Source organism: Acinonyx jubatus, chromosome B3, assembly GCF_027475565.1.
Source record: "Acinonyx jubatus isolate Ajub_Pintada_27869175 chromosome B3, VMU_Ajub_asm_v1.0, whole genome shotgun sequence".
Lineage (NCBI taxonomy): Eukaryota > Metazoa > Chordata > Mammalia > Carnivora > Felidae > Acinonyx > Acinonyx jubatus.
In genome coordinates, this window is record NC_069386.1 from 44,133,032 (window position 1) to 44,272,036 (window position 139,005).

At 40.5% G+C, this 139,005-nt stretch overlaps 2 long non-coding RNA genes across 3 annotated transcripts; one reads left to right on the forward strand and one right to left on the reverse strand.

Annotated features, from left to right (window-relative positions):
* Positions 1–13,559: 13,559 nt before the first annotated feature.
* Positions 13,560–84,992, forward strand: LOC128315932 (uncharacterized). 2 transcript variants are annotated; one of them, XR_008299146.1, is made up of 3 exons: positions 13,560–13,807; positions 29,657–29,957; positions 35,452–35,540. It is a non-coding gene; the product is annotated as an uncharacterized LOC128315932 (long non-coding RNA). The 2 variants fall into 2 exon arrangements; XR_008299145.1 differs by lacking the exon at positions 35,452–35,540 and adding an exon at positions 84,005–84,992 and having other exon boundaries at positions 13,561–13,807.
* Positions 84,993–102,115: 17,123 nt separating this feature from the next.
* On the reverse strand, positions 102,116–119,369 carry LOC128315933 (uncharacterized). The gene is made up of 3 exons (XR_008299147.1): positions 116,932–119,369; positions 103,243–103,305; positions 102,116–102,659 (listed from the first exon to the last, which is right to left on the reverse strand). It is a non-coding gene; the product is annotated as an uncharacterized LOC128315933 (long non-coding RNA).
* Positions 119,370–139,005: the final 19,636 nt, after the last annotated feature.

A 139,005-nucleotide genomic window follows, 5' to 3' on the forward strand; every position in this document is an offset into this window, starting at 1 on the left:
TATGTGTTTAGAAATTCTTTGAAAAGTTATTTGATAAGTGTATAATATCAACCGTATGGATGTACCCTAATTTCATTAACATCATAATTTTGAGTTGTATGATGAGTCCTATAGCTCAGTATTGAGTTGTATGATAATATGCAATTTTGAGATGTATACGATGCCATTTTTTACGATGTTTTTTCTAATTTTTTGTTACAAAAATTTTCAAACAAATATAAAAGTAGAAAGAATAGTACAATGCATACCCATATTTTAAATGGTTTTTAAATATTGTGCCATATTTTCCGTGTGTGTGTGTGTGTGTGTGTGTATGTGTGTCTGTCTACATGATACAGATATATGTATGGAATTGTTCTAATTATTTTGTGGGACTGCTTAAAAGTAAATTGCAAACACCATAGGATTGCATTCTTAAAGACAAGCATGCCTCTCCTGAAAAGAGGGACCTTGTCCTACATAATCACAGTACACTCGTCACACCTAAGAAAATTAGCAGTAGTTCCCTCATATGATGTAATATCTAGTCCGTATTCAGATTTTCCCAATTGTCCCTGATGTGTTTACATAGCTCCCTTTTTCCTGCCAGAATCCCATGAAGGATTCCACACTGCATTTGGTTTTGATTCTTTAGTCTCTTTTAGTCTAGAATAGGGCACCCACTTTTTTTTTTTAGTTTCATTTTATTAATGACTTTTTGAAGATACCAGACCAGTTGTTTTATAGAACATTCTGCCTTCTGAATTTGTCGGACTGTTCCCTTGTAATGTCATTTAACGTGTTCTCCCAGCCTCTAGGTTTCGTGTAAACTGGAAGTTAGGACTAAAGTCTTAATTAGATTTGGGTAAACAGTTTTGGCAAGGATGCTTCACAGGTGACTTCATCATCAGAAGGATACAACATAAGGTTATCCCATGATCAATGGAGTGACGTTTGACTGCTTGATTAAGGTGATGAACACTAGATTTCTTTGCTTAGAGGTGTGTTTTTCCCTTTGCAATTAGTCCATAGTCTATGGGGTGCTTCTTTGGTATCGTGACTATACTGTTCCCTAACAATTCTTCACCTAATAGTTTTTTGCATCCTTAGTGATTCTTGCCCAGACTAGTTATTTTAGTGGGAGCTTCACATGGTGATTTTTCTAATTCTTCTCTTTCACCTACATTTAATAGCTGCTGGTCTTCTGGAAAGAAGAGTTTTCCCTCTTCAAAGGCAGGATGAATACTTCTCATGTTCTAAGTTTTAATTTAATGAGTAAGATAAAGGAGTTGTGTTTTTCTCTCTCTGTTTTATTTTACTATTCTTTTAGTATTGCCATGGACTCATGGATTTGTCTTGGTGTTTTGCAGTCAACTATAATAATGTTCTGATACTCAAATTTGAAGGACACCCCTTCAAGCTGACTTCCCTGTCTTTTGGCATCTCTCCATTAGTTTGTGTGTTTCCTTGCTTTTTGGCTCAGTGTGTTCCAGGCTTACGTCTACATTTTCTGCCTGTGCTCTGGAACCAGGTCTTTCTCCAAGGAGCCTTGGTTCCTTTTAGTCATAAGCAATATAAATAATCTGTTGATGAATACCTTTGTATATAAGATTGTCACCAAAATTGCTAGACTTGAAATTATTTTGACAAAGATTGTGAACTTTTTCATGCCTTTAATATACTTGCCGAATTGCTGTACAGAACGGTGGTAATAATAATATACATTCCTGCTGATATATGAGAATGTCTATCTTAATACATTCACACTGACATTGACCTTTTTATATAAGTAACTCTCCTTAATACAGTTTTATGGATGTTGATAGGTTTATTAGTTCTCATGCATTTTACCTTTATCCTACTGTGATATTTATTTGAAAGTTTAAAAATATATAAAGACTTGACTCCTCTGTCTACTGTACTTGTTGCAAATAATTTTTTTAGAGTGCTCTTGGTGTTTTATGACTGTTAGATGTCTATTTCTAAGTTTAAGGTGGTTTAATATATTTACCTTTTCCTTGATGATTTCATACATTTTTCTAGTACTTAGGCATTCCTTGCCTGATCTAAGAAAAGTTAAATATTTCTCTGTATTTTCTTCCCTTATTTAAAAAGCTTAAATAAGACTAAGTTTTCAATATTTACACTTAGTTTTCAAACCACATAAGATATACTTATAGCCATAGTTTGAGATGAGGATCTAACGTTTTTCCCAAAAGCCAACATTCCTCATACTACAGAAGGGATAACTCATCACTTTTTCACTAATATGTGACTGTACCTTCATCATATGTGTAGTTCAGTATAGACATAGATATAGTGATGTCTATCAATTCATATTTATCTGTCAGTTTTTGCACCAGTACCATACTGTTTGTACTGTTAAAGCTTTTTTAAGTACATTAAAAAAAATTTTTTAATGTTTGTTTATTTTTTGTAATGTTTTGTAATGTTTTGTAATGTTTTGTTTATTTTTGTTTGTTTATTTTTGTTATCACTTTCAAATTCCCTGCTGGCTTTTCCATGTCCCTTCTAGTCCTGGCTGCCTTGGTTGCTCTTGATACTTTAAAATAACTGGTTTTGTTAGTTTCTCATTTTATCCAGCCTTCCTAAGGTACAAGGGTTGGTCTGGTGCACACTACTCAGGTAGGACCCCTGAACATTTCTTGTTAGCTGTTTGTATTATGTAATTCAGTTCGCTTGGGAATCTTCAGTCAACAACCTGGATTGGCTATTCCATCTAGAATTGTCAACAGTGAAGGCTGAGACAAGCTGGAAATGTAAGACAAGAATTTGTCATGGTGTACACCCAAAGGAAATTGATGAAGGCCAGCCCACTAAATATTCTATTAACACTTAAATGTGTGGAACTAGGGGCTACAGTGCAAGCAATTAGACAACTTTTACAATAAGATGGAGTACTTTTTTCTCTACATTTTCTCTGAAGCATTGATAGGCTTTTATACCTAGTGCCTTGCATAAGTAAAAACACTGAATTTCAACATGCTGAAACCAATTTGATTACATACATGTCTTACCTGGACAACACCATTTTTTAAAGAATACTCTTCCAGATCCAAGTTTTTTCCCCCATACTATATTTTCTTTCCATTGATCTTAAAGATTATATTTAATACACTGTCATGCTTTCTTTAAACATGTCTTTCTTTCTTTCCTTTTACCTCCCTTTTCCTTCTCTTGAAATACTGGGAAACCAAACTGGGTAATTTATTATATTTCGATTTGAAATTTAGCCAAAAACAGACTGTACTGCAAAAAGAGGATCTTAAGAAGATGGTGATATTTCTTCATTTACTTGGTTCTTAAAAATAATTTTTACAAAATATATTAAAAAGATATTTATTTATTTTTAAAGTTTATTTATTTATTTTGAGAGAGACAGCATGAGCGGGGGAAGGGCAAGAGAGAGAATCTCAAGTATGCTGCCCAGCATAAGCACAGAGCCCGATGCGGGGCTGGAAACCATGAAACCGTGAGATCCCGACCTGAGCCGAAACCAATAGTCGGACGCTCAACCAACTGAGCCACCCAGGCACCCCTAAAAAGATACTTATTAAGCATCTCTGTGTTGGCAATTGAGAGCACAGTAGAGAACAAAGCAGACAAAAAAAAATCCTACCCTCATGAGACTTCTATTTCAGTAGGAGGGGACAGAAAAGACAAGTAAAATCTATAGTATGTCAAATGAGGGTAAGTGGTTTCTTTCCACTAATCAGGCCAAGTCTTGCCATAAGAGGTAGATCATCCCAGTGGGGTCAATTCCAGGAGAGTTCCAGTACCCAGACCAGGTGGGGTGTTGCTCCAAGGGGCCTTCAGTTTTAGAGCTGAGGAGCCCTAGAATCATCTTTGGGTGGAGTTACAAAGAGTAAAGAGAGAATAAAACCAGGGAATGGGGAGCTGAGTTAGGAGCTGAGGACCCAGAGGCAGGACAGAGTCCGGTGTAAGGAATAAGTCTTGAGGGTGGATCCGAGCCACATTCAGGAAGGATGAGCGTGGGAACAGTGAGTTCCATGGTGCAAGCATAGGGCACTCCTGGTAGGCCAAACAAGTCATGTAGGCCTGGCGAGATTGATGACCAGTACTCGCTCCTAGACCATTGACTAAGAAAGACACTTGCTAGGAGTCCTCTTCACGACACATACTTCATCTCCTAACCTCACTTGCTACTATTTCTTCTCATGGGAGATGCCACAGAAATGACTTTAAAATGTCATTTGGATTTACATTTGAACATACAGTGGGTCTACTGCCCCAGAAGCCCAAGGACTATAGCAGGATGATAATCTGAAGCCCCGACTGAGGGCCCATTGAGTCTCCTGAGTCCCTCTGTGCCTGTTTAGCTCTTTCTACTCCATGCTGGGGCAGACAGCATCACTTCTGCCAACTTACAGGAACTCCCCTCTTTCAGACAAGCAGAGGAAGCCACAGAAGGATGTAATCTCAGGCAGAGAACCCTGCAGAATGTAGCTTCTGCCTGGCTCTGCTGGAGACATCTGGACCGTCTGTTGTCCCAGTCTGAGTCTGGGGAGAGGAAGTTTTCATACTCCTCTGTCTGTTGGTAGCTAAAAGGTTGCCTGAAACGGCCTCAATAACTGAACAGTGCTGGGTGTCAGATATGAAGCAAAGCAGGCTGAGGGCAGTCTCCCCCAACTAGCTGAAGGTGCTGGCTATTGGAAGTGAAAACCTAACACCCAAAAAGGTGTTGGGGTGTGTGTGTGTGTGTGTGTGTGTGTGTGTGTGTGTGTGTGTGTGTCTCATACATAGACACAGACTCACAGCAAAAAAGGATCTGAGGCATTCTGGTCAGAGCTCCAGCATTTTCTACTTACATTAAGTTTCTGCTGAATAATTTGATTCAGGAAGTTCTGCTAAAACAAACACACAGTTGTTTTGGTTTAAATACTTCCCTGTCATCCTCTGCAAGGGAACATGTCATGTCTTTGAGTAGAGGGGGTGATCCTATTAATGGACAACTGGGATAAACAGGTTGGTCCCGGACAAGGAAAGGTCATTGTGGTATCATCCTCTGGAGATGGTTAAGAATTGGCAGTATAAATTAACAGATGAACCTGTATAAATTACCCCCAAAGTTATCCCCCCACCTTGTTTGGTAGCAGGGAAGCCCCACTTTGATTATTTCTAGTGGTACTTTTCACATATGCCTCTTTCCTTATCTCTCTCTGTTGGATTGAGGGAACAGAAGGTACTAGCAGAAATAAGTTATTTCTTCATAGATCAGGCAGGCTTTACCTTGGTGATAAACTCCCTGAATGTGAGGATAAGGGAACATTCCAAGTTCATTCTTTTTTTTTAATTTCAGAGAGAGAGAGAGAGAGAGAGCGAGCAAGCACAGGGGAGAGGGGTAGAGGGAGAGAGAGAATGTTAAGCAAACTCCACGTTCAGCATGGAGCCCAACGCGGGGCTCGATCCCACAACCCTGGGATCAAGACCTGAGCTGAAATCAAGAGTCAGATGTTGAACAGATTGAGCCACCCAGGCATCCCAGTATTCCTAGTTCATTCTTGTTCCCATTATCTGCTGTGTTAGATAGTTTCTACTAGTTATGAGTGTGCAAGCAAAAACAGAAACAACCCTATAGCTTACAAATATACATTTAACAAATGCACATAGTGAGGTCCAGCACATGCACAGCCAAAACTTTGCCCTGCAGACATTGACTCTAAAAAATTCTCCCCAGGAACATGTCTGTCTACATCAGCATTTGCTCTGCTCTGTTGGGTATTTGGATTTCATTTTGAACAGTGCCCATAAGTACCACTGCATTAGGTACTTTGTGATGGATAGAACAAGCACCCAGAGCTGGACAGTGCCAGTTGGCCAGACCTGAATACCTGAATAGCAGTCTCCACTCTTAGAATCATAGTTCAGCTCTCACAGACCTCTTCCTTTGTTTTCATTTCCAACTAAGTTGCCTTTTTTTTTTTTTATATCTGTAGAGTGATGGCCCTGCTATACAGACCTGTCATTTAAAAATGCACTATGAAATAGTGAATATCCATTTTATTTACAGATTTCCTGCTGAAATGTCTCTGTGGGGGCCAGGTGATTTAGCTGGCTGATGCATTCAGATCCTTTGCTAGAGGTGATTAGCAAACTGGATCTATGCTTTGACTGAGATTTCTCTTACTAGTAATTTGACATCAAAGCTAATTTTTACTTCCAATTCCTGAGCACACTGAACCTAATTTTGTAAAGGTGACCAGATACATCTGGGTGTAATGAGTTTAACCGGGAAGAGAAAATCACTTTATATGGAGATGTCAAAGTTTCCAAAAAGAAGGAGAGAGGGAGATTAATTGAGATTCACATCTTGGAATGACAAAATGCAGCTGTTGTTGACATCTGCAGAGACAGCTGTTGGCACTCAACTAGACAACATCCCTTACTATGCATGGAGAGCCGTGTCTGTTCACTTCTGATGAAATAAGGGTACAGTCAGCATATGTGCTCCGTGAGCACTAAAGCATTGATTTGAGAGCGAGAGAAAAGTGACTAAACAATGTGCAAGTCCTCTTTTTCTCTCAAAACAAGACACAACTTAATGTATGCTATGACTGACCTACATCCAAAAGTATTTTGGAATCCTGCCTCATTTGCTCTTAAGATTACCCCTTACATGAAACAACCTCTCCTTCCTTCCCACCCTGCCCCCACTGTGTACTTTTCACAGATTCGTGCCCATGGCTGCAAACTCAAAGAGCATTTAATCCTTCATGAATCTGAGGATGACACCAGCTATGGTGACCAGAGTGCTTTTTTTGTTTACAGTGTACCTTCACATGGATTTTCACATTGGACTCTCATAGTACCTCATGAGGCTCCTTGTGTTGTCATCCCCTCATGCAGATGAGGAAACTGAGACTCGGGGTGGGTATGACAAGTTAGGTGACTTGTCCTCAGTCCCTGAGGAAGGTGGCAGAGCTGAGGTGAGGACTCAGGGCCCCAACAACCCAGACTGCCCTTCCCCCTAACACCTAAGTATTGCCTTTGCTTTTCCTACCTGGTATATCAGTATGTTGGTTTGTAATTGCCCCATGGACCTGTATGAACACATGGGAGCGATGAAATAAAAACAGGATATCTTGATACTTGATTTACTCAGCACTACCTTATCATGTGGAGGATTGGTCTTGTAGTTCTGCCCAGAAGTGACTCCACTTATGCAAATTGGTGCAGCCACTCTGGAAAACAGTGTGGAGGTTCCTCAGAAAATTAAAAATAGACCTACCCTATGACCCAGCAAGAGCACTGCTAGGAATTTACCCAAGGGATACAGGAGTGCTGATGCATAGGGGCACTTGTACCCCAGTGTTTATAGCCGCACTCTCAACAATAGCCAAATTATGGAAAGAGCCTAAATGTCCATCAACTGATGAATGGATAAAGAAATTGTGGTTTATATACACAATGGAATACTACGTGGCAATGAGAAAGAATGAAATATGGCCTTTTGTAGCAACGTGGATGGAACTGGAGAGTGTGATGCTAAGTGAAATAAGCCATACAGAGAAAGACAGATACCATATGGTTTCACTCTTATGTGGATCCTAAGAAACTTAACAGAAACCCATGGGGGAAGGGAAGGAAAAAAAAAAAAAAGAGGTTAGAGTGGGAGAGAGCCAAAACATAAGAGACTGTTAAAAACTGACAACAAACTGAGGGTTGATGGGGGGTGGGAGGGAGGGGAGGGTGGGTGATGGGTATTGAGGAGGGCACCTTTTGGGATGACCACTGGGTGTTGTATGGAAACCAATTTGACAATAAATTTCATATATTAAAAAAAAAAAAAAAAAGAAGTGACTCCACTTAACATGGCAGAGGAGACAGTTGCCTACATGGAAAGGTTTTACCCAGGCATCGGAAGGACCCCCCTGCTTGAAACTATCTCCCATCCACCACCCATTGCTTGGAAGTCCACCATTCTTTTGGGTGCCTCACTCTCCGGGTCTCTTCTAAAATGTGTGTGTCCCTGGGCAACGTGACACATTGGTTTAATTTGTGGTAAGGTGTTACTGATTCACTCAATTCCTAGGCAGAGAGACCTAGGACAGCCTGGGGAGATGTGAGCACTAACGTGCATGAAGGGGGACAGTGAAGAAGAGGAAATACGACTGTTTCTGAAAAGATTCCAGTTGGCAGTTTTGGGAGCTGAGAACCCAAGAGCCTGCACTCTAGCACCTCTCCATGCTGAGAGTGGTGAGAACCTGGCCCTGCCTCTGAGGCTACTAGGAAGGGGGAGAGGGTGGGGCCACTGACAGGAGGTGACCTGGGATCCCTAGGGTTTGAGCTCCACAGTCTCCTGGAGGCTGGCCTTGGGCTGCATTGCACGGGGCCAGGAGCAGGTGGAGGGGACCAGAACAGTCCTGTATGCTAACCAGCACGTGGAGGGTGACCTGCAGAGCCTTTCAGCTGGAAGCCAGAGGTGGCAGCATCCTTTTGCTGTCTGGCAAATCCCTGGGCTGCTCTTAGTACAATGACTGACAGGATCACTCTCAGTGATCAGGTGACTGAGTGTGAAAACAGGAACTTTCAGGGAACTTATCTTTCTTGTGCTAGGAAAGAAAAGGTCCTGGTAATCAGGAAGCATCTGAATTAAGGTTTAAATTGGGAATTGAGTCTTACCTTGCCTTTTTTTGTAGATTACTGCCCTGAGGTGGAGGAATCTGGAATGCCCTGCTTTAGGATTAAAGCTATGAAGCCTAGCAATGAGATGGTTTTTCTGGTTATTCTACATATGAAGTGACATATTCTGTATCTTCCCTTTTTCCTTGAATTTTTTTTATTCACTGGCCAATCCAGTAATGTTGTCTTGTGATGTTTCCAGTTGTAAAACAGAATAATTTTATTTTTTATTTATTTTTTTTTCTGAAGGCATTTAAAAACAATTTTTTTTTCAATATATGAAGTTTATTGTCAAATTGGTTTCCATACAACACCCAGTGGTCATCCCAAAAGGTGCCCTCCTCAATACCCATCACCCACCCTCCCCTCCCTCCCACCCCCCATCAACCCTCAGTTTGTTGTCAGTTTTTAAGAGTCTCTTATGCTTTGGCTCTCTCCCACTCTAACCTCTTTTTTTTTTCCTTCCCTTCCCCCATGGGTTTCTGTTAAGTTTCTCAGGATCCACATAAGAGTGAAACCATATGGTATCTGTCTTTCTCTGTATGGCTTATTTCACTTAGCATCACACTCTCCAGTTCCATCCATGTTGCTACAAAGGGCCATATTTCATTCTTTCTCATTGCCATGTAGTACTCCATTATGTATATAAACCACAATTTCTTTATCCATTCATCAGTTGATGGACATTTAGGCTCTTTCCATAATTTGGCTATTGTTGAGAGTGCTGCTATAAACATTGGGGTACAAGTGCCCCTATGCATCAGTACTCCTGTATCCCTTGGGTAAATTCCTAGCAGTGCTCTTGCTGGGTCATAGGGTAGGTCTATTTTTAATTTTCTGAGGAACCTCCACACTGTTTTCCAGAGTGGCTGCACCAGTTTGCATTCCCACCAACAGTGCAAGAGGGTTCCCGTTTCTCCACATCCTCGCCAGCATCTATAGTCTCCTGATTTGTTCATTTTGGCCACTCTGGCTGGCGTGAGGTGATATCTGAGTGTGGTTTTGATTTGTATTTCCGTGATGAGGAGCGACATTGAGCATCTTTTCATGTGCCTTAAAACAGAGTAATTTTAGTGCAAGGCAGTGTGTGTTAGAAGCAAATGGCTCCAAAATAAAAGGCGAGAGCCCCTGGGAACTTGCCTTTCATACTTGACATCCCACAGTGAGAGTGTTTCTGGCCTCCTATCACCTGCAGTCAAGCTTGTACAGGTCAGTTCAGTTGACCTCACTTGCAGGCCTCGAGCAGTCCAGTGGGTGGCCTATACGTTTCTGGCTGCCTTCCTTTTCTGCTATGAGTTTGCAGAGAGCCCTAGCTGTGCCTCCCTGGTGTTGATTTAGAAATTCTTCCCTCTGATGTTACATTCATTAGAGAGGGAGGGAAATCTTCCTGCATAAACAGCTGCTGACACTCTAGAAACAATGTAGCATCATTGTAGAGATACCAAACCTTCCTCCTCCAAACTGTAATTGCTCCTAACTGACCTACTTATCTTTGGTTTCCAAGTTAGAGAATGTCAAGCGTTCCAAGGCAATTGCCTCAATCCCCAAGCCCCAAACTATTCTGTTAAGAAAGTTGATCATTTGAAAGTATATGCCTTGTGAAAATCCATACCTGTGGAATGTGATTCAGTGTGTGTGTGTATGTGTGTAAATGTGTGTGTGTGTGCGTGCGCATACACTCAGTATCCATAGAGTTCAATGTACTAATCATCCTTTGAAATATATTCTACAGATGTAATTCCATCCATGATAATAGAACTTAACGTGAAAAACAAATCTATTTTAGTCTGAGTTTGCAGTTTTGAAGTCTCTCATCCAAACCACCAGGTCCACTCCAGTAGAAGGGAGAGGTTGGATGATAATGAGGGTATTAATAATAAACAGCTACGGTTGGTTGACTGTTTTCTGTGTGCTGGGGACTGTGCTCTGAGCTTTTCATGTATCATTTAGTCTTCAGAACAACCCTATATGTCTTAATTGTGAAAGATATCGAAGTGGGTTCATGGGTGAGGAAAATGGAGCTCGGGGACAGTAAAAAACTGACACATAGTGTCACAGCTAGTACATGGCAGCACCAGGATTCACTTGGGTCTCTCTAGATTGAGTCAAGCTGTCTAACCGCTAAACTCGGCCCTCTCAAAAATAGCTTCTGGTGCAGTAAATAGGACAGAAGAAATGTATTTATCCCTTGGATGGGGCCCAAGGAGGGTGATGGTCTCCCGGTAGAATTTGACCAAGAATTTCATGGCCAGTATTAAAACAATGGCTGTGAAATTTGTTCAGTATTCCAACAGCTGGACTCCCAGTGAAGTCATTGTTCAAATATCTTCTTCCAAATTAATTGAAAGCTCTCTGAAAGAAAGCCTTTTTGCTCCTACTGTTTCTTCTGACACAGCCCCAGGAGCATTGGCCAAGTGGATAGCCCATTGAGGAAACTGCACGGGACTGAGAACAGAATGTTTCTAGGATTCTCAAGGATGCCTATCTTGAATAAGGCAAAAATTATTTCACAGCTCAGCTTTATTTTTCTTAACATTCATTTTTGAGAGACAGACAAAGCGTGAGTGGGGGAAGGGCAGAGAAAGAGGGAGACCCAGAATCTGAAGCAGGTTCCAGGCTCTGGGCTGTCAGCACAGAGTCCGACACAAGGCTCTAACTCATGAACCAAGAGATCATGACCTGAGCCGAAGTCAGACACTCAACCAACTGAGTCATACAGGGGCCCCCCACAGCTCAGCTTTAAAACTGGCAAGTCTGAGGGAAGGTGGCCCTGCTAGGACTGACTGGAGCCCAAGGTTGGGCTCCCTGGAGGCAGCTGGGTAATGACATCTTTGTTAATCCCTGTCCTTCCTGGCCATGTCCCATACCTGTTATCCTAGAGTGTATCATGAGCAAAACACTGAGTGAATTAATTTATCTCAGTGAATTAATTTGTCAATTATCCTGGCTAATGATGCACTTGGATGATGGGTGGGGTGCTCAGTGGAGTCTCCTTGGGTAGATTCCTGAATTTCTGCCTCCCTTCATTCTTGCAGAGTCAAACAGAGACCATTTCTAACCATCTCTCTCTCCTTTCCAATTTCCCCCCACTGCTTTCCCTGCACACTTCTGCTGCTCATTGTTTTCACTGGATGAGAGAAAATTTTAATTTGAAACGTACAAAGGAAAGGATTTTACAGTTGATGCAAGGCTCATGGCTCCATGCCCAAAAGTGACCAGGGTGAGACTGTTGCATGTTCCAGCCAGAGATACTTGAATTTCTTTAGAAATGCCTTTGCGGACCACTGGGGCACCTGTTTGGGGATTTTTCAGAGCCATGCCTGAGGTGACTTGAAAGAATTCCTGTGTAACCCATGGGCTCAGTGTGAAGGTCAAATGACCTAATGCAGGCACAGATGAGGACAGTGCCAGGCACATAAGTGATCAGTCACTGTTAGCTGTCATTAATGTCACTGACCGTATTGTGTTGAGTTTACCGATAGAGAAACTGAGACCCAGAAATATAAAGTGACCTTCTCAAAAATCACGTAGAAAGCCAGTAGCAGGATTGGAACTGGAATCCCAGACTTATGGTTCCATTTACATGTTTTTCATAAATTCAACAACTGCTTATTACATTCTTATTCTGTGCTAGACCCTGGTTAAAGATACAAAGTGTGAAAGAAACGAAAAGACGGTGGAAAAACCCAGCAGGAGCTTCTTGTTTATGCAAAAGGAAAATATGACCCACATATGTCATATAGGTGACAACCAGTTGGGGTCTAAAAGTGACTTTCAAGTTATCTAGGTAGTTTTGAAATTTCCACTGAGTAAAGTCAATAGTAGTGGCTCCTGATACCAACTTTTAAAAATTTATTTTTAAATATTAAAGATTTTCAATTATTTAAACATTTGTTGCGTATTTATGTAATTCTCCTCATCGTCAAGTGCTGTTTTTTTTTTTTTTAAGGGCGATTGCACATACTGGCAACATCCTGCCTGCCCACTCGTCACAGCAATGGTCTTTGTGGGAACTTCCCATATGTTCACCACAGCTCCTCTCATCGATTTCCTTTCTCAAGATGCCCCCTGAGAGAACACTGGTGGCCAGCTTTGTGTTCTTGAGTAGGCATTCTTTCCTCCGTTCCTTCCTCCTTCTGTCCTTCCTTCCGGCCCTTCTTACCTTTTTTCTTTTCTTTCCTCCCTCTCCCCCTCCTTTCTCTCCTCCCTCCCTCTGTATCTCTGTTCCTCCCTTCCTTCCTTCCTTCCTTTCTTTCTTTCTGTGACTAAGAGCCCCCATTTAATGAACCAGGACTTTGATTAATCAGAATCACCTTTGAAACAGGATTATACATTCTATCGAGCAAAACTAGCCAGATGTGGAACCAGAAATCTAAGTTTCCCTAAAATGGTAACCAGGAAACTTGGTGAGATACTGGAGAGCTTGGGGAGTTTGAATTCCACTGTCCTTTCTTTGGAGAGTGGCAGAAGTTTCCTGGCATGGGTCTCCTGTGGGGGCACCCTGTAGGCAACTAGGAAAGGTACCATCTTGACATTTAGAATCTGAAATTAACATGAGAAAAACATTCCCGCCACAGATGGGGGAGGGAGACTGAATTTTATAGAGAGGGAGGCGGTTGCTAGGACAGGTTGTGCCTGACTACATTCAACATGTTTCTCTGGCTTCCTTCATTCTCTGCTGCAAGCCTGCACAGGGCTTTAGCTCTGCCTGGATTTGGAAATCCTTTTCTCCAGAGTTTGTATCCATCAGGCTGCGCTGGGATAACTAGTTTAATGAGAAAGTATTTAAAGGGAGACCAGACTTCCTTCAGTCATTCATTTGTATGTTAAGTACTTATTGGGTGTCATGAGTCAGCAGCAGGTGTTAGAAGCAGCCCATGGCTCTCTTCAAGGGACTTCCCTGAGAAGGGAACACAGGTGAAAGGGAGGCCATAACCCCACCAGCCTGTCTGACCAAGGAGGGGGGGGCATTACATTGCTTACCTGTGACATCACAAGGACATCCAGCCACCCTTGGTCCTTGCTGCTAACAACCCGATCCACCCTCCTGAAACTTGCTTACCCATACAGTGTTTTGGGTGACAGTCACATGAGCTGACATATGTGGAAGGTGCTTTGTAAGCTGGGAAGAGGCCTGTGCGTACAGGAAAGCATGCTCCGTTGTGTGAGTGATGGCGTCTCCTGGGTGGGAAATGGAGGGTATGATAATGACAACCTAAGGCATCCAAGCTCATTTCAGCTTCACCTGTTTATATATTTCAGGTGAAAGTGATAGATGGGTGACTGTGTGCACTTGTGGGCAGAGTTCGAGAGAGTGCAGGGAACGGGAGCTTTCAACACGGCTATGAAGACAGTGCTCGCTCTCTTCCCCGGCCCCTCAACCGTGTCAGGTTGAACCCGTAAAAATCGCCTCCAGTTCTTGGAAGGAGTGGCGTTTGCTTCTTTCTATTCCTCTTGTATTTTTTAAATGGAAATCTGTGTTTTTAGGAGTAGGTGTGTCTGTTTCTGCCGATCTGCCTGTCACTATTGAGAAAAGCTTGATGAGGAGAGGAAGGAGCTGGCAGTCCCCAGAACATGACACCTGCTCCCCCGGTTCCTCTGGCCCAGGTTCTCCTTCTGACAGAGGCTCTTCATGCCAGGGCACAAATGGCAGGAAAGGACTATCGGCTCAGGGCCTGGAGACCTTTTAGTTCCCCCAACAGGCACTGAGTGCCGACTCTGTATCACCCATTGTGCTAAAGGCTGAGGGTACCAAGAAGCAGCTCTGAGGACAGACCCGGGGAGGTAAAGCAGAATCACTGGATTCCCTGGATCCTTCATGGGATGTGGTTTCCTAAAAAGGTGACACCGGAACTGACTGTTAAGGGACAACCGGAGGAGCTGGTTGAAAGGAGCAGATGGTTAGTTTGGGTGGAGGTTCTGCGTGAACAAAGACACTAGGGAGGAAATGGGGGGTGGGGAGAGCAGAGGAAACCTACCTGGTTTGACATTTCTGCTAGCTTAAATTCAAAGCCTGGGGAGGTTGGTCAGAGACCAGGAAAGCTACCTAGAAGGGCAGGAGGAAAGTTGCAGACTCTAAGGGCTTTTAGCCAAAGGAAAGATAAACGTTGTGAACTTCTAGATGAGCGGGTTCCAGTGTCCAAGACAGCAGAAAGTTTGCAAGGGCAGCAGCATGGTAAGTGTTGTTGCCATTGACCAGCACGGTAAATGGCAAATGCTGTTGCTTTGTGCCCTTTTGTTTATTTTTAAAAAATGTTTATTTATTTTGAGTCAGAGATCGTATGCAAGAGGGGTGGGGGCAGAGAGAGAGAAAGAGAGAGCGGAGAGAGGAGAGAGAGAATCCCAAGCAGGCTCCACACTGTCAGCAGAGAGCCAGATGTGGGGCTCGAAACTAAGAACTGTGAGATCATGACCTGAGGCAAAATCAAGAGTCGGATGCTTAACTGACTGAGCCACCCAGGCATCCCACTTTGTGCCCTTTTTACGTTACATGTGTAGCGTGGAATATATACAAGCAGCCTGAGAGTGAATGGTAGGGCCAGAGATTCTGGGCTAATCAGACTCAAGACTGCTTGGCATGTCCTCCAGAACACTGCCCTTTAGAGATGAATGAATGTCCCTAAGCCCCTTTCCACCTTATGTGTATATTTGCATAATAATGAGTTTCATGTTTACTAACAGAATTCAGTAAAACTGTAATGAGTGAGAATCTTTTAAGGTAATCTTTTCTCCAGATAAAAATAAGATATATGATTACCTACAGAAAATTCAGATAATGTAGACAGGTCTGAGAAATAAATTTTAATTGTGTTATTAAATGGTAATCATTGGTAATATTTCACATAGAGCGTATATTTTTAGTTCCCATTTTTAAACTTGTCATTGTAGAGTGAATGTCTCCCACACAGAGAAGGTGGGTGTGCCAGTTGCCAACCCGTTACCTCTCAGCTTTGAATACACCTTTCTTTTCTGCTTGGTGAACCTGAGAGCTAGACCCCGTGGACATTTCTCCTTTGCCAGCTGGCTGGGTGTTAGGCTCTGTTAATACAAGGTGCTGGTGTGCCACTTTGAAGGCGAAAAGGGGTAGGTATTTCCCTTCCTGGTGCTGGGGCCAGCAGGTCTGTGTGGAAGGATTGCGTGGTGTTCATCTCAGCATCCTGCGTGGATCAGCTCCACTAGCCTGCAGCCTCCGGCAGGTTTTCCCATTACCCAGAGACCGTTGCTATGGACCAGCTCCCCTCTGCAGCCTCTGTCAAGTTTCTCCACCACCTGACTGGCTGCTCCTACAGGCTGTTTCCAGCCCACACTTCTGGCAAGGATCTTTGCCACGAGCAGACCCATTCTTACCCTTGCAGAGGACGAGTTATTAGTTCCTTCCTCTCACTGCTCCCTGGATGTGCTACTTCTGAACTCCTTAAAGTTATCTTTTACCCCTTTTTAGAAATTAATCACCTTTACTAGTTAGGACGTCTTTATATTAAATGTTTCTGTCCAAGCTCTTGATATTGTTTTTACTTACTGACTGGCCCCTAACTGATGCAGAGTGGGAAGAGGAGAGGTGTAATAAGTAATTGGGGAGAAAAGAATGGTTCCCTTTCTTTTGCCTGCAAAATTATAACACACACACACACACACACACACACACACACACACACCCTTACCCAAAAGCCATTGAGAATCACTAGTTTTGTAAAATTTTTTTGTGGGTCAGGTTTTCCAGAAAGCAGACTTGAGTTGGTCTTGTGCTGTTCTTTATTAATAAGTGCAATCATAGGGAGCAAGAATAAGGGCAGAGTGGGTAACGTAGGGAAGAAGAGAAACCCAGTATGAAGACACATTAGGAAACTGGCCGCCTCTAAGTACGGCTGATGGCTCAGCCCTGCCACATTTCCAGGAAGTGCCATAGACTGCTTTCTGCTCTCCACTGGCTTCAGGTGCACACAAGGGGCTTGGTGCGCTTTTAAGTCATTCACTGTGCATAGATGTCTTTCCTACGATACGTAATGTGGCAGTCTCTGTGTACCTCTGGTTATTTTTCTTAGAGCAAATTATTTAAAATCTATTTATTGTGTCCAGATATAGAGAATGAGGATTTTTAACCAGAATTTTCTTGGAAATTTCAGGTAACTAGAACTCCTTACTTCCTCAGTACTCTGCTTGGTAGAATTTTGTGTTTACTATATTTTCAATAGTCAGACCTCCTCGTTGTGACATAGATGGGCCATTCATGTAATAGCATGGTTTTTTGTGCATCGGGGGGAGGGGTGAGACGAGGTGGAACCACCGAAGATACGCATTCAAACAGAATCTTTTGCAAATTAATATACATTTAATTACAAAATTATTTTTCAATATCATAAAGTTAGAGTCTATTTACCTTTGAATTCTCAAGGTTCTTCTGAATCACTCTTGGCTATAGAGATTATGCACATTATGCCCTCTGAGCCCCCCAACTTCACCAGATGGAATAGCCAGAAGAGAGCAGCTCAGTACCAGTGTCCTTAAGCAAGTGCACACACTTGAAGTTGGTTAAAACTGGACCATGGGGCGCCTGGGTGGCTTAGTGGTTGAGCGGCCGACTTCGGCTCAGGTCATGATTTCACGGTCCATGAGTTTGAGCCCCGCGTCGGGCTCTGTGCTGACAGCTCAGAGCCTGGAGCCTGTTTCAGATTCTGTGTTTCCCTCTCTCTGACCCTCCCCCATTCATGCTCTGTCTCTCTCTGTCTCAAAAATAAATAAACGTTAAAAAAAAAAAATTAAAACCGGACCAGCCAAATTAGTCCTCCTCTGTAAGAGGCAAGAGCGGAACCAGGAGTGGGAAATGAAGCCCAAAGCTCAGAGCCGGGTAGGCTCAGGAAGTAAGGGATGAAGGCAGTGCAAGAGAGAGCCAGGCAGGAAGACTGGCGCTTTTCAGAGAAGGATAACACCTCAGTCTCCTTGTTAACAGTTTCTACAACCAATGTGGGCAGAAGACCCTGTCTTAAGGGCCTGGGGCAGGCAGACAGCTGATTGTGAACCACGCCCGTATTTTTTGTCTACCAACTTTACCCCCACCTTGGGGGGTCCAGATTTCCTTCTGGAAAACTCTCCTAACCTTTAAGAGAAAATTAGACTGTCTATCATATGGGGTATCGTATGGGGTATTTTTTCATCAAAAAATTGCCATGAATTTCTTTCCTTGATGCATAATTTATAAAAGAGGAGACGAGAGTACACCATAACTTGGATGATTCTCTTGTCTCTGGAAACTGCTGAGGCAGCACAGCATGAGATGCAGGAACCCTAGAGGCCAGAGCCCTCTGTGTGCATGTGCTTGTGGGTCAAGTATGCAAGACCACCCCACACAGACCTCAGTGGCCATTATTCTTTTAGGGCAGACACGCTTGCCTCCGCTTCACTTGCTCAATATTGGATCCAACAATGTGGATCCAATATCTGCTTCAAGTTCAGCTGTTTGCTTGGCTGGCCCAGGTTTTTAGTTCATGGTGCTTCACCCAAATGGATCATAAAAACTGGTAAGAAGGAGCTCTGAGCACTCCAGTTTTATTCCTAGTCGAAAGTTGGGTTTTCCCCCCTCATATCTGAATATGAGAAATTGGCATTTGCTTGCTTTCTTGGCTTTTCAGCTCGCTTGATGAATTTGAATTTTTGTACATTCAGCTTGACTGCTCTGTTGGAGAAGTGAATGGAGATCCTTGGAATCAAGGCAGTTCTTCCCAGGCTTTCTAGCGGCCAGTGAGCTGAGAGTTTGTGTGTTGGAGTTACAGATCCCTTTGGAAATCCGTTGAAAGCGACAAACCCTCTCTCAGAAAAATGCTCATACACATAAAACTTTGCACATAATCCTCAATACTGGTGGCCCCCTTTTGGAAACCTGTCTCTGGACCCATGTTTTAAAAGTCTCAAACTTAGGTGAGACAGATAGAAAAACAGCGCAAGGCAATGTTACGATTAGGAGAAAAAATTGAATGGTATGTATATGACTGTGTCTAAACTGTGAATGTGACAAGGACTTCCAAGAAAGTGGCAAACACTGCAAGTAAGATCTAAAAATAGGATCCAGGAGCTGTGTGGTCCAGATGGACTTGTCCTTGATCTTTGATTATCAAGGGCTCCAAGAAATGGCTGTCTTGGTATGTGCTTCCTTTCCAAACTAACATTACACATTAGGTGTCTCAGTAGGCATCCGGTAAATACTTACTTTGAGATGAATTGACCTGAATTCTTCATATGGGCACCATGTCTTTACTGCCCTCCAAAGCCTTACTGCCTGTGTGGCCATCATCTGGTTTGGTGAGAAACACACCAGGAAGCCAGTGAGTCAGCTTGGATGTAGATACGGAGTTTTGTTTGTGAAATGACTCACAAGCTTCCCGAATGTACAGAAGAGCATCTATCTGAGTCCTGGATAGAGGAAAATTAAAAAAAACTTGAAACAATTGGGTATAGTTTTGTTTGTAACAGCAAATACAAGTTCAAAGTCCAATTGAACAATGCCATCGATTTAAAACCTAGAATCACAGCATTCTTAACAAACCCATTTAACAAATAGTCACGGAGAACCTGCTGTATTCTAGATATGTACTAGATCCTGCAGATCTAGATCTTTACAAAAGGGGGCACCACAGATCTGAGCTCTGTCCTTACAGAATTTAATCTAGAAGATGCAGAAACTACCACTCTAGTCATTCTGTAGATGAAGAGAGTAAGTCCCAGTAAGAGGGGGAATGATCTGTCCAGGATCACACAGCTAATTAGGAACTGAATTATGACCAGAGGCCAGGGCTTCTGGCTTTCCAAGAACATAATCCTGTAAGTAAGAATTCGATGGTGAATTGAAGGGATTGTAATATTTTACAGTCAAGCATTTATTAAACTTCTGTATGCTGTACTGGTCCTTGGTTAAGGGCCAGAGACTCTGAAATGTATAATGAATAGTTTGACCTTATGAGATATCGTTGCTAAAGTAAATTTGCTTGTAAAAGCCAATGATTTTAATAGGATGGATTTTTATATGGGCAAGGTACAAACAAACAAGAGCTTAGTTTAGGGGATCACAGCCAATTCTTGGAAGGAAAAATAGGAAAAAGGAAAGCAGAAGAGGGAGGAGACAAATGGCAGCGATAGAGATGACAAGCAGAAATTGAAACATGTTCTGGTGATGGAAGTATTTTACTCAGAGGAGGCTGAATTCCCCTTTGTAACGTTATAAACCACACTGGCAAAAAACCACCAGCACCCTGAGGACCCACACATGTGCACAGACAGAGCCATCAGCATTGGAAGCTGGGAGAAACAGCATCAGGCCGTTCTGCCACTTGGGGAGGAAAGAATCCCTGACCATAAATACTTTGGTGAGATAGAATTTCTAGCACACACTGTGCCCGGGGCTTGCAGGTGGGCCTTTGAAGTCATTCCTGGGGTTTGGCAACAGTGTGGTGCCTCTCGGCAGCCTTTATTGATGTAACCATTAGAAAGTGACATGATTTGCTTACTAAGTTTCTGTGTAATTTGCATCTTAATGTCCTATCATTAGGATATAAGTACAGGCAAAGGGAATTGAGTAATTTAGAAATTCCCTCTGGGGATTTGGTCCCTCAGCACTGAACCGGGAAGGCTGCAGCCTGGAAGAGCAGGTATCTGAGCAGATTCACGCCTGGTTAGTGCTTTGAGATGAACCCACTGCTGCATTGAATCTGCAAGTCTGAGGTGTGGGAGTGGGTCGTTAGTGGCACGAGTGACGTCTGAAGTTGGCGCTCACTGAGCTCCGTTCTCAGTGTCTCCAGGAGGCCCCTGGTGCTTTTAATTTGGGTTTTTTCTTCCCTGTGTTTTGTGCCTGCCAATGACTGTAGACAGCGCACACCCATTGCCTCCCGGCATACGCAATTCTGCTTCGGAACCATCTATCTTTGTTTTGGCTCCTTAGCAGTGGAATCGTACAAGGAAAACCCTGGGAGTCAAACAGCCCTGAATTTATTTAAATCCTTTCCTGGGTTGGGTTAACATGTCTGAATCTCAGGGAGCTTTCATCTGGAGGGTGGGTAAATTGTTAATTTGAATAATTGTTGTGCGACCTAATTGAGAGAATATACTTAAAGTATCCAACAAAGTGCATGAGTCAGCAAGTGCCTAAAAACAACACTGTCCCCTGCTTTTCTGTGAGTGCCTCATTTGGTTTCTGCACCTCTCTGACTCTCAGATGAAGTGCTGTGACTACCGAAACATTGCATTTTCCTCTGGCTCACTCTCTAGAATGCAATTTGATTGCCTCGATTGGCTGCTTCTTGTAAATGGGCAAAAGCATCAAATGATTTGTCTGAGTCTGTTCAGGAAAGAATTTGATCCAGCCCTCCTCTTTCCTCTTGCCAGAGCTGAAAGCCCCAGCTGTGTGTACATAACATGAGGGCTGAAAGCACCGCTCGAGAGCATCTAGTCCAACCCTCTCAGATTTAAGATGAAGAGATCAAGGGTGAGGGTGAAGGGATGTGCCCAAAGCTGTGTGGCCACTTAGCTGCAGAATAAGAACAACTGATGTCCCCTGTTTTTATGGAGATTTCATCATTTTTCAAAATACTTTCAGGTATTTTGTTTGACCCTCTCTACAACTTTCAGAAGACAAAGTATTCTCCCCATTTTACAGATGTGCAAACTGAGAGTCAAAGAGCAAGCAGTTCAAAGTCTCAAACCCAGATCTCTGAATTCTTAGTCTGGTTATCCTTTCCAGGCCCCCACCCAGCTGCTAACACTCCTCTGATTAGCTCTAAAGAGTGTTTACATTGTCCAAAGCTGGGATACCTTACATGTCACTGGTCTCCCCTTTGTCAGAGAGGAAAATTCTCAGATAAATGCTTAAAGGCAAAGGGGCTCAAGGACAGAACATATAGAGAACACTGACCTCCCCCACCCCTCCAACACAGATATTTGCTCATTCATTCATATAGCAAGTATTTACTAAGCAGCCCAGTATTCAGGGAAACGTACTAGACAATACAGGAACATGGAACTGAATCAAATACCATCTCTGCCCTCCAGGAGCTTACAGTCTAGCTAAGGAGTTTACTGTCCTTGAGCATTTATCTAACCAAGAGCCCTTCTATTTTAAATAACAAAATAAAAATAAATAAAACTTCACTGTTTGAAATGTTTGGGCCCATTTTCCAGACTTAATAACTATAGTCTAGTGATCTTAAAAATTGATAACTGAGGGTCTTTCCAAGTCCCAGTGCTGAAATTCAATCACTTACCACTAAGTAAGACGTAAGATTGCAGATCAAGAAAAGCTGGGGAATTGCATTCAATGTGGACTGAAACCCTGAAGGTTAGTTTCTAAATATATATAGGTTTCATTGTTGTTCCACTTTCTGACTGGATTCTGGAAATGGGTAATCCATTTTGAGATTGTAATTAATTGAATGTTGGCTAATAGACCTTCTGTTGCATATCTTTCACAAAGCAAAATGTAGAACCCATATTCATTCATTCAATAATCATGAAGTTCTATTTGCCAAATGCAGTGTGGGGTATGAATCAGGTGTTTAACCTCAGGGGAGTTTAATCTAATTGATCACAGATGGCAAATATACAACGTGAATGCTCCCGTTTCTGTTTCTGGTGCTCATGACTGACAATACCAGCTGATCACAGAACTCCTTTGATGCATGGAGATCTGGTCTCAGAGTCTTTGTCATTACAAAGCTTCAGGTCACTACTAGTGATTCAAAGCTGCTCACTTGTTGAAACCTACTTGCCACCCTCAGTGCTAAATGAACACTTTCTAACTCCTCAGAGCTGGAGAGAACATAGTGGTATATCCAGTAAGGCCAGAGCAAAGGGCCAGACCAAGATAAGTATAAATCCACTTCGATTTACTCTTTTAGCCCTTCCATGTATTTCAATTATATGGAAGAGCATCTTTTGTTAAAATACTTGAAGCTTGGTTTTGATCAGTTGTATCCAAATTCAGTAATAGGGCAAATAAAAAATTTAATCTCATTAACAGCTATTAACTACATAAAAACTATTGGGTGGTCACCTTAACAAAAACTAGAGGTATACATTTAGGGCTGCTTATGATCTATGAGAATTTTAGTTTTATGAGTCAGTCTCTATAAATGTCGGGCTGAATCACCTTTAGTTGTAAACATTCTGACTAAAGTGTACCAACTGGTGTGGGTGGCAGACAGGATGGATTCAAGTAAGAGTTCATGTTCCCTTTGCATCCAGAAGTTGCATTCTGGAGATCTTTTTTGTTGGGTTTTAGCTTTTGTCTCTCAAAGTGGGCAGTGTTGGTCATATCCGAGGAAATAGTTCAGACCAACCTTGACAATTAAGAATATCTTTCCACTCACTGAAAATTCTACTGGTCAAGGCAACAGAGGATGAAAAAAAGCCGGTGTTTCACACAGACCACAGACGAAGCAAACCAACCATGTGGTGCATGTCTGCGACTAACCCCATCACCACCCTGGCCTGCAGTAATGGAACCAGAGGCACCAGAACAAGGCAGTGAGACCCTCTCCAACTCTACCTGCCAGATCATCACTGTAGCATTTTGTCCAGCTGTAGGTTTCCACCTTTAAAAAGCTGGAGGCTGCTCTGGATAATAAAATACTTGCAAACCATGTCCTAAGAAAGCCTGATAAGGGACGAGAGAGGCTTCTTATGGTAGCAGATCCAGATTGGGGGGGGGGGGGGCTAAGTTTGTACAATTTTGAGAGGAGGAGGTCTGTAAGAAAAAGCATACAGGGGTGCCTGAGTGGCTCAGTCAGTTAAGTGTCCGACTCTTGGTTTTGGCTCATGTCATAATCTCACAGTTTGTGGGATTGAGCCCCAGGTAGGGCTCTGTGCTGAACAGCGTGGAGCCTGCCTGGGATTCTCTCTCTCCCTCTCTCTCTGCTCTTCCCCCACTCATGCTATCTCTGTCTCTCTCAAAATAAATCAACTTAAAAAAAAGACTACAAAATTACAAATACACAATTAGATACGAATTGGAATATTTATTTTGAATGAGGATCACAACAAATTACTGGAGCTTGGAAATTCAGGTCCCTTTTTTCTGAGAGCTCCAGAAATATTTAAGTAAAGGGGCGCCTGGGTGGCGCAGTCGGTTAAGCGTCCGACATCAGCCAGGTCACAATCTCGCGGTCCGTGAGTTCGAGCCCCGCGTCGGGCTCTGGGCTGATGGCTCAGAGCCTGGAGCCTGTTTCCGATTCTGTGTCTCCCTCTCTCTCTGCCCCTCCCCCGTTCATGCTCTGTCTCTCTCTGTCCCAAAAATAAATAAACGTTGAAAAAAAAAATTTTTTTTAAAAAAGAAATATTTAAGTAGAAATGCTTTCTGGTGGAACCTTAGCTTCCCCTTCCCTCCTAGGACCCTCTTGTAACTCTCAGTGCTTGCAGCATCTTGTGCTGGTAAGGGGCCCTGATGTCTGAATTTTGGGAGCTTCACAGTTAATCCACCTCTAATTGTACGTCGTGGGGGGGGGGGGTGGGGGTGAGCCAGTGGATTCCTACTTTTCTAAAGCTGGTTTGAATTGGACACGAGGCAGTGATTCGTTAAGACCTAAAACCCATTCCAGAGACCGAACCTCCCTAACCTTTTTTTGGATAAACACCTCCTAACTCTATATGCATGCAGGTAGGGGAGGAAGCCGTTGAAGACTGATGGGGAAGATGCCACTAGCTGTGTCCACCGCTTCAGGGACCATGGAGTTGCTTCTCTTGTGGTCCTGGAGACAGAAATTGGGCCCAAGTGAGAAAGAGCAGCAAGGAGAATTTGGGCAGCAGTGTAAGAACGCTGACAACCAGAACTGTTCATCCATGGAATCAGCTTCCCTGCCACGAGAGGAAGGAAAGCAGAAACGGAATCATTACCTTTCAGAGTCCTGTAGCCTGCATCCCTTCATCAGGGGTAGAGTTTGTTCTGGAATTTGATCCCTAAGGTCCTTTAAACTCCCAGGTTCCGTGTCATTCCATTGTGGTCATCCGTTCTTTTTTCCTGCCCTATTTTCATTTATCCTTTTTCTCGGGCCCCCCTTTCCACTGCCCGCCAACGCGGTTTGCCCCACTGTGGGCTCATGCTGTCCTCCTCTCCAGCCCCAGGGTAGACCTAGGTTCTAATTCTGACCACCGTAACTAATCCATGGTGGTACCTGACTCGAGTTAGTTTGATGAGAGGAGTCTCGGGACTTTGGTGGTTCTATTAGGAATAGAAGAGCTCTGTTTCGCAGAGTTGTTGAGCCAGAAGATACAGGCCTGGGACTGCGGGTGGCCATCTTGCCCTCTTGAGAGAGATGCCCTGAAAAGGAAGCCGGGAGATGGCAAGATGAGTATTTGCTGGCACTGTTTGGGAACCTGAACTGAGCCAAGCCTGAGGTTAGACCCCCTGGCCTTTGAGCCAGCAGTTTCCCACTCTTCTCAGGCTGGTTTGAATTCAGCATGACTCAGAGATTAAGACCTAAAATCCAATACACAGACCTAAAACTTCCCTAACCTTCTTAGATAAACACCTCCTAGCTCTTTATTTTTCCAAGGAGATTATTATGGCTGGTCTCATTTATACTACTTTAGGTAGTATAAACACTTCATAGAAGGGTTGTGTTATGTGGTTTGTTAGCATTTTGAATTTTTAGCCCATTTTTGGCATTACAGTACTATTATAAATTAGGCTTCTGGTGTGCAGCTTTCACTCACATGACATCCATAATAGAGTTTCATATTTTTGGATGTAGGTGATCACACTTTCCCACCTAGAAGACTAAGGTGATGTATATGTTTACCTTTGGGAAGAAGGTGGAGAATTTTGCTATGGCAGGTATTCCTAGGCTTTTTCATCTTGGTCCCTGATACGAGATTTATGTTCCCACTCACAGAATATGACAAGCTAATAAATTAGACTTGCTGACAACCCTTCAATGAAGAAACTATTTTTCTGCAGTTAACAGTCCTTTTTAGATCTTAATAAGCTTACTTAGTGTTAATCATCTTGTCATTGGCAAAACGGTCTCCCAAAGAATGGGAGCTCTAATGAAGACGAGCCATATTAAAAATGCTTTTCTTCTCAGGCACAAGTCTTTAAGTGAAACACATACGTGAAATCAGCACACCATACAGGCAGTCCTTACTTTGCATGGTAGTGCCGAAGTGTAAAAATGACTGAGCAAGTCACCCTGAATAACGGTGACAAAAAATGACAGTTGTTTTCATGACCTTTAAAAATTTTTGTCAAAACATTTAAAATCTGTCTTACTGTTGACTGCAAATGTTTAAGGAGAATTTAGAAGTAGTAAAACTAACACTTAGTGCGTTGTGATTTAAAACATTAGAAACACTGAGCATCAAGCTGTTTACTTGGTAACGAACTAATCAGTAGTTCAAACACGGGCGCCTGGGGGACTCAGTTGGTTAAGCGTCTGACCGGCTCAGGTTATGATCTCAAAGTTTGTGGGTTTGAGCCCCGTGTCAGGCTCTGTGCTGACAGCTCGGAGCCTGGAGCCTGCTTCAGATTCTGTGTCTCCCTCTCTCTCTGCCCCTCCCCTGCTCATACTCTGTCTGTCTGTCTCTCTCTCTCTCAAAGATAGATAAACATAATTTTTGTTTTTAAGGTGAGTTCAAACAGTGCTTGCTTGCTTTTCATCATCTAATTCATGATGGAGAACAAGCATCTTTCCTGTGCCCTGGTAAGTAGTTACACTTCCTTCTAAGTTTGGGTCAGCTTCCGACATTTTATCCTTTGCACTTTTAATGGTGTGGAAAATCTCTAAGGGTCCCTTTAATGTAAAACTTTTGCTGGCATCACTTCCTCTGGGACTTCATCCTTTTCATCATAAACAAAATGGGTGGGGTGTCTGTCGAAATCCTGCCTATAAATCAAGTCTAGGATTCTGTCAGCATTGAATAAACAGACCTACTTAGGCTCCATGGAGTCATTTTGAAACCTGGGTCCTGGACCCAACTCAGTGTTAGAAATGATAGCGCATTCCTGTATTTTCAGTATCTCTTATTTAGATCATGCTTTCATTTTTTTAAATGCTCTCATGTTCCTCATTATTCTCTGAGTTAGGGCTCGGCAGAAACAATTATCCCCACTTTAGAGAGAAAGGAAATGAGGCCCCAAATAATGAGACAGTGGCAGCAATTAGGATGTTCAGCAGCCCCATTTCCTCTTCTTGGGCACAGAGCTAAACTATGTTTCCCAGCTCCTTATAAGTAGGTGGAGCCACGTGACTAGTTCTCACCAAATGAATGTGAGGGGAGGAATGTGTCATTTATGGGTTGGAACATTAAGAGAGGGTGAGACTTCTCCATGCCTTCCTTCCTCCCTCTTCTACAGTGACCTTGGAGACCATTTGTGAGGATAGTAGAACTACAGCAGAAAGAGCGTGGGTCCCCGAGTCACCCGTTGGAGGAAATCTGTCCATCCTGCTTTGAACTTTGGCATATGTGACAAGGCCTTGTTTGTCATGTTAAGCCACGGAGATGCTATACTTTTTATTGTAACAGTTTGCCCTGACTAATGCGGAAGCTGTTGAGTGATCCACTCAAAGTCACACGGCTTGTCATTAACAAAGGCGGGTCATGAAAACAAGCCTCCCAGATCATGTATGTATAAAGGTTTGACTATGCTAGTGGCCTAAGGAGTGGACAGACTTTGTGAAGAGGTGCTTCTAAGTTAGCGAGCGAAATAAATACAGGCCCTTCTCTTCTAAACCCACCCATCTAGGGCTCCTCATTGTGACTATTCTTTGTGGGTGGTGAATGTATCCTTTGTATTTGCTCCACATCAAGAGATCACTACAACTACATTGTAAATTAGCAAAGATACTTAAGGTCTGTTGGGTTTTCTCTGTCCATAGGAAGAAAGTCAGGTCTTAAAAACAAACAAACACAGAAAATGCAATACAAAGCCCAACATAATAAACTTTGTTATTATAGCCAGCCTGGCACAGTCTTCTAGATGGCGTCTCAGGGCTACTTTTAGAAAGCACTTCTACGTGGATCTTGTTCTGTTTCATAGGGATGAAGTATGGACTCTCCGTCCTTCAGTGCAGTAGAGGAAGGAAAAGAAAGATGCCATTTCAGAAAGGAAGAGTCTGGTCATGAGAGTACTGCTCCTCATCGTTTTTATTTTTCAACATTAGCTCTTGGTTTATACTGGGCCTTATAAAACTAGGGAAATGAGAGAACTGATTCAACCAGGATATTTCTCACAGAATAAAAATGAGAAATTTGCAGATGCTACATTACTTAGCATGCCACAAATAGCATTAAATAAGTGACAGGTTCAGTGCAGTCAGAGGCAGCTTTCGAAAAATATCTGTCAAGGACCATGGCAGGTTGCACGATGGGAAAGTTGGTCTTTGAGAAGGTCATGTTTATTGCCTGACACTTGGCTTGCTCACCATCAGCGTGATCAAGCATAAGACAGGGCACACTCAGTATCAAGTGGTTTGTCCTCTCTAGGACCTCTTCTTAATTATCTGAAGTGTTGACAGGTCAGTAAAATTTGTTTGGAAAGTCTAGAGGTGTTTTCCCAAATGTTGCAGAGTTCTCCCCCTGCCCTCCTTTGCTAGCTCTCCTTTTTTGTAGTTTCTACCTTAGAGACCAGCATCATGGTCATCAAGAGTAAGAATATTTTAAAGAGTTGTCCAAAGCACTTTCCGAAGCATTCGTAACAAGTTTGCTAAGTGAACAGTCAACTTTTAATCCCTATCTCTTCAACCACTTCCCCCGCCGTTTAAAAATTTTGTATTATATATTGAATACCTACATACATATATTTGTATCGATTGTGTAAGTTATAAAGAACAACATTAGAGCGAACACCCATTTGTAAACATTACCAGTGTCCCCACAAGTCCCATAGGCCTGTTCCTACTGCCACCCACCTCCCTCCCCACAGAAGAAACTGTTATCCTCAATTTGTTCTTATTATTCCCTATGTATGTACCCCAAAATTTATATGTATATTTCCCTAAATCATATAATTATATAGTTTGCCTTTGCACACTCTTGTATTTAGCATTTTGTAATTATATTATATTGTAATTATATTGCATAACTCTTTTGCTTCCCCTCCTCCATTCTTTTATGTACCTGAAATTCAACCTGTCGGTGTGTATAGCTACTAGATTCGTTTGCATTGTATGAATTTGCCATAATTTATGTATCCATCCTACTATTGATGCATATTTGGGCAGTTTCTTTTCTTTATTTAAAGCAGTACCGCTATAAATTCTGCTATACGTGTCTCACACACAGGCAAGAGATGCCCTGGAGCAGTAGATCTCAAACTTCAGCGTGCATTTGCATTGCCTGGAGCACTACAAAAATCCGCAGACTTTATCCCCAAGGATACTGATCAAGAACCCTTCTGGGGCGCCTGGATGGCTCAGTTGGTTGAGTGTCTGACTCTTGATTTTGGCTCAGGTCATGATCTCACGGTTTGTGAGATCAAGCCCCATATCTGGCTCTGTGCTCACAACATAGAGCCTGCTTGGGATTCTCTCTCTTCTCTCTCTGTGCCCCACCCCCCCTCAAAATAAACATTAAAAAAAAAAATAGAATCCTTCTGTGGAGGTCAGGCATCTGCATCTTTACAAACTCTCCATTGATTCTAAGACACACGATCCACTGACTTTCCCTTTGAGAACCACTGTTCGATGTACAACCCTAGGGTTAGAATGCCACATCATAGAAGATGTGTATGTGTAACTACTTTGAAATTCAAAATTGGCTTCTATAAGTGGTTATGCCTCTGAAACTCTGTAAGAGTTTCCATTGTTTCACATCCTTTTCACATCCATGCCAGCATCTCAACGTTTTTCATGTTTGCTAATCCTGTGGGTATAAAGTGGATTTCATTGTGGTTTTTATTTATATTTCTAATTACTCATGAGATTACGCATCTATTCATATTGTTGTTTCATTTGCCATTCTTGTGTCTGATTTTCTAAAGGACTTTAAAAAACTTGTTCCTAATTTTCTGTCAGCTTAGCGTTTTCTTCTTGATTTCCAGGACAGATTTCTCTTGTTGGTCAGAGATGGGATGGAAGAGATGGCAGAAGAGGTGAGGCATGAGGAGGACTCCCGCCACCATTGCTGGCTTTGAAGATGAAGGGGCCCACAAGCCAAAGAATGTGGTGTGGCTTTTAGAAGCTGAGGACAACACTAGCCCAACAGCCAGCAAGGAAATGGGGGCCTCAGTCCTGTAAATGCGTGGACCTAAATTCTGCCGACAGCCTGCATGAGCCAGCGATTACCTTCTCCCCCAGAGCCTTCAGGAAGGAAAGCCGTCCTGCCACCGTGGTTTTAGCCTGGTAAGACCCATGTGTACTCTGAACCTATACAAGTGTGAGTTATTAAATTGTGTTCTTGTAAGCTGCTAAGTTTAGTTTGTGTTAATTTGTTATGACAGCAGTGGAAAACGAATACAAAAAGAATGGGAGCTTTCCAGTTGGGTACAGTGTTTCATATTTATCCACCAGGTGAAGTTTCTTAATGATGCTTAGCTCTACGGCCCTCTTGCCAATTATCTGTCTTATGAAAAATAGAGAAAGATACAGGTGGGATTTTTTTCAGTTTCTCTATGTAGCTCCGTCAGTTTTCGCTTTACACATTTTAAAGCTATGTTACTATATGTTATATTATTGTTATAGCTCTATAAATTGTTACAGTCATTCATAATTGTTACATTTTTAATCCTTTCTGAAAATCTTTGTCCTTTAACTGGATAGTCTTATAAATTTATCGAGATTAGTGAGATGTTTGGGTTCATTTGTGTTTTTCATTTGTCCTTCATATTGTGTTTATCTTTTTTCTTCTCCTTTCTTGCCTTTCTTTTAGGTTTGATCATGTTTATCTTTCCGTCATTCTCTTTTTACTGTCACCAAAGTTGGGAATTTTATGCTCTGTTGGCTATACTTTCACTGATTTCCTTAAACATATAAGTAGGTAATGTTTTCAAATACAAAGCTAATATTTTACCCTTCTCAAAACAGTATAAGGAACTTAGAACATTTCTTTGCTTTCTTTTTTTTTTTTTTACTTATTTGTGTGTTTGTTTATTTATTTATTTATGAAGGTGTGCGTGCACAGGGTAGGGGCAGAGACAGGGAGACAGAGGATCCAAAGCAGGCTCTGCCCTGACAGCACAGAGCCTTATGTGGGGCTTCAGCTAGTGAACTGAGACTGTGACCTGAGCTAAAGGCAGACACTTAACCGAATGAGCCCCTCAGGCACCCTGGAACTTAGAACATTTTAAAGTGATCATTCCCATCCTAACTTATTGGCTGTTTTCTTCCTATAAGTTAAATCTCATTTTTTATGAGTCTCACAAATTGGATAATTGTTGTTTTATAAAGAAAATTTTCATTTACTTTTATCTATGTATTTATCAGTTTCTTTGCTTACATTTTCTCCTTGAATATCAAATTTTCATTTGGCGATCATTTTTCCTCTGCCTGAGGAATATCACTTAGAATTTCCTTTCATGCTGGTACTTTGGTAGCAAACTGATTTTGTTCCTCTGACAGTATCTTTACTCTGCTCCCGGAAGATAATTTTATTGGGTACAGAATTCTGTTTTAACAATTCTCTTTTTCCTCTCAGAACAATAGGTCATTTCCTTGTCTCATGGATTGTGTTGTGGCTGTTGAAAAATCAGCTGCAGGCCAAGCGACATTCCTTTGAGGATGAACTCTTTTTTCCATAGCTGGTTTTAATATCATCTCCTTTTCCTGGGTGTTTTGAGATTTTATTTTCTTGTCCACAGGTGAATTTCTCCTTATTTATCCTGCTTGAGATGTTTTGGGTCTTGGAGTTGAAGGTTGGAGTTTTTTGTCATTTCTGGAAATTTTTCATCCATTGTCTTCTGAATCTGTCTTACGTTTTCTCTCACTTCTTTCTTTAACCCTGATGATGCATATGTATTCCGTATAACTTACCTTCTCCGTAGTATTTTCATGTCATCTCAATTATTTTTGATCCACATGGCATTGTGGATAATTTCTTACCTCTGTCATTTGGCTAGTTTTCTCTTTAGCTTTATCTGTTCTGTCTACTGAGTGTTTTTATTCTAGTTATTCAGTACTTTATTTCTAGATATTCTCTTTGGTTCCTTTTCACATCTGCTATATCATTTTTAAAGTTCCATGTCCTTTATTCATATTAAATATATTAAAATATAATTATTTTTATTTTGCATCTAAAATTCCAGTATTCTCCTGATTGACATTTCTGTTAGCTGTCATCTGTAGTATCTTGCTTCTTTACTGATGATGATGATGATGATGATGATGATGATATCATTATTTTACTGTGAACTGAGATTTCATGGATATTTTGAAAGCCTTGGTTCCAAGCAGGTACTTCTATAGAGGGTTTAACATTTGCTTCATCCAGTTTCCTTATCCCATGTTAAACTAAATTTTTGGCCTGATCCTTATCAGAATATTCTGAAAGTGTGATTTGGGTTGCAAATCCTTGTGTGGGCTTATTTGTGGTTATAAAAAGTTTTGTTCCCCCTCTTCCCATTGCCAAGGTCAGGAAACGTAATTTTCTTTTTAGTCCCCCTTTGCAGGTTTACTGTTCTAGTTCATTGTCTCTCTTATGCTATAACTCTTAAGGATCCCAGATTTATGCAGGGCTTTCCTATTAGACTGTTGATCTTGGGTAGGCTATATGTTTTATCTTCTGTCTCCCTTTTCCTATACAACAGTCAAAATGGAAGCTCAAAGTCACCAGATTCCATCAGAAGCTCTCCAGAGTGAAAGCTGACATCATTGCTATACAAACTCCCACTTCACTATATTTTTGTCATCTGAGGATTCCTCACTTTATTTCCAGCTCAACAGTGCATTTCTAAAGGATGTTTTCTATAATTTATACAGGGAGATCTATTTGGGGTTTCTAGTCTACCATGTCGTTGGTGGGAAATTTCCTCAAAAAAACCCCACTATATTCATTTACCTACTGAAGATTTATTGCTAAGCACCCGGCATCTAAAGAATAATAAAAGCGAGTCCCTGCTTTGAAAGAGATGGCAGTCTTGGGGGCTGGCTTCTCTGGGATTTCTTCTGAGAATTAATAACGTTTTTTGCATTTGATTTATGTGAGAACACATAACCAGTTTCTTCTCAAAAGAGAGTCTAATAGCTACATAATATGAATGCATAAATGTTAGTTGAACAAATGCACAAATTAAATATTAATTGATTACTGAAACAAGTTAGTGTTAGTTGTGTCACACGAAAAGTCTTTTTTCCTGAGCCTAATGCAGCACAGGAAAGACAGAGGAGAAGCCTTGCCCAAGAGACTGTAGGGGGGCCGTGCTTGCAACCCCTGCAGCATTTCTGCTTTGTTTTGTTTCTCTCCGATAGGTTTTGCTAGTTGTCTGTGGCATAGTCCTAATGAGAACTGAGAGGCATCAGTACATAACATATGTTGGACTGTTCCAGTTGGATCTAATCCATCATGTTCAGTAACAGCTCCTTCAGCCTCCTAATCGCTCCCCGACTCTTCACTTCTCCACCAAGTGAAGATAACATCTCATGACAGGCAGGCAACACTGTGGCAGGGGGCCGAGGGGAAGATAAACCTTAGCGTTTCTAACTCCCGCATAGAAGTACAGGTGGCAGTTAATTTCCATACAATTTCTTCTCATGTGGAAACATTTTAAATTTAAGCCTTGATGATTCTGATAGATAGGAGTTGTTGGGAGGGCCTGATGAATAATTAATCAAATACAATGGTAACCAGCAAAATTAATATTTTATAGCACTGTAAAGCCATGTAGAACCATCCTGTGGCTGATGGGTAACTTGGGTTGGGCACAACTTGAAACCCTTCCTCATGGAAACAAGAGATTCTTCCTTTATCTCAAACATAATTATCCATTTAAATGTCATGGGTCAATTTATTAACACTCTATTCATTGGGGTATAACCTTTATTAGGCTTTATTGCTACCAGAAATTATATCCTACACAAATACAATAGAGATTTAAATGTTCTGGAGAATGAGCTGATGGTTCCTGCCTTTATGGTGTCGCTCAGTAATGGACCTTGACCAGCAGAAGATTTGATAAGTATAAAATATTACTGCTTGATGCTAATTTGGTTCCTTTTTAATGACTGATAATCCTTGTCGATTTAGTGTGATGGTCACAATCCAGTACTGTTTCCCACCCTGGATGCGATTCGGGAGCCATTAAGTGTGTGTCTGCATAATAAAATTAGTCAGGGAACTACGTACATTGTTTCCAGGCCTTTGGATTTCCATTATAGTAGTGAGGCTTGTTGAAGTGAAAAGTCTGCCATCAGCCACCAAGTCCCTGGCTCTGTGGACGATATGCAAAGGACTGATGATGATTTCTGTTAAGAAGTCCTCGAAGATTCATCATATATAAATAGGAGCTGTAGATTTTGAGCTAGGAGAGATGGTCTGGTCACTGATTTGCCTAACAAAGCTTTACACAGCTCCAAAGCTTAAATACATAATCAGTCTTTCCCAGCTAAAATTTTAAAGGGAGAAGCCTGTCTCTGGTTTGGAGATTTATCGTTCCTTTGGAAGGTTGCTGTATTAGAGAAGTTGGAATTGCTTGACATCTTTGAAAATAATTTAAATGTATGATCTGATCCTACTGCCCCCTTGTAAGGATTTCTGAGGCTTGAGGGGAAGGCAGAAATAAGGACCTCATCACTATGTAAAGGCGCTGAAATAAATAAGTGCATCTGCCCCATTCCCCTTCCTGGTCCCCCAGCTTATTTGGGATCAAGTTCAGATTCCTTTCTTCTAAAGCTGCTCTGAGGTAAGTGCCTGGGAACTACCTCCCTACGCCTGGAGCCAGCCAGAGAAAAAGTAGAGACTTTGTACCAGAGAAGGACCTGTTTTGCTTCTGAATTAAGTAGCCCTCGTTTTAACCAGCAAGAAATTTCTTTTCTGAATGTTCAGAAAGTCTGGACTGAGAGCTAGAAGGTAATCGAATGTAAAGGCAACATCAGGACCTTCCTAGCAGTGGACTTGTTGATGATACTATTATGTGGCATTAGCGAAAGGTTTTTTTGTTTACTAAGCCCTCTGGAGTCATTAAAACTTGGGTTATTAGAAATGAGAATGCTTGTTCAGCATTAGAATATAGAGCAAGCCACCATTCATTTTTTAACACTAAGTGTTAGAGTAAACCAACAGTTCATGGTTTAAAAAAGAAAAAAATAAATTAAAAACAAACAGAAAAGATAATGTCTGTATAGTAAGTATCTATTATCATCTCTCCTCTGCAGGGCTGCTTTTTGATTACAGAATATTAAGCAGATCAGAAAATGAGGTTTGTTCCATGAAAGATTGGAGCGCCGCGGCCCTGGCCATGGCCTTTGTCCGTCTGGAAGCTCCGCTCTTCCCAGCTGTATTCCAGCCTCTTGCTCTCCCCTTTGACCAGCGTTGTCTCCCTAGATGGAGCTATGAGCTTCTGCCCCCAGCCAACGGCCTCTAGAAAGTAGCAATACTGCATGGGCTTTTGAAGAGTACTGTAGGAGGTAACCCAAGAGCAGCCTGTCCCTTCTCTGTCCCATCCAGAGACAGGTGGTGGCAGACCCATGGGGATGATGGGCATTTCTGTGGGGCTTGAAGAGTATACATTTTCCCAAAGCCAGAGTAAATTGCAAGGGTGGCCTTAGTTTCCAAAGACCATGTCATGTCTCTTGGATTTCTTGTGTTGGTGATAACAAAGGCTAGATTTTTTTTTCTTTTGAAACATAGCTCATCATTTGCCACCTTGATGTCTGCCACTATTGTTTTTTGTTTGTCTGTCTCTAGATTACAGACCCCTTCAGAAGAATGTCTTACTTTCTTCTGTGTCTTCAGCTTCTAGTACAGTACCTAATCATGGTTAAGCATGCAGTAAATATTTGTTGACTGATCAGTTGCTTTCTCCAACCTCTCTAACTGTGAAACCTGCCATCCTTAGAATCCCAGATCAAGTCCTCCATAAAGTCTTCTCAGATAATTTCATACTGTAGCAATCCCTCAGAATGCACAGCACTTAATGTATACCGCGCTCTTTAGAAAGTTGGTCAGGAAATTACGTACAGATCCACAGTATTGGTGTTTTATATTGCAACTTAAAGTTTTGTGGAGGTAGATGTCTCATCTCTAACTAGCTTTCAAAGTTTTTGAGAAGTCCATTAGCATTTTGTGGTGTCCCACAGTATAGTGCTCTCTTACACCAGTGCTCAGAGCATTATAAATGCCTAGCCCACTACCTCTTATATTATAAATATGCACTCATTATGTACTGATTGATGAATGAATTGATGCTGGGAAATCTTATGAAGACACCATTCAGTATATGGCAACCATTCATTGCCCATTATGTGTATACCCACACACACATACGCATACCCTTCCTTCTAGGGGATCTGCCCCACCTTCCGTCCTCAGTGCTTCATTAGTCATTTCTCAGTGTGACTGTACCCTTCTGGGCATGGCTGACTAGGCCAGAGCAGTCACATAATTCTAGGTTAGCCCATCCCTGGGCAAGTCCATGATCAAAATGATGAGTCAGAATAATCAGTTCTCTGACCATCAGTATGGGAAATGAGAGTCCAAAGTGGGTGTCAGTGGGTATTAAATCTGAAGATGTTTTCAAGAAGTCACAGCATGTAGAGAGAAGGTAGGTGGGGGCTGGGTTAAATGGGTGATGCGCATTAAGGAGGGCACTTTTCGGGATGAGCACTGGGTGTCATGTGTCGGATGTGAATCACTGGGTTCTACTCCTGAAGCCGAGACTACACTGTATGTCAACTAACTTGAATTTAAATAAAATTTAAAAAGAAGAAGTCACAGAGTGTAGAGTGGACTAGAAGAGCCATGACAGGCTGCATGCAGGCCAAAGTGATGAGAGGGCAGAAAACCCTAAGTAAGCAGCAAAAGCCAGTCAGTAGGATAAGAAAAAAACGAAGCAGGGCTGCGGAAAGAAGCAGAGATGCTAAGGCAGCTAGCTACAAACAGATCCTTCAGAATCCCGTCAGTTTCGGTTTTAGTTCCATCTTAGTGCATGCATCTCTTTACTAGCACTTCCTCTGACCACCTCACCCTCATTGGTATGGCTGCCATCTAAGCAAAAAACAAAAACCAAAAGCAGAAACTAGGAGATGTGGGTGAGAATAGAGGAAAATTGGGACCTTGATGGCAGTTCAAAATGGTACAGCCACTATGTCAGTTCTCCCCAAGTTAAATATAGAATTACTGTATGATTCATCAGTTCCACTTTTGGATTTGTATGTAAAAGAGGTGAGAGCAGAGAAAAAATATTCATACACCTGTGTTCATAGCAGCATTATTCACAATAGCCAAAGGTAGAAGCAGTCCAACTGTCCATCTACAGATGAATGCATCAGCAAAACGTGGCATATTCGTACAATGAACATTACTCAGTTAAAAGAGAAGGAAACTGACACAGGCTACAACCTTGAAGACATTCTGCGAGGTCACAAAAGGATGAATGCTATGTGATTCTACCTCTATGAGGTACCTAAAGTAGTCAAATTTATAGAGATGGAAAGTAGATTAGTGGTTGCTAGGGGCCAGGGGAGTGATTGCTTAATGGGTATAGAGTCTTAGTTGGGAAAGAGGAGAAAATTCTGGAGATGGGTGGTGGTGATGGTTGTCCAACAATGTCACCGTGCTTACTGCCACTAAACTGTATGCTTAAAAGGGGGGTGAAGATGATAAACGTTACGGTATGTGTATTTTACCACAGTTTTTTAAAGTCTTGATTTTAACTAAAAGTGCCGTTTTATAAACATGGATCATCCGTTTTCAAGACAAGGACAGAGACACACTCAAGCAAGTAATGTTGATGGCATGGGGGGATGGAGGGAGGGGATGTAGTGAGTATCCAAGAGGAGGAGTCCAGGCCAGAAATGGTGGAGACAGGAGATGAACTCGAGGCAGCCTTAGCAGTGAAAGGTCAATGATCTTCCTTCTGGTGTCTTGCCATTGCCTTCCCTCTCCTGTCCTTGGTCTCCACCTAGATGTGTTCGCTTGCCTCTTTTCTGTTGGCTTTTATTCCATCTCAAAGCTCAGCTCATTCATGGCTTCGGTTTGCTCGTAATTTTGGCCCTTCATGGTCTGGAACGGCCACTGGTCTTTCCCTCCCCTAGACTGTAGAAATCAAGCATTAGAAGCACCAAGTATTTTAATTCCACCTTGGTTAAAATTATAGAATTCACTTGCCATTGCTTTTAATGATCCTTAATAAAGTACTTTAAGTGAGGAACTGGTTGACAAGAGATTCTGAGGATGCAAAGTACTGGGATACCCAATATCTTATGTTTAAAAATACAAGGACGAAGATTGGTCAGTACTTACATATCAGTGCTCATAAAATTTAAGCTAAATCCATACTGATTTTTAGGTTTTTTGTCATTTTGGAAGTTTCGGTCTATATTTGTTTTAACTGAGAAGACCAAAGGACCTTCTTATAATGTTCAGAGGTTTGCTTTAGTAGTTCTGAGGAACACTGACTTGTAACCTTGAGGCTATAAATATCTGTTAGGAAAAACCACATTTATTAGAATGTTTGTTGTACAGAATTGAATTTGTTCACTTGAAGTTACAAACTATGTTTGCTCACCAAACCTATGTAATTAACCACTGAATAAGACCTCATTCATTTAACTGTAATTAATTCAAAAAATATACATGGCTTTGCAAATTTCTCTAGAGTTAGGAACATTTTTAAAAGCATTTGCCCTTGCAAAAGTTATTTTGTGAGAAAACAAGTAACTGTAGCAGATAGCCTTATGAAATGTTGTTCCCAGTGATCTTGGCTTCCCCTGTGTAGTACCCTTCCTTTGACTATGTTCTGGACCCTGTGACTTGCTTCTAATGAATACAATGTGGCAAAAGTGAAAAGCTGTTGTAATGGAATTTTTTGATATTCCAGTCCCCAGTTATTGAATCAGATACTAATCTAGGTATTGCTGTGAAAGTATTAAATGTGATTAAAGTCCATCAGAAGTTGACTTTAAGTATAATCTGGGTAGATGAGATTCAATCAGTTGAAAGACCTTCAGCAGAGCTGCTACCTCCCTGAAGAAGGACAAATTCAGCCTGTGGATTGCATCTCAGCCCACACCCAAGAGTCCAGACTGTCCAGCCTGACATCCTGCCCTATGCCTCTTGCATAGCCAGCTCTCACAACCACATAGCCACTTGCTGATGACGAATCTCTTAACATGTATCTTCTACTGGTTCTGCTTGTCTGGTCGAACCCTGACGGACACAGATGCCACTTCAGAGATTAACTTATAAAGACTGACTTTCACCTTGCTCACATTCTGTCCATGGCCCCTCGCACATGCTTGCTCTGATGGAAAGGGCCAACGGCAAGAAACAGAGAGAGGTCTTCAGCCAAGAACCAGCAAGAAACTGAGGCCCTCAGTCCACCAGCCAGTGAAATGAATCCTGCCAACATTGAGTGAGCTGAGAAGTGGATCCTGCCCCAGATGAGCCTTGAGATGACTGTGGCCTAAGCCAACACCTTGACTGTAACCACATACTAGGCCCCAGCTAAGCCATGCCTGGGACCTGTGAGATAAAGTTGTTTAAAGCCACTAAATTTGGGGGTAATTTGTTATGCTACAATAGATAACTAAGACAGATTGACTCCAACAAATTGATTTTAAAACACAGTGAAAAATCTCATACTTCTGGATGAATTTTAGCCACTGATGCCATCTGATTTATTCCACATTTCCCAATTCATTATTCTGTGATGGAAAAATCTAATGGGCCTAATGCACTCAAAGAGGGACCTAATAACAGACTACCTAATAGACCCAAACATAATCATTAGCTGTCTTTGGGTCAGGTGCCCATTGCTGGTCCAATTAGCTGTGGCCACGATGGAAAGTGTGGTTGGGACGCGGAGCTTTATAATTCAACCAAAAGCTGATGTTCTGTCAAAGCCGTGGGCAAGACAGTTTCTCTGGAAGAATTGATGAGCAGATCCAAAGTCATAATTTATGTGCCTAAGAGCCACAATCACAGACTGTAAATATAACCAGTCACTGGTGATATTCAAAATATTTCATTAAGTGTATGGTAAGGGCACCAACCTTCCCAAATGATCGCTCAGCTGCTCAGAGTGGATGCCAGCCATGTGCCATCCTGGTGTTACAAATGAATATCAAGCCTAATATAACCCTCAAGTGCTTTCACACACATTTATTTTCTGGAAGTATTTAGACACCAGAAGTGCTGAAAGAGCAGAACACAGGTCTGTTGAGCAAATGAAATTTACAACATCAAAAGAAGAGACAAATATTAAATACCTGCACACACCTTGCAGGTCAGCTTTCAAACCATGACATAGTTCACTAAGACTTGAAGAGTCAGGACCAAGCTCTGAAAATTGTCTGGTGAGTCTTTGTGACAGGTCATAGAGATGACCACTTTATCATGGTCAAGATTATGTGGCTACTCATCCTTTCGTAGTGTCTGTGGCATCTTCCAAAAATGGAACCCACACTGATGGACTCGATAATTCCATTGTTTAGCAAATAGCTGTGCTCTATTCATTTTATAGACAGGGACAGGGCTTTAGATTAGATTATTGTTTGGCAAATATTTACCTCCCCCTTCACCTTCAGTTTCCTGGAAGGAATATATTACCCTGACTCTTTGATGCTAAGCTTGGCTCTATGACTTGTTTTGGTTTCATAAGCAGGATGTACTGCCCTGTCTCTTGACTTGGGCTTAGCCACCCATGTGATTTGTCAATGGGAAATGAGCTGGAGATACAAGACTTGAAACAAGTTGCATTTCACCATAGAAAGAAGGTGCCTTGGGTAACCTCTTGTTTAAGGACAGTGAGACACATGGAACAGAACTTGATCCAGCCTACAACTTCGTGATTGTCAATTTTATATAACTTGACTGGGCTAAGAGATGCTCAGACAGCTGGTATAACATTATTTCTGGGTGTGTCTTTGAGGATGTTTCTGGAAGATATTAGCATTTGAATCACTAAACTGAGTAAAGAATATCCACCATCACCAATGTGGGCAGGTGTCCTCCAGTCCTCTGAGAACCCAAATAGAGCGAAACAGTGGAGGAAGGGCGAATTCAAACTCTCTCTTCTTGATCCAGAATGTCCACCTTCTCCTGCCCTCAATCATCAGAGCACCAGGTTCTCAGGTCTGAAGACGAGCTGAATTATACCACTGGCTTTCCTGGTTCTCCAGTTCACAGACCACATATTATGGGACTTCTCAGCTCCTATAACCTCATGAGCCAATTCCCATAATAATTCTCTCATGAATCTACATATTTTCTGTCATTTCTCTTTCTCTGGAGGACCCTAATACAAGCTTAGAGCTAGATCAGTCAAAGCCACAGACATAGGAGAAATAAATGTTTTTTAATCAGTGCTTCTCCAGACAAGATCTCTGTTCGGCCTTTGCTAAGTGTATTCCTTCTGGCTGTCACAAGGTTATTATCATCTTTTTGGCCAGGATGATGTATTCAACTGTGGCCTTGCCGTGTCACAGAGAAACTCCTCACAGATAAACAGGAGACAGTCACAAAGAAACCCCGCACCAGGCCCACCACGCACAGCAAGCTTCAAGTAACTGCTCCACAGATGTGCCCACAGAAGTTGAAGAGGCAGCTTACCAGATGTACAAAGCTGCAGATCAGAGGGGATATAAAACAGTTAAACTTGCTTAAAGGCACAGTGTGTCACCGTCTAACAGTTACGTGCATCCTAAGCCCCACCGAGGGGGAACACGCGCTGGCCTGTGCTCCTGGCTGTCGGCATGCCAGGAAGATTATAAAAATGCCACGCTGTGATATGTTGCCCTCCTGCCTGAGACGCTACTATTAAGCTGAGTATTTACTGCACCTATTCAGACAGGAGCAGCATTGCAGAGTGCTACCTGTCTGCTGGTTGGATAAATTAGGCGTGGGTGTCACAAGATTATAGCCGCCTATTGTTCTGTCTGCTGAAGGTGGGAAGAGATGAAAGTCCCTGGTCTGCCCTTGTAATGTTTCCTGTGAAATGCAGGAGGCAGCCTCTTTTCTTCCCAAGTTAATGGCCAAACAAGATCTGGGCTGACTATATTAGAGTTTGGGGCATAATTAAAAAGACAACACATGGCAAAGAGGAGGGGAAAGGCATTTATTTATAGTGGGAGTGCATAAATGGAAGGAAAGGGAGGGCAAAGCAAAGGGACCTGGGAAAATCAAATGTGCGTGCCACAGAAGGTGAGCTCCCATACTGCTGTGAGATCGGTGCTGTAATCGGAACAGAAACGCTTGGCAGTCAGTGCACAGATGATCCTCAATTTGTTCAACTCCTCTCAAAATATTTTTTAGACAAATTGTTTTGCCCTCGCATTTCCATGCTTATATGGAGCTATGAACTCTAAATTAGTGTTAACAGAAATTGACAAGCTCTGCTTTCAAAAATATCAGCCAGCCAGCCCTACAGGCTTAATTAGGGAGGGACAGAATGGTGGGTGCAAAAATCCGGTGTCAAAATTTTACCACATGCAATATAAATAAAAGATGATCTCATCCCCTAGTAACCTTACAGATCAAAAAGAAAATAGGAAAGCGACGGTGCTGGCACTTAGACTTATTTACCTTGCCTGAACAGTTTTGCTGTATTTTGACAAATCCAAAATTTGCAAGTTTTGGTTGTGGTGCAGAAGGGGTAGGAGCACTACTTTGTGCATCTTAGACATACGTTTAGGAAATCCCAAGAGTTAAAATAACACATACAGACGGTTTACATAGAGACGGTTTCTTCACATGTCACATCAGACTGTGGAGATTTATTCTTCAGCAGACATCTGTTGAGTACCTACTATGTGCGAGCAATGTGTGTAAGTGCTTTTGTAAAAAGGGTCCTTTATAATGCCTTCTAGCAGGCTTGGTATCCTTTGGATGTCCTGCGTTTTATGCCTATTTTTTCCTTTCTAATACCAAACCCTATGGTATGGGAATGGTATTATACTGCCTCTTTTTGAATGTCATGGTCTTATCAACACACAAACCAGGAACGTTCTTAGACCTCTGCCTCGATGCCTAGTTCCAGGGCCCAAACACCATTCGCCCAACTGGCTGCCATTAGAAGTTCCTCTGTGGCTCATTTATCATTTTGGATGTTCCATACTGCCACCGTATTAAGGTGACCACATGATCTGATTTACCAAGAACATTCTCGACTTACTCCTGTTGTCCAGTGTAATTAATAAACAACCCTCCATAGTGTCCCAGTTTGGACAATATTTTTTACCCTACATATGATGTGCTTTTATTCCTAATTAAGCTAGGAAGTGCTGGGGGCATCTGGGTGGCTCAGTTGGTTAAGGGACTGACGATGGCTCAGGTCATGGTCTTGTAGCCCGTGGGTTCAAGTCCCGCATCAGGCTCTGTGCTGACAGCTCAAGGCCTGGAGCCTGCTTCCAATTCTGTTTCCCTCTGTCACTGCCCCTCCCGTGCTTACACTCTCTCTTTATCTTTGTCTTATAATAAATAGACATTAAAAATGTCGCACTCTATCTTATCTAATGTCTTATAATAAATAGACATTAAAAAATTTTTTTAAGCTAGGAAATGTTGAATGAACGTATGGATAAATGAATCTATGTAGGCATGTAGACAGAGACTTTGAGAATTGAGGCCAGCTCTTTGAAATTTGCAGGCTCAGTTTACCTCCTAAAGGATGCTGCCAAAGGGAAAATGGACTTGAACCAAAAATGACGTCTCTTTCAGCTTAGCACAGTTTCTTAAACTTCTTGACATTTTGATTCAGATAATTCTTCATTTGGATAGGCTGTCCTGTGCATTGTAGGATATTTACAAGTATCCCCAGCCCAGCCTCCACCTCCTAAATGCCGGTAGTACTCCTACTCCATCTGTGACAACAAAAAGCATCTCCAGACATTGTCAGCTGTCCTCCAGGAGAGGACGAAATTACCCCCAGTTGAGAACCACTGGGTTAGAGATGGATACAAAAGATTTCTAATATTACTAAAGACAGCGAAGGAAAGAAAGACACACTACAGCATATGAAGCAGCATGGCATTCTATGTACACTCAATATCATGCACTTTCAAAGCCCGAAGTGCAAATTCTTATTTTAAACTCTAAAATGCACAAAAGATATGATATCAGTGAGAACTCAAAGACAGTTCAAGTTCTGGGCTTAATATCTACTCATTTATTTTGGGGGTTCATATTTAGTAATTGCTTCATTTACTTGCAGCTAATAGACATGAAGTCAATCAAATCACGTTGTTTTGTTGCCTTTTACATGTCTTGCCAACCTTATAATATGGCATGATTTAGGTCCCTTCTAGACTGGAATGAGAACGGATGAATCTTTAGAATTGATCTTTTTCCCCTCCCTATTCCTCCCTCCTTTCTTCCTTCATTTCTTATTTTCTTCCATTCTTTCCTGTCTTTTCTTCCTTCCTTCTTTCTTTGATATTTATACTTTTTGTTTATTGAAATCACTTATATTTTCCATAAAATAAATGAGTGTATGAAAAAAGTAAAGCCTGTATCCTTCCAAATGGGAAAAATGCTAAATTTATGACATCAAGTTGGATGCGGCTCATTTGCTTCAATTGGTATAAAAAATGAAATTAGCAGTAGGTTGTTTCTCTTAAAGAACTTAATCTGTAAAAAGAAAAAAAATCTGTTGTTTCAAATAATACTGCAAATACTGCTTTATTCATTAATCTTCTTTCAAGTTCATACTAACCCAAGACAGATGTATATGGAAATTTAAGTAGGTTTCTTCTTTTTACTCTTGAAAATATTTTTAGATATACATGAGACTTTAGATTTTTAGCTGTCAGGATTATCTTTCATCAAGTCATATATGGTAACGACGATTCACACTGAGAATGGCCAAACGCTCCTCCCTGATTTCTTTTTTTTTTTTTTTAATTTTTTAAATGTTTGTTTATTTTTGAGAGCCAGACAGAGACAGCACTAGCAGGGGAGGGGCAGAGAGAGAGGGAGACAGAGTCTGAAGCAGGCTCCAGGCTCCAAGCTGTCAGCACAGAGCCCGATGTGGGGCTCAAACTCACGAGCCATGTGATCATGACCAGAGTGGAAGTCAAATGCTTACCTGACTGAGCCACCCAGGCACCCCTGTATTCCTCCGTAATTTCTATATGCTAACCCTTAAGGCAATTTTGAAAACACTTAATTGTAGTGCATAGAGGCAGCCTAATCTTTGAATAGAGGGTGGAGTAAATAACCTCACAGTGGATATTTTCACTCTATTTCCTTCTGTGATATTTCTGAGAAATATCTTAAGCGATATCTTTACCCACGTACTGTGCCCACACAGTCCCTAATGATGTGAAAGAATTAGTAGCTTACTTCTTAACAAAATGTATTTAGCGTCAGCAGAATTTTATTGAGCTCTATTGTAGTGTTGTGTAATGGACACAGGGTATGGTTTAGAGCATGACCTCTCTTCTCCCTAAGTTCACTTGTCCAACAAAAATACCAGGCATGCCACCTATGCCATTTTAAAATTTCTAGTAGCTACCTTAAAAGAGTCAAAATAAATAAGTAAAGTTAATTTTAATAATACATTTTATTTAAACCAATATATCCCAAACTCTTTATTGACATAAAAATTATTGAGATATTATTGCATTTTCTTCTTGTTCTGCATCTTCAACATCCAGTGTATATTTTACACTTTCAGCATATCTCAATTTGGATTAGTACATTTCACATGCTCAGTAAACCACATGTGGGTAGTGGCTATGGTATCGAACAGGGCAGACCTGGAGCAGTAGTCCCCAGAGTTCAGTGCCCTTAGCAGCTCAGTGGGGCTTGGGAAGAAAATCTTAAAATGCCTATATGTATGTATTTTTATCCCATCGTTAAAAAAATCTTTTCATGGGGTGCCTGGGTGGCGCAGTCGGTTAAGCGTCCAACTTCAGCCAGGTCACGATCTCGCGGTCCGTGAGTTCGAGCCCCGCGTCGGGCTCTGGGCTGATGGCTCGGAGCGTGGAGCCTGTTTCCGATTCTGTGTCTCCCTCTCTCTCTGCCCCTCCCCCGTTCATGCTCTGTCTCTCTCTGTCCCAAAAATAAATAAAAAACGTTGAAAAAAAAATTAGAAAAAAATCTTTTCAGAAATATTTTATGCACATACAAGTAAATAGTTGTATTTTTGTCCCTCCTTATGTTCTAAGGCTACCATAATACATATACAAAATCTGTGCCTTACTTTTCTACTTCATGTAATTGGGAGATCATTTCAAAATATGCATTGGATGTACCGAAACTTACTTAACCAGTCTGCTGCTGGTGGACTTTTGGATTGTTTCTGTCCTTTGCTAATACAAAGCAGATACAAAGGTATTGAAATGCCGTAGGTCGTTTCACCTGTGTATGAGTAACTCTGTTTTAAAAAAATTAGAAATAGAATTGCTGGGTATATGGATTTTGATGGAATTTACCACATGTCTCACAATAGAGATTATATGCATGCTAGGGAGGTAAGAGAATGCCTCTTTCCCTTCAACTTTGTCAACTCAGTCTGTTACTGAGCTTTCTGATCTTTGCCAAATTATAGGAAAAAAAAATATTTCAATGTAATTTTGTTTTATATTGCTCTTAAGAATGATGTCTTGCTCCCTGCAAACCCAAATGTATATCAATTTCTGGACCTTCAATTCTGTGCCATTTCTATTTATATGATACATTATTTAAATCATTAGAATATTATGAGAGATTTTCTTATTCCTTTGGGCTAGTTCCTTCTTCTTATACGATTTTTTTTAGATTTTCCCTAGCTAACCTTGCTAATTAATATATTTTCTAGAAAAGATAAACTCAATTATTGTATTTACTGGGATCAGGTTAAATGTGTAGGCTAACAAAATAAGAAACCCATTTTGGGGGGTTATTTAATGCTCTTTGTCCTGTACTCAAAATGCAAAAATTTTTAGAATTATTTTTTAATGTTTATTTATCTTTGAGAGAGACAGAGCATGAGTGGGGCAGGGGCAGAGAAAGAGGGAGACACAGAAGCCAAAGCAGGCTCCAGGTCTGAGCTGTCAGCACAGAGCAGGCTCCAGGCTCTGAGCTGTCAGCACAGAGCAGGCTCCAGGCTCTGAGCTCTCAGCACAGGGCCCAACTCTGGGCTACAACTCACAAAGCATGAGATCATGACCTGAGCCCAAGTCAGACCCTTAACTGACCAAGCCACCCAAGCACCCCTGTCCTGTATTCAGTCTTGTCTAACATTAAGATGATTAATGTGTGTGTGTGTGTGTGTGTGTGTGTGTGTGTGTGTACATTTGCCTGGTATATTTTACTCATCTTTTGTTTTCAACCTTTCTGAATCCCTTTGCTTTGGGGACATCTCTTATGTATGACATAAAGTTTAGATTTGCTTTGTGATCCATTCTCAAAGTCACTTTCTTTTACTAGGTGAAGTGAATCCATTTATATTTACTGGTATGACAGATAAGTTTCATGTCCTATTTTTTATATTGTGTTCTCTATTTTATAGTTTTGTGAAAATCTTCCGACATATGTTTTATTTCCTTACCTATTTTTGCATGATAAATAGGGAAGTTTTATATTTTTACAAGCGGTTACCCTTAAATTTTACATTTATATGATAATGAGCCCTCAGAGTTCTTTAGGCATTATAACTTATTCAGAGCATAAAAAATTACATGTATTCTTTTCTTCCCATTTCTCTTTTCTACCACTCATCTTTTAAGAATTATTTCATCTTTCTTAGTGTTCTTCCTTTTTGTACAATATAGGCAAGTTGTACTCTTGCCTATATTAACTGATTTGTTAATATTAAAATCTGTTAACTACAAGTTTTTGTGTATGAATTTGCTTAGCCTTTATTTTCCAGCTTCTTCTGCCCTTACTCTCCCAACTTATGTTACTTATATCGTGTCTGCATTTTTAGGGCTCAGAATATTTACATTCTGCTCTGTAATCGGAACCACACATTTATTTTGGTGCTAATACATTCAGTGCTCGTGTTGATCCCTTTTCTATTTTATCTCAATTGGCTGAAGTTTGTCCTCTAAGCTAGTCCTTCAGAAGGACTGATGGGAACAATAGTCACTGAATTCTTGCATGTTCAAAAGTATTTGCCTATTGTCCTTCTACCCAGATAACATCTTTAGGTTACACATTCTTTTCTTGAGGCTGCCATAGGTGTTATTCCCCTGACTTAGAAGTCAGTCTAGCATTGACTGCTTCTATGGAGAAGTCATAGGCCAGCACACCCTTTTTCCTTTTAGAGACGACTCTTTGGAGCATTTTGGTGGCTCAGTCAGTTAGGCATCCAACTTTGGCTCATGTCATGATCTCATGGTCTGTGGGTTTGAGCCCCATGTCGGGCTCTGTGGTGATAGCTCAGAATCCGGAGCATTCTTCAGATTCTGTGTCTCCCTCTCTTGCTCTGCCCCTCTCCTGCTTGTGCTGTATCTATCTCTCAAGAATAAGTAAACATTAAAAAAATTTTAATTAAAAAAATAATAAATGACTCTGCCCAGCTGTCTAAGGAATGTTGTTGCTATTGTGTTGTCTTGAAGTCCAATGACTTTACTAGGATATGTCTCAGTGTTGGCTGTTCTGAGTCCATTTTCCCCAGAATATGGTGTGTCCTTTCTGGTGTGGATACAAATTTCTTTTATTTCAGGTTAATTTTCTCAAATTATGTTAAGTATTTTGATAACAATGCTTTGTTCTTCAGCAACCCCAATTATACATATGTGGACTTTCCTTTGCCTACCTTCTCCATGTCTTCCTTTTTATCCTTAAGCTCTTTCTTCACTTTTACTCATTTGTCTTCCTTCCTTCCTTCCTTCTTTCCTTCCTTCCTTCCTTCCTTCCTTCCTTCCTTCCTTCCTTCCTTCCTTCCTTCCTGTGCCTCCACCTTCCTTTTCTATCCCACTGTGTTTTTAGCAGTGTCCAGTCTCCCTGGTGCTTCTTCCAATTCCCCTTTTATTTCTGTGGAGTTTTAATTTCCTTTGATTCTAATTTCCTTCAATCTTTTTCCTAAGCTCTGCCAGATCCCATTTCACCTTCCCCTCTCTTGCCTCTTGCTCTCTTCTCTGACTCTTACATCACTGATTTGTGTTCTTCCTTCATGGAATCAGTTGTTTCACCAAGCTTCTGAGATTTTTTGGCAAAAACTCTGGTCATACTTTTCATCCACCCTGTGGCAGTATCTTCTGGTGCTTATCTGCGACTTGTTTCATTGTTTTCCTCGCCTCCGTTAATCCTCTGATTGTTTCTTTTTGACTTTTCATCTCTGCAATATGGGTATTTCCTCAAGTAGGTACTTGTAAAAGTTCACATTGGGGAAGGGCCAAAGCCAACTGGAACATTCTTTATGTTGCAGAGTTTTGTGTGTAAGTTCGTTTTCTTGAGTCAGTGGGGTTTAGCACCTATGAAGTTTTTCCAAAGCGACATTACTTTTCTCCCCCTCTGGCAGGGATAAACTGCTTCCTACAAGTATAACTTGTCTCTGTGATTTCTCTCGTAGACTCATTTTTTTCTTCTTCTGGAATAAAACCAAGTATAAGGGTGCTCCTCCTGCCAGCATATACACTCACTTTTTGCTGTTTCATATAAGATAATAGGTTTTCCATCTCAGGGTAAACCTCCACCTTTCAAAAGTGTGGGTTTACTTTTTCTTTTTCCAAGATATGTGCTGCAGTATCCTCTTTCTTAATGTATTCCTAAATAATCTCCACTACCCTTCCACTTATTTTGTAGTTTGAGGTTCTAGCTATTTCTTAGTTTTGTTAGAAATGGACTATATCTTTTTCCTCTTCATTTTCCTTCTTGCTTTTGAATAATTTACAGACATACACCCAAAGTCTCTTCCATCCTTTCAAAATTACTCTTATTTGTATATAACTTTTAAGGCCCACAGTATATTAAAACATGTATAACATACAAATGTATTAGGTTGCATGCTTCCTGCATATTTTTACTGATGAGATAACTGACCAACAAAGCTTAGAGAATACTGAAGTCAAGAAAATCCTGTGTGTAACAAATGCTATTATAAAGGTAGATATGTATAGCTGTTGGTCCAGAGAAGTAACATTTTCCTCTTCTGTAAGTCCGCATAAATATCACACACTATGTGGGCAGTATGTGTTGAGGACTAATATCTCCTAGAAACATAATAATGGTAACACACTGGTGATAGATGTACAGTTTGATAGTATAATATTTTGTAAAGCATTTTCACATACATTGTTTCATTGGATCCTCCAAATAACACACTGGATGTGATATTATTATTGCCTATTTATAAATTTGGAACCTGACGCCCACGGGGTTTAAGTGACTGGTTTAAGGTCACATAGCAGAATGTCAAACCCTGGTCACTGGAATACTTAACTACAGCCTGAGATTTAGGGAGTGATAATGTCCCCTTGGTAGGATATGGACCCATGTTAAAAACAAGTCCCATCGGGGGCACCTGGGTGGCTCAGTAGGTCAAGCGTCCAACTTCATCCCAGGTCATGATCCCGTGGTCTATGGGTTCGAGCCCTCCATCAAGCTCGGTGCGGACAGCTCAGAGCCTGGAGCCTGCTTTGGATTCTGCACCTCCTTCTCTCTCTGCCCCTCCTCCATTCGCACTCTGTCTCTCCCTCTCTCAAAAGTAAATAAACATTAAAAAATAAAAATGTCCATTAAAAAAAACCAAGTCCCGTTGTTTAATAAGCTGCCATGTCACAAAACTCTCCTAATCAAAATACGTTAATCCTGAATTCCTTTTTATTTAATGAGGTAAAAGTAGATGAAGATGTCAGTTTCTTCAAGTGCTTGAGGGAATCATTCCAAAATCTGTTAGATTGGCTCCGTAACACAAAAAGAAGAGGAGCTATATTCAATCTTCAGTTTATTGGATCATTGCACCCATTCAAGGCAGGTAACTGAAACCAAAAAGGATTTCAGACCGAGAGCTGGAAAACAGTGGAATACTCTTTGTAAACTTACACATTTTATTTTCAACTTACTCAGGTTTCAGTTGACCAGGGACTTGGTATCAGGTCAATTACTATTTGAGAGTATATCAAATAATCATCAGTTAAAATGTCGTAATAGCTTCATTCTTTGGAAATAAACTGCCTCTTCCATAATTTATTCTGATGCTTTATAGCCAGATGAATGCAATCAAATAATTGAAACTTTTATCACTTCTAAATGTAGCTTAGGCATAGCCAAGTGTATGGTATTTTATTGATTTATTAGTGTAGTCAGTGTGTGTGTGTGTGTGTAGATTAGCAATGCTCAAAGATCTCAAAAGATGTATAAACAATATTTTGAGTTTGTCATCATCTGCCAACCACAACCAATTTTTTTTCACAGATTTATGAGCTCATAACTATTTGATAAGATTGTTTTTAACATAATGAAAAAAACTCATGTCACAGATAGCTGAGAGATTTTTCCCATAGACATTTAAAAAATAATACTGAAAGTTGGGGAATGGTAAAATTTAGTCTTTGAAAGAACTGGCAGTTCCTCCTTGACAAATATTCTTGTCTAGAAGTGTTCACATTTTACTGTTAAAACATGAGTTGCAAAGCTACAAAAAGAAAGGAAGGAATAAAGGAAGGAAGGTAGGGAAGAACAGAGGAAAGGAATCATATTTCACTCAAAAGTATATATTTATGTATTTAGAATTTCATGTGAATCTGTAGAAGAGGCGCTTTTTTATATGAAATCATCATACTGCTTTCTGCACCTAATTCTACAGGCCTTAAAAATGCCTAATTAAAACCTAACTGTATTTTGTAGTTAATTCAGTTGACAGTTGACCCTAGGGAATATTTTGACAGTTAATTATATACATTGACAATTTTTATATGGTGGATATAAATTTATAGTGATACAGCTATAAAATCCCACCCCAGCAACCAAATTTTTGTTCATACAAAGGTCCAGATTAATCTTAATCAGTAGTAAGAAATGTAATTGAGCTAGTTTGATAAGTAATTATTTCCATAGTGCTTCAAAGAGCTTGTCAGTTTTATGAATTGTTTTTCTGCTGCAGTGCAATCTGCAAAAGGATGTATATTTCTAAGGAGTACACGTTGGTGAATGAATAAGATCTCTCCCTTTTTTGTACACACACACATACACGATTTGAAGTTAAATTTGTACTCTCTTGCAAATGTTACTCCATTGCAGACGCTTAATAAACAACTACTCTGAGCCCAAGAACTTGCTGCATTAAAAGTCTGATCGAAACTCCTACCAAAAGAATATACAGCCTAATTGGGAGACAACGCTTTGAAGATACAAACTAATCAGCGAAGTAAGAACTGAATCAGGAACTAAAATACTAGGGCTTTGGGGCAGAGCATCTGAGTTCTTACAGTCCAAGGAGGAAATGGGTCTGTGGGGTTAGAGGAAGTAGATGCGTGAGTTGTGGCCCTGTGGTGTGCTGAGACTTGCAGTGGCTTTTGGTGTCTTGTGGAAGCCAAGGAAGGATTACATTAGAGACGGGGAGATGACTTCAGAGGTGTCTCCCACCCAGGACCTGAACTGAAGGAGTTGTAGGGGAGGTGAAGGTTAGCAGATCACCATGATGCTGCATATTCAGAGACGAAGGAATTAAAAAAAAAACCAAAACTGGTATTGAGTGGGGTGCCTGGGTGACTCAGTTGGTTAAGCTTCTGCCTCTTGGTTTCAGCTCAGGTCATGATCTCCCAGTTCAGTGGGGTTTGAGGCTGGCATCGGGCTCTGCACTGACAGTGTGGAGCCTGCTTGGGATTCTCTCTCTCTGCCCCTCCCTCACTCGTGGTGTCTCTGTCTCTCTCAAAATAAATAAATAAACTTTAAACTGGTGTTGAACAATTGTATTTGGAAGGCACCATCAGAGATTCTAAGTGGTTGCTTTCTTCAAAGTCATAGAAAGTTACTCTCTGCCACCACCTACTCTGTTGGGTCTGTGGTCGCCTAGCCAAATTGACAAATATTTATGGAGCGAGACTCTGTGCTCAGCCCTGGGAAGATTCCATTTCTGTGCCACACACACTGTACCCTTGCCATGTGGAATGGAGATCAGAAGCTCCCTGCACCAGTAAGCACCCTGCAATATGCAAAGCAGTCATTTTTTGCAGACAGTGTGGGAGAGCAGAAAAAAATTACTGTGTTTTCCATTACCCGCTGGATTCCCATCCATCCACCCCTTACCAGTGAATTAAGTGTAAATAAATAAATACAACCAAGTTCACTGGTAACCTTTAGTGCCTTCCATTAATCAGAGTAATAAGGGTCTTTTCTGGGGTCTTCACTGATGCTGTAGAAAGAAAAATGGTGACATGAGGTCAGTTTAACCCCAGCCCTGTGACACTTTGTCAATACCGTATTGGCAATTCAGTTATGGTGAAAAATAAGGGCATTATTTAGTTGTTAGGTGTTAGTAAATAGATTATTTATTATGTTGTCTGTCATCAATCAGAACCCCAAGCCAACAAGATACCAGCTGCCTGAATAATTTTCCTGCAAAGGCCTGAAACAGTCGGCTTGGGCTCCCTCCCTCTCTTTTCCCTCTCCCATTCCCTCCCTCCCTCCCTCCCTCCCTCTCTCCCTCTGAGAGTGTGTGTGTGTGTGTGTGTGTGTGTGTGTGTGTGTGTGTTAGAAAATGTTATAATATTTGAGGTTGATGAATGTGGGAATTTATTAACAGGAAATGAAAACTGACAGGTATTTAACTTTTAATGTGAAATAATCTACTATAACATAAAAAACTCAAAATAATACTAACTGTTTTAATTGTCCATGGTAATTAAACTGTCACTCTGGTAATTAAAAAGATAGGTGGATACTAAGTTATTGACACAAGCTCTTCAAATAAAGTGGGTTAATTTTAAAACTAAATTTAACTTAAATTGAATGATTGCCTGGGTGTCTCTTACTGTGTGTGTGTGTGTGTGTCAGCATCAAAATCTGTTTTTATCAGGGTTTACCAGGAATAAACCCCAAGTAACTGAGTCAGCATGTGTTAAAATGCCTACTAATAAAAATTCCTGGTAATAAAGTCTCACTTTTTCTGAAAAGATTATTTATCTAGTGAGAGAACTACACTTTGGGAAATAGGTGTATATATGTATGTGTTCAGCTCATGTCACATATTTAAGTAAATTCTAGATGAATTCAAGTGAAAAATTTTTAATTAAACAGTTGTAAAGATATTTCTATATGAGGGGCGCCTGGGTGGCTCAGTCAGTTAAGTGTCCAACTTCGGCTCAGGTCATGATTTCACGGTTTGCGGGTTGGAGCCCCGCATAGGGCTCTGTGGTGACAGCTCAGAGCCTGGAGCCTGCTTCAGATTCAGTCTCTCTCTCTCTCTCTGCCCCACCCCCGCTTACACTCTGTCTCCTTCTCTCAAAAATGAATAAACATTTAAAGAAATTTTATATATCAAATCTCTTGAAGAAAATGAATATGTCTGTACCTGAAATTCCATAAAAATCCTATAATCTTCCATTCTCAGTCTCTCCTTGTCTGGTTTTGGTACAAAGATATATAAGCTTTGGGTGGCTCAATTGGTTAAGCACCCACCTTTGGCTTGGGTCATGATCTCGTGGTTTGTAAGTTCGAGCCCCTCATTGGGCTCTGTGCTGACAGCGTGAAGCCTGGAGCCTGCTTTGGACTCTGTGTTTCCCTCTCTTTCTACCCCTTCCCTGCTCACGCTCTGGCTCTCTCTCTTCTCTGTTTCTCAAAAATAAATAAACATTAAAAAAGAAAGAGCAGTTTCTCTATTCTTGTCAGAAAAATAAGTCTTATGTTGGGAAGTATTTCCTCTTTCTGTATTTCTAGAATAGTTGGTTGAATATTGGTTTGGTCTATTAGAACTCATCTAGTGTTTTCTTTATGGGAAGATTTTTAATGATTGTTTTCATTTCTTTTATTATTAAGGGACAATTGAAGCTATTCTTCCTGAATCAGTTTTTCTAAGTTGTATTTTTCTGGGAGTTTTTCCATTACGTCTAGTTGTTTAATTCAACTGGCATAAAATTATTTGTAGTATTCCTTAATTATATTTAAAATTTCACCTGTATATATTGTTATCTTTCCCTTTTCTTCCATAAAGTGATTATTTCTATTTTCTTTTCTTGATCAGTGTTACCGAAAATGTCTTTGATTTGTTTTTTAAGAGAGCAACTTTTGGTTCTTTTATGCTGTCGTTTGGTTTTTTCATTGGTTACTGCTTTGACCTTTGCTATGTCCTTCTCTTTACATTTTTTGGTTTATTCTGTTCTACCTTTTAAACCTTTTTAATTAGACATCATTTGTTAAATTCTTTTCCACCACAGTCACTTAAATGTATAAAATACCTCTTTCACTGTATCCTAGTGAAAGTTTTGACATGTATAATTTTCACAGTGCATGTAATAGACACTTTTTTTAAAAGCCACCAACCTGGGCGCCTGGGTGGCGCAGTCGGTTAAGCGTCCGACTTCAGCCAGGTCACGATCTCGCGGTCCGTGAGTTCGAGCCCCGCGTCGGGCTCTGGGCTGATGGCTCGGAGCCTGGAGCCTGTTTCCGATTCTGTGTCTCCCTCTCTCTCTGCCCCTCCCCCGTTCATGCTCTGTCTCTCTCTGTCCCAAAAATAAATAAACGTTGAAAAAAAAAATTAAAAAAAAAAAAAAAAGCCACCAACCTGACCACTTCAGACCCCTTGAAAATGTAGGCAAGTCTTCCCCTGACGTGTTTGGCGGCTTGGGAAAGGGTAAAAACTGGGATGTCTATATTTCCATATCTAAATGCGTAAAAGCTATAAATCAAGTCTACACACTATACATAAAACATGTTGTATCCCCCTGCTTTGAAAAATAGACGTCCACCCAACAAAGTAGAAGATTTTGTGTAAAATTACGGTTTTTATGTCACTTAAAGTTGGCAAAATTGTAATAACAACTGAAGGTAATTATTTTTTAAATGTGTATCTAGAGAGAGAGCGTGAGAGAGCACATGCAAGTGGGGGAGGGAAAGAAGGAAAGGGAGAGAGAGAATCCCAAGCAGGCTCCATGACCAGCACGGAGCCTGGGGTCGATCTCATGACTGTGAGATCATGACCTGAGCTGAAATCCAGAGTCAGACACCCAGTCGACTGAGCCCCCCAGGCGCCCCTGAAGTTAACTATCATTGCATCTCTCCAGGTGTTCATTTGATAAGGTAGTGAATGTTGACTGAGGAATGAAATAAAAACCACCGTAATTCATAACTGATTATATACTTATTTGATTAGATTTACTTTTTTGCCTTCATTTCCGAAAAGTCACTTATTCTTTTAAATTTCTTGATCAGTTTATTTTTTTAAGTTTTTATTTAAATTCCAGTTAAGTAGCCTGCAGTGCAGTAGTAGTTTCTGGTGCACAGTATAGTGATTCAGCACTTCCATAAATCACCCAGAGCTCATCACAGGTGTTCTCCTTAATCTCCATCACCTATTTCACCCATCCCCCTACCTACCTCCGTTCTGATAACCATCAGGTTATTCTGTATGGTTAAGAGTCTGTTTCTTGGTTTGTCTCTCTCTATCCCTGTCTGTTTTTTCCCCATTGCTCATTTGCTTTGTTTCTTAAATTCCACATGAGTGAAATCATTTGAAATTTGTCTTTCAGAAAAATCACTTATTATATTATAATCAAGACACTTACATGATTTGTTTTCCACTAACATTAATGTTCTAAAAAATTTAAAAGTAAGGGTTCCTGGGTGCCTCAGTCGGTTGAGCATCTGACCCTTGATCTCGGGGTTGGTGAGATGGAGCCCCATGTTGGGATTCTCTTTTTCTCTGCCCCTCCCCTGCTCTCTCTGTCCCTCAAAATAAATTTTAAAACTTTAATAAATAAGTAAGTAAATAAATAGGTTGCAGTTGCACTCAAGTATACATGTAAATATTTGCCCACCAAAATATACAATTCAGAAATATTTCAGGAAACTGAAACTTTATAGTGTAAATTTTAGAATTTTTAGTTATTGTTATATATGTGTGTAAGATCATTTGAAACCTAGTCCTTGATGTCTCTCTAGTTTTTAATATAACGAATCAGTAGGTATCACACATTGCATGTGCTGTATTAAGCCTCCAAATCTGTGAATGAAAGAGTAATACGACTTGTTTAATACTGGAAATTTTTCTGTACCGTCATGTGCAGCTGTTGCAAATACTGTGTTAATTTGTGAGTCCCTCTACAACCACACACTGGACACAAAGACAAAAAATGGACACTTGAGACTACGGAGCAATATTTATTGTGTGAGGACCTTTTGCACTCACCCAAAAGGAAAGGATTTAGCAAGCAGATTAACTTACTTTTTCTTTTACCTGAAGTCTTCTGTCCCCTCGAATCCTCCCTGCCTTCTAAAGCAGTATCCATCTCCAACAACCCAAACCTCACCACAGTTAGACTTTATCACCCTTTGTTTAGATGCTATCCTGAACAAGTCTGGAGCCTTAATGGAGTCAGTCATGAGAGTGGTTGTGTAGCGTATGATGATGCTGTGTCGGCACTTGGTGTGTGTGTTTTATGATGTGAGAACCTTCTCTAACACATGGGCCCACAGGAGGTCCTCTCTTGCCCAGCTCTCAGGGTAGTGCCAGGTCGGCTTTCCCATCCTGGCTGGCCCAAGGCTGCATAACCATCTACAACACAGTTGTGGTCAGGTAACCATCCTCCTTCTTGTTGCTAGCCACTTTGGCCCTATCCTACCCTTTTTCTATTTGAAAAGGAGGGATCTTTAGAGTCTTCCTGTACCTCTTGTAAAACTAGCAATATGTCCAAGAGTGTGTCCTTTCTAGGATATAATTCTAGAACCCCTGTACTGTTTAGTAGCCAAAGGTTTCCTTTGAGTGCCAAGCTGGCCATCATTCCAGAATGGAAGTCTCCCCAGTCCAATATGGTGAGATTTTCTATGCCATCATATCCTTCTATAATGATTGCAAGTTCTTGGAGGCCAGGGCACACACGATGCCTGGCACACTATACACTCTTAATAAATATTTATTGAAATACCATTGCCAAGAAGTCAGAAAAGAAAGGGGCTCCATGGATGGGTTTTATTTGATAAAAGCAAAATTCTCTGTATGTGAAGAAAATTCCCAGTAGCCTTAGGACAATAATTACAGCAAATATTACAGAGAGCTGGCATCTTTAGTTTGAACAGAGTTCACACAAATCGACGAGAGAAAAATGAAAACTGATATGGTAAATGGGCAAAATACCTCAAAGACAATTCTCAAAGGAGAAAATATAGCTAGAATTAAACTGTAATGAACACAATACCTTGGAACCAATTTGGCTCTCAAAAGCCTCAAAGTATTCACTTTATTTGACCTAATAATTCCACTGCTAAACATCTAAGAGAATTGTAAATTTTGGAAGAGAAAGTTTTATTTATCTAACTCAAGCATAGTAGGGCCTTTCTTTTTTCCTCACAAGATGTTCTCTGGCCCCTTTGCTGGGGCTAGAGTGGGAGGAGAGTCAGGACCCAGAATCCAGGCATTCAGAGTCAACAGCAAGGTTACTAGAGCATTCCAGAACACTAGATGTTTGCCCACGATTGAGTTTCATGCTGCCTGCTGGCAGTGAGTAACACTGCGTCCCCGTGGCAGCCATCAATACCAGAGCCTGATGGAGGCACAAAAAGAGATTTTCAAATAATCACAGGGCTGGAGTGCAAAAGGCTTTCATTCTGACTATATACAAATGGGAAGTTTTGCTCACAATCAGTAGCATTTCAATTCAGAAATAGCTACTCCTGCAGAATGTTATCTGCAAGTGGCCTTGAGTACCTTGGGAATGTGGGGCTTCAATTCAAGTGGAACGGCTTCAAAAGTGTATTAGCAGAAGGATGGGAACATCTCAGTTTACCCAGCCAGCTGCCCAGGCCTCTTTATGGACCAGAAGCTCTCTGCCCAGGTAGCCCCTCGTTGGTGTTAATTAATACAAGTGATTTTCCTTGGAACCATGGTGGCACAGAACGTAGAAACTGACAGTGGTTCCTAGCTGTCCATCAAGAAGCACTAATGCGCCTTGCTGCCACCTGCCATTAGGAGAGCTTTTTACCACCACCAGGCTCCTTGTTGTTTCTCTTCAGAATGCACTCAGCTGGATCAGCCTGTAATACACTAACGTGATTTCAACTAAACAACAGAGCAAAATACCAGAGGAGGAGGGTACTTGGAGCTGAAAAGAAAGGGAATGAAATCACTATCATTACCTCCCTAAACTTCAACAGCTATGAAAGAGCCCTCTTCCTGACAAGTCCAGATCCCTAATTTCAGACAGTGTAATGGCAGCTAGCTTTGCAGACCAGAAGCAGAAACACTTGTCTGCTGATGAGATCTCTTTCCTCTCCCATTAAATGGTGGAGATGAGCCCCGGATCTGTCCCAGCCCAAGGTTTGAGCCTCTGACCTCATAGTCAGTTCAATCCTTAAGCAGTGGTTTGTAGACTCCATTTAGAATCACACTGAAAATTCATAATAACTCTGGACTCACATTCTGGACTATCATTGGAACACAAGGACCCCAGAAACCCAACCATGGAGCCCCTTAAACCGTGAGCTAGTCCTCTCTGCACTCTTGCCCCCCCACTCCCCATTTCTGGGTCTGTAACATGCTCCTTGATGAAGCCTGGGGCTCTCGTCTGCTGACCTAGGAAGCAGCATTTCAACCTTTCCCAGCAGAGTTCTGGGGGCCCCGTGGGGAGAGTATCCTTGTCACTCTATCTGTAGTCATTCGTGGTAAAGAATCTGCTCTACAGAGACCCTTCCCAGTCTGACTTCCCTCTCGGCGGAGTTATGTATATAGTTCTCTAATGATGTCAAAAAGCCGTTTGGTGCTAAGGAAAAACAAAAACAATTATGGTAAGAAATTAAGAGCAAAATTACATAAGCCTTTTTAAAAAAAAAAATTGGTATTCTAGCTGCATTTTTCAACTAAGAGTCATAAAATCATTTCCCAAGCCAGAAGTATCATTATCCTCATTTCACAGGTGGAAAACCGGGAATTACAGAGAGGTTAATGGCTGTGTCTAAAAGCACACAGCACGCCCTCGTCAGAAGGAACTGGAATTACAGGTATCATCAAGGGTTCATACTGTTCTGCGATAACCCAAACTTTATGAACAAGTTTGGCTTGGCCCTAATTGGCATTCAATTTTAAAAAATGTCTTTCATTAAAAAATATAATTTGAGGAACTGGGTAATTGACTCACATTTGATTAAGGCAGAGTCTATTGGATTAACATGATTAATAGATAAAATTATAATCAAACAGAAAGCAGTACAAAAGGTGACTAAGTCATGGATCACATTAAGATACTAAATTTTTAAAAGATGGATATGCTGGGTTTTTTTTTTACATTAGTAATATTCATTTCACAGTGGATCTCACACTGTTCAGCTATGGTCGGTAGTGTAATTAGAAGGAAGTTTGTGTTCAGGATTAAAAGAAGAAGTACTTGGGAGGTGTTTTGATTTCACAGTAAGGAAAACCCCAGCTGCCCTCTTTCTGACTCTCCCCAAATCATGTGGTACAGTAGCCATTTCTCAAACTGATAGTGAAGTAGGCCACCCCAGTGGTTATCTCTGCTCAGAACTAAATATAGTTCATGCCACATCAAACTCCAAAGCCCCTTTTAGGAACTGTAACATGCACCAGCCTGTACTGGGATAACATATTCTACGGGTTTTTTTTTTTCTATAAATGCAAAATTATTTCCCATAGAAGCTAAGTTCATTGATATGAAAGTATTCTAGCATTAGCCACTTCCAGGTGGCCAGGCGAGGAAGTCAAATAAAAACCAGACTGCTCGGGCATTTTATGTCCATCTTAATTTTTTTTTTTTTTTTTTGCCCCAGAAATGCAAATTGCTGTGGTATAAGTGGAAGTGAATGTGAATATAACATTCTTTTCACCACCAAGAATTTGTCTGTTTCAGACGGACTGGGTGGTGGCAGGCTCCTTCCCAACACTTCCACATCTGCCTCAGCTGGGAGGGTGGAAGGAACGGGGAGAAATTTCAGCCATTCCATAATCTTCATCGGTGTCTCAAAAGCCAAGTCATATAACATACAATATCAAGAAAAAGTGGCCTCTGAGGCAAGCACAGCTCCAGAGCAGTCTCCTGGCCGCCACCCCACTGGCTTCCGGATTTTCCTGGAGGAAAAAATCTGGGAGCACCACCACTGGACCTGTTCTTACCATGGTGTTACTTCTAGGAAGCATGCTCTGGTCAGGCAAATGTGTAAGAATACGGGACCGAAAGGGGGCAGTTGAACAATCCAAAGTCAGCTTTCTTTGCTTCCAAGAATGACAAAACGTTTAAGGATCAAATCACATTTTCTGTTGATAAGGATTTGGAGAAACAAGTAATCTCATATACAACTTGTCAGAGTATATAACAGAAGTAAGTTTGCTAGCACCTGTAAAGTATTACTATCCCCTTTGACCAAGTCATTCCATAGATACCTGTGCACAGTGGTATGGATTCAGGGCTGTTTACTATAGCATTTTTTGCATAGCAAGATATTGGAAACAACCTAATCATTTATAGGTAGGAAAATGGTTAAATAAATGATGGTTTAGTTATACTTCAAATACATCTCTTTTTTAACAAGTAGATTAAACCATAATGTCAAGGCCAGTCTCCTGGCCGCCACCCCACTGGCTTCCAGATTTTCCTGGAGAAAAAAATCTGGGAGCACCACCACTGGACCTGTTCTTACCATGGTGTTACTTCTAGGAAGCATGCTCTGGTCAGGCAAATGTCTAAGAATTAAAAAAGATTTTCATGATGTATGCTTGTAATGTTTATTTATTTTTGCGGGAGAGAAAGAGACAGACAGAGTGTGAGTGGGGGAAGGGCAGAGAGAATGGGAGACAAAGAATCCAAAGCAGGCTCCAGGTTCTGAGCTTTCAGCACAGAGCCCAATGCAGGGCTCAAACTCACACCGTGAGATCATGACCTGGGTTGAAATCAAGAACCGGATGGTTAACTGAGCCACCCGGGCACCACCCCCCCCAACTCCCATGACATATTTCTAAGTGAAAAAAGCAAGTGGTAGAAATGTATACTCATATAATATGATCCTATTTACGTGTTTTTAAACAGTTGGTGTGTATTCCATGGTTTCAAATGGATAGAAAATGATCAGAATGGACACATCTCCAACTGTTAACAGGTGCCCTCTGGGGAGAAGAAATGAGCTAGGAGAGGGAGAGAGGTGAGGGGATGGAGGAGGTATTTCATTTGCCACTCAATATACTTCAGGAATCTATCCTGATAAGTACATGGTGTTTTATCATTAACAAAAAAAAGCTTGTCATTGGCATCTCCTCACGAGGCACTAGGTAGCTTTCCACCACAGTTACCGCTCTGCAGTTCCCTGGCTCACATGCACGGATGATCTGCTTCCTCCTTCTGATCGGGTTCTCTGGCAACCTGCCTGAAATACAAAGATAAAGAGAGAATTCTGAAAGCAGCTAGATACAAACAGGACTTAACCTAAAAAGGTAGACGCATAAGGGTAATAGCAGACCTGTCCACTGAAACCTGGCAGGCCAGAGGGGAGTGGCAGGAAATAGTCAATGTGCTGAATCGGAAACATAGGCAGCAAGAATCCTTTATCCGGCGAGGCTGTCATTCAGGACAGAAGGAGAGAGAAAAGTTTCCCCAGACCAACAAAAACTGAAGGAGGTCATGACCCCTAAATCAGCCCTGCAAGAGATCCTAAGGGGGACTCTGCAGGTGGAATATTGCAAAGACTACAAAGGACCGGAGACATCACCACAAGCATGAAACCTACAGATGACACAGTAACACTAAATCCATATATTTCACTGATAATGCTGAACGCAAATGGAGTAGATGCTCTGTCAAATTGCCTGCGTTGTCTCAGTATGTATATTCTGTCAAGGCACATGCTGTCTGATTGAACGCAGGTATCCTTTTGAGGTCTTCCAACTCGTATCGATTCTGCCTACACCACAGAGGGTGGTACTTATCTCTAAGGGCCATAACCCCAAGGATGGTGGCATAGTCAATGGAGAGGTTGTGCAGTATGCAGACTGCTTCTCTGAGGCCAGACTTTTGCTTTTTTTATATATATTTTTTATTTTTTAGAGAGAGTGAGCACAAGCAGGGAAGAGGGGCAGAGAGAGAGAGAGAGAGAGAGAGAGAGAGAGAGAGAACATTAAGCAGTCTCCATGCTCAGTGAAGAGGCTGATGTGGGGCTCATTCCCTTGGGTCATGACCTGAGCCCAAAGAGTGGGATGCTCAACCAACTGAACCACCCAGGCGCCCCTCTGAGGGCCAGACTTTTAGAGATACATGTATTAATTTAAATAGAAGATGTCTTGCAAGACATACGAGCAGAACCTGGTCAGGCTGAATGGTAAGATGTGGGAAAAACGTAGGGAGAATGTTGTCCATGTTTTTACTCTGGAGTCCAGAATCGTAGATTATATCATAGAGTCTTTGGGATTATTTTCAGACACTGCCTTAAATCCTCTCCGGAACCATGGTAGGGACATATACAAACAAATAAATAAACAAATAGCACTTACTGAATACTTATTATGTGCCAAGTAATGTTCTGAGTGTTTTTCACACAACGTTTTCCTTTAAGCCACCCAAAAACATATTCATTAGAAATCGTGTCTGCAGTGATTTATCATATACTTTCCAGATAGGAGCCATGTGGGCCTTTTCATTAAGCTTCTGCAACAGGCGAGACAAAGGGAAGTAGCAGGAGAGAAAGAATAACCCTCTAAGAACCTCTAAAACCGGGTGGAGGATGTGCTTACAAACGCTCAGGACACTCCAGCTTGAGAGTCAAGCCTTGATGTTCTTAACCGCCAGAAATACTAAAGAAATAGCTTTGTTTCTACTTTCTTTCAGGTGGCTTTTTCTGTCCAGGCTGTAATTGGAAGACCTCACTGAAGGGATAACTGGTCGAACAGGGCAAATAAAGAACAAAACGTTCACTTCTCTCTCTCTCTCTCTCTCTTTCTCTCTCTTTTTTTGCTTGTAGACCAGGTCCTCATGGGTACTGTTTTCTACACTTCCCTTAAAAGCCTGGAAGAATAAAAACAAAAATTTATAACATCTTTCAATTGCATAATTAGGTTTCACTGCTATAGGAAGCCCATCTTTATTTGTGACACAGTCAAGTCTAAAATGCATTCCAGGTGTCTGACCTTGCCCACGGAGCATGTCAGAAGGTTGGGGCTCTGGGGTGCTTGGGTGGCTCAGTCAGTTAAGTGTCCAACTTTGGTTCAGGTCATGATCTCACAGTTCATGAGTTCGAGCCCCACGTCGGGCTCTGTGCTGACAGCTCAGAGCCTGGAGCCTGCTTCGAAACCTGTGTGTCCCTCTTTCTCTGCCCCTCCCCCACTCACGCTCTGTCTGTCTCTGTCTCTGTCTCTGTCTCTGTCTCTCAAAAGTAAATAAACATTAAAAAATTAAAAAAAAAAAAAGGTTGGGGCTCTGATTTGGTCAAGGGTTCTGAGACCATGAGCTGGTAGTGGGTGAGAAGCATACTTCTGAGAGACAATGTCCAAATGTAGGTGTCATTCATGTACCAAACACATAGTGCAAACAAAGTATGGGTCTAAAGGAGGTGGGTGGAAAGGCATCAAGAGACACTCAGAACCAGCCCAAGAGACTTAAGAGCAGTTCATCTCCCCTCTGGAGAGATTCAGATTCATATGTTTCCGAAGATGGGTGCTGAGGGCTTGTTGTAGAGCCTGTTGGGTGGGATGGAAGCTGTTAGAAGTACTAACAACTGTTTCACCTGTGGGGAACCAGGTCTCACTATGCACTGAGAAGGAACTCCATAAATACTTAGGCAAATGGTTTAACTTTTGTTCAAGAAAAATGACCTCTCTTAAATGGTTATTGAAGCAATTTGCAGCTGACTGTTTCAGATACAAGCTGTCAGGAAAGCTAGATGTCAGACTGCTTCTGTTGTCATTTAGGCTGAGAGAGAGTTTACCTTGCCTGTCATGCATGCGCGCGTGCGCTCGCACACACATGCGCGCGCACACACACACACACACACACACACACACACACAAGCATATTGTTCTAATAAAGAACACACAGTAGGAAAACAGGAAAGGAATCGGCATGGTCCCAAAACACCCAGTTCCCTCTGTTTGTTCACTGAATTCACTGGACAAAAATAGCAACATTGTATTTGCTACTAATCCAGATAGAAAATTAATTTCAACCTAACAGTTTACAGTGCTTGGCACTGTAGTGTGGACAGCAGGAATGCATAAGTTGTCTTTAATGTTGGGAGATTCACAGTCTTGTGTGAAACATGACATCTAGACATATCAATCAGGTAACTTCTCAAGACAGGAATAAACTTTGCTAAATACCAAATTACTTTGCCATAACTTACATTTCCATTGTTCCCTCAAGCGGCCAATTTCATGGCCTAAGAGATGTCAGAGGTCTTAACTGCTACTCTTTGGAAGAGTTTGGCACACAGTATCAAGCCCTTATTGATTCAATTGATACGGTTCTAGACCACCAGGGCCCATTAGGGCAGACATGGAGGAAGGAGTAGAATAGATAAAAAGGTTCTATGTAAATGCCAGGATCTTCACAGCATAAGGAGAAGCCTGATGTGAGAAGCTGGTTACAAGAAAGAGATTTATTCCGCAAAAGTGCTTATCTTCATTTAATGTTGACTACCCAGGAGGTATGGTCGTCCTCACATCTGCTCTAGAGTGTAAAAGGAAAGACATTTCTATTTATTAGGTTTGAGAAGATTTCAAGGGGCTGGGCAGGTTGGTTATTGTTTTAAAGGAATGAAGTCAAGTGTAGACAACTTTAAAACATTGCTGCTACATCCATGCGTCTAATTGAGACACTTGTAGGTCGTCAGGCTCTAGAGTATAACAATTTGTCAGCATAGGACACAGAGTGGACCAATTTAATAATTGCTGCAGGGGTTAGAATTTCTACAGCCTTTGATCAGATTTTTTTTTAGGTCAGTAACATTTAGAGGTAGATAAAAATATCAAGTAATTGCTAAGAAACTAGATGGTTTGTGGCTAATTTGCAAAAGCAGAGATTACGTTATTTGAATTTTACCCACTTAATGAAAAAGTCTTGAGATTTTTAGGAAGAGCACATTAATGTTGATAACCTGGTGTGCAGCCCAGTCTCCAGTGGGCAAACATCTGCCATCTTTCCGGACACTCCCTCTTGCTTGCTCACTGGGGCCTCTACATCCGCTGTGACTTTTGTGTCCTACCTGATAATAAGATTATGTGTGACACCATTGCTCCTTTACTAGCTCCTTTTACGAAAATGGAAAATGAAGCCATCTGTTCTTTCTTTAGAATGGGGCAGGATAAAGAAAATCGAAGTCTAAGGGAGCCTGGGTGGCTCAGTTGGTCGAGCATCCAACTCTTGGTTTTAACTCAGGTTGGGATCGAGCCCGGTGTTGGACTCCGTGCTGAGCACGGAGCCCACTTGAGATTCTCTCCCTCTCTTCCTCTGCCCCTTTCCCCTGCTCTCACACACGCTCACTCTCTCTCTGAAAGAAAGAAAGAAAGAAAGAAAGAAAGAAAGAAAGAAAGAAAGAAAGAAAGAAAAAGAAAGAAAGAAAGAAAGAAAGAAAAGAAAAGAAAAGAAAGAAAATTGAGGTCTGATATATAATCACTAAAATGCCTATCTGTTATTTTAAGAGAGTTGCTATGCAAATCTGAGAGGTAGAAGGGAACAGCAAAGGTGTTAGGTGTTATTACTTGAGGGCACTGTTCCCTCTCCAGCCTAGACAGTGTTTCTGGAAGAGCCGTCACAGATCTAGTTAATCTCTTCTGAATGTGTTTCTGGGCCTATGACCTTTAAAAATCAGGCACCAGCCCTGAAGGCAGTAGTTCAGCAGAAGGGCAGCCACACCGTGGTGGCCTACCTTGAGTTTGTGCTTCTCCAGAAGCATTCAGACTTGTTCCAGTGACCCCCAATTCACCACCAGATAACCTGCTCTCTTCCTGTTGTGTTTAGAAACTGGAGAGGGAGGTATTCCAGCACCAATACTCCAATACTCTTTGGAGCATTTCCTTCCACTTTAAAAAGACTGATTTCTTTTTTGACCTAGTGTAGGAGTCTGCTTCAACAGCAGACATTTATTTCTCACAGTTCTGGAAACTCCAAGTCCAAGATCAAGATTCAGTTTCTGGTGAAACCTTTTCTTGGCTGTGTTCTTGTCATGTCATTTCCTCAGCATGCACTCGGGGAGAGAGAGAGAACGAGATTTCTGCAGTGTTTTCTTGTAAGGACACTAATCCTATCCTAAGAGCCCCCACCTCTGTGACCTCATTTAACCTTAAGTCCTTCCAGAGAGTCCCCATCTCCAAATACAGCCATGCTGGGGGTCAGGACTTCGCAAGCATTCAGTCCATAACACGGAAGGTACCTCTCATTTTGTCTTCTTTTTCCCACTCATCACACATAATCTTGCTGCAGCACACTCTTCAGAACCACCTTTTCACCTGTTTCAGCCGTATCATTCTCATCTATGCTCCTTGCTAAAAGTTTGGGTCACTTCAGGGAAGTAGAGTGAAGAAAATGTAAAATCACTGAGGTAGAATCCTATTAAATTTTAGTGCATTCTCTCTCAGTATTTTTCAGTGCATTTCTTTATTTTACTTATAGAATCTATATTTACAGAATGGATTACATAAATTTAATACCAGCTTCTATCTCTTAACATTGTATCCTAAGTATTTCTCCACTGTTGTTAAAAATTATTTGACCACGTGTCTTAACAACTGCCTAATATTTTATGAGAGGACAGTACCAGGATTTATTTAATCAACTCATAGTGTTAAATTAAAAAAAAAAATCAACTCATAGTGTTGAACATTGGAGTTGTCTCCAGGTTTTCACTATTGTAAATAATATTTTAAGTAACATGGCTTGCAAACATTTGTCTGTGTTTCATATTTATTTTAGGCTGGGTTGCTGGTAGATCAAATAACAGAAATATTTAATGCCCTTATACGTATTGCCAAATTGTTTTACGGAATCTCAACAATGATTATTCATCATTTTAACAAATACTATTTGAAAAATAAATAAAAAATAAAAATACTATTTGAAAATAGAAATAAGCACAGATCAAAGAACTTTATTCAGTCACCTAAAATAGCTATTGTTAAAATTTCAAAAAATAAATAGAATTATATTGTTTTAAATCTTATTTTTTTCATTATAGTAGTTTTGATTTTGTTCATGACATTGTTACTCTTCCATACTATTTTTTTTAATGTCTATTTATTTTTGAGAGACACAAACAGAGTGTGAGTGGGGGAGAGGCAGAGAGAGAGGGAGACAGAATCTGAAGCAGGCTCCAGGCTCTGAGCTGTCAGCAAGAGCCCAACACAGGGCTTGAACCCACGAACCGTGAGATCATGACCTGAGCCAAAGTCAGATGCCCAACCCATTGAGCCACCCAGGTGCCCCTCTAATGTAGTGTTTTGTTTTTTTTAATTTTTTTTTAATGTTTATTTTTGAGAGAGACAGAGGCAGAATGCGAGTGGGTTGGGGCAGAGAGAGAGGGAGACACAGAATCCGAAGCAGGCTCCAGGCTGTAAGCTGTCAGCACAGAATCCAACGCAGGGCTTGAACTCACGAGCTGTGAGATTATAACCTGAGCCGAAGCCGGACACACTCAACCAACCGAGCCACCCAGGCACCCCTCTTCCAGAGTGTTTTAAAGGCTGTCTTGTGTTTTGTTGTGTGCACACATTATAAGTTAATTAGCCAGTTCCCCATTTTCTAATTTTTGTTTATTAGAAATAAGACGGAACTAAACATTCTTAGGTAAGACTTTAAGTACATCCCAGATGCAGAATTTTGTAGCAAAATGTTAGTGCTTAACGATAAATTGTACTCTCAAAGTTTGTGCTGATACATATTTTCATCAACCATGTAAGAGCAGGATCTTCATTGGTAGGGAGCATAACATGTAATCATTCTACATTTAATAAGTGGAAAATCAGATTTCAGTTAAATGTCTATCTCTGTTTAGAAGTAAGGTTGAATATTTTCCATCTGCTTATTGGCCAGTTTTAATTTTTTATTAATTACCTATTAGTGTTCTTTGACCATTTGCTATTGGAAATAACCATCATTCTCTTGTTGATTTGTAGTATCTTACTATATTTTCAAGCAGCGTTTCTTAAACTATGTTCCACAGAGAATTCGTGTTCCATGAAATGATAATAAATGTTCTGCTAAAATTGAAAAAAAAATTGATACTGGAGATATTGTTTATGAAACGATGTTTTTTTAATTTTAATTAAACAATTATTTTTAGGCATGTATGTAAGAAAAATATTGAACAAATAAAATAGTGGTTAGTATTTGATATCTGTTTTGGGGATATAATCAGTTATACCTGAGAATGTCAGGAAGTGGCATGAGAAAATACCTAGTATATATATATACATCCAGTGTTGTCACTGATCATTCCATGGTCATGAGAACATCATGTATCTTAAAATATCAGTGTATATTTGTGATATATTTAATGTTATATAGCAATTATGGATCAAATTTTAACTCGTTTTGCATCAATTAATTTGCCTTTGAGACTACCTATTCTTTTTCTTTTTAAATTTTTAAAGGTTTTTTTAAAGTTTATTTCTTTATTTTGAGAGAGACAGAGACCGTGTGAGTGGGGGAGAGTCAGAGAGAGAGAATCCCAAGCAGACTCTGCACTCGTAGACACTGAACTCACACCCACAAAACTGTGAAATCATGACTTGAACTGAAAGCAAGAGTCGGACGCTTAACCAGCCAGTCCACCCAGGTGCCCCAAGAGACTACTTGTTCTTGTGTGCTTCTTACTGTCATTTGCCAAAATAGCCTTTGCTGGTCTCATTTATACTTACAGCTAAAGTTTAGAAATAAGATTGTTGAGATTGCCTCCCAAAATTCCCTTAGTTTTTTTTTTTTTTTTTTTTTTTTTTTTACTGTAATTGCAGTAATTTCATTGATTTATTTGGAAAGAGCTTACCTTTGTACAAAGTGAAACTTTCCCATTCAGGAACCTGAATTTTTTCTCCAATTTTTCAAGTCTTATACTTTTCTTTTTCTTTTTTTATAACTAGGAGGTTCTCAGCTAATATGGTTGGGCTTTCTTGTACCATCTTGTCTTATTCTTTTGTGTTTCTTTGACATTCCATGTAATAATGGTGTTTTTTCTGTATGCTTGTCTCTGTAACTACATTGTTGAATTTTCTAAAAATTGTTTGAGGCTGTTTCTTTGTCAGTATCAATCATCAAAATATGTTTACTTCTTCCTATAAAATTTGTATAATTTCCCATACTATTACCTCCTTTCTCTCCTTCTGTCTTACTTCTTTTCTTGGTATGAGCAGAGATTTTTATATCCAGGCTGGTTATTACTACATTTACATTGTGATGCTTTTGAAGACTGCTTTTTAACATTTGCATTGTCTCTGTTTTTCTACCATTTCTTCTATACTGAGCCTTATATATTCTTGAGTTCTTTATTTTGATTCACTTATTTACTTTTATTTTTTGTTCAAGTTTATTTATTTATTTTTGAGAGTGAGGGAGAGTGTAAGCAGGGAAGGGGCAGCACAAGAGGGAGAGAGAGAATCCCAAGCAGGCTCTGTGCTGTCAGTGTGGAGCCTGATGTGGGGCTCAATCCCATGAACCATGAGGTCATGACCTCAGCGGAAATCAAGAGTCGTGCACCTAACTGACTGAGCCACCCAGGCATCCTGACATATTTTTACTTTTAAAAGAAAGATATGCTTTTGGTAGTTTCAACATATCTGCATTTCTGATTATATCTTTCTGAGGCTTCTACACTTGAAATCAGATTTTCAGGTCCCATTCCTTTCTTTTCAACCCTCTGGTAGCTTTTGCTCTATTGTCTTCTCAAATTTAGTGTTGCAGTAAAGAAATTTGACATTTCATTTTACTTTGTAAATACTTAGAGGAATCCTTCCCCCCCCCCCCCCCCACACACACAATACAATAAAACCTGTCTAGGTGTGAGTTTTCTCACTAATTTGCCAGCCACTCACTTAACCCTTTGGCTCTGAATATTCAAGCCTTTCATCAGCTGATAGAACTTTTGATTATTACTTCTCTTCTGTCTGCTTGGTCTTCTCCTTCTAGAATTTCTAGTATACATATTTTGAATTTGTGCTGCCTGTCTTCAAAGTTTATCTCTTCTCTTATAAATCTTCTCTAAGTCAGGAGAGAACATCAATAGTGATCAATTTCCTATAACTACCTGTAGTTTGCTTCTTCTGCTTCAGTGCTTGTATTTTTCATCTCTACAACATCTTTTTTGAGCTGCATTTTCTGCACAGTGCTCTATTCATCTCTTCTCTAGCTTTGTACGTTCAAATTCCTCCTGCATCTTGATGAGAACACTTATTTGAAATCTTGCACAGTTTTATCTGTTGGTTCAGTAATAAGAGACAATTTGATTGCTGAGATTTGTCCCCTTCTCTTGAATTGCTCTGTCTTTTCAAAGGTTTTCCACAAGATATGTGCTGGTCTGCTTGTTTGAGTTCAGATGAGTCCGAAAATTGTTGAGACCCTATTCAAACATTTTAGTCCAAAGAAGTGGAGAAAGGAAAAGTTTAAATGTGCTGTCATTTTCTTATGTGTGGAAGCCAATGGAAAATAATGAACGAGCTATTATAGCAGAAGTAGTTACAGCAGAGAGCGTCACCTCTGTGCTTGTGAGTTTTGTTCACATCTTCGTTATGAAAGCCCAGATGACTCCAGGCAGTGGACCCAGTCCAAGATTGTTCTCATAAAGAACAGCTGTAGCAAGTGCCCTATATGAACTTAGCTTATCTAGTCACATCAAGTGTAATAATAACAACAAAAGCTAGCATTTTCTAGTGCTTATAATATGCCAGCCACTGCTCTGATCTATCTAAGTATAAATTGAGTGTAAATACTGCAGAAAGATTCTAATTATCCGTGGTCTCCTCTTCTAGGAGGTTTCCCAGAAAAATTGCCGAGAATGAGATTTGATCCTGCAGCCAACCCATGATAGTTAAAGTGACCATATAATTTATCATCTAAACTGAGACACTTTTGAAAGCAAAAAGGGAGATTAATAACCACACAACAAGGACAAACTGGTACTGTCCCAAGTAAGCTGGAATATGTGGTTACTGAAATCAAAGCATGCACTTGCTTCCGGATTTTGTTGTTCTCGGATTCAATACGTGCTCAAATTGCCCTCTTAAGCAGGAGGTCCCCAACCACCATTTTTAGTAACTGCTTAATAATCCATGTGTTTACCATTGTTTATTCATTTCCTTATTGATGGGCAATTAGACTGCTTCCAATTTGCATCTATTAAATATAATACTGAAATGAACATCTTTATGCATAAACTGTATTTTTTATTTAGATTTTTCCTTTGGATTAAGGGTCTGAATTAAAAGTATGTAGTAAATGCTTTTTTCTTTCTCTTCCTCTGTATCTTTCTCTTCCCCCCCCCCCTCCTTTCCTTTCTCTTTCCTTTCTCTTTCCTTTTTCTAAAAGTCATTAGAGAAACGGGTTATAATATCTTACTGGTTCCCTCATTAGTTAATAAGTTAACTGAAATCTTTGGTACATATTCACTTGGTATTTGTATCAGAGGCATGACTGTATTTCTTTTTAATTATCCTTTAACAGTTTGGAATTCAGCCACCAGGACGGAATCCTCTGTCCCTGTCAGAGTCAAGTAAACTGCACTGCCACAGAGCTACACCTATTAGGAGGAGCTGGAGGGTAGGGGTGAGGGGTGGATTAAGACCCGGCACATCTTTTCTTGGCTTCCAGAGATAAATCTCAAGTGGTAATAGAACTTGAACTTTTCTGCCTCTGTGCTCCTATAGAGTTTCCCCCCTTCTCTCTCCCCACTAATTTTATATTTTCGTTTTGTTTCTGGTTCACACATGAGGAATAAGTTATGGTGGCATCAATAAATAGTGAAATTTGGTTTCCTTGTCTGACTGTTTGGTAAAAGAGGTAAATGGATTAATGGACTATAGAGGTCTGTTCTCTAATGGGTGAAGAAATAGAAAATCTAGGTTGTTAGTCTCTTTTGTTTGCTCATTTGTCTACTTTGGGCTCAAACCAATTAGAATTTCATGCTCATCAGGAGAGGGAACAGTTCTTTGATATTTGGACCTGTGAGTTTTTGTGTGGCTATCTTACTATTAACCTTTGAATAAAATTGTGGAACTGAAGACGTACACTCTCCACATGTATGTGTGTCTATGTGTCTACAATTCAGAAAGTTTTTTACCTTTCATAAAGTGAATACAAAACGTTTTCCTATCTCTGTAATAATCTAGATTATAAAGTCTCTTGAAGAGAACTTAAGAGAACTCTGTTCTGATTGGCTATTATTATTTATTAGAGATAAATAAGATCCTACAAATCAGATATTCCTAAAATTTCCTGAAAAATAAGTAAATTGAACTCCAAATATATTAAGTCTGCTAAACATAAAAGCTATTACATGGACCAAAGCATAATAGGTGGGATGAGGGAAACCCTGGAGGCTGAGAGAGGGACAGTAAAGGTGTCCTGTGGGGATGAAGGGTAGCAGCGGTGACTGGCAATTACTTACACACAAGTGGGTTAACCAGATAAGTAAATATACTGACAATAATGTATTGACGGTTTCTCATTGTCAAAGAAGGGAGTTACTGAAAAGAAGAAAACTACAAGAAACCATGTGGTGTCAGATTCAAATTGAAAGTATCAGTTTGTATTCATGGTTGAATATGTAGATATAAATATCTCTCTCCATATCCTATTTATTTCTAGATATATATAGATATTCATCCTCTAGCTCTGGATACTGAAGAGGCCTGGGTGTCATGGCTCCCAGTGTCACTGTGCAATGAACACATCTAGCTTCCAGATTTTCGTTTCTAAATATGATTCTCCGCTAAAGGGACCCAGGGAGTCTTGGAAAAATAGAAGATTCCTGTGCTGGTGCAGGCAAAGTATGATGAGCGTAAAACATCCTGTACCAGAAAGAGAAAAAGTCCTCAGAGAATAATAGGGACATGTCAAAACAATATGAAAACCAACTTGAAGGAGTTCCCACTAGCTAAATCTTGGACAACTTGAGCAGTAAAACAAATAATGAGGTAACAGATGAAAACCCATTGAATAAAAGAGGAATAAATACATACTAATGTAAACAAACACATGATATAAATAAATAAATAGTGAGGTAAAGGATGTTTATATCATTTCCAAGTAACTTCTTACCTAACAGATATTAGTTGCAAAGGGAAAAAGAATTTATAGTAGAGAAATTTGGTAAATAACACATCAATGAAGTGATTGCAGGTAATATAACCAGTAATGAGACTAATCAAAATTATGTGCCACCTGAGAGGATTCAATGAGAAGAACACGCCATCACTTCTCTGATATTCTTACCAAAGTCATATAACCTGAATCAAATTATAAAGGAACATCAGACTAACCCAAACTAATAACAAGTCTGTAGTCTTAAAAAGTGGCATGACCATGAAAAACGAGGGCAGAAGGAGGAACTGTTTCTTACTGAAGGAAACTAAAGAGCCACGACAACTGAAAGCAACACGTAATTCCGAATTGGATATTTTTGCTGTAAAGACATTATTGAAACAATGGGCAAAAGTTGAATAGAGTGTGAAGACAAGAGAAGAGGATAGTGATGCATCCATGTTAATTTCCTAATTTTTAGGCTGTATTCTGGTTATGGAGGAGAATGTATTCATTTGTAGGAAATTCACTCTGAAATATTCAAGGATGACAAGGGTATCTTATTAGCAACTTACTCTCAAACGGTACAGGAGAAGTTCTTCGTACTCCAGTTCCAATTTTGGAAAGTTTGATACTGTTTCAAACTAACAGAAAAAAGAAGAAATATTTTACATGATGAAAAGGTGTGAGCATTTTAATGATTCTTTTTTTTTTTAATTTTTTTTTCAACGTTTATTTATTTTTGGGACAGAGAGAGACAGAGCATGAATGGGCAAGGGGCAGAGAGAGAGGGAGACACAGAATCAGAAACAGGCTCCAGGCTCTGAGCCATCAGCCCAGAGCCCGACGCGGGGCTCGAACTCACGGACCGTGAGACCGTGACCTGGCTGAAGTCGGACGCTCAACTGACTGCGCCACCCAGGCGCCCCCCTTTTTTTTTTTTATTTTTTTTTTTAATGATTCTTGATACACGTTGCTAAGTTGCTTTTCAAAAGGGTTGTACCTCATCTTATATCTCTGCCATTCCATTTTTTCCTATTAGATTTTTGTCAGGTAAGCGAGGCGCTAACGGCATTCAAAGACCTTATTTTCAGTCCTACCTGTCACACTTTCATAACAGAAGTGCTGATTTTCATGAACTCACTTATTATCTCCATGTGGGAGTAATCACTCATTGTATCATTAGCTGATAATGACTAGATGAGTTGATTGAGCTGTAAATGACTATGGTTAGCGATTGCAGCTCTAGCTGATTAGATAAATATGCCACATATTTCATTTTGATCATATCAATTTCAGTATCATTTGACTGAAATGTCTTCCTTCAACCTAAAGTTCTCATTAAGGCATGGTAATTTCTCTGAAATATGACTATATGCATGACTTCTATCAGCCAAAACCAATAGTTACAAAAAAGGAAGGTTATTTTACATTTTAGCGACTGCCTAGCTATATGATTTTATGCAACTCCCAAAATCTAAAGATCCTTGTTAGAAAGTGAATAATGTCTTTATTGCATTCAGAGTAGTATACATGTGTGGTAGGGCAGGGAGACCTGGGCTTCATTAATTGAGGACCTTGTCTAGTTTAAGAATCTTGGTGAAGAGATTTGAGGGTTTCCTCCCCAGTAATTCCTACATAATGGCTCTCTTTGGCACCTGGTGTCAGGCATTATTTAGACTTTGTAGCCAAGTGCTTCACAAACTGCAAAGTGCACACAAACCTCGTTAACTTGTAGATCAGGATAGTGGGTCTGAGGTGGGGCCTGAGGGTCTGCATTTCTAACAAGATCTCAGGAGATACCGATGCTACTGTGCAAACCACACTCACGGCAAATGCAGGGGCCTGGCAGACAGCTTGCTCATACCATTTTGTCAAGAACGGACGTCAGCAGTTGTGTGTGAGGAGCGACGTGGCACACTGGCAGATCTGCTCCTCTCTGGACCATGACAGATGACCACAGCAAGCCATTGTATTGGGCCAAGATTGTGTCCTTCAGAAAACAGACAAAAATTTGACTGTGGTGCCCATGTGGTGCCATGGTCTTTATTGGAATGTGGCCCAGATCTCTCTCTTTTTTTCTCTCCTAACATTCCTTGTACGACCCCAGGGAAAACAAGTCCTTATCACTCCCCAGAAAGGAAAGAGAAAGGGAAGATGATGAGTTCTCATGAGCTGCCTTGGATCCCTCCAGGTGAACAGGAATCTTGTCTGGTCTGGTGAGTCACAGATTCAGATTGACAAGAGGTTTAATTTCAAATTCATTCAGTCATTTCTCTATGTTGAGATAAGGGAAGAGGCCCCTGTACACGTTTCTGAGTCTTAGCGAGCCTTTTCCACGAATGGCATGAGTTCAGAATTTTTAGGGATGGACTTTGCTCTGTGATAAACAGATATGTTAACATTTCAGAGGCATAATTAGTCAGCATTTTCTACTTCAGGTAGTCTCTTAACCTTGGGAAACGAGGTAATACCATCCCCATCATATTGATCTGGAAATTGAGGCTCTAAGAGGTTAATTAACATGCCAAGTCACCTGTCTAATAAGTGGTAGAAGTGGGATTTGAACTCTGCCTCTATGATTTCGAAGTTCAATGCCCTTCTAGTATGCCAGCCTTCCCTAAGAGTATTTATATAAAATAAGTACATTATTCTAGTTTAAATCAGTGGCAAATTGGTATATGCTGGGATTTTATTGCTTGACCAAGATTATGCAGCTATTAATTGAAGAAATGGAACTATTGAAATTGAACTATTAATTGAAGAAAGAATTCAAACCCAGGTCTAATCAACTGCACAGGCTTTGCATGACATCCACTTCCTCTAATGATCCAAGAGCCATGCTGCTAACAGCAGTAACCTGAATATCACATCATATTCTACAGCACGTTAAAATCTCATATGTTTTGGGTCCCCCAGTATTCTTGAGAGATGAGTAGGGCAGACTTTCCTTGCAGTTCACAACTTAGGAAACCAACCTGATGAAAGTTAAACCCGAGGACTCACAACCAGGATGTAGTAGCTGTAAAATCTAGGTCTTGGGCAGCAAATTTCATAAGTCCACAGCCTTCACTGTCATCAAAAGACTTCAGTATGTTTCTGGAGCATTTTTAAATGGATATATCCCCAGCTCTGCACAGAGGTTTATTTCCATTTTCAAGCAGTTATTTAGAAGCTAGTCAAGGCTGTGAGCTGGTTTTAGACTCCTAAAATAGTGGTAGCTGTCTTAATAGGAATTTATTGACTACCTACAATGCAAAATACAGTACAATAAAAATAAAAATGATATGGACCTTGCCTTCAAGGAGCTTACAGTATGGTAGATATGCATGGACACAGGCACAACTGACTTTAATAAGGCAAAAAAATTCATTTGAGTCTATATACAAAGAAGTAACTGCAAAGTGAGGCAAGAATATAAGGAATATAAATATCCCTTCTGACATAAACAGAGATTTTTCCAAAGACATACAGATGCCTAACAAATACATGAGAAGATGCTCCACATTACTCACCATCAGGGAAATCAAATCAAAACCACAATGAGATACCACCTCACACCTGTCAGAATGGCTAACATTAACAACACAGGGAACAGCAGATGTGGGCAAGGACATGGAGAAAGGGGAACTCTCTTACACTGCTGGTGGGAATGCTGCACTCTAATGGTACAGCCACTCTGAAAAACAGAATGGAGTTTCCTCAAATAGTTAAAAATAGAGGGGCGCCTGGGTGGATCAGTCGGTTGAATGTCCGATTTTGGCTCAGGTCATGATCTCACAGTTCGTGAGCTCGAGCCCCACGTCAGGCTTCTTTGCTGACAGCTCGGGACCTGCTTCGGATTCTGTGTCTCCCTCTCTCTCTGCCCCTCCTCCGCTCATTCTCTCTCTTTCTCTCTCTCTCTCTCAAAAATAAAAAGAAACATTAAAAAAATGTAAAAAAATAGAATTACCCTATGACCTAGCAATTGCTCTAGTGGGTATTTACTCAAGGGACACAAAAATACTGATTCAAAGGGGCACACACACCCCAATGTTTATAGCAGCATTATCAACAATAGCCAAATAATGAAAAGATCCCAAATGTCCATTGACTGATGAATGGATAAAGAAGATGTGTACACACACACACACACACACACACACACACACACACACACAATGGAATACTACTCAGCCATCAAAAAGAATGAAATCTTGCCATTTGCAACAACGTGGATAGAGCTAGAGTGTATTATGCTAAGCGAAATAAGTCAGTCAGAGAAAGGTAAATACCATATGATTTCATTCATATGTGGAATTTAATAAACAAAACAGATGAACATAGGGAAAGGGAAAAAAAGAGAGAGGTAAATAAACCATAAGAGACTCTTAACTATAGAGAACAAACGGAGGGTTGATGGAGGGAGGTTGGCAGGGGATGGGTTATATGGGTAATCCGAATTAAGGAGGGCACTTGTTGTAATGAGCACTGGGTGTTATCTCTAAGTGATGAATCACTAATTCTACACCTGAAGTCAATTTACCACGTATATTAAGTAACTAGAATTTAAATTTTAAAAATTTAAATTAAAAAAATACCCCTTCTGGAAAGAGGAGACCTTTGCTGGTGAATTTTCCATAAAGGACAAGTTCCATTATTTTGGCTTACAGTAATTTGGTTCTTTATTTCTCCATTCTGTGTCCAAGAGCCCACATAAACCAGTTAGAAACCCTTTGGAATAATATCCTTGATAAGTAATTAGTATTACCTCTACTCGGCATAGTCTCCAATAGCTCTGTTGGACTGCTCTACTCTACTGTATTTTGAAAAATAAGAAAAAAAACTCTTCCCCAAACATGCTGAATTCTCATCCTGCTCCCAGGCTTTGCATGTACTTTTACCTCTACAACACTGTTCCCTTCAATTCTTTACCTGGACAACTCTTACTCATTCTTTGGGTCTCGGCTTAGCCTTGTGCACACTGAGAAACTTCTAGTTCTCCAAGTCTGGAGTAAAGCATATCGTAGTCAGTAGGGGTTAGCTTGTGCTGCAATAACAAACATCCTCCAAATCTCAGTGGCTTAAACAAATAAAGGTTTATTTCTGATGCACACTGTATGTCTATTGCACATTAACCGGGGCCTCTGCTCCATATCATCCTCCCTTGGGGTTCCAGCCCAGTGGATCCTCTACCGTCTGGAATACTTACTGCTGGTCATGATGGAGGAAAAAGCCTTTCCACCTAGATGTGACTTGCATTGCTTCCACTCATATTTCATTAGCCAAAGTAAGCCATGCCTAACTTTAAAGAAGTGAAGAAATGCAATCCTAGCATGTGTCAGAAAGAAGCCCCAGGATCTCAGTGAGTATCACTAATAGCCAGGACACAACTCTTGCAGCTTGTTCCCAAAATCCCAGTACTTACCACAATTGCAGTACCTATTACACTACACTGCAATTAGCAGATTATAGTCAGTATGCCCTCGCTAGACTCCGAGCTTCTTAAGGACAGGCACTCAACCTTATTCTTATATGCAATCCCTGCCGGTGTGTGACACATACACACATTCACTGCAAAAGCTTGAATGAAGAAGACAGTATCATCTTTAAAAAAAAAAAAATTGCATGTCTGTATCTTTAAATTTATAATTTCAAAACAATTACAATTCAAAATGCTATTTATGTCTTATGTTCCTTAGGAAAGATATACATATAGCCTTGAGCTACAATTCTGACTTTGCTTTTGAATGCAAATATTTTAACAAGTATAACACACAGAAGCTTGAACTATCAATTATTCCTAGCAGCATATGTAAAACATCTTGTTTATCCCAGAGATCCTAAATTAGACTGAAAAAGAAAAAACCCTACCTTTAAAAATACATCTCTTAGAGTTTGTATTTAACTTGTCTTAGAATCAGAAGTTAGAACTCTTTAATTTTTAAAAAAGAAAAGTAATATTTATTTAGTTTTCTTAGTTATGCATGGATTTTGATGAATAAACATGACAAGTAAATGCAAAAGATAAATTATCCATCATGAGTTTCTATGTTTATAGTTAGATATTAATTTTGCTATATACTTCAGGGCTTTAAAAGAGATCTATTAAATTTCTACCCAAACAAATTGGTTTAGGAAATAACCCACCGATTTGTTGTTGAATTCAACCACAGTGGTAAAATCTTTAAAACATCTGGCTACTAACAAGCAGCTTGAATAAATTAAATGTTTCCAGAAAGCCAGTGTGTATATCATCATAACCATAAGGTGCTTTTGGAGAAAACCCACAATGTGTAAACTTGTAATAAAAACTGCGGCCCACTGAAATGTCACATTTCCTTATCTACAGATTTGTTTTCAGAGGAATATCATTTCTTAACTGCAAGAACTGGGTTTAGCAGTTACTAGATTTAGCATGAAGCGTGTGCTTCCCGAGTGTAGCTTCTTTAATTTTGAAAGCTTTCTCTCACATTAGCCCTAAGGAAAATCTATAGAGTGTTTTATGTTGGTCTAGTATATTTATATCATTATCACATTTTTGTGTTGACCACTGTCCTTTTCTGAGGTAGATGGCTCTCAGATACTCTCAGCCCCACATAACATGGTTGTTTTCCTACGGCAGTTCCTCCTTCTGCTTCTTTCTTTCTTCTCGGCTCACTTTCCAGTAGTCACATTGTACTAGGGAAATTTTCATTTCTTAGCAACTGGGATTGAGTCCGCTCTCCTCTGGTTTGAGCAAGGACATCCATCTTCTCCAACAAGGCCTTCTATCTGTGGAATGCTTTCCTTTTCCCGATGACAAAAACCCAACTTGGTAACTTGTGGAATATATCTGGATGTCTATTTAGGAGAGAGAGAGGGGTTTCAGTAAGCAGATGTTTATTTTTAAGGTTGTATCCCCTTGCTTCTTAAGTTAAAACCAACTATGGGACTTGTTTGATGACATTAAAAAGTAACCAAATTGGACATTCTTCTTTAAGACCCCTGAAGTGTGATATGGATAATATTAGCTCTCCGTGAAAATCTATAGTGTGACTGGAATCAGGTGAAATAGTGAAATAGATGTTGATCTTGCTATTCCTTTCTCAGTATTCCTTCTCTTAACAAATATTTACTGAGCACTTATTATATGTCAGGCCCTATGCTTGTAGTTAGTATTAAAATGGCAAGCCAAACCAAGCCTAGACTGTAATAGGAAAGGTATACTTTAATCAAATAATCATGTCAAGGAATGCATAGTGACAAACTGAGATGAACACATTGAAGGCTGGTAACCATTCTTTAAAGGTGGGTAATGTCAAAGGTACTTTACTTGGGAGAGAGGAAGGGGTTAGGGGAGCCTTGCCTGAGAAGATAACCCTTGATCTGAGATCTGCTAGATGAAAAGATATGGGTGGGGGCCTTGGAGCAAGAAACAATACAGTTAAAGTACATAGGACAAGTTTAGGTTGGGGACAGGGGCTGAAGGTGTAAGATGAAGCTAGAAAGGTAGCAGGGCCCAAACCACACCCTGTAAAACATGCTAACGATTTTGGTCCTCATCACAAGGGCAATTGAGAGTCACTGACATATTTTGAAACAAATGATGACCAGATTCATGTTCTGAAAAAATTACCCTGATTTCGTTGTGGAGATTAATAAGAAACCAGAGTGTATAGGGAGAAGGGTGGGAAGTGTGGACAAGAGGTGGTGGCGGCTTAGGTTTAGTATAGCTGCAGTGGCAAAGATGGAAAGTGGGCACATTTAGATAAAACCGAGAAGATATGGTGATGGATGGCTGTAGGGGGGAAGAAAGAGAAAAGGGCCAAGGACCAACTGAAGGTTTCTGGCTTAGCCAGCATTTTCAGACGCTGGCAAAAATCACCTAATTAGGAAATATGAGAGGACCCAGTTTGAGTGTGGGACAGAACATGCTGAATTCGAGATGTCTTTGAGATAGCCACGTAAAGGTGCTGAGTAGGTTTGGGGCTCACAGGAGAGATCACGGCTGGAGACTTAAATTGGAAAGTCACTAGCAATTACCACAGTGGAAATGTATGGAGTGAGGTAAGGGGAAAGGACAGAAGAACTAGGAGAGACCAGGAGGAGCTTGTCTGTGGTGACTGGGTAGAGACAAATAAGCCTGCGTAGGAGACTTGAAATGGGAGAGCCAGAAGCTAGGAGGAAAACCAGGGAAGTATCTCAGCTTTAAGGGGGAAAAGTGTTTTAAGAAGAAGAGAATGATCAATAGCGTCAGTTTCTGCTTAGAGGTCAAGAGAACCTAGACTCAAGCATACACATTGGATTTCACAGCAGAGCAAAGGATGGCAAAGGTTGGAGTATGTTTAAATATCAATGGGAAGGAGCTGCCCGAGAGGGAAGGGCCACATGACTCCCATTGTGACTCTCTCCAGCATCATCCCAGTGACCTAACTGTTCTGGGATTATTCTGCACAGTGTTAGACAATTCAGAGCATCTCCCGAACTGCATTTTGTATGGAATCTGGGAATGGTGATATTGCTGCCTCATGCAGGATTGTTAGGAATATTAAATAATAGGTGAACAGAGGCTCTATCCTATAAAATCAAATTAAGAGGTTACCAATGATGATTTCCCCTCAATTTCTGGTTCAGCCAAAGTTTATCTTTTCTACGTCCTTTTCCTTCGGGTCCCTGCTAGATAATTAACACCCCCAGTTTTCTTATCTGTTTCTGATAATGACTTACTGGGCTACTGCTGACCAGCAGGCAGAAATCATTGTGAACAAGGGGCTTTTTCTATGGTATACCTGAAATCATATCCAGTAGGCAACTGCCTTTTTGACCCACTCAACACTGATGATTAAATAATAGAAAGAATGTCATATTTCCCCTCTCCACCCCTTCCGCCAAAGCTAGCCACCCAACCTCGTGAGGATTTCAGACAGGTTTTTTGTTTTTTTTTTTTTTTAAACCAAAGGAGTCATTTAGAAAAATAAGGCAAGAATGCCATCTTGGGGTTTCTGCTGACAGCACAGGCTACCTAAGCAGCAGATGGGGAAAAAGTATATTCCTAGAGGTTGTTCAATGCCACTACAGCAATGTACTTTGATCCTTCAGGGCTTTTTCTGTTTGACTAAATTTAACGATTGGACTCCTATAATTAAACAATGTAAAAATTTAAAATCAGACTAATTCATGACCTTTGGGTTTGGGGCTTCCCCTATTTGGCTTCTAGCAAGATCATGCTGAGCTTTTGTCTACCTATCAGTGGTCTTATCTATTTATGATCTGCTTGACAGGATCACTGAGAGTTTGAGGGCATCATTTGACAGCTTTCTTTCTCACCCATCTTTTCTCCTTCTCGCAGGATATATGAAAAGAAAGTGGTAACAGAGTTTTTCAGACTTTTGTTTATTATTTTATTTGGGGAGGCATAGGGCTTATGGCTTATAGAACTAACTCCTAAGGTTCAATACATGTGACTATAAAATAATAGGATTCCTTGTTGAAGATGAACTTTATTCCTTCATAGAACACCTTTATAATCTTGTATTTGCATGATATTATCCTCATAGTTTTATTTTTTTTAAGTTAGTGGAGAAGGCAATATACTATGGTCGGCATCCTTCATTAATCTTTCTACATCTCACCCTAATTTACTAAAGAGAATTCAATGCGATCAAAGTTGCAAAGAAAATCCACTAGCAAATCATTTGGAAACCAATTTTGTATGCTCCCTTGCTTTCCAAGTTCTTCCTGTTTAAAGGGAAATTTTGCTTTTGAATAAGGTTGTCTATGGAATTCTATGCATAAGAGATGCGATACAGGGTGACAGAGGGACCTTTATGAGACATAAGCACTTGTTTTCATTCTGTCTTCTGCCATAGTTGCTTAAATGACTTTGTCCGCCCCACCCCCACCCCAGGAGGTTTTTTAACAATTCCTTAAAGTAAGGGCTCACGCAATCATCTATCTGGCATGGGGCTAGAGATCAGCAGACATTGGTTGAATCCAGGAATGTGTTTCTAAAAGGTATGATTTACCCTTTGCCCTCCCTTTCCCTTCAGGTTTCAGTAAATACTCTCCCACACGTTTGGAAGTGGATTTTGTAATGAGCCTGTGAGACGTGGAGGTGAGGATGCAAAAGAAGAAGTTGAGCATCAGTCAAGGCAAGTGCTAATTGCTTGTTCCTTGGTCTCTCCTATTACAGAGAACACTATGACAGTTATTTAAAAACAAAGGAAGAAAGAGAAATTATGAGGGTTTTTTTTTTTAACCAAATATGAAAGGGACAAAGGATGTAGAGAAGTAAGGGGGGAGGAAACTTGTTCAAATTCACCCGGTGAGTGCCCAGTAGTGGGGTGGGACTGCATGTTGACTTTGGGCTCTTGTGAGCTGTGGCCTTGGGTAAGTAACTCCAACTTTGTAAGCCTCTGATTCCTTATCTGTAAAATAGGATTAATAACAGGAGTCTCTTCATGAGTTTATGACCAGGGTTAAACGAGCTAATGAGTGTGAAGTGCCTGGCCAATGACCACTGTTCCATTAAAGTAGCAGCCGCTGCTAGTAAATTCTAAAGGCCAAAAGGCCAGTCACCTCAGCTCTGGGGCTCTTTTCCTTGGGCATCAACCACTACAAGCCCATACTGCCTTGGAAGGAGTGCGCCCCCTTCCGAACATGTATGTATGTTACTCCTGGATGGGGAAAGAATGGCAACATGTAAATACAGTTGTTGAGATATACAGGTGACCCTTGAACAATGTGGGGATGAGGGGCACTGACCCCCTGCACAGTCGAAAATATATATAGCTTTTGACTTCCCCAAAATTCAACTAGTAATAGCCTACTGTTGACCGGAAGCCTTAATGATAACATAAATAGTCAATTAGCACTTATTTTGTATGTTACATGTATTATCTACTGAATTTTACAGCAAATTAAGCTAGAAAAAAAATGTTGAGAAAATCCATCTGCAGTTGTATACTGTATTTATCAAAAAACAAAAATCCACATGTAAGTGGACCCACACCGTTCAAACCCGTGTTGTTCAAGAGTCAGCTAAGCAAGAACTGCTAGGTTGACTTGCAAAATTCAACATGAGATAAATGATGTAAGCAAAGGCTAGACCCCGTTAGCACAATAGGGAATGTAGGTTAAGGCAGTTTCAAGAGTCTACTAATTATGAGAAGAAAAATCAATGAGAAAGAATTGAAAAGGGGACTGGTCACTGATAGGCGTGTGCCCGGGTAAGAGACAAAGTCCCAGGAGAAAGAAATAAGTTCAAGGAGAGAGAGAAAGAGCTCATTGCATATGATATCATCACAACCTGTTGTGATGTGCAACAGAGAGAACCACCCTTCCTGGCAGTCAGGGGAGCTGAGAAACCCACTTAACTAATCCACAAAGGAAGAGAAAAGAGAGATCAGAAGCTTGAGCATTTCAGTCTTTGGAAATAAAACCTCTAAACCCACGAGTGATAGGAATAGAAATTTAACCTCAGGGTTTATGTCATAAAATGTTCTCTGTAGACTTTTTTTAAAAATTTTTTTAAAGTTTATTTTTGAAAGAGTGAGACAGAGCATGAGTGGGGGAGGAACAGAGAGAGAGGGAAACAAAGAATCCAAAGCAGGCTCCAAGCTCTGAGCTTTCAGCACAGAACCCAACGTGGGGCTCAAACCCACAAACTGTGAGATCATGACCTGAGCTGAAGTTGGATGCTTAACCTGCTGAGCCCCCCAGGCACTCCTGTATAGACTTCTGTTTTGGAGTGATGTTGATTCCAATTTCTCTTTCTTGAAAATATGTTTCAAGTAGATACAGCTTGATCTCACTTGCTTAACCCTCATTAAAAAATATCTGAGGTTATTTATTAATATTTAAAAAGTTAAAAAAATATTTAGTGATAAAAAATTATCAGTCACTCTCATACATTGTGGATGGTGCTCCAAGGCCAATGGAGGGCAGGGTGTCAATGTATATCAAAACTACAAATGCATGTGATTTCTGATGCCACATTTCCTCTTCCAGAAAATTTATTCTATAGATATACTTGCCCACATAAATGTGACACTCGTATAAAATTGTTTATTGCGATATACATACAATGGAATTCTATACAACTATAAAAATGAATGATAAATTTATATATATGTTGGAATGAAAAGATCTCAAAGATATATTAAAAGAGCAAGATGCATAAGATATACATAGTATGCCATCATGTAAAAATATTATTAAAACAGGAAGAAAAATATGTGCATGTGTATTGGCCTGAATATACATAAAAATTGGAAGAATAAATAAGAAACCAGTAACTGGTCATTCATGAGGAGACTCAGCTGTGGGACAAGAGACAGAAGCTTGAATTGTGTGACTGTATTTCATATCAAAAAAATCAAATTACAGAAGTCATATTTTATGAAAAACTTAATAACATCCACTTAATGCCAAAGAAAAACTTCCACACCAACGATGTAGTATCAAATAGCAGTGTATTGGAAAGTACCCTCAAAAAAGTGTATAAAGAATTTAAGACAAATCGCCAAGTTCACATCAGACCCTTTGAGTTGAGAAGGATTCTAGAAAACATTCTCTATTTCTTAAGTCATATTCCATACCAAATAAATACAGGCTTCAACAAGTTGGTTTGCTTCCCTGTGACCCAGGGTCTCTGATGTTGAACTATCAGTGGCCATACTAGTTTGTAATTAAAATTTGAACCAAGATGAATGTCTCCGGGGGACGTTATGAATAGTAAAATGGCAGGCTGCAGAAACCTGGGCACCACAGCCGAGGCCTCATGGCAGGCGAGTCCGAGAACACCTGAAGTGAAGTACAAGAGGTGTTCAGTACACGGGACGTCACGCCGTAGGAGCTCAATAAACATTTGTTCGCTGAGAAGACCCCAGGTGACCAGATCACAGCATCGCAGAGGCAGAGGAGGGCTTGGAAGTGAAGTCAGCCCGTCTGACCTCCCTCCTGTTGCAGGCTTTCTTTCCAAAGGAGCCTGGCAGATGCTTCCTGAAAGGGGGAGTGAGCTCACCGCTTGTAGGGAGTCCTTTTCATGTTTTAAGTATTTCCACCTACTGGGACGTTTTCCTCACAAGAACAGAAGTCTGTCCTGCTGGGACTTCTACCACCAGTTCCAGCGTGGCCCTCCGCGGTGTAACGCAGCCACTTCCTTGGCCACATAGCACCTGTGCGTGAGGTCGTGGGGGAAGGCAGTGTTGAAACAGAAAGATGAGAGCCTTTGTTTTCACATCCTCCAACTTCGCTCTGGGGCAGCCGGCAGCATGCCCCGAGGTTGGGCTTAACCTACCCACTGCCCCAACCTACCCCATGCATAAGTTCCCACGATCTGTCCCTTTAAGGAGGGAATTGACTTCTATCCGGCTGGATGGAGAAGCCTTATCCTCTCAGAAAAGCAACTCTTGATGTATGTCAGAAGGGACGCCTTCTGTCCGTCATCCTGTGATGAGCACCCTGTTCCAGGATAATCACCCCAATTACCCCTCCTGACTGGCACATCCTTGAGAAGCTGAAGACAGCCGGAAGCGGCAACCCCACACCGTCTCTCAGGTGTTTGAAGACAGTGACCAGGTATCTTCCAAAACATTCCAGCTCCTCCTATCATTTCCCCGTAACAAGATGGCACTTGGCCATTCTGGCTACTTTCTTCTCGAGACTTCCCAGGTTATCAAGTATAAACTTGAACTCTCTTAAAATGCTGAGTCCACCCTGAAAACAGTACTCCCTGTGGGGCCTGACCAGCTCTGGGCCCTGTGAGGCTCTGATTCACACCTGTCTATGAACATTTGCTCATGTGAAATGAACAGGGAGGGGAAATCCTACATGTGGTTAATTTTGGAAAGCTTAAAAGAATGAAAGAAATTGTAGAGAGAAGCAAACAAATACACATGTTATTTATTAATACAAACAAGCTCCTTAAACAATTGTGTGTTAACATTTAATTAAAAAGGGCGGGGGGTGGGGAAATATGCTCTACTTCATGGAGGTTGGGGTTTCTTATTCTCAGTTACATCCTCAGATTTCCCTGGTTGGGGGTTGGAGAAAGTCATCCAAACTGCTGAGTCGCTGCCCTTCAAGTTTATGATCAATCCCCTAGAGGGACGCTTAGTTCACCTGGAAGTCGTAGCAGCCCATTCACTTTCCTGATCTCATCAACTGTTTCCTAGATCCTATATTCTATCTCCTCCACCTTCTAAGACCTTCTCCCCATGCCCACTCCCAGCCGATGCCTTGCTCACCATTTCAATAAAAACACAGAAGTGCTTAGAAGAGAACATCTACCGATTCCCCCCTCACCACATCTGTGCCCGCATCTGACGACTTCCTTCCTGGTACTATATGTAGTGGTTTAAAAATATATTCACAAATTCATTGACGTTCAAAGAATTTTCAAAAAGTTGAGTCTAAATTTTTTCCTGTTGGCTGGGACTTTATGACTCATTTCTAATAAACAGAATGTGGAGACACTGAGGGTGTATAGCCTCCGAACTAGATTATAAAATCATTGAGGCTTCTACCCTGTTCTTTCTTGGATCACTGCCATGTTGTGAGTCTACTCAGGCAGCCAGCCCTATGGAGAGGTCCATCTGGTGAAGAACTGAGGCTTCCTGTCCACAACCGACATGAACTTGCCAGTCATATGAGTAAGTCCTCTTGGAAGCGGCTCTTCAGCCCCCAGTGAAAGCTTCCCATGGCTACAGTCTTGGTCAACATCTTGACTGCAACCTCATGAGACACTTGAGCCTGAACCATCCAGCCTAGATGCTGTTAAGTGCCTAACCAGAGCAAACTGTGTGAGATAATAAATGTGGCTTTTCATGTTTTTTAAGCCACTAAATTTTGGGACAGTTTGTTATACAGCAGTAGATAACTCACACACTATGGATGCACTGTCCATCCTGCTGTCCTAGGTCAACTCTTCCTTTGTGCACTAAGTCCCATCCCTTCTCACTAACTCAAAAATATTGTTCAGGCAAAGTGTCACCTTTCACTCCTGCATCACCAATACTTTCTTCTTTTTTCCAATTTTAAATTATTATTTATTTTTGAGAGAAAGACACAGAGTGTGAGCAGGGGATTGGCAGACAGAGAAGGAGACACAGAATCTGAGGCAGGCTCCAGGCTCTGAGCTGTCAGCACAGAGCCTGACGCAGGACTTGAACCCACGAACCGTGAGATCATGACCTGAGCCAAAGTTGGATGCTTAACCAACTGAGCCACCCAGGTCCCCACTGATATTTCCTTCTGTAGTAGAGCATTCTCATCAGCATGCCAACATGTTGTAAGATCTCCCATCTAACTGCAAACACACACACCTCTTGGTCTCACAACCCCTTCTAGCTACAGCCCAATTTCTTGGTTTCCCTTTATACCAAAATTCCTCAAAAGAGAGTGTATAGTCTCTGTCTCTGTTTTCTTTCTTTTCATCCCGTGCTGAACCCCCTCAGATCACTTCTTCCACTCCACAGAACAAGCTCTTGTCAGGGTATCCCATGATCTCAGTACTAATATCCACTGGTTCCATTGGGTTGACCTCTCAGCAGCCTTAAACACCATTAAAACACGTGTTTCAGTTTCTCTCTGGTGCTCTTCTCTCTTTTGGTCCTCCTCCTAGTCTTCAGATCTGATCAGTCCTCCTAAGGTTTCTCAGGTGGTTCTTCCTTACCTTCCTGACCCCATGGGTGGAGTGCTCCAGGGCTCAGTCCTTGGGTCAGTTTTCTTTTTCAAGAAATATGTCCTTATTATCTCTACCCCCTCTGATTACGGCTTGGGGCACCTGGGTGGCTCAGTCAGTCAAGCATCCGACTTAGTTTCAGCTCAGGTCATGATCTCATGGTTCGTGAGTTTGAGCCCTGAGTCTGGCTCTGTGCTGACAGTGCAGGGCCTGCTTGGGATTCTGTCTCCCTCTCTCTCTGCCCCTCTCCTGCACTCACTCTCTCTCTCAAATAAATAAACTTAAAAATATTTCTTATCCCCACCCCCTCTGATCGCAGCTTGCTTCTGTATTGCCACGACCCCTGCTTGATGTGAGGCTCAGGATTCTGGGAACACTCAACATCTGCTTTAACCAACTGGCAGCACTTTGTGCTATGACTCCACCAATTCAGGTGAAAGTAATTAACTAATTTTAAAAAATCAGTGAAACCAGTTATTTTGATATACTAAGACCAAAGTCACAATAGGTGTGGGCTTGATTTTATTACTCTTCAACTGGTTGAGTTGAAGTTAGATAGACTACTTTAGACCAGGACTTCAGGGGAGGTGGGGGGAGGCTGTGCTATGCAGTGTGAGTTGTTTAGCAGCATCCCTGACCTCTCCCCACTAGACGCCAGTAGCCAGCCCCACCCCAGCTATGATAGTCAAAATGTTTCCAGACATTGCCAAATGTCCCCTCGGGTACTAAACTCACTTTCTTGGATGTATGATATGCTCTGCGTGCACGTAGGCAGAGAGGTTGAGGAATTTATTCAGCATTGATCTAGGGGGGGAAAAGGCTAACATAGAGCCTTCCTAGGCTATGGTGAATTAAGGCTTGTAGTTTCCATGTTTATGTTGGGGAGGGGGCACTGCTGCAAAGATCAATCAACTGGCAAGTATTCTGAAAGACTACTGGAAATGGGGGACTAAAGAAAGACAAAACTAATAAGGCCCCATCCAGATCAGCAGTACCTTATACATATCTGTATTATTATACTAGGATACTGTTGTGAATTTGTTTATTCCCATTTCCCTAAAATGCTAGGAGCAAATTGAGGGCAAAGAGCAGCCTGTAGCACAGTCCCTAGTGCCTCGTTGGTGTTCAGTAATTTTTAATTGAAACTACTTGAGGCCCAACATACAGGGTTAAGATCACCCACTCTTTCTTCCACTCATGGAGCTTCCACTCCCACTCTCTGACTGCATGGGGCTCCACTCTTTAAAATTGCCTTCTGCTTTCATTTTCGCCAGATTCATGCCTTAAATATATCCTAAGTATGCCCCAAGTTAGCTGGACAAGGGGTCATCCATAGCCCTCCAAGGAACTTGGCTCTTGAGACAGTGACCTTCTGCAGGGGGAGATACTAGCAAACCCTTTTCACCCACCATCAGCACTCATGACAGTTGATAGAGAAACCTACTGGCTTACCAAACAGTTTCTAAAGGATGGCTGGTGGGTGAGGCAGGGGTTCTGTTGCTGAGCGCGAAAGGGCCAACTAACATGTCTCTCCATTCAGCTTACCCAAAAGAATTATAGCCCATTAGGGCTAGAAAGAACTGTGGAGAGTGTGTTGTCTAGCCCTTCTTCCTACAGAGAACAGCTTCCAGTGCCCAGGAAGAAGTGACTGGTTCAAGGCCAAACAGAATTTTAGCAACACATCTCTGACCCCAGCACTAGCTTCCCGATTCCCAGTTCTGTGCCGTTGCCACCTCACTGTGCTGTTCTGGTGGCAAACACAGAACGTTTAAGAGACACCCCTTCCCCCCTGCCCCATCACTGAAGGACAGACTCAACAGGGCAGCAGAACTCTGCTCCACCTCAGTCTCCCCAGCCCCACCCCCCAACCTTGACTCACAGTGTGGAGGCTCTTTGCATCCTTGGACAGTTTCTACTTGCATCCGCATCAATTAAACCTTGATCTCATTTATTATCTCAGGAAATGGTCTCAAGGTCACAGGGCTGGAAATTTAATTATGGTAGCAGTATATTAAGTGGCACATTTAAAGATGCTGAATTGTAGTAATTAATTTTTTGGATGGTGGTCTCGGAGGAATGGGTTTTCTCCACACTGGGTGTTCGGCATCCATCATGGCCATTGAGCTTGGCAGCTGTCTTTTAGCTTTAAACTGCCTCGTTATTCATCTTTTATGACTAGCCTTTAAAAACACTAGGCACCGATATCCCCTTTTATTGTAATATATGTGTGCAGTGGGAACGGAGCCATACTTCACCTTTGCTATAAAACATGAACCAAGGGTGCCAGCAGCTACCTGAGCTGGCCTCTAAATTGAGACAACAATTACCCTTCGCTGACATCTAGTGTCAAGGCATGAGATATAGCCAGAGCGCTGAATCCATTGGCCTGGAAAACTTATGCTTCCCCAGTGATAAAGCCTGTCTCGCCCACGAGGCTCCAGCCTCAGCTGTAAGATGGGAAACAGAGGGATGAACTTGGCACTGGCTATTGACTTTGCCAGGGCGCTAGGTTATCAAATGGGGCACCTGTCTGCCGAGGCCTTAAAGGGCTTGTAATGTTTAATGAAGGGACAGCCATTAAATGTGTTTGGTTCCAATATTAGGCTCGATGAGCCTGGGTGGTACTTAAAAGAGAGGTGGGGAAATATGAATTAAATTAGAGAGATTCATTAAAGAAATTGGCCTGGAGCCCAAGAATGACTGGTTGTCAGACACAGCTGCCAGCAGCTAGGTGCCCATCCAGTGAGGAAAACTCAAACTAGTTTTAGGTTTTAAATTCTGGGATACCAGCTTGTTTAAACACTGGTCTGCCAGTGCTTATGGAGAAAGAGATAGCCACAAAATAAAATACTTTATAGACTAGAGTATGGATAGGATGCTTATAGATAGGTATATTTTTCCCTTCTGGAAGATCTGTGGCCTTTGCCTCCTTCAGTGGAAGAGCACAGTATTTGTACATATTTAAAGCTGAGATCCCAATTTCTCTGTCCTATCCTCTTTTCAAGGGTTTCTCAATCTGGGCACTATTGAAATTTTGGACCGGATAATTCTTCCTTGTGCATAATGGGTGGGGGTGCCCTGTATAGTGTGGGATGCGTAGCAGCATCTCTGGCCTCTACCTGCCCGCCCCTCCTCCCCATGACAGTAGTCCTCCCTCGCTGTAATTGTGACAACTAAATATGTCTCCAGACATTGCTGGCTATCCCCAGAAAGCAAAACAGTCCTGGTTGGGAACCACAAGTCTATTCTCACCTCAGGAAGTTGGCTCAAACCCCTAAACTGATCTGTCTAATGGCTTTTCAAAGACTGGACTATGCACTGGTGGCCCGGCACATCTGAGTTGTCCTTGGAGCTGGCCTGATGACCATTCATGCCTGATTTTGACCACGACTTTGTTTTTTGGCTTGGATGTTGGACCTCGGCCTGGTGAACTCTAACCTGACTTTGGCCACAGTCTTGAGTCTTTACTATGAGCATCACTTGATCTCCTGACCTTATTTTGGTAATACTCATCCCACAACAGAGTCCTAATATCACCTGAAGTATCTCTACCTCAGTCTGTCAAACCACATATATTTCCTGGGGAATCCACGAGAAACTGGACAATGAAAAGAACTGCCACCACAGGATCTATATTCTAGTGGTGAGAAACAGCTAATAAGTACATTAATAAATAAGCTATATCCAGATGATGACAAGCGCAATGAAGAAAATTAACCAGGTAATGGGATAGAGTGGAGGGGAGAGGACGGGCTGTTCTGGAGATGGTCAGTGAAGACCTTGCTGAAGAAGTGAAGACAGCCAAGATGTAAACAGTGAGAGGAAGGTGGCCCTGAATGCAGTGTTCTTTCCATTACAGCAGGCTATATTTTAATAACAAAATTAATAAGACTGTAGCATATGCAGAGTAAAGTGCATAAATCTTAAGTGTACGTCTCAATGAATTCTCCCTCTCTCTCTCTGTCACACACACACACGCACACACACCACACACATACACATATGCGCACTTGTGTGACCACAACCCAGATCAAGAACTAAAATCTTTCCATCGTTCCAGGTTTAGTCCTGCCTTTCCCTGTTAATAAACCTCTCCAGAGAAAACTCTTCTTTGATCACCCTCGATTCATTTTCGCCAGCAGGCTGCATTTTATTTTATTTTATTTTATTTTATTTTATTTTATTTTATTTTATTTTATTTTTATTTTGCCTTTTTCTAAGAGAGCCAATCAGTAACTTCTCACAAATTTTTGTAAGCCTCCAGTTGCTTGTAAAACTGAAGGAGGCCACTGTAATTCCTCCAGGAAACTATAGGGACCAGTGGTAATGGGGCCCACATCCTCAAGCCCCTGTCATATTAATCCAGCCCTGGCGGATTCTGTGATACCCAGAAGGGAGAGAGACATGAGGGGAAGCAGAGTCTCTGAGCTGGCATCCCTACCCCCATCCTTGTTGTTTGCTGAGCAAACATTCTTGCCAGAGGGAACAGCAGGGAAACACTGGGCTCTGTCAGCCCCCCGTTAATCAATGAGGCCATAACAAATCACAGGATGAAGTCCATGACACGTCAATTACACTAAAATCTGAGGGCATCTACGGGAATTGGTAATCAGGCGCAGGACTTTCGGGGTCACCTCCATCCAGCCCGGGGAGACTTGGATGCTCTGATATTTACTGATCCAGCTATGGGGTGCCATGGCTTGGAGGCAGCCAAGTGGCCACAGTGTAAGAAATGCTTCCCGTGGGCAGTGGTCTGAGTGGAGATTCTAAGGTCTAAATGGGCTGTGCCTGCTATATGCTTCTCCAAGCCAGGTCTAGATGAAGGTTTTTTCACAGAACTTCATTATCATGAAGAGAAATGATTGACCAACTAGAAATTTAGGCAACGGAGTTGACCACTAGGTGTCTCAGTTTCTTCTGCTGTCTAGATTATACCCCCTCGTGAAAACATTGTCTTTTGAGAGTAGTGTGTGTGTGTGTGTGTGTGTGTGTGTGTGTGTGTGTGTGAGAATAGCCAGGAAAGGTGTATATTTATGGGTGATTATATGTGTATACGTTGGTATTGATTCAACCTTCACTCCATAACATTAAATGTGCCCACTATGCATCAGGGCTTCATTTCTTGCAAGGAGATTAACAGTGAAGAAAAGACAGGTTCAGATGGAAGTGAGAAACCCACATGGAAGCATCCAACAAAAGCTACCTACATTGTAGTCCACCAATCTGTGAGTGCTCCAAAGAGAAGGCTGGCCTTGCATCATTCTTTGAATCCTGTGAGGCAGCTGGCAACTGAGAAGTGGGGCAGTCAGATTTCTTAGGCTTGTCTGGGCCAGCCTTGTGTGGGGTGGAGTGGAGTGCCTCAGTCCTTCTCCCCTCCTATTCGCCTTCCCCTTTCCCATTGCCCACTGCTCCCTGAATGTGAAAATGGCCCAGAGGAAAAGGACGTAAATGGGAAGAGTCGTGGAAATGGCAGGGGGAAAGTTAAAAATTGGCTGAATTCAGAACCAGTGGGACTGGTTTTGTCAGAGCCACACACAAGACTAAGCACTTGCTCAAAGTGACACATCCCATTAAGGAGCCAATACTAGCTTTCTGGTCTTCCAGTTCCAAGCTATTGCTTACTAATAGGAGGTGGCTTACTACGTCAGAATTCTCAGTTATAAGCAACAGAGACTAATTTCGTCTGGTAAAGGAGAAAAGGAGTTTTCAGAAAAGGTATTGCCAGGGGTTCCTGGCTGGCTCGGTCAGCAGAGCACACAACTCTTGATCTCGGGGTTGTAAGTTTGAGCCCCATGTTGAGAGTAGAGATTACTTAAAAATAAAATCTTGAAGAAAAAGCATCTTGTCAGGCAAACATTATCAAATAGATAACTAAAATCATAAGATGAAAAGTTTTTCAAGAAGAAGATATTCACAGGAGATAAAGTAGGTCTCTTATTACCAGATTATTTGCAAAAGGAAAAGACATACATTTACGATGGGGAGATCTGGCAGTGATCACCCTAACCAAGTGATCAAATTTAGTATCACAGATAGTGGAACACTCTATCAGTGATACACACAGCCCTGCCGGTGAAACACTCTTGCCAAAAAATGTCAACTTGAATTCAGTCAGGACTCTAACTCTTAACTCTGGATTTATAGGCAATACAAGAAGAGAGAGGAATAAAATAAACACCACAAAGAGGAAACTGTTTGACGAATCAGGACCGTAGGAAGGTCCATGATACAACTGATGTCACCCTTCAAAAAAGTCAACATCATGGATACATTTTTAAAAGTTAGAAGTACTTTAGACCAAAAGAGACTAAAGACATATAATCACCAATTACAATACTGAACCTAGATTGGATCCTGTTTTGGAAAAAACAATCATTATAAAAGATATTCTTAGGCTGGAGGAATTTGAATATAGACTGTATTCCAGATGGCATTATGAAATTAGTATGAATTTTCTTAGGTTTGATAACAGTATTGTGGTTCTGTGGGAACTTATGCTTTGGAGATGTGCTCTGCAAGTGTTTAGTAGCAAAGTGTCAGAAGGTCAACAACTTTGAAGTGGACAGCTTTCAAGTGGTCCAGCAAAAGTGAGAGCAAAAGATATATACGTACACGGAGAAAGGGATAAAGCAAATATAGTTACAGGTGACTGGTTGTTGAAGCTAGGTGGAAGTAATTCAGTTCTCCAGAGAGGGCTGGGGAAGGATACCAGTGGTGGGGGGTGGGGGGCGGCAGTGTAAGGCTAAGCTTCCCAAAGTCCCAAATCACCTACCACAGCTGGCCAGGTGAGGGCTCACCAATGCTGATGGCGCCTCCCTCACCACCAGAGGGCCCCGTTTGTATCTGCCCCCAGTGCTCCCTCTGTGCCAGGAATTTACCCTGAAAAGCCCCTTGGGTAAATCCCCTGTTGCCTCTGCCAAGCCAAAAGCCGATCACCTGTGCCACCCACCACACCAGCAGCTATGGAAATTCTACCCACAGGAGCTTTCTCAGGTGGCTCAGATGAGTCCGTCCTACAGGTGCATCTGATTGCTGGAGCCTCGTTCTCAGGCCTGCATCCTTGTTGCAAGGTAAGCTGGGAACTGCCAGATTGATGCTTCTCTCGGTGAGGCTAACCAAAGATGATGGGCAGCCTTCCATCTGATAGGTGTTGTCTGCACAGAGGGATAATGCACATAAAATAGCTGAAGGTCCAGGCTGTATCCTAGTACTTAGCTTGCATGGCTGCAGCATACTTCCAGGTAAGAATAATTTCGACTTACCTTTTTAATCTTTGCCAGTTTCATATATAGCATTTCTGTAACGTGGAGTCCTGGGTATAGGAGTTTATTTATGGACCAAATCTGTGGTTTATTTATTTGGGCACATTGCCTTGTTTGATCATAAGTTACTCTGTTGGTTGTTTTCTGTTAAAATGCCGAGAGGCCTTCAGCCATGGATTGTCCATTAATTATAATGTATTATGATGATTATTGTTCACGATGGATCAAAAATATACTCTCTCACCAGAATGCATAATCAAGACACTACATACAGGAAATTTTTAAAAGCCTTTGTGTTTCATCCATTGAAGATCTAAGGAAATGACAGTGAGGCTACTCTGGCAGTTGGTGATAGATTCAAATACAACTGAATTCCTATTTACCATGACCTAATATTAATATCCATTAACGCATTTTATGTTGATAAATTCAGAAAGGGGATTCACGGTGCTCTCTCAGAGACTGCTGGGAAGTAGCTTCAACCCCTTCATTTGTCATCATTATAGGGAATAGCTCTGGTCCACAGCTTATCATTTGTTTATGGTAGTAAGGACAGCAAAGAAGGCATACCGGGTGGCACATTAAGGCTGCCGGTGCTCTCCCCCACTCCCTGTCTCGGGGGTTGGCAATGTCATACATCCAAATCCTCAAGCCACAAACCTACAAGGTATCCCTGATACCTTCCTGCCTTTCCACACCCCAACACCCGATCCATCCCCAACCCTGTTAATTTTAACTTTTAAATATCTCTTGGGGAGCCTGGGTTGCTCAGTCGGTTAAGCGTCCCTTTGGCTCAGGTCGTGATCTCATGGTTCATGAGTTCAAGCCTGGCGCTGTGTGCTGACAGCTCAGAGCCTGGGGCCTGCTTCAGATTCTGTGTCTCCCTCTCTCCCTCCCCCTCCCCCACTCGTGCTCTGTCTCTCTGTGTCTCTCAAAAATAAATAAACATTTAAAAAAAACGTTTAAGTATCTCTCAAATCCACTCACTAGTCTCCAGTCCCTTCCATATCAATCCTTCCTGAGCTACCATTATTCCCCCTGCAGTGCAACAACAGCCTTCAAACTGGCCTCCGTCCTCTGCTCTTCATCTGTGCTCTGAGGGACCTTTTAAAATGCAAATCAGGGTGTGTATTTCTCTGCTCTCATCTCCCCACCCCCTAAAACCTAAGAATTGTTTCGGTGGTCTCCAATTGCCTGTACAATACAAACCAAAATCTTGAGTGCTTTGCCAGCTGTAGCCCCTCCCTACCTCTTCGGCGTCCCACCATCATCTGGCACACCTCTCTTCCTCGTGCCCTGGGCTCCAGCTACACCAGCCTCATCCCAGTATTTCTTATGCTGCAAGCTCCTTCTCCCCTCCAGACCTGCACATGTGGTGTTCCCTCTGCTTGATATTTGTCCCTTCCGTACCCGAAGCCACTCCTGGATCATGCTGTCCACAGACCAGATCTGTTCTGCATTCCCATAGCACCCGCTGTCCTCCCTCTTTTGCATCCACCATTGAAATGACACATATGTTGGTGATTGTTCGATGACTTTTATTGTCCCCGCTACACTGGCGGCACCTTGAAGTCTGGGACAATGCTTCCGTCTCTTTGGACCCACACCTCATGGCACAAAGCCTAAGCATTTAAGGCGCTGAGTACGTATTTCTTGAGTAAGAGACTCTATGAACAAATGAATGAGTGTGAGTGACCACATTCTGGTCAGAGAGGAGTGGGAAAGCCCAGAAAACATTTAGATGGCACTGTGGGTTGAACATTGTCTTTGAACCAGGATTTAGAAATAAGGCCATGGATGCTGGCTGGTCTCATGTCTTCCCCCCAGGTGTGAGGCGGGGCTGGTCCATTCAGATACAGATAATTCCAGAGATTTGGAAGGTATTTGAAAGCAATAAAAGCTGACTCACAGGCCTGGGTGAGATCTCCATCCAAACTCAGGTTCCCCTGATTGAAATTCCCGTGGCCATCTCCCCTGAATTGCATTCAACTTTCCTAAATGAGATTTTATGGGAACTGATTGTGATTAGATAAATGGGTGACTCCACTAATGTATAATACAATTTTCCATTACAGCGTATGTACAATAATTTACATTTCTTGTTTCATGGCGTGATATTTATGTGACATATTCTGGATGAGACCCGCCTGCTGTTTACATAATGATCTTGATTTTCTCTTAGAGAAGATCTGGCTTTCAATTTTCTTTTTGTGCTGCAAGGTATTGTCATCCAAGATAAACATTGTATATAATAGGACGTGCAGGTGAGAAACATCAATAAAGTAATAATCTAGATGGGTTTTAATAATTCTTATTTATGCCACTGGATTAGGTAATAGAATGGTTCACCTTTCATAAAAGGTTGGAATAAAAATGTCCCTAAAATTACAGTAAATTTTTTGTGATCTGCTTACTGTGATCTGTTCTGTGGCCAAGTGCCACTGAATAGCAAAAATGAATGTTTCGTCGAATATATTTGACCATCAATAACATAACATTCATCGCCAGAACATTTTCCGATGTTGAAGCAATATCAAGGGAAAATATCTTTTTTTCTGGCCTCTAAGTCTGCATGAAACAAATGCTTCTATGCATTTAACACCAATTATTATTCTTCCCCTCCTAGTTAGACATAGTTGACAGACAAGGGAGAAAATAACTCCCAATCAGATGCCTTTTCATAAAAACTCTTCATAAAATAGAGAAGGACAGGACAAAGGAGACACCTGAAATGAGCCTAATGTAGGGTTCAAGATCCAAGCAAGTATCGGGATATATGGTCTTTTTTTTATTAATGTTTATTTATTTTTGAAAGAGAGAGAGACAGAGTGTGAGGGGGGAGGGGCAGAGAGAGAGGGAAGCAGGCTCCAGGCTCCAGGCTCCAAGCCGTCAGCACAGAACCCAACACAGGGCTCAAACCCATGAACTGCAAGATCGTGACCTGAATCAAAGTCAGACGCTTACCTGACTGCGCCACCCAGGCGCCCCTGGATATATCGTCTTGAACCCACAGGGCCACATGTGGGGACGAAGAGAAGGCCAAGCAGGTACCCTGCACCCCTCCCCCTGCTTCAGTGAGAGGAGCTCTCCTTTTGCCCATGTTGCCCAACTCTTACTGGTGCTCCCAGTAAGAGTTCATGCAGAAAGGAGAACTGGCTATTTTTAAAACTTAAAAATGAAAAGAACAAAGACACTTAACAGTTAAAAGAACACTGTTCTAGAAGCCAGCTCTCTCAGCCCCATTTCCTCGTTTGCAAAATGAAGAGTTTGTATGTAATGGTTTCTAGCATTCCCCTATTCCATGGTATGTACTGTTTTATATTCCAGGCCAAAACGCTAGTGTAGATGTGGCTATTATTTGGTATAACAATCTAATTATGCCATGTTATCAAACAGCATGCTTACCTCCCTTTTAACATAACAAGGAAGTAAAACATTCAGGCGTGGAACCAGCAGTATATCAACTGAGAGCTGGTCTCAGATATAAAATGCTCACTTTAACATGGGTCACTGGAAAGTAGTCAAATAGCCCTCACAGATTCTAGACTACAAGGTAAAATGCTGCACATTCCTCGAGACTTGTCTGCGTTCAGATGAGCCCAGCACTAGCTTGAGTTGCAAATAAACCTATAATTTTACTGTAATTTAAAAAAAATCTTTATGATTTTAGTGTTTTTTAAATTTTTTTAATGTTTTTATTTTTGAGAGAGAGCACTAACGGGGGAGGGACAGAGAGAGAGGGAGACACAGAATCTGAAGCAGGCTCCAGGGTCTGAGCTGTTAGCACAGAGCCCGACACAGGGCTCGAACCCAGAACCGCGAGATCACAACCTGAGTAGAGTTAGGCACTCAACCGACTGAGCCACCCAGGCACCCCTGGATAGTGTGTTTTTAGTTACAACTTACTCTAGCACTGAGCAATTTGTTGAGTTTCTCCTCCTTGCTGCCAAAAGAAAAAAAATAATAAACGAATATGGCAAAATATAAAATCAAATACTATACAGCCATTAACATGACATGAATGTGTATTTGTTGGCATGAAATGTCCAAAATATAGTAAGTGAAAAAGGCAAAATACAAATCAACATATATAATATTATTTCATTGTGGGGGAAAAATCGCATGTATTCATATACACACAGGAAAAAGTTTTGAAGGATGGCCTTAGTTATCCCTGGATCACAGGATTATAAGCCATCATTACCTTCTTCTTTGTTACCCTCCTGTGTTCTGAAGTATTTTTTAACACTGAAGTGGGGGGGTGGTAAGTTTGGAAAAAAGAAAACCTCACTAATTTCTTATCCCATATGTTATTCAGAAAAATGTACGAATGACAGCTCTTAAGAAGTAGTGGGTGATCAGGGTGCCTGGGTGGCTCATTCGGTTAAGCATCCAATTCTTGATTTGTGCTCAGCTCATGATCTCATGGTTCATGGGATAGAGCTCCACATCAGGCTCTGTGCTGGCAGCGTGGAGCCTGCTTAGGATTCTCTCTCTCTCCTCTCTCTCTCTCTCTCTCTCTCTCTCTCTCTTTCTCTCTCTCTCTGTCATTCCCTCTCTCTTTCTCCTTCTCTTTATTAAAAAAAAAAAAAAGAAAGAAATGGTGGATGATTGAGAATCAGCAGACTTTCTCTATAAAGAGCCAGATAGTAAATACTTTAAGCTCATGGGCCATGTGTAGATTTTATAATCATTTGACTTTGTCATGCTAGTACAAAAGCATCCATAGATAGTAGGTAAATGAGTACACTTGACACGGTCACAGTAAAACTTTACAGAAACAGGAGTCAGGCTGTGAGTCTACAACCCCCAGTGTAGTAGAAGCATTAGTGAAGCAGATAGATGAAGGTTTAAGCCCTCACTCCCTTGCCTCGAGCTGTGTAACCCTGTAAGACTTGCTTTCCTTGTACATAAAAAGGAAATAATAATACCTCCCTTGAAGATTTGTGTAAGAAATCTCACCCAACAGTACGCATAGTTAAGTGGTTGTTTCCTGCCTGCCTTCTTTTTATAGCACAACTGGGGGAAATAATTAAGCACATTAAATAAAGTGAGATTTTTTTTAGTAAACTAATTCTTTTTTAAATTTTTTTAAGGTTTATTTATTTTGAGAGAGACAGAGACAGCATGAGTCGGGGGGGTGGCAAACAGGAGAGGGAGAGGGAGAGGGAGAGAGAGAGAGAGAGAGAGAGAGAGAGAGAGAGAGAGAATCCTAAGCAGGCTCAGCCCCGTCAGCACGAAGCCTGACACAGGGCTCGAACTCATGGAACCATGAGATCATGACGTGAGCTGAAATCAGGAGTCAGATGCTTAACAGGCACCCCTCATAAACTAACCCTAACACCAGCATTTACCCACAACAGAACTATTTTACAGCTAAAAGCAAAATTCGTAGGGCAAGCTGTGAAATAGGGTAAAGAGTAGCAAAGTGACCTGTTTGGAGGCCTTTACTTTCCACTTCACTGGCAATGACTACAGAATGCTTGGAGCACACACCGCACATGTAACTTAAAATGAACACAATATTTCTCGTAAGGTTCATGTTGGGGAAGAGTCGTGCAGAATCAGAGACATCGAACGCTGGCTCCCATATGTTCACACAGGTTGACCCACACACCTCCTCTATGAAAAACATGTAAGGGCATCATCATGTATTCATGCTAACAGTCATTGAATCTTCTTTGAGTCTTTGAGTCATTGAGTCTTCTTTTCTCTCCTTGATGTTCGTAACGATGCCTATTGTCCTGCACCTCATTCCTAGTAATGGAAAGCAGGAGGTATGATCAGAACATATCAACGCCTCATTTATTTACCTTCCAAAGAAATAGTTCTTACTTGTGGGTTTTCAAAACTTTTTGACCACCCAGAGTACTTCCATTAGTTTCTGTCTCTGTGTCTAAGAAACATGGCTTCTGGTAGTTTTTTTGTTTGTTTGTTTTTCTACTCAGGGTCTCTGCTGATTGAAGACGGTTGATTGGATTTAAAATGTTTCAGAGACTCAAAAGAAAAAGAAACGAGAAGTCTTAGTGGTACTTTACATCCTCGTGACCCCACTGGGCCAAAATTGTGTTTCATGAAAGCCAGAGAAATAAAACTGTGGGACTGAAAAGAAATCTCCCTTCAGAACTGGATTTTAGTCCCAACAAGGGGGTCGTGATTAGCAGTTTCCTCCTAGCAAAACCTTTAAAACATGAAAAAAAAATGTGATGTTGATACCAAAACACATATTCCATACAGCGTAACACAATGGTGGCCGTTAGCAGTCTGAGAGAGAAGCGTGTTGTGACTCTGGTGCTTAGTGATTACACAAGAGAACAGTGATGCTTGTTTCATCACTCACCTCACACAGAGCTGTGGTAAAGGAGGAACTTTCACAGCACTTGCCTCAGAGTGTTCCTTTTCCCTAAGACAAAGGGAAGGAATCAGAGAGAGGTGGTGATTAATATAGGTGTCAGGGACAGTTCTCATGCTCTGTATTTAGATATATTGCTTCAATCGAATATTCCAATCCAAAATACAGTCATCTGTGCTTATTCCTTTTCGTTTGCAGAGAAATGAAGTCTATAATAGGCTGCTTTCAGGAGCCAAAGTACAGTGGCCTGAATGCTGCACAAGTTCCTGGCTGGGGGGCAGAGTGTTGGGGGGAAGGCTGGAATCCAGCACCAGCTCCTAATTACCAAGAATGAGCTGTGAGAGCTGGCTGCAGCTGTGGGAGCTTGTCAAGTTCACATGATCCCAGATAGAGACTTCACGAGAAAACCTGGGTTTCTCCGGAAATCAAAACCCAGAATGGGAATAGTTGAAGATGAAAGCATTGCATTGAAAGGCAATATTGTATAGTATAGTATAGTAACCCACCATACCATAAATATTTACCAGATGTTTGGGGAACCAGATGACCTCTAGAAATGTATACTCTAGAGCAACAGCTAATATGATGGATGACACATAGTTTCAATGAGAGGATGGAGGTGATAGAAAATAACTCATTGGGCAGGGGGTGGTGATGCTAGGAGAGGAGGGACAGGCAAAGAGAAATGGTGAAGGAAGGCTTTTTAAAGGAGGAAATGGGGGCGCCTGGGTGGCTCAGTCAGTTAAGCGGCCAACTCTTGACTTCAGCTCAGGTCATGATCTCACGGTTTGTGGGATCAAGCCCTGTGTTGGGCTCTGTGCTGACAGCATGGAGTCTGCTTGGGATTCTCTCTCTCCCTCTCTCTCTGCCCCTGCCCCCCCCCCCCAAAATAAACATTTAAAAAGAACTGTTTAAAGGAGGAATTGTTTGAGCTGGACTTAGCAGAGTTCGCCAACTAGACAAAGAGAAATGAGCATTTCATGTAGAAGGACCAGCATGAGCAAAGTTTGGAGACATGGAACTTGCCGGATTTGGGGAAGAGCAAATAATTTCGTGTATCTGGAATGCGTAGGCTGACTGGAGATAAGACTGAGGAACTGAAGGAGTAGAAAGAAGGCATTGTAAGAGGTCTCTGTACTTGGCCAAGGAGTTTGAATGCAGTCCAGTAGGCAGTGAGGTAGACTAAAGCTCACTTGTAGTTTTAAAAGATAACTTCACACAGGTTGGGTCAGGAGGTGGTCTTCATTGTATGCAAACTTTGAGGGAATTGGAGAAGACTATAGTAAATCTGTATTTACTTTTTTTTAATAAATAAATTGTACCAAATACGGTTCTAAGTGTGTTTGTACACATCAACTCATTTAATGCTTGGAACAACCCTGTGAAGTAGGTACTAATATTCTCCTTATTTTACAGATGAGGGAACTGAGGCACAGAGAGGTTAAGTAACCTGCCTGAGGTCACACAGCAATAAGTGTCAGAGGCACTTAGAAAAACCCCAAGAGGAAGGCTGGCTCCAGTGTTTGTGCTCCATTCAGCTAAGTTACCTGTCTTGTGCGCTGGGCTCTGTATGCAGCTCGTGGTAAGTCTTCCGTGGATGTCGCCACTGACCTAACCTCCCACTGCTCTCGCATCTCTTATTAATGGGCTGCCTTTTTAGTATCGTTCCATCATCTGTCCACCTTGGAGCACCTGCCAGAGGTCATGGAGGGGAATAAGGACCCCCACTTTGCATTTTTTCTCTTCCGTGGGTATTCACCTCCCGTTTATGCTGTGTGAAATGGTCTCAACAAGGCAGATCCAGGGGCTTAGTGAAGAAATTTATATATACACGTTTTTGTATTTATCTCTGGGTTTTAGTCATGGATATATTTTTTTAATTTTGCGAGCTACCCTTTGAAAACCCTTTCAACTACTATTAACACTTTTGACACGAGTCTGTAAAATTGATTCAGACAGTTTGCCAAAGCTGCCGGTCTTAATTAATGACTTACTATAACCTCCTGTTTTATTAGATCTATATTTCTAGTATATTGGCACATATATTAATGACTGACCCGTGAATAAACTGACAGTTTTAAAATGATATGGGATAACTTGTTTTCTTATGGAGAATTCACTTTTGCCTTGAACTTATAGTAAAATGATTATTAGTTCAGTAAATTATGACTTTAGTGTTGTTATGATCACCTTAGCAGTAGAAAGACTGCCTGGATTTCATTTCTTGATGAAATTCTACTTTGGATGAGTCTCTGGTTGATCTCATGCTCTAGCACATAGAACTGCTAGCTTCATAGTCATAAACTTTTCAAGCAGAAAAGCATTCACTGGGGGTCTGCTAGTGTATGTATACATACATGTGCAAAATTATTTTGAATTTTCTTTAATTTGTGCTAAAATACACAAAGAATATTTTAGAGTCAGATAGTTATTAAAGTAAACAATGTGAATCTCACAACAAGAACAACAACAAGGAGCTGGTTGTCTGTGTCATTTGAAACAATTTGTTTTGTGCCCACAAAAGGGGGCAACAGATACGCTAGGTTTTATATTTGTGTATTTCACAAAGTCTGTTTGATATGTGGTAGTAGAAGCAAAGAGTACTGAGTTGCTGCAGAATTACAATGTGTTCTTCCCCAACACACTGCCTTTTTTGAAAGATAATCTTTGAAACAAATGTGACAACTCAAATACTAATGAGCATACTATATAGAGCTGAAAGTTTTTCACTTGAAATTAACGCAGACACTGTGATCCAGGCCTACAGTAAATAAGTCAAATTCATAGGGATTACATTGTATTTGAGGGTTATTCCCAAAGACCTAGCTTAATTCCAGGCTGATTTTCTCCAGAGCTGACAAAGGATAGCTGGATTGTTTCCTCGTCGGAGCGGCGCCACCACGTGGTAATAGCATAAACACTTTTACCAGTCACTCAACCAGGAGGCTTCAAAATTACGAGATATTTGACACTTTTTAAATTTAGGAATATTGCATGATTCAAAACTGCATAAGGAGAGAGGCAACTTATATTTCTATATTATGTGATTTCAAACTAGCATATTGCAAATTCACATAAAATGGTCATGTTGTGTTTTTGTATCGTCCTATGCAGAGTGATTAAGAGAATGCACTTTGGAGCTAATTAGTCAGGATTGCATTCCAGCGCTGCTACTTACTCTCTGCATACCTTGGGCAGGTTACTCAGTCCTCCCAAGTCCCAGCTTTCTCACCTGTAAAATGGGGACAGTACTAGTGTCTATCCTAACGGGTCATTTTGCACATTGAGTTATCTTAAAACACTTAGAACAATGCCTGGCAAAGACTAAGTCATCTAGAAGGGTTTTTTGTTGTTGTTGTTGTTGCTTTTCTATTAGTATGATTAAGCATAAAGAGCCTTTGATAAGTGGTCTGATGCACCTTTCTAAGTCTATTCAGGGTGCAGCCTAAACCGACTCATGAGAGATCTGACATCAGTGACCATGGTAAGGGAATAGATCACAGCTACTCTTTGTGGTTTAAAGATTAATATCACACGGTGAGGGGATTGTTTTCAAACAAATCAAAATAACATCAAGGTCTTGTGTCAGATTACACTATTTAAATGCATGATTATAAATGACTGAACTTCAACATTTTAACAAAATGTATTCCTCTAGACAGGTGCTTCTTAAACTTTAATGTACATGCAAAGAACCAGAACTCTTGTCCAAATGCAGATTCTAGTTTAGTAGATCTGAGCAATTTCTTTTTTTTTTTCTTTTTTTAGTTTTACTTATTTATTTTGAGAGAGAGAGAGGGAGAGCGAGGGGCAGAGAGAGAGAGAGAGAGAGAATCCCAAGCAGGCTTCACGTGCCAGCAAGGGCCTGATGCAGGACTCGAACTCACGAACCCTGAGATCATGACCTGAGCTGAAATCAAGATTCAGACGCTTAACCGACTGAGCCACCCAGTGCCCCATCTGAGTAGTTTCTGAGATTTTCGCATTTTTTTGCAAGCTCCCAGATGATACTGATGCTGTTGCCTTGCAAAGCACACTTGGAGTAACAATGCTCAAAATCACCGAAAGCCATTTCCACTGCTGCTTTATTATCTTCCCTTGTTACTCAGGAAAACATGGTAATTTAATTATAAGTCAGAGAAGAGCCATAGGAACCAAGATAATATCTTACTGTAGTCTTCACTTTCTCTAGACCACTTAACTATCTTTCGTGGTAGCAATGAGTGCAAATGTAAGGGAAGGATGAGTACTAAAAAGAACTGGGGTAAGTGCGTAAAGACCAAGTTTTCTCCCAGGTAGTGAGCTCTACCATGCCAGAAGTACCAGTGAATTGCAAATGGTGAAGCTCACATGTGTATAGAGCTTCCTCCTGTGTGAAAAGCAGAAGGGGCAGTACAGCATCGGCTGAAGGGTGAAGCAGGCCACACAGGCGTAAGCCTCATGAGACATCTGTAATCGGCCTCTCTACCTCCTCAAAAGGAAGCTAAGGGTTTTATTGTTTGCAAAACAATGCCAAAAACATTGTAAACTTTAAAAAATCTTTGAAAATCTGAATAAGCGTATACCAAATCAGTTAGCTACGACCCAGGCAAACCAGATACACTTTTATTGTCAGAATCAGAGATTCGAAAATTACAGTTCAAAAAACACAGTATCACGAAAAAGACTTGAGAATCTGAGCGCCTCGTGGGAAACCCATCCTAAGGATGTGACAACATCAACTCACACCGAATACAGCTTAAATAATTTCAGGAAGCTCAAAAAATATCTGGAAGAGCATCTGTGTGCTTAGTTTTTACAGATGCAATATTTCACATTCAGTAAAACTCACATCTTAGCCAAAGAAAATATTATAAATAGATGTACGTGGAAAAAACTAGGAAGATGTATGACAAAAAGGTGAAAATAGTTAACTGATGGGTGACTTTTCCTTTCTTTTTGCTTACCGGTACTTTGCTCATATTCTATAACCCGTGCATATCATTTTCGTACAATGGGGGAAAAAACAAAATTTACTTTAAAAAAGAAAACCACCTCCTGAATGTGGATAAAGTACGGTAAAAGTTGGCTATTTAGCAATTGAAACCTTCATACGATCCAGGTATCCCCTGCTTTTCAAAAATCCACACCACACCACTTCACGTTTTTGCAGGACCTACATTAGGACCTGCGTTCACTAATGAAAAGGAATCCAGACAGGATTTCACTGTTACGAAACAAGGAGGAAAGCGAAAATAGCGTTCTGTGCTTGTTTTGCCCCCAGCCTTTACGGGTGCACTCGAAGCAGCAAGAGTGGTGCCACCCAGCGCCTTTCTTGGGAACTACACTCAGCGTCTCTGCATTAGGCCGCCATGATTTTTCACCCGTGTCAAAACCATGTGCTTTATCTCGATTTATTTTGTGCATCTGTTAGCAAGAGGTGTCCTAACATATCAGAAAAACCTAGGAGAGGTCATTTGGGGGATCTGACAATGCTTAAAAGTTTTTCCATTTAAGTTAATGCTAATTGCCTCTTTATGCCATTTTGGCTTACAAAAGGTTTCATAGGACTGTTCTACTTTCATATAGCAAGGGAAACCTGTATAACTACAGCTTGTGACACACATTCCTGCTCTTATTGCTAATGGATGAATTTTTGAAATATAATTTGGATCATTTTTAGAAAACAAATACCAATATCCAAAACAGGGCCATAGCATATTGAGAATTTCCCCTGCTAATAATTAATTCCGTGTGTTGTTTGGGTTCTAAATTACTCTGGGGAAAATCTGAAGTGAGAGAAAAATCCCATTTTTGTTAATGTCAGGGTTCTTGTGGCACCTGACGATGGTACCATTTCAAGTGCACCTGGACCTTCAAAACTGAATTTCATAACTTTTTTACTGTAGAAACATTTCCAAGGAGCACTTGTGAGAAAACTGCTTTAAATTGGAATCCTTCCGCTCTGGTACAATCATGCAAACAGCCAGCAGAATTTATTTAACCTTCAGCCAACTGCTCAACCAACTTGAAATTATTGATAGCCCATCAGCAATGATCAAGATGGAGAGGCTAAATGAAGAGGTGCTTTTTATTTTTTATTTTTTTTGCTTTTTTTTTTTTACAAGAGAACCATTGAGCTGGTAACAGGACTTGAAACGCCGTGTCAGCTCAGCTCGCATGGTCAGGGAGCTCAGCTGCTGGAGGGAAATAAAACTGTTCAGTTACGGCCGCCCTCCAATCAGTCACAGGGGTAATGGTGTTTGGCTTCAGTCAGGTTGTATGTCAGCAAATATACATCTCTTAGACAGCCCCTAAGAGTGCCTTAAGATCATGCTTATTGTTTTATATAGATAGGGGTTGGATGCTGATAGATGGTGGTCATAGGCCACCGAAATAAATTTTACCATGTTTAGCAGGTAAAGTTAATCTCAATACTGGAGAATGAGAGGGCCATTTTGATAGAATATTCATCCCATTGACAGTGATGGGACATTTTTCCTCTGTTAATGCATGGCGCAGATCATATGAAAGTAGATATCCTCTGCTCCCTGCTCCTCAGCCCCCCCTGTGTGAAGTCCACGTGCAGAAAAGGGACCTCAGGTACAATCTGGGAGATTTACTAAGGTTGAACTTTAAAGACCGAGTTTATTTGAAGGAGCTCTCTGGGGAACCGAATGTACATACCATAGCACTACCCTACTGTGGTCAGAGTGACACAGGAATAAGATACAGATTTAAAGAAACACTGGCTGTTACAGTGAGTTATTTATGCCCTATCTTTAGTCCAAAAAAGGGTCGGAGGCAGCATCATGTGGCACAAGGGTAGCCACCCCCTTCCAAACCTATCAAACATTAGCAGTCAGTCAGAGTACTGTTTTACCACCGAGCCCAGATGAATCTCAGAATCTTAACCCAGTGTTTCAGACACTCAGGTTAACACGAGTTTGCCACCCTCTCACTAACTCTTTAAAATCTGGCAGTCTGCCTCCAAACATTGAAAGAAATATAGTGAGTCTTCTAAGAGTCTCCTGAAGGGCAATCAGAAGGCAGCTCCCATACGAGAGCCTGTGCTAAACAGAATATGATGGAGTCCTTCAGAGACAGTCTGTTTGTCTGCAAAAGATTTTCTTGGGAATGATAAATGAGGCCCAGCAGAAACGGGACACTGTGCTATTTGCTGGAGAAATGAGAAAACTTTTTCAAAGGATTGGATCGTCTTACCCCAGGGCCAAGAGTCAGTGAGACTCCTAGACCCGAGTCACTGTGCCTACAAGAGCCCGTCAGAGCCCATCTTCTTTAGAAACTCTTAGAAAGTTTGAAGGCAGAGAAGGGAAAGAAGTATTAGGATGTTAACCTCGGACGGACTCCATGCTTGTGTTGTGGCAGATACACAACCCACTCACAGTGACTTCCGCCCTGTAGGATCTGCTGCAGACGAGGGACTTGCCTCAGCTCCCCGGCCTACCACGTTGTTTATCACACTGCCTTCCTCAGACGTTATGACTGAGAGCTTGCTTGGAAATGAAAAAAAATGAATGAAGTTCTCATTTTCTTAATTTCCTGAGAGTAGGTCTTTGTTAACCTTCTTGTTGTCCACTTTATTATTATTATTATTATTATTATTATTATTATTGTTGTTTTAACATTTATTTATTTTTGGGAGACAGAGATAGAAGAGCACAAGTGGGGGAGGTTGTCAGCACAGAGGCTGACACGGGACTCGAACTGATGAACTGTGAGATCATAACCTGAGCCAAAGTCACATGCTTAACTAACTGAGCCACCCAAGTGCCCCAGTGTTCTCTGTTTTCTTGAGGGTAGGGTGTTGCTCATGTAGCTCAAGGTCTCAGGAGACACAGACGCCCAGTTTAGTAAAACCCATGAACTCATCCTTTAGTACCTGCCTTTCAAAGAAAAGCCCTAAATAAGGCTGCCATCTGGATTTCTAAGCATAGTCTACCTTAAAAAGGCCAGTCTCTGCATGTAGGCCAAAGTATATATTTATACTAAGTTTGTGTTCCCTAAAAAAAAAGAAAAGAAAAGAAAGTGACTAGACTGTTCCAGAATTTGAAAAAAAAAATCAATTTTTAATATTTTGATTCACAAGTATTCTGCAAGCCCAAGTTCTTTTGAATAACAAAAATGTGCTGTATGGTGTTCCAGTAAAAATGTACCATAGGATACAAAGGAAAGGCCATTCTGAATTAGTCTCAACTATAGACTTTTTTTAAAATGCCCTTTAAAAATATTTTTTAAATAATGAAAATTAATCCTTAATGAAGTCCTGCCAAACAGAAGTCCTAGGGGGCCTTCCTTTGATGAATAAATTAAGGATTTTTAATTCATTAATTTAATGGCTTCCTTGAGGAAGGAATTGGCATCTAACACAACCTTATGTCACTTGCAGTGCTCGGCAGGCTGTCTTGAACAAGGGTGACAGGAACTAGCTGCTGAGTAGATGAATGTGCATGTAAGGGATTGGAAAATGATTTGCTCTCTTGAGTAAATATCTCTTTCTGTATTTTTTCATTTTACAGGGTAATTGCCACTTTAGCCAGTGCAAAGTTCAGTTTTAGTCCAATCCATGAAAGAGTGATTATAAATCCCATACAAGTGGGATCCAAAGTCATATAGTTTTATTTGACTTTAAAATGAGGCACTAAAGGGACACCTGGGTGGCTCTTGATTTCGGTTCAGGTCATGAGCTCACAGTTCATGGGATCGAGCCCCACATTCATTGTGGAGCCTGCTTGGGATTCTCTCTCTCCCTCTTTCTCTGGCCCTCCCCAACTTGTTCTCTTTCTCTCTCTCAGTCTCTCCCGTCCCCCAAAAATAATATTTTAAAAAATAAAATAGAATGTGGCACTAAAAATTAAGAGTCTTAAAAATACTCTTGCCTTTCACCCAGTATGCCCTTCTAGGAATAGTAAATCATAATGAATTGTGTAAAATTCTGATAAAAGAACTTGGAAGCAACCTAAATGTCCACATATACGTTTGGTGGAGTAATATTTAAGCTTTTAAAAATAGCCTTATATGGACGCCTGGGTGGCTAAGTTGGTTAAGTGTCCCACTCTTGAGCTTAGCTCAGGCCATGATCTCACAGTGTGTGTTTGAGCCCCACATTGGGCTCTGTGCTGATAGTGTGCAGAGCCTGCTTGGGATTCTCTGTCTCCCTCTCTCTGCCCCTGACCTGCTTATGCTTTCTCCCTCTCAAAACAAATAAATAAACATTTTTTTTATAAAAGTGTTATAGATAACTATTTGTGTCTTGGAAAGATAATAATTATATATTATTTAGTTTTCTTTTCTTTTTTAACCCAAGGGTGACCCAGCAGGGGTTGAGAGATTGGCTACATAGAGGCAGTTTAAGCAATGGATTAAAGGAACCAGGTTTCTTGCTGTCAGAGAAGAGAGTTACAAATATAAAAAGAGAGAAGGTTAGAATTAACCCTGCAGTGTTATACTGAAATTGGAGATTCTGATGTAGACACATGGTATTCTGTATGCATAAATACAAAATCAAATATATATGTATTATATATGTATATATGTATATTTACTGACTTTGTCCACTCTTTTTTTTATTTTTATTTATTTATTTATTTTTTTTCAGCGTTTATTTATTTTTGGGACAGAGAGAGACAGAGCATGAACGGGGGAGGGGCAGAGAGAGAGGGAGACACAGAATCGGAAACAGGCTCCAGGCTCTGAGCCATCAGCCCAGAGCCTGACGCGGGGCTCGAACTCACGGACCGTGAGATCGTGACCTGGCTGAAGTCGGACACTTAACCGACTGCGCCACCCAGGCGCCCCATGACTTTGTCCACTCTTAAAAAAAAGGAGGGTGCCTGGGCACATCAACTTTCTAGTAAAAGAGTATCAACATTCTGGTTACAGTAAGCACACAACTGCTGAGATCTTGGTGTGTCTACACCACTCTCCATTAAAAAGAACCAGGGCTCCTTGGAGAAATGGCTAATCCCAAGGCTGGAGGAAGGAAAATACACAAGAAGCCTGGAATATCTTGTTCCAGAAAGGAAGACAGTGCTCAAAGAACAATGGGAACATGTTAGGACATGTAAGTTAGCTTGTAGGAGCTCCCACTGGCTAAATTTGGGATAATATAATTGTCAGAATGATTAATAATAGTAATAGATTATACCCCCATTGAAAACAGTAGAAATCCTGGGGTGCCTGAGTAGCTCAGTCGGTTAAGCTTTGGACTTTGGCTCAGGTCATTATCTCGCAGTTTGTGAGTCTGAGCCCCCATCAGGCTCTCGGCTGTCAGTACAGAGCCCTCTTATGATCCTCTGTCCCCTCTCTCTCTGCCCCTGCCCCACTGGTTCTCTCTCTCTCTCTCTCTCAAAATAAATAAATAAACTTTACTTTAAAAGAAATAAAACAGTAGAAATCCATGGATCCACTCTGATATAAATAAATGAATGAACACACAAAAGAAGAAAAGTCTCTTCCTTACAGTAGAATGTCAACTAACAAATGTAGAAAAAATAACAGACTTAGAAAATCACCATTTGGTAACTATCATAGTAATAATACATTTAATTAAGAAACTAACAAAAGAGAATTGGTTGATGAATGGGATATATACACCCATTCTCAGAGTATCTCCACCTAAAATATTTATGAATTACAAAGGAAAAATAAGAATTCCCTAGTGGAAAAACCTGGCAAATACCATCTTACTCAAGTAACAAAAGTCAACACCACCACTAGTTGACAACTTGTGTGCCGTCTTATAAGATGCTAAAGAGCCCAACAGCCCTTTGAGATATGCCTGCCAAAGACTCATAAGCTGAATCTAAATCATGAGGAAACATCAGACGAAGCCAAATCAAGGGACAGTTGACAAAACAGCTAATAATCATAACTAATAATAAGGTTAACAGGGCACCTGGATGCCTCAATCAGTTAGGCGTCCAACTTCAGCTCAGGTCATGGTTTCATGGTTTGTGAGTTTGATTGGGCTCTGTGCTGACAGCCCAGAGCCAGGAGCCTGCTTCAGATTCTGTGTCTCCTTCTCTCTCTGCCCCTACCCCACTTGTTCTCTGTCTCTCTTAAAAATAAATATGTTTAAAAAATTTTTTTAATAATAATAACATTAACAACTGTAATCTTCAAACGCATCAAGATCATCAAAGTCAAGTTAGGACTGGAGTTGTCTCAGAATGGAGACTACAAAGACATGAAAAGAGCAACATCTGTTTCTGGATTGGATCTTTTTGTGTAAAGAATATTTATTGGTACTTAAGTGGGATCCTTGGATGATGGGTTTAGGGAGTTCTTTGTTCTGTACTTCCAAAATTTCCCTATGTTGTAAAGCATTTCAAAATAAAAAATTGTGGGTATAAAACAATAACAATGATTCTATTTTGTAGAAGCTGTGTATCATAATATACATGATACATAGAAAGGTCAGAGAATATACATCAAAATGTACAAAAAAATATGGTTATCTCTTGAGTAATGGGACTTGTTTGCTTAAATTTTTTATTGATGTTTTTGTTCATCTATATTTTCTAATTGTTAATTAATATGTATTCTCTTTGCAATGCAAAAATTTATTTTTGTTTTTTAACTTGTATTCATGCACTTCGGTAGTTTCCAGCCTTAAACAGGAAAGATTACATTACAAGGCATAATTGCTTCATCTATAATTCAATTAACCTCTACAATATATAATATACTTGCAAGTCATTGCAAGATTGCCTTCCATTTCTAAAGTGTGGAAAATAGTCATATTTTGGAAACGTTATTTATCTTTTCTCTTTATTACTTGTTGCTCATTGATCATAGTCCTGAAAAATAATCTTACTGTAATTGAATCACTGCTTTTCTCATTATTACAATACAAATTTAAAAATCAATTAGCTCTGCTAATTACTACTTATCTGGATATAAAAAATACTGAAGTAACTGTCTTTAGCTGTTGTGAGTTTCAGCATCTTTTTATTGCTTTTCTTAATTCACTTGGGATCATGTTATGATTATAAACTTCATTTTAAAGAATAATTAGAAATACTAACTAGACTGAATAATTAGTAGTGTTGCCATAGTACACAATATCTGTTATTTAGCAAACTCATACTAAAACAATTTGTGATTCTTGTTAAATTATACTAATTGAAATGAAATGTATTCAGCATTCTTATCACTTGCAAAGGCAAAACACTTATATATTGGCCTGGACTCTCAGAGCAAGAACCTTCAAAATGAATTTCAAATTCTGTCCATAAAGTTAGATTCTTTATTAGATTCCAGTGAGTAAATTTGTACTTATGGACATTGTTCACTTAATTTATAGAACACAGCATTGAAAACGTACAGGGTGTACTTTTTTGCACGAAAACTTTGAAAAACATCCCCTGGGTCAGTTTAACTGAAAAGAAAATGAATAGTGGGCCTTTGTGGTCTGTTCACACCTGGATGTACACATATATCTCCAATTAACTGAAACAAGAATTCCCAGATGTTTCCAGCAAAAAGGATATTTTTAATCATGTCATAGTGTTTTGGCAGGTATTTTCTTTTTTTTTTTCTTTTTTTTTTAACGTTTTTATTTTTGAGACAGAGAGAGACAGAGCATGAACGGAGGAGGGTGAGAGAGAGAGGGAGACACAGAATCTGAAACAGGCTCCAGGCTCTGAGCCATCAGCACAGAGCCTGAGGCGGGGCTTGAACTCACGAACCGCGAGATCATGTCCTGAGCCGAAGTCGGATGCTTAACCGACTGAGCCACCCAGGCGCCCCTGGCAGGTATTTTCATTTATTTTATTTTATTTTATGTTATTTTTGGGGGGGAGTGAAGATGATTTTTTTTACGAATATAATTTATTGTCAAGTTGGATTCCAAACAACACCCAGTGCTCATCCCAACAAGTCCCCTCCTCAATGCCCATCACCCACTTTCCCCTCTCCCTCACTCCCTCCCACCCACCCTCAGTTTGTTCTCTGTGTTTAAGAGTTTCTTGTGGTTTGGCAGGTATTTTTAACTATGCCAGTCAGAATGTTATATCATGAATCCAGACATGTTAACGGCAAACCCAAGTCAGAGACACAGAATTCTAATATTAACTTTAACACCCCTCCTGCATAGGTCTCTACACCACACACTACCTTACTTACCACATCTATAATTCAGAGTCAATATTACTTTGTGCAGTGGCAGAACCATTTGAGCTTGGCCTATAAAAATTAAATTAGGGACACCTGGGTGGCTCAGTTGGTTAAACATCTGACTCTTGATTTCAGCTCAGGTCATGATCCCCAGGTTGTGGGATCAAACCCTGTGTCAGGCTCTGTGCTGAACGTGGAGCCTGCTTGGGATTCTCTCTGTCTCTCTCTGCCTCTGCCTCTCTCTATCTCTAAAATTAAAAAAAAATTAAATCATATAACATATATAACCTCATACCCCACCAAACTGCAGCTACTTTTACTTTTACTGTAGCTACTCCTCAAACCAAAGTCTCAATCAGAGAAAGACACAAGGCGAATAAAACTGTCCTTACAAACACCCAGGATAGTAACAAATTAGATAGTTAATTTAAAGATTGTATCTAAGTTTAGGATTATTTTAGCTACACATACAGAAAACCTAACTGAAAATGGCACAAACAAAGATCATTTACTAAGGTAGTAACTTTAGAGGGGCTGCAGGCAAGGTTAATTCCATACCTCAACAGTGACATCAATGACCCAGGCTCTTTCTGTCTTAATGCTCATTGATCTTCAGTGTATTAGCTGTCATCCTCAGGCTTATCCCCTCATTGTAGCAAGGTGGCTGCTACCGCCCCACACATCAAGTTGGCAACTATGTCTGAAAGCAGAAAGGGCAGTGTTGTTCTTTTCATCAGGGAAAAACACTTCACAGAACTTCACCAGCAGACTTTCCACTTGGGTCCCTTGACCAAGACTTATTGGATCACGTGCCAATGCCCTAGCCAGAAGGAACCTGGAAAGTACCTTTCGGACATTTCAGCCTCTGAAATGAGAATCAGCTTTCCCGGCAAGAAAGAAATACAAGAAGATGGAAAGGCTGTTGAGTGGACAACCAATAGGGTCTACTATCCTGAGTGTCCTGGCCAAAGTCTTGCTTTTTCTTTTCTTTACTTTTTAAAAAATATTTGGACATTTTATATAGCTTCAAGTATAAGTAAACCTGTCAGTTGCAATTCATGTGCTTGTGAATATGGTGCATTTATGAGACCTTGTTTTTACTTAACTTCACAGTTTCCAAGGGCTGACCAGAGATAGGTGTATTCCAGTACTTCTGTGCTGATAACATCCTGCATTTATACGTGGCTCCTATTTTTTATGATGATAACTAGCACTTGTATAACACTTAGAGTTACAAAAGCCACTTATTCATATATCTTTCAAGCCTTACTCTCCATATAAAGACTGTGTCCATTTACTTAAAATGAGCACAGACAGTGGGGAGGCCCTAGATCTGGCACTCCAGAAAGCCAGAGACTGGACAGGTAAGCATTCAGTCTCTGGAAACACTGTCAACAAATAGCTGGGCCTCAGCCACTGACCTACAGCTCAGAACAGAGCACCAGTCTCTGAGGGGAGGAAGACCAAGGACAGGATGAGGCTTCAGTCCAAAGGGGAACTTCTCTAATAGGAGGTTAATAGATGAGGACTTGTGAATCAGGACCAAGGTAGAAATCTACAAATGAGACCTAAGCCTCAGGGGTAATACTATAAACCCAGCAGGTTCTAAGTAAATTTTGAGATAAATGAATGGATGAATTTTGATGACTGAATGAATGAGATAGATACCAGATTTGTAGCAGAGGTGATTTGATACTAGGCCATTGCATGTTGATCTGGAACCTAGTATTATTCTTAGGAACTGGGGACCGATTGCATCTATAATTAGGGATCAGATGCACCATTTGGGAATGAAAGGAGGAATGAGGCCAATTGGGGTTTTCATTAATTCAAAGTTTGCTGAGAATATAAGTTATCTGGGGAGCTTATGAAGATTTTATGCAGATTTTCAGCCACCTCCTTAGAAATTCTGATTCAGGAGGTCTTCTGTCAGGCGACATTTTTAACAAGAATCCTAAAGTGGCTCTAATGCTGTGGTCAATGGAATCATCTTGTATTCCTAATTAAGCAGTAAGCCCCTTAAGGACCAACAGCATGCCTTAGATTCCTTCTGTGTCCCCCATAGATTTTAACTGTAGGATGTGAATGTTCGCTATGCATGTCGATGGAAATCTCTGCCAGTCTAAATTAGGTCACTGGAATTGACCAGTTAGGATGATCGTAGAGAGTCACCTGCTGAAGAAGTTAAGAATACTCGCTAGCTTAATGCTAATTGATTACTCCCATCTGCAATGTGCTAGACATTGTAGGGGAGCCAGAGGTGAGCAGGACACAGAGTCTGCATGTGAGGTAATTACAAGCAGTGGGGTACAGATCTAATTTAATACAAAGAAGAATTTGATGCATGTTATGACATGAATAAAAGTACAGGGGAAGACGAACAATTAGAGAAGGTCAGCTATGCCTTGAAGAACAAGTCTGATTTCAGTACATGATGGAAGAAAGGAATGGTCATCCCACAGAAAGGTGTTCACTCATTCATTCATTCATCCATTCACTCAACAAATGTTTACTGAGCTCCTGTCATGTGCCGAGCATGGTACTAGGGGTTAGAGATACAGAAATGTGCAATACCAAGTCCATGCTGATGTTCTAGGGAGGATAGGAGATCGTCAATAAACAAATTAATTAGTAATGACTTATTATGCTGCACTTGATCAAAACTGACATTCTCTCCCCTGTGTATGGAAGCTGTGTAAAAACTGAATTGAAAGGGAGGAGAGATGGGAGCAGGAAGGCCGGTTAAGAGACCAGGATAACAACACAGGAAGACATGACAAGAATCCAGCTTGTCACATGGACAGGAAAGAAATCAATTCAATAGAAAAACGGTAACATTACCAGGATAACAAGAAAAACAAATATGAGCAAGTTATAGTTTTCATGACCTCAAGACCTACATCCTCACCCCTTCTGCTGTCCGTGTCCATCATCCCTAGAATGGTGTCCCCAGGACTTCCCTTGACTTCCACATGGCCCTTGAGATGGTATGAAGGGAAAACCGTAGATGCCGGGAATGATCTGCTTCTGTGGGGCTGGTTCCCTTTGAGGGACACTTCTTTACCACTTCCCAATTTTTCTATAAGGTAACTGGTAGAGTGTAGCCTCAGGTCACTGACTTCAAGAACTCATGTCATATCAGGAGAACCAGTTATAAAACACAATGGCTGGGCACTGTGGAAGCTAAATAATTGATTAAATTTTTCAGTTTTCAATCCACAGTATAGGTTTTTGGAAGAAGTATTGAATCAAGTTGTTTTCATTGAACTACACATAACTATCACCTTTGTTTTCACTCTAATGTCCTAGATACTAACCATATATGAATGGAAAGATGAAAGAAGAAAGGAGGAAAGGAAAGGAAAAAGCTTTTATTTATTTATTATTTTTTTAAGAGAGAGAGAGCGCGCGCACAAGCAGGACAGGGACAGAGGGAGAGGGGGAGAGAGAATCTTAAGCAAGCTCCACACCCCAGCATGGAATCCAACATGGGGATCAGCCTCATGACAGTAAGGTCATAACTCTTAAGCAGCTGAGTCACCAGGTACCCCAGAAATAGCTTTTACTAATTAAAGTAATTAAGTAAGCCGAAGTTTTGTAAATGGAATCGACTTGAATACTCTAAGGGCGGTTTGATGTAAACCTGTCTGGTATAAAATAATGAACAAGCTCTACAAAGACCAGAAATGGTCCTTTCCTGCAGTTATAAATTAAATGCTATTTCACATCTTACAGATTATAACATACTTTCACATGCATCTCATATGTCCTGACATTTAGACTCTAAGCAGCAACGTTGTAATATAGGGCTTGTTACTACCCCAATTTTGCTGATCAAGAAGCAATTCCATGAGGTCAAGTGACTTGCCCAAGGTAAAAGTGCTAGGAGGTGACAAACTCTAGGTTTTGTATTTCAGTCTTCTAATGAGCCCCTCTTCCCTCCCTGTTTATATGAATAATAGATCTAAATTTATACACATTGAGTTTGTCGAAAGCCAGATACAACTAATTTTTTTATATAATTATCACCTCACAAGTATCAAGGGGCTTTCTTTTTCTTTCCTTTTTTTTTTTAAATGTTTACTTTTATTTTTGAGAGAGAGCGTGTGTGTGTGCTAGCAGGAGAGAGGCAGAGAGGAAGACAGAGGATCCAAAGGGGCTCTGCGCTCACAGCAGAGAGCCTGCTGTGGGGTTTGAACTCAAGAACTGTGAGATCATGATCTCAGCAGAAGTGAGATGTCTAACCGACTGAGCCACCCAGGTGCCCCCTCTTTTCTTTTCTTTTTTTTAAGTAGGCTTTACCTGCAGCATGGAGCCCAACGTGGGCCTTGAACTCACAACCATGAGATCAAGACCTGAGCTGAGATCGAGTCAGACGCTTAACTGACTGAGCCACCCAGACACCCCTCAGAGGGCCTTCTTGACAAATCTACATAGACAAATCTATGTTAATAAGGTGCCAAAAGATTATTGACAAGCTGGCCAGTAAACAGTTTTTAAATTATTCAGGTGTACCTTACTTGATCCATGATTTTCTAAAATGCATGAGAGAATTTGTTATGTAAAGCAACCCTTTTTTCCCTTCTTTCGTAAATGATTTCTTTACCTAAAAAAATGATCATGGATCAGGCTTACAATTACCATTGCATTCATGACGGTGTTCAGTTGCGAGCAATCAAGACCAATTCTGGCTATCTTAAGCAAAGAGACCATTTTGCAAGGATCTTGGGAGCCCACTAAATCAATGGAAGGCTAGAGAATCATGCTTGAGATCTAGGATACAAGGGGGCCAGATAAACCAAGGTCACCCCACAGGAGCAGTGGCCCTTCACCACCAGTCCCATAAGAATGACCTTGACCTCCAAGATTCCTTTTGTGCTTCCATTATTGTGGAATCCAAAGCCCTGGGAGCAAATGTCTGATCGGTTGAGCAGACCACGACACTACCACAAAGTGAGCTGAGGAATAACCAGGTCCCCTTATTTTCTGTTCATGTGCAGAAATGGGGGAGAAGGGGAGTGAGCACTGGGCATTGCCACTTTGCAAAGACTAACTACAATGTTGAATTCTCCCAAAAGGGTGATCCAGAGGCTGAAGGGGACTGAAGGAGGGGTAGAGTGCTGCCCCAGGGCAATAGATTGCAAAAAAAATAAAATAAAATCCAGTCCAAACATGTTCCTCACAGTATTGCGTATCATACTTAAAGTGGGGAGAGGCATGAGAACATTTTCTGACAATAAGGGATTTAGTTAAATTATGGTTCATTTTATATAATAGAAAACACTGAAGCTATGAAAATTATGTTAAGGCAAAATATTTAATGATCTGAGAAGCTAGTTATTAAATATTAATAAGAGAAAAAATAGATTATAAAGCAATGTTTAAAATAGGATCCTATTTTGTAAATAAGAACAATGGAGGGATATGTACCCCCAAATTAATAGTTTATCTCTGGGTAATAGAATTAGGAATGTTCCTTTTCTTTTCAATGCTTCTCCCTATAATACCACTGTATTATTTTTAAATGATTAAAAGTTGGTTTAATGTGCATATATTCTCATTAAATAGATAATTTCTTTTCTTTAAATATTCATATCCATTGTCTTAATTTTTTATAATATTTATTTTTGTGAGGGTGCAGGTAGGGGAGGGGTAGAGAGAGGGGGACAGAGGATCTGAAAGCGGGATCTGAGCTGACAGACTGACAGCTACAAGGCTGAGCCTAATGTGGGGCTTGAACTCATGAACCACGAGATCATGACCTGAGCTGAAGTTGATTGCTCAACTGATTGAGCCACCCAGGTGCCCCTCTGTTGTTTGTCTTTAAATTATATATGTGTGTGAATCCTATTTCAGTGTTTAATAACTGTGTGTCCTTGGGTGAGTCACTCCACTTCTCTGAGCCCTTGTGTGTAAAATGGTGCCATGATCAGAAATACCCTATACATACATATACTCTTTGACCCAGGTCCTCCAGTTCTCAGAATTTATCCTACAGGTAAAGTTGCATTTAAAAAAAATGTTTTAGGGGTGCCTATATATATATTATATATATATATATTATATATATATAATATATTATATTATATATATATGTGGCTAGCACTTAGTTATCAGCCTCTGATAGAAAAGCTATCTACCACCTTCGTGAGTAGTAAGGGTGTAAGGCTTAAGGCTACTTGCTTTTTTTCTCCAAACGTTAACCGTGCTCCCTCTGGTGGAGATACCCAGGAATTGCAACAAATGGGAGAAGAAAAATTGAACCGAGCCCCTCCCTGATTAAGTGGATTGATTGATTGATTGATTTTATAATTTATTGCCAAATTGGTTTCCATACAACATCCAGTGCTCATCCCAACCGGTACCCTCCTCAGTGTCAGTCACCCACTTTCCCCCCTTCCCCACCTCCCATCAACCCTCAGTTTGTTCTCAGTATCCAAGAGTCTCATGGTTTGCCTCCCTCCCTCTCTGTAACTTTTTCCTCCCTTTCCCTTCCCCCATAGTCTTCTGTTAAGTTTCTCAAGATCCACATATGAGTGAAAACATGTGGTATCTGTCTCTCTCTGACTGACTTTAAATAAGCGGATTTAGATACCTACCTTCATCTCCGGGAAACCACTGCAGTCCATGCCTGTTCAAAGCAGCTCTCAACTTCGGGAGACTGGTACCTGAGTGCTTCCCATGGCACACAAAGAGTTAATAATATATGTGGTCACAGTGGCCAGCGGATGTAGCTCAGTTTACACAGACCTGTGGGTGTATCTCATAAAACTTCAGCATCGTGCATTTTTAAATAAACAACCTAGAAATAAATGTCCAAATATTGTCCAAGGATCAAGACAAATCAACTGCTGCTATTCATCCACAAGCATGATTTTTAATGAAAATGACTAATTCAAGCAGCTTCCACAACGCAGGATGTCAGAGGTAGTTGTACAGTTCTTTATTAGTTGATATTTGTGTTGCTGAAGGAGCAATATTCCATCCACGTCAGGATTTTTCCTAATGTGTGCCCTAGTGAAGCCTCAAGAACGTTTAAATCCCATTAGCACTATCCCCACTGGAGGGGGAACTGATTTAATTGGGAATCAACACACATTTTACACCTCTTTGGGAGAAAAATCTCAGGACTTGGATATGTTTAACAGAAAAGGCTCTATGTATGGCACTATGAGGAATAATTAAGCTATAAATTTCATCTTTGCCAAATGAGAAATGCCTTTTTTAAAAAAAAAACATGATCCACTCTTCCCCCTCCCCCCAACTTTATCTGTCTAGGTAAATATAATTAGGTAATGGATGATGATTTGTTAGCATTTTATTTCCTGTGTTTGCAAGGGCATTAACGGTGATCAGAAAGCACACAACAAATGTGGTCAGTTTCTGATTTTCAGAGGCAAGAACGTGACTTTAGAGAATCAGATGGGCCAGAAACAGGCATTCTTGCAAATTAACTCTTCCTGTATTCCGAATAGGATCAGAGAGACTTTTGTCTTAGCTGATTTGCATGCACTAATTGCTAGTGCTGAGTAAATGTGGAGTGATCACCTACACAATTACATTCATAAATTAATATTTTTTTACTCCACTGTTATTTACACACAGGAAAAAACAGTACAAATAATTTTGAGGCTGTGTCTACACTTACATAATGAAGTGGTTAATTAAAGTAATGAGCTAGTTAATGACAGGCCTAGAAATTTTTCATGAAATATCCATATAAGGGAAGAAGAAATGTCTTTGCCTGAATAATTCTCCTAATTGCCTCAACATTTGATTTCACTTTCTATGCACAGAGACATGCCCTAAATTACACTTTGGTTATGAATCTGAATTATCCTTTGATTTCTCATGGGCGCTACGGATGCCAAGGCTAACTGCCAAGGTAACAGGATTAAACTAGGGGTATCACACAGAAAAGAGCCCCCCCCCCCCCCCGCCGGAAGTGCTGAGCACAGACTGATGCAGGCAAGCACATGGCACTGAATGTTCAGAAACAGAAGCTTTGGCTGGGTCTAGATTAAATTATTCCTCCACCATCAATGCCAAGGGGTCACTTTATCACTCCCAACCCAGAATGATCCGGTCCAGTTTTAGAGAGCCCCATCCTTTTTCAGGACCTCTGATCCTTTGGTCCAGTAGACCTCTAACCTTAGTGCTGGAGGCCAGATCACCGCTAACTGCTTGCTTCACGTCGGTAGTCACAGCCGTCTTGATTCTTTTCCTCGTGTTGGTCTAAGCCACCATCATCTCTGACTTGGGTCAGTACAGCATCTCCTCGCTCACCTCCTTGCCTCCACTCTGGCTTCCTCAACTGCACCACTGATCACCCAAGCCTATTCTCAAGGCAGCAGCCAGAATAATTTTCTAGAATGTATATCATATCATGTCAATCCTCCGCTCAAAACCGTGCAATGACTAGAGCCCAAACTGTGGCATGCACTCTGGGTCCGGAAGCATATTGAGGAGGTTCAGCTTCTGTAGAATACCAAAGAGTAAGGTGCCTGAAAAGAAATGAGGGACTAGAACCCTTCTCACTGTCTGAAGCCGTGACTGGTGTGGCGCTCCTCCACTCAAGCTCAAGGACCTGTTGGCCCAGGGATATAATTTATAGGGAAATGAGACTCTGGGGAGGAGAAAGGACACAGACATAATTTCTTGACCTAGATCTGATCCAATATTGCCTTTTATTAATATTCCCCTTCCCTGCCGTATACACCTTGTCTAATTCCTACGCTTGAGCGTAGATGGGACATGACAATCATAAATAGGTTATGTTTTATGAAATGGTTCGCTGTAAGAAAAGTAAAATTATCCTGGGTGGACATGACCTAATCTGGTAAGCCCTTAAATGGGCTTAGGCTCTGTTTAGAAAGAAAGATTTGAGGCATAAGAAGGATTTGATGAGAGGGAGAACTTCTATCCCAGTGTTTGAAGATAAAAAGGTCACCTGTCAAGGAATGAGAGTGGGCTCGAGGAACTGAGAGTATCTCCCAGTTGACAGCCAGTAAGAAATGGGAACCCGAGTCCTACCACTACAATGAATTGAACTCTGCCACGTAAGCTCAGAAGAGGGCCCCGGGTCCAGATGAGAAAGCACCTCGGCCAACACCTTGGTTTTAGCTTTGTGAACACTAAGCACAGAGCCCAGTAACACTGCGTCTAGACTTCTGCCCCACAGAACTGTGGACAAATAATAGCATTGTTTTAAGCCGCTAAGTTTGTGGTAATTTGTTACACAACAGCAGAATACCATTTTAGGTAGAGGAGTTTAATGGCTGCGTTTAGGTCTGATTATAGTAGAAAGAACCTAGATGGCACAAGACCAGTTAGAAAGTGCTGTAGTAATCTATGATGAGATGATAAAGGCCTGAAGTGTTGACAATAAAAAATCCACAACAAAAAACTAGTAACAGATTGTGAAGGAAGAATCCATTAGACTTGGTGTCCACAAAAACATTCAGGGATAGTTAAATGCTGTAGCAATGGTCAACTGAACAACTCACTGGAAATCAATCATGAGCTTCATCTGATAGTTTTCTTGCTAGTAAGTTGGACAGTTGTTGAAATACAGCGTTGGATTTTGTGTATGTTTGTATTAGGTTCTCAACTAAAAGACAAACTCCTTGTGGAGAGAATCATTTAAACTTCACGGAATTGAACCGTGGGATCAAATGTTATAGACATGAAATGATGTAATTAAATTACAAGGCACTTCACTAACTGTTAGACTGGCTCAAATCAGAACAAACTGACAATGTCAAGTGCCAAGAAGAAGGAAGAGCCACTGTAACTGACATGCATTGCAGGTGGAATGAAAAACAAGATAGCTACTTTGGACAACAGTTTGTCAGTTTCTTATAAAGTTAAAAATAGACTTACCAGGGCGCCTGGGTGGCTCAGTCGGTTGAGCGTCCACTTTAGCTCAGGTCATGATCTCACGGTCTGTGAGTTCGAGCGCCGCGTCAGGCTCTGTGCTGACAGCTCAGAGCCTGGAGCCTGTTTCGGATTCTGTATCTCCCCCTCTCTCTGCCCCTCCCCCACTCGCACTCTGTCTCTCTCTGTCTCAAAAATAAAAACATTAAAAAAAATTTAAAAAAAAATAGACTTACCTTACAACCCAGAAACCAGTCTTGGGTATTTAGCCCCCCCCCCAAATAAAGACATACATACACACAAAGCCCTGTACTTAAATGGTTCTAGCAGCTTTATTCAAAATCATCAAAAAGTATAAACAACTCCAGTATCCATCAATTGAAGGATAAACTACAGTATATCTATACAATGGGATACTACTCAGCAATAAAACAGAACCAACTACGGGTCTATGCAACAACACGGTTAAATCTCAAAAAGCATCATGCTAAGAGAAACAAGCCAAACTAAAACTACATGCTCTATGACCCCACTTATATGACATTCTCAAGTGTCAAAACTCTAGGGACAAGGAATAAATCAGTGCTGGGTTAAGGCCAACAGCTACGGTAAGGGCCAGTAAAAGGGAACTTCTCGGGATAATACAAATATTCTGTATCTTTTCTGTGAAGGTGGTTACAAGTCTATATACATTTTTCAAAATTCATAGAACTATACATCTAAATGGGGTGAAATTTAATATATGTAAATTATACTTGATAAGTCTGGCTTAAGGAAAAAAAGAAAACAAAAATTACAGTACACCAACAAGCACTCCATAGTAGCTTCATTATCTGTCTAGTGAAATAGGCCCCTGTCCAGATCTTTAGAGCTTTTTAAGGCTGGGGGCAAAGCACAGGATGTATTGTCATCCTTCTCTGAACTCCTCCCCCCCAACTTCAGCAAGAAGTATATATGTATTAAGTGAAATAATTTATTTGTGCATAAAAATCTGACCAAAACAACAGTTGTTGTACTAAAGAGGAAAAGAAGGGAAGAAAATATTTCAACCGCCCATGTTCAAGAAGAGAAAGAGGTCTGAAAGCAAGGAGGGCCTGCCAAGTCCAGGCAGTGTATTTCTGCAAATGTGGACCAGGGCTTCCAGTCTGTTTTTAGCACCAGCTGGTAGCATTCCTCGCTCTTCTCTCCCTGGTGCCATATAGCAACAGCTGCTTGAACTCTGAAAACGTTTAGAACCACTCCAAACACAGGCCCATGGGCAGTGTTATCCCTACTGTCCATATCTTAGGTCTCTACCCATAGGCATTCACAGGCATCTATGGCAGGTCAAGTCTTAGGAAGGCCCAGGCGGCACTTCCCATATTCATACTTCTACTGGTGTAAACATGGACCCAACTGGGAATTTCCTGTTTTTATTTGACCTGACTTGAATGTCGTTTCTGTATAAACAGAGGGCGTGGGTTATTCTAAGGCCCATCTCTAATCTTAAAGAAAAGAAGGATTTACCCTATTCTCTTCTTAAAATGTCATACGCAAACACACAAAATTTCTCCAGGCACCCAAATGACGTAGTGTAGGAAAGCATGTCAAATGAGAAATAGGTGTCATGGTAGGGCAGGAAGGAACAACAGCATCAGCAAAAGCATTAATGCTAAGAGGATGTTAGAAATGAAAGCAGCGGCACCTGGCTGGCTCAGTCAGTAGAGCATGTGACTCTTGATCTCAGGGTGGTGAGTATGAGCTTCAGGTTGAGTGTAGAGACTACCTAAAAATAAAATCTTTTAAAAAATAATGAAAGCAAAAGAGTTCTATTTCAGTACGATAGCATCTAATATGTTCAGAGAGAGGCAGGCATTTCTGTTTTGCTACGTTGGTTGTCTTTCTTGAGTTTTGTCTTAAGACGGGTATAAATTTTTTCAAAAGATTATACACTGCTCCCTCTGAGAATAGAGGGACTTGAATTTAAAATTAACAATATTTCCAATATGTTAAAAATTAACTACATCCCATGTTCAATATTTTCTTAAATAACGATTGTCTATAACAGGCCATTCTGAAGTATAATAAATGATATCTTCTAAATTCTACTAATGGCTGGCATTACTTATGACCCTTTCTGTAGCAATAGCCAATAAAAAAGATCATATTTTCAGTATATACATATCATTTTGAAGACTCTAACATTCAGAAGTGAGTCAATTTATTTAATTTATAGGAAGATGAAAATCGTTCTAGGAATAACATTTTATGATTGTACTCTCATCAATATCTGATACTCTAAATTTTCCTTTTAAACACCTCCATTTTCAACTGTCATGTTTGAATTACTTTTATTATTGTATTTTACCTATTTCAATGTCTACTTCTTTTCTTTTATAAATGAATTCACCAGTTGAAGTCAAAATGAGCCTAGAAACCCTTAAGATTTAGAATACTCTTTAATTACCATATATCATGCCACTAAGAACAATCAGCTCTAGCTCTCTCTGATAAGAATTACGTTGACATTTTTCTCATCATTAAATTTGACTTATTAAAAATAGTCTTTTCACAGCAATAAAAATGGAATACTAGATTTTTAGCATACTAAAAATGGGCTATTCTTATTTTTTTTTTAATTTTTTTTTTTTTACATTTATTTATTTTTGAGACAGAGAGAGACAGAGCATGAACGGGGGAGGGTCAGAGAGAGGGAGACACAGAATCCGAAACAGGCTCCAGGCTCCAAGCTGTCAGCACAGAGCCCGACGCGGGGCTCAAACTCACGGATCGCGAGATCATGACCTGAGCCCATGTTGGCCACTCAACCGACTGAGCCACCCAAGCGCCCCTGGGCTATTCTTATTTTATCATTTAAAAATTTTGAAACAATTTGACTGCTGTTACAACTGTATTTCCATAATTTCCTCTCCTTATTAGGAAAAAAATTTGCCCACTGGAAATGTACATGTAACAGAACATATACATAAATGTATATAAAATGAAAATATGTACATATGCATATCAACAGACAAAACTGTAAAATGGCTCTGTAAGACCTATAGTATTAGAGATGTTTCAAACACCAGTGATTAGGAATTTATCAGAGATTTTTTTTCAAATTTAGGGAAGGGCATAATTTCAGATAAGCCTTGTCTGGTCAATTGGTCCTTCATTATTTATGCTTCCCTATTTGGCATTTTATAACGAATTGGAAGAATAAATTCAATTTGTTATGATCCAAGCATTGTGTTTACAGGGTCCTATTTAACCTCCAGACTGTGAAAGACCCACACATTTGCCTTCTATTTGAATGGATATTGAGAAAAATGAGATTTGAGAAAGAAATATGGCTTTGTTTCATAAAAACTAAATATCATCTAAAAAGTTAGTTTATTATCCATGGTTAAATATTTGACCCTTATAAAGAAATTGCATGATATGCTTTTGAATCACTTTCTGTTACTAAGTGCATTAAACCTTTAAGCTTTTCACTCTCGTAATTATTTTTAATTCTCATGCAACCCTTCAATGACTGTTTCTCTTTGACTAGTTTAATTATCATGTTCACTTTTCCCAAACTAAACTGTGTACTTTTCATTATAAATTTAAAATTTCCATAGAATAAATGAAATTATTTTTGCCCTAATAACCTAAATATGTTACAAGAGTAGATATGAAATGTGTTGCAGAATTTTTAGGATTAGATATCAAAGATGGCGATCGATACCAAATTTTAAGAATTTTACTGGAAAGTTTTGTGACACTATACTCTGGTCCCAATTTATGGTTGAGAAACTAACAGCAAAGTAAGCATATATACAGATCAACAAATATGCCTTATTTCTTCTGGACATGTCTCATCTCCCCTATTAGATGATCAGCCTTTCCTGGACAAAGCCAAAGTTAACACCCCCAGTATCTAGCACATCCCTACTAAGTATTAGGGAATTTGAGTTGATTTTTAAAAACCAGTGAATCTTTGCCATAAATATTTACTTAGCCCAGAATGAAATGTTTTGCCATTAAAGATGTACAGCTACTAAATTATGTGCTCATCTTACGATTTCTGCACCAGTCTCACCAAGCCATTAGCTAATGGGGCACCTGGCTGGCTCACTCGGTAGGGCTGTGACTCTTCCATCATTGGGTGGTGAGTTTGAGCCCCACAGTGCAGGTAGAGATTACTTTAAAAAATTAAAAACTAAAATCTTTAAAAACAAATCAATTAGTTTCATTTTCTATTGAGTTCCCGAATTTACATTTCTTCACTAGAGCTATTGTGGGGAATTGGGAATGCTTTTGCTGCACTTTTCTTAGATTTTATGTTAATTTTCCACAGTATTGTATAAAACAGAACATTTCTTTTAGAAAAATTTTGTTCCTGACTTACTCTTTTTGCTTTCAACATTATTTTGCATTTTATGCTGGTAGAAAAAAATAAAAATTATTTTAAATGTGCAAATGAAATAAAGGCCAACAAAAAACTGTTCTCTGCATTGGATAATAGAGTTTTAATGTATTTCTGCTGTCTGGTTGGTGTATTTGTGTGATAATTTTATGTGACAGTGTAATTAAGTTGTAAAACAATTCCCATTTCCTATGTATTTTATCTATTTATCATCATTTATTTCTTTACCTTCTTTTTCTGCAATAAATATTATTGTAAGGAGAGTTAAATAAGTTAAACCAATGCAATTACTTTTACAGATTGAAATTAACTTCATATATCAATTTGTACACATTTATACAAAGTACCTACAACTTGCCCGATATAAATAAATGTGTTTATTGCCGTATATTTATGATGTCACTGTGGTTTCCATGTTTGCCTTCCTTTTGAGTGATGATCTATATGTTTAAACTTGACATTTTAACAGTATTTTCAAACAATTTCATTCATTATCAAATAACCATTTATTACACTATGGCAATTTCATACAATTTACTGACTCCTTTAGACACTCCTAAACAATGATTTATCAACCAATATACAGATTTTAATGCTTATCACAGCAAATATAGAAAGTAACATTAAATAGTGACTTGACAAGAGATAACTAAATTATCTTTTTAAAAAAATCCTGTTGAGTCATGTTTAGTAATAGCCCGTATGCTTTTATAACTCCACTAGAAATTAAGGGAGGTGTATTAGGTCGTTATATTCTTCATGTATTAAGATGGTTAATTATAAAACCTATATAGATGTCAATCCTATAAACTCAAATGTTGATTTTAAAGGCAAGAAAGAAGAAAGGGTATTTAAGATGTTTTGGATACTGATGTGCTTGGTGGCTTTTTGTGTCTGGGCTTCCCCCATAGGAAGGACAACATTCCTGCTCGGAAAAGGCACCTCTGGGTGACAAATCTGAGATGATCCAAATGGATCGTGTCGTGTGCAGCCACTGGTTACTTAACAATAATCCTATCCGCTTGCTGCGCACAGAACATATCCAGACCTTTCTCGTGAGGTCTGACCCTATCATTCTCACTGGAGCATCCCACAGAAGTTATGTGGTTGTAAAATGGATTAGGGGAAAAATTTAATTCCTCTACCCCAAAGAGACAAGTCAGGGGCAGAATGTTGTCCTTGTGGGATCATGTGGTTGATCCAGTGAAGACTACAGTTCTCAGAGAAGCTGAGAGAAAGTTTAGGTTTAAAAACAAACAATTAACGAGGAGAGAAAGGGAGGAGAGAAAACAAGACAAGCTTCCTTTCAAGTAGGATCATTGACATGAAACATTAAACCTGATAAAGGTTTCTGTCAGTGTGTGGGAGGGTCTGTATTTCTTTAGTTATCCACATCCAGGAAGAATTCATTTGACACTGATTGCAGAAGGATTAAATTTATTCAATCTCTATAGACTACTCCTTGACTATAAAAATTAAATGAAGATAAAAATGAATTATTCTTTCCTAGATCAAAAATTAATCAATTTATGAGGATGCGGGGGAAGGTGGGCAGTGAAGACCACGACCTGTGACTTTTTGTTCTGAAATAAATTGAAATGAGATTTTTGTGTTTTTTTGCTAGATTTACTAATTTAACAAAAAGACCCCTTATTTCCAAGGCTCCCGGGACACCTTTAGAAAATATACTCTAAGAACCGAAAACTATATACATTCCTATTAATACTTTAAAAAATATATAGCTGTGCCAAGAAATTGGCCTGCTAGAGAATGTCTTTTTTAATAGTCAAATCACAAAAGGAATTATTAAAATGAAAAAGAGGGACAGGTTTCAAGTGATTTCATTTCAGCATGTGTCCTCTGTCCCTTCACGTCAGATAAAGGACTAAAGAACTGACCGTGTGGCTCAGTCAGTTCAGTGACCCACTTTGGCTCAGGTCATGATCTCGCAGTTCGTGGGTTCGAGCCCCATGGCGGGCTCTGTACCAACAACCCGGAGCCTGGAGCGTGCTTCAGATTCTGTGTCTCCCTCTCTCTCTGTCCCTCCTCTGCTCACGCTGTCTCTCCCTCTCTCAAAAAATAAACATTAAAAAAATTTCTTTAAAGAACGAAAGCAAAAACTATTATAAGAGGCAGTCTCATAAACTAAACTTTGAAGGAACTCCTCATTGTCAGAATGGTCCTTAAACAAAAGTGATCACTTCAAGTCAGTGCCTGAGACTCCCTGAGACTACCACCTTTTTTTTCATTTGCCGTTGCCTGTTTCCTAGTCTTAGAGAATACATACTGCATATGGAGTGTGGGGGAGATCTTCAATGGTCTGGCTGGAATTTTAAAGGAAATCTGCTTATTCTGAGTTCAGGGCTTTATCTACTGTATTGTGCAAACCTGCAAACTGTAAATACCAATATCCCTGGTAAATATTCAGATTCTTTAAAGTGTCTTTCCTATTATCTGGCATGGGTTTTATGTATGCACTTGGATTGGGGTTTTTTAATGCCAATTTTTTCTAAGGCAGACAATAATATGAAGGTGTGTAATTTTCAGGTATTTGTACTTAAGCACCCATATAACATTTGAGTGAATTTCTAAAATTTAAGGAAACGATAAGCTCGGCTTTCAGCAAAATAATAAAAATGAGGCAAAATGAGTCTTGGATACCCCATTAGTTGCTGACAAGGAAATTGAAGATCTGCAGAAGACAGAGAACTTTCCCAAGGTCACAGAGACTGTAGCAGAGTAAGGACTAGAATGCCTCTCCTAATCCCCATCCAGTCCCTGGCCTTCCATTTTAACGTAAAGTTTATGTGTTAAACCCTCTATGAAAAATAATTGCATTTTAACATGAATCAGTGTCATAAGCTAATTAAAGACTAATAATGTAATTTCAGGCATTAGTCATCTTATTGATTTAAATTCGCCCCACACTCTCTCATATCCCAAACTGCACACCAAGATTACTAGATACAATTTTTGTAAATAGTGCTTGAGTAAGGGCATTGTGTAATGGAATAGCATCTCCCACCTATGTATATGAAAAGTCCCTCACATTAATGAGTGACCTGCTAAAAAATTAGTATTCCATTCAAAAAAAATCTAGAATTGTAGAGACTAAGGATCTTTTAAAGCTGATAATTCATGGTAAACTTCTGTCTTTCATGTCTCCCCATTCCAAACATACATACCTGAAACGGGAAAGTGTCCTACTTTTTCTCAGTGAGTACTGTTTGGTGCTTTAGCAATTATATAGGGAAAAAAGTATTGCTTTAAGTATCCTGAGGGAACCATGTAAATGAAAAATAATGTTACAATATTAATATTTTCTCCTCATTGTACTGACATTCATTAAAAAGAATTGAGTTAGTACATTTTACCTGCACTGTTTTAAAATATACATAATGATCTAGATTCTCTCAGTTGAGGTAGTTACTCTTAGGAAGTGAAGTATTTTTGGAAATACATTTGTAGGACATACAGCCTATTGCAATAGTGAACTAGATGATATCACCTTTTAATGTTTATATTTGTATGAAATTAAATAAAAGTGCATTTGCCTTACATAGAGCCATGTTAGCCCTTTGCTTTGTTAAGTAGCATGTAATTCCCAATTGGCCCAACAATTCTTTGTGCATTTTGAAATACACTTGTTTTGTTAAAGCAAATAAGACTGCATTTTGACTCTAAAGATGCAGAATAAAGGATAAACGCATTGGTGAATGACAGTGTTATATCTAATTTTGTACTAGTCTGGATGACCTTAGAAAATTCTCACTTTTATTTACCCAGCCCAGGAAGAATTTGAAAAGCATTATCACTGGTAAAAATCATCATCATCATCAATCAGTCAATCAAACTGCTTTTTTCTAATTGGAAGCTATCACTTATTTGCATGTTTCCAAATATAGATGCCACACTGAGACAAAGAAGAGTCAAATCTCCTGCTCTCTTCAAAGCTACTCTTTACTTTAGTAATAAACCAAGCACGGGGATACTATGTCTCAGTACTTTTGCAAGAGCATTAATTAATAAGGGGAGTGGTTTTTCGTAATGACCCCTATTCAGGGTAGGTGACATTCTTTCCAAATGTCAACCATGATGTCCAGTTTAGTTGTTGCTATGATTTGTCCAGATTTTGTTCTTTTAGATCATAAAATGTATATTCTCAGATACCTGTAAACTCCTATTTGTTATTTCTTTCATGACGTTGCAGAAACAGTTTCACAGAGGACTTGAATGTGGACTCTTTGTTCACAGTATTAGTTTTGATGAGCATTTGAAAGTAGCACTAGACTTTTCTTACGTTGAATGAAATGCATATCCTGTCTCATCTTCAACAAACATGACTTTCTCCAGATCTGAGCTCTTGCTCTCACATGACTTCAATCCATAACCTATTTCCCTGAATGAAATGAATACTTAAAGTCCTGTGGACTAAAATTCTCTGGCAAATTAACCTCGTTTTCCTCCTAAATGGCCATAGTCTAATTCTGCATATGGAAACATTTCTTAAAAACATGTGCTGGGCTCTGTGAAATGTGGAAACATCTCGCAACAGTGATGTGTAATATATGTGTGCCGTCCGATTTCATTTTCAGAAATAGGGAAGCATCAACTCTCTCTGGAATTATTTCTTTTACTGGTTCATTGTCAGAAAGAAACTTGTCACCATGCCAAAGACAAAACTGCTGCTGGGTTTAGTTTAGAATTTTATAAAGTGAATAAGTGAAAAAAATATATATACTTGCATCGCAGTCTCAAGTTATGAATAATTAAATGAATACATAATTGTATCCAGTTTTACCCTCAAGCTCAACCAGCAAAGACATCTTCAGCCCACGTGAAAAGGAGACTTCACATTTTTTTCAAAAATTATGAGTGAGCTGCCGAACATCACTGAGTTTATACGCTCATAAGCAAGAATAACAATCTGCCTATAAAATTATACAGTGGGGAGGGCAGTATTGTTCAAGAGTTTTGTTTAATGTACATTCTGCCTTCTAAAATTTGAATTTACACAAGCATTTTCCTAGCATTGTCTGAAATGTCTTCTTCGTCATCTCACATCCTACCTCTCTGATCCCAGGTTGCAGTGAGGGCGAGAAGCAGGTATAGACTCAGCACTCTGCAAGCCTATTTTGGCTAAGTGCTTTTGTTTTGATAGATGAAGTATGACAAAGTAACATGAATGATCTTAACACACGTACTGAAGTATATTTTCAAATGAATATTGCCGCTTTCAAAGTGGTTCTCTCAGAACTTAATAATGCTGTCATTGCAAGGGACATGTTTCAATCTCTTCTTTTGGAGCACAATTATAAAGTAATAATTGATTGCTTTTCCACGTTGCTCATTATATTGGCTCTGAACAAATACTTAGCATCAAAAAAAAACCTCCCCTTTCATCTGGCCTTTGATGGCTTATTTTTGTTACTGGCCTTTCACACCCACTCATCCTCCCACAGCTTGGGCTCCAGTCGTGAAGAACGATGTGCGGTTCCTAGAAGCCTCCGTGCATTTGCACATGCCATTACCTCTGCTCAGAAGATTCTCCTTTTACTACTAAGCTCGAGATCACCTCCTTCCAAAAGTCTTCCTTTACTGACCCCACCTCCTACTCCTCTCCAGCCATCTGTTTAGTTCCCTTCTATTTAGCTGTCCTTTGGAAGTACCAATATCACCTCTATCCACCAAGTTGTTTTACTGGGTTCCTTTGCCCCTCTCCCTGACTAGTCTCTGAGCTCCTTGAAGGCAGACACTGTGTCTTTATTACCTGTACCCTTAGGGACCGACAGTATTGGCTCATAATATTGTTCAATGAAAGTTTGTTCAGTGACAGTTTGTGAATGTATACAAAGGTCTGGCGAAAGGTTTGTGAATGGACACTTGAATGAAGTGGGTAACCTAAGATGACATCTTTGAAGGTAAACTTTCATTTGAATGAGTCCTAGTCAAGTTCAGGAATTAACAGATTATTCAATAAATGATGTTAAGTGAACTAGTTTGTCAGTGTGGGAAAAATCAGATTCCCTACCTCATATCATAAGCATATATTACAAAATTCCTATTGAATTTAATGTTTGTATTTTTTAAAAAGATGAAACTATAAACAATTATTAACTACTTGTATAATTTTAGGGTGAGGAGGGCCAATTTTTTATTTTTATTTTTTATTTTTGAGGGAGAGAGAGAGACAGAGCACACAAGCCGGGGAGGGGCAGAGAGAGAGAAGAGAGAGAGAGAATCCCAAGCAGGCTCTGCACTGCCAGTGCGGAGCCCACTGAGGGGCTTGAACTCACAAACCAAGAGACTATGACCTGAACTGAAACTGAGTCAGAGGCTTAACTGACTGAGCCACCAAGGTGCCCAGGAGAGCCTATTTAAACATAACACCAAAGCTGAAAACCACAAGGAAATGGCTGATGGTGGTTCTGACCAAATGTATCACTTTCCAAATGGTATCTTTTACCTCGGGTCTGGAAGCCACACTTTTTTCTTCTGAATTACTTTCCAATTCTTTTTAAAAAAATTTTTATCTTTATTTATTTTTGAGAGAGAGACAGAGTGTGAGCAGGGGAGGAGCAGAGAGAGAGGGAGACACAGAATCTGAAGCAGGCTCCAGGCTCTGAGCTGTCAGCACAGAGCCTGATGCGGGGCTTGAACTCATGAACCGTGAGATCATGAACTGAGCCGAAGTTGGATGGTCAACCGACTGAACCACCAGGCACCCCTCAATTTTTAAGATTCTAAATATTCTAAATACCTATTCAAGGACACCCATACTAGACAACAAGTGATTGTAAAAATATACTAAAGATTGTCCCAAAAAATCTGCAAACACAAGGAAAACTGTGTCTTAATTATACTTTTTTCAGGCTAAGAGTTGGATCCATTGCTTAAAGGTATGTCACCTAAAAGTTGAAGGAAAATATACTGAGCGTATTATTTGAAAATATAACTAGTATCTTGTTTGAAAATCAGTTAGTCTTATGTTTTTGATGTTTTTGTGCATTCTGTGAAGTGTGGTTTTTCATTATCAAAAAAAAATGGAGTAACCTAAATGTTCAATAAGGAATTGTTAATATGTAAATTACCCAAAATAGAAACGATGGTGTTGAAATATACTTACCAACCTGAAGAGGAGTTCAGGATATATTTTTAAATGAAAAAAAAATTTATAAACTATTAGGTACATTATCTCATTTTTTATAAAAACATGTATGTGCTATTTATATAGGTATATGTATACAAAAATCTGAAAGGATATGCATAAAGGTATTAGCAGTGACTATCTTTTTTGCCTTATTTATAGTTTCTAATGTTTCAGCAATAAGTATGGATAATTCATGAGATGGGGATAAAAAGATAACTCGTAGAATGGATTATTCAAAACTAAAGGAAACACTAACCGAGCTTATTAAACAGTGAAGTTACTGAAATAAAATAGAAACTGAAGATTGCAAAACAAAACAACAACAACCAAATCACATAACTGTATATGATTTCAAATGATTTGCTGCCACCCTGTGAGGAATGCTACTCATTGCGGGACTGAAATAAGCAAACTATGGAACTATGAAAAATCTGTAACTGAAGATGGAATCACATACATAAGCATGATCCAAGACGTTGTTTAAAGCTCTGTGTACCAGTTGGTAAGTTTTGTTTTCTCTGCCAGCTATTTAGGGGGAATAATACCTAACATATATGATTACAGTATGTCAAGCACTATTCTAATAAATATGACTTTATCTTACAAAAATCCTATGAAGTTGTTTTTTCCTTATTTTTATAGATGGGACACAGAGTTTAACCACCCGCCAACGGTCAGTAAATGTTGCCAAAACATTGTAAACCCGGGAGCTGCATTTTGGGTCAATGATACAAATTTTTGAGCTTTCTGTTCCCCTCAACCACCCTCCCCCCATTCACAAATACACTGCCCAGTAGTTGACCGTTGAGCCTTTGTAGGGATTTACTGGATGAAATTTCTTGAGAGAGATTATTATATTCTCCAAATAATCTTAGTTCCTTGAAGCTATAGAGAGCTGGGCCCTTCAGAGAACTGATTGTTACCGATCCACGGTAAGACAGGTGCAGAAATTTAGAGTAAGCGTTTGGAAAACTTTATAGTAATTTTACAAGTAATTGTATGACTGTTGACTCTAATAATAAAATGTGTCTAATATTTTTGTTTTATCTTACTAGAGCATGGTCCACAACTAACTGTTAATCCAAAACACTCATCTGATCGCTCCCTGTGTTCGGGGCAGCACTGTTTTATTCAGCCTCGAGAATTTTGCCAAGGGTTTTTCTGAAGTTTAGTTCCCCAAAATGAGGCCTCGGGTACTTTTCCTCCCCTATTTTCC